This window comes from Lactuca serriola, chromosome 7, assembly GCF_051521515.1.
Source record: "Lactuca serriola cultivar US96UC23 chromosome 7, Lser_US96UC23_V15, whole genome shotgun sequence".
Classification (NCBI taxonomy): domain Eukaryota; kingdom Viridiplantae; phylum Streptophyta; class Magnoliopsida; order Asterales; family Asteraceae; genus Lactuca; species Lactuca serriola.
In genome coordinates, this window is record NC_136414.1 from 202,706,604 (window position 1) to 202,827,180 (window position 120,577).

Here is a 120,577-nt window from a genome sequence, read left to right on the forward strand (position 1 = left end):
TGCATTCCAGATAGAAGCCCTGGCCGATTTCTAGCATCTCTCCTCTCATCCTTTGCATTGAGTGTTTGTGACTTCATTAGAGGTGCAACACTTCGGGTACTAGGCTTTCAAAGTCAAGATCGAGCAAGGATTATACTTGTTATTACTATATAACAAGCAAGGTAACTTCATAACCCTAATTTCATATGTGAATTTCGAAAATTGTATGTTACTTCATAGGATTATTGCTTTGGGGTTTGTATTTGCATGTTCAATAGAGAAAAACTTAGATCCAAAGCAATTAGGGTTGCATGATCACATATGTTTGCAGTTATGCTCAAAACTCATTAGTGGTATCAAAGCCTAAGATTTTTTCAATTGAATTAGTGCAAGAGTAGACTGCCAAAAGAACAAGAAATTGATTTTTATGTTGCCTGGCACATGAACTCTACGAGTTCCATAGAGGACTCGACGAGTTGCTTAAACTTGACGAGTTCACTTGCCAACTTGGCGAGTTGACTCGGCTGGTGCCGGATTTTTTGATTTTTGGCTAGATTTTGATTAGGATAATTACCATAACTCGTTTTTAATGCCTAAATTCGATTTTTCTGATTGGTATGAGATATACTTATCAAATTTGAAGATTTGGTTAAATATAGATAATATAAGATTATTTTGATTCAAATATTTAACCTAGAATTTTGAATAGTTTCAAATTGCACTCTAATTTTTAGAATATAAAATTTAATTAAAAGTTTAATTTTGAAATATAAAATTCTAAAACCCTAGTATTTTGAAAAGTTTTAAAATACACCCTTTTGGTGTAACACCGTAAATTTTCAAACAAATTTTTTATTTTTTAAAAATCACCTAATTCTGATAAACATAGTTCACAAATCTCCCAAATGAAAATTTATCAAAAACACATGTTCATAAATTGTTTAAACACAATCCAGGATCCTCAAAGTATAACTTTGCCTCGTGTGTGCAATCAAGCTGACGCCTTCCCATGATCCTGAGAAGTACCTGAAACACATAACACATAACACGGTAAGCACGAAGCTTAGTGAGTTCCCAAAAATACCACACATAACTCATTAGCTTCTCATGGCTATATCTCAAATAAGATCCTCTGGTCGATGTGTCTCAGTGGAACCCTTCGATCCTACAACTCGGGTGGACCCTTCGGTCCTAACTCAGTAAAGCTCAGCATAATACACATCATAAATCACAAAGACATAATGAAGATATCACAATACTCAATATAAGCACACAAGACCCTCCGGTTACATGAAATTACCACTCAAGGTAAGTATAGCGAGAAGACTTACCTCGTAAGCAAGCAAATAAACCTCATACACGAATCACTGATCTAGCCTCCGCCTAACACATATGATAATTATCTCTAATTAACACTCTATTCACAACTCTAAATAACCAAAGGCTATTCTCTCTTTCTCTTTCTCTCTCTATCTCTCTCTAACTCATGGAATGGGTAAAAGACCATTCTACCCCACTATGGTATCCGTATACCCTGTCTTGACCAAACCCTAAACTCAACTGAAGTCAACACTCGAGTCAACAGTCCATGTTGACCTGATTCGTTGAGTGCATCTATGTGACTTATCGAGTCCCCTCGTTCCTTCAGAAAAGTCCCGAAAACCCAACTTAACTCGTCGAGTTGTCTCATCAACTCGCCGAGTTACTCATGTCCAGACTCATCGGGGAAAACCCTAGTCGAATCGTCGAGTTGGCTCATCAACTCGGCGAGTCCCTTAAGTCTCTTTTCTCATTCAGAAATTTTAAGGCAGATTTACAACCCCAAACTATAGATCTAGCCTCCCAAGGCTGATATGTGACATCCCCAAAATCTCGGCCAGAAAAGACCGGTTTCATTTATGATTTTTAAAATAATTTCAGAGTAAATCCTTTCGATTTAAAAGAGTTGCGGAATTTGTTCCCAAAACAAAATATGATAAAATAATATTTATCAAAGCATTTCATCGAGAGATGCATTTTCATTATATAATCAAGACTCGGGATGTCATGTTCCGATACAGACCATAAAGCATAAACGATAACATTACAAGTCATTCAACAAATATATACATATACAGACTTGTAAACAAAACAACTCGATGATTCATCCATCTTATGCCCTTGCGCCACTTCCTGTAATACAAATAAAACTGAGTGGGTCAGGCTTGGGAGCCTGGTGAACATATAGGGTTTTCAACCCACAATAAATAAATTATATTTAATTTTCACCAACCAACGATAACCCAATTACCCATTTCCGTTATCCTCACTTTACGTCCCTAAAACAACATCTATCTCAAGGGACCTAATCTAGGATTTTCATCGGGACAGACATTACTGCTAAGGGGTTTCCTCAACAATAGATGTCCTAAAGGCAACCATGAGGGGGATAGAGTACATCGGTGAACACATCGTTCACAACACCTACAGGTTATGAACCTGCTAGCGTTCCACTGGACTGTCTAAAAAGAGTCTGTGGTCGTTATCCATACTTCGCTGAATAACTAGATCAACAACAACAACGAGGCCTCTCATATGTTTATTACACACCAACTATCTACCCATGTTCTACCCAACATATTAGTAGATAAGAATATATATTTTTATGCATAGTTTAAAACCTGTATAGCATTTTCATTCGATACATATTCCACATAACAGATGAGGCACACCCACATAACATGTATTTCATAGAAAATAAATCAGATCTATGAGATAGAAGAGAGTGAATATACATTCACACACATAACAACAAAATTTATACACATAACACGTATTTCGTATAAAATACTTCATAATTATGCGTTAGAAGAAAGTAACTACACACTCACTTGATCAGAATATGATCAGACAGCACTACGACTTGCAGAAGTAGTATTCTTCAGTAGATCTAGAAGATCTTCACAAAAATCGAACTTCTCGCGGGCAGAGCTTCGGCTCGGGAATCGCACTTCTCGGGATCCTCGGGGCTTCGAAACTTGCTTCGGGGCTCGGGATTGATACTGGAGCTTCGGGATACTTCTGGCATGCAAAACGATGCAAAACGGGAGAAAGAGAAGAGAATTTGGCAAATGGAGTCGGCTGCCCTCGCATCCCTTTTATAGGAGGCTGAGGCCTCGCCGTACGCTGGGCGTACTCCTCCGAATCGTCATGGCATGCGTCATACGAAGAACTCGAGTGCGAGGGTCATCAAGCTTCGATGTATGCTGGGCGTACTTCGGATGAGTCCGGTGACTCCCCTTCGGATAATATCGGAAGTTGGAATTAAAATTAAATATTAAATATTTAATAAACTTCAAAAATTCATATCTCCCTCATACGAACTCCGTTTTCGACGTTCTTTATATCCACGCGTAGGTGAGACTACGCTCTACAACTTTCGTTTAGACTCCGTCGGCTAATTTTGAATTTATTTTTATTATTTATTTTTAGTAGGCCGGGACAAGAAAATTTCGTTATAAATTCATAACTTCTTTATCCGACGTCCGTTCTCGCCTATCTTTTTAGCGCTTTACTGCAATTAACGAGATCTTCAATTCTCGTTTAGATTGTTTCAACCAACGATCACTCGATCTCGAATCGAGTATTCGGGCTGCATACTGCTAAGTCGAAACTTCAGAAAATCATAACTTCCTCATACGAAGTCAGATTTGGGCGTTCTATTTATGCACGCTCTCGGTTTAACGAACTCTACGACTTTCGTCTAGATCACTAAGGCTAAATATTGCTCTAATGTAAATTTCACTTTTTACGTCATTCAGCGTTGCCGGTTCTGTCGCGAAACTTCGATAGGTCATAACTTCTTCGTTATAAGTCGGATTTTGGCATTCTTTATATATTGGGAAACCTCATTTCGACCACTACAACTTTATGTAAAGATATTGAGTTTATTTTACACTTAAATTTTGACGCTTATTTTTATTCTTAATTAATCAAATCACATAATTAAACAATTAAGCACAAAACACATAATACTCAAATAATACACTTCTATTATTTCAAAACGGGTTACAAAGGTTAACCTAGACTATTATATCAACATTAATGACAAGCCCAGAAACACAAGCGTTACAATTCTCTCCACCTTAGAATGATTATGTCCCCGGAATCACACATCAACAAACAACTGCGGGTAGCGACTCATCATGTCACTCTCCGTTTCCCAGGTGAGATTCGGCCCATTCGTGTGTTTCCATCGGACAAGCACTAACTCGACCATCTTGCGTCGCAACTTCTTAGTCTTTCGGTCAACGATTGCCTCTGGTTCTTCAATCAACCTTTTGTTCTCATCGATTCTCAACTCCGAAAGTGGAATCATGTCGGGAAATTCTCCCGTGAACTTCCTTAAATAACACACATGAAAAGTGTTATGAATTCCATTCAGTTCTTCTGGTAGTTCGAGCTTGTAAGCTTGGTTCCCAATCCTCTGAACAACTTTAAACGGTCCAATAAACCTTGGACTTAATTTTCCCCTTTTACCAAATCTTATAATTCCCTTCCACGACGAGACTTTAAGCAAAACCGAATCTCCAACTTCAAAAGTCATCGGTCTTCGCTTGTTGTCAGCATAGCTCTTTTGACGATCCTGAGCTGCTAACATTCTTTCCCTAATTATTTTCAACTTTTCAGCAGTTTGATGGACTATCTCCGGTCCCATAAACTACTTTTCCCCAGCCTCAAGCCAGCAAGATGGCGTACGACACTTCTGTCCATACAAAGCTTGATAAGGTGCCATCTTAATGCTCGAGTGGAAACTATTATTGTAGGAAAATTCTACCAAAGGTAAATGTTCATCCCAATTACCTTGGAATTCCAGGGTACATGCTCTCAACATATCTTCAAGTGTTTGTATCGTTCGTTCGCTATGACCATCAGTTTGTGGATGGTAAGCTGTACTTAAACACAACTTGGTATCCAATTCCTCTTGTAGACTTTTCCAAAATCTTGAGGTGAAACGACTATCATGATCCGACACAATCGTTAGCGGAACACCGTGAAGCCTCACAATTTCCTTCACGTAAGAATTCGCAAGCTATTCCATAGACCATTCTCCTTGGCTGCTATGAAATGCGCGCTCTTAGTGAATCGATCAACGACCATCCAAATCATGTCGTGACCACTTTTCGTTCTGGGCAGTTTAGTGACAAAATCCATAGCAATGTCTTCCCACTTACCCATAGGCACATGCAATGGTTCTAAACTCCCATATGGTTTCTGATGTTGTGTCTTGACTCTCACACAAGTCACACACTCGGCCACATACTTTGCAACATCAAGCTTCATCGTCGGCCACCAGTAGTAGGGTTTTAGGTCCCTATACATTTTAGTGTTACAGGGATGAATCGAGTACATGGTCTTGTGAGCTTCTTCCATCAGAAGATCTCTGATTCCTCCTGTCTTAGGTATCCAAATCCGATCTTGGAACACCTTCAGTCTATGACTGTTTATACCGAACACCAACGTTTTGCCCAAAAGTTCCTCCTTTCGGTCATTCTTATCAGAAGCTTCCTCTTAAGCTTTCCTTATACTTTCCACAATTGTCGAGACAACTTCTATTCTCAACGCTCTTGGCCTTTTCCTTTCAAGATTGACTTTCTGACTGAGGGCATCAGCAACAACATTAGCTTTACCAGGGTGGTAAAGTATCTCACAGTCATAGTCCTTAAGTAATTCTAGCCAGCGTCGTTGCCTCATATTCAATTCCTTCTGATTAAAGAGATATTGGAGACTCTTATGATCAGTAAAAAGTTTGCACTTTGTGCCATAGAGGCAATGCCTCCATATTTTCAGAGCGAAAACTATCGCTGCCAACTCCAAATCATGAGTCGGGTAGTTCTTTTCATGCTCTTTCAATTGTCGAGACGCATATGCGATCACCTTATCCCTTTGGGTCAAAACATAACCCAATCCAACCCCAGACGCATCGCTAAAAACAACGAAGTTTTCAACTCCACCGAGTAGAGAAAGTATCGGTGCCTCACATAGTTTCTTCTTTAGCTTCTCGAATGCTTCTTTATGCTTATCACTCCAAGCATAAGTAGCTCCCTTGTGGGTCAAAGCTGTCAATGGACTAGAGATCAAAGAAAAGCCTTGGATAAACCTTCGGTAATATCCGACTAATCCCAAAAAGCTTCGGATCTCCGTGGGACTCTTCGGTTGCTCCCACTTTGTTACAGCTTCAATCTTTGCTGGATCAACCATTATCCCTTCTTGGTTGACCACGTGACCCAAGAATTGGACTTCTCGAATCCAAAAATCAAATTTGGAGAACTTCGTATACAACTTCTCCTTCTTCAAGACTTCCAACACTTCTCGCAAGTGTCTGCCATGCTCCTCTTGGCTCTTTGAATAAATCAGAATGTCGTCAATGAACACTATCACGGATTCATCAAGGAACGGATTACAAACCCTATTCATCAAATCCATGAATGTTGTTGGAGCATTGGTTAGTCCAAACGACATTACCAAAAAATCGTAGTGTCCATATCGTGTTTTGAATGCAGTCTTCTCTATATCCTGCTCTCTTACTTTCAGCTGATGATATCCTGACCTCAGGTCGATCTTCGAAAAATAACTTGAACCTTGTAGTTGATCGAACAGGTCATCAATCCTCAGCAATGGATATCTATTCTTTATTGTTGCCTTGTTCAGCTCTCTGTAATCGATGCACATCCTCATACTTCCATCTTTCTTCTTAACGAATAACACCGGAGCTCCCCAGGGAGATGAACTAGGTCTAATGAAACCTTTGTCCAATAACTCTTGAAGTTGCATCATCAGCTCCTTAATCTCCGTCGGTGCTAATCGATAAGGTGCTTTTGCTATTGGCGTCGTCCCTGGCAACAAGTCTACTCTAAACTCCACTTGTCTATCAGGCGGTAATCCGGGAAGATCTTCGGGAAATACTTCCGGATAATCACATACGACAGGAATGCTCTGCATCGCCTTTTTCTCCTTCTTAGCATCGATCACGAATGCTAGATACGACGTACATCCTTTAGCCAAACACTTTCTGGCTTTCATCAATGAAATGATTCCAGAATTTACTCTGCGTTTATCTCCATACACCATAAACGACTCTTTCCTTGGCGGGTTTACTTTGACTATTTTCTTCTTGCATAAAATTTCGGCGTCATTGGCGCTAAGCCAATCCATTCCCAACACGATGTCGAAACCATTAAGTTCTATAGGCAATAATTCTTCGTGGAACTTATTCCCATTCAAGTCAATTAAGATGTTTTTCATACGATGACTAACAGGTACAAACTTGCCATTAGCAACTTCAACTAATAAAGCATTATCTAGTCTATCAACAGGCAAAGCTAGTTTTCAACCAAATTCATGCGATATAAAGGAGTAGTTGGCTCCAGAATCAAATAAAATTTGGGCAAACAATTTGTTAAGGAGAAAGGTACCTGAAGCGTGATCAGCTTCATCTTTAGCAGCTTCCAGTGTCATCTGGAATGCTCTCGCCTTCGGCTTTGGCGGAATGTTGGGTCTAGCTGCCTCCTTCTTCTTCGGGCAGTCCCTCGACATGTGTCCCTCCTCACCACAACCATAACAAACTTTCTTGGCGAGGGTGCATTCATTGGCATAGTGCCCTAGCTTTCCACACTTGTAGCATGTGGCCACTACCTCACATTTTCCATGATGCTTCTTCTTACATTTGTCGCACCATATCGCTTCCCCTCCTCCTCCTCTTGAACTAGACTTTGAGAACTTGTTTTTCTTGTTGGACCCTGAAGTTCCATTGAACTTCCTCTTTTCACCAACATCTATCCTTTCCAGACCCTTTTCCTTCTGCTGGGCCTCCACATTCTTAGCTGCATGAACAGTTGTTTTCAGAGTAGTTGCCATCTTGACTGTCAGACCAAAGTCGGCAGGCAGTCCATTAGCAAACCTCTCAATCTTGGAGAGTTCCGTTGGCACTAGGTACGGAAATAACTTCATTTTCTCAGTGAATGCAGTAGCATAGTCATCTATGCTCATCTTCCCCTTCTTCAAGTTTTGGAACTCATTTTTCAGATCAATCAGATCTATCTCTGAACAATACTGTACCCTTAACCGTTCCAAGAACTCCTCCCATGACATTTTCAGGGCTTCTCCTCGTGGCATAGTATCTGCCAACAACTTCCATCAACTTAAGACTCCAGTCTTCAGTTGTCTAACGGCAAAGACAGTCTTCTATTTGTTGCTACAGTCACAACTTTCAAATACCATCTCCATTTCATAGATCCAATCCATTATCTCAACAGGCTTTGGACTTCCAGAAAGACTTGGCGGCTTGGCGCCCAAGAAGTTCTTGTACATACACCCATCCTTGTTGTTTCTCCTTTCTGGATCGTTCCTTTGTTCTCCTTGAGTCCCAACTTGATTCACCATGCGACTATTGTTCCCTTCCTCCGATTGCTCGGGAATCAATTCAGGTTCCTCAATAGGTATGATAGGTTCGTCCCTATTATCATGCAACATCTGTCACATTTCATCCCTTTGTTCGGCTAACATAGCCCGAATCATGGCTTGCACCCCAGCCATCGTTATTGGTTCTGGTGCTGCTGCTACGACAGGTATTTGCTCAATCACTGGCGGTTGATTCCTGTTTTCATCTGCGTTTCCAATGCCACTCCTTGTTCTTACCATTTTTGATCTACATACCAAATAAGGTGAAATTAGATCCTCATTCACGATAGATAATCAAATCATCCTTATCACTCCGAAACGATTACATGTTAGTTCTAATACCGTAGACATACGCTTAGAATCCTACACACATAAGGTTTCCAAATCCGGTCGGCAACAGACCATAGATCCGAACAAATAATATCATATATGGAAACATATAACATTTAGCACATAAAAGCATTTTAGGCAACTTTCCTAAAATAAACTAGTGCTCGTGTCTATAATATATCAGACACACTTCTCACAATCTCCACTTAGCATTCTAAGTTTAAGTCTAGAAATACTACAAATTCCTAGTTCGCTTAAACTAATGCTTTGATACCAACTGTGACATTCCCAAAATCTCGGCAGAGAAGACCGGTTTCATTTATGCTTTTTAAAATAATTTCAGAGTAAATCCTTTTGATTTAAAAGAGTTGTGGAATTTGTTCCCAAAACAAAATATGATAAAATAATATTTATCAAAGCATTTCATCGAGAGATGCATTTTCATTATATAATCAAGACTCGGGATGTCATGTTCCGATACAGACCATAAAGCATAAACGATAACATTACAAGTCATTCAACAAATATATACATATACAGACTTGTAAACAAAACAACTTGATGATTCATCCATCTTATGCCCTTGCGCCACTTCCTGTAATACAAATAAAACTGAGTGGGTCAGGCTTGGGAGCCTGGTGAACATATAGGGTTTTCAACCCACAATAAATAAATTATATTTAATTTTCACCAACCAACGATAACCCGATTACCCATTTCCGTTATCCTCACTTTACGTCCCTAAAACAACATCTATCTCAAGGGACCTAATCTAGGATTTTCATCGGGACGGACATTACTGCTAAGGGGTTTCCTCAACAATAGATGTCCTAAAGGCAACCATGAGGGGGATAGAGTACATCGGTGAACACATCGTTCACAACACCTACAGGTTATGAACCTGCTAGCGTTCCACTGGACTGTCTAAAAAGAGTCTGTGGTCGTTATCCATACTCCGCTGAATAACTAGATCAACAACAACATCGAGGCCTCTCATCTGTTTATTACACACCAAATATCTACCCATGTTCTACCCAACATATTAGTAGATAAGAATATATATATTTTTATGCATAGTTTAAAACCTGTATAGCATTTTCATTCGATACATATTCCACATAACAGATGAGGCACACCCACATAACATGTATTTCATAGAAAATAAATCAGATCTATGAGATAGAAGAGAGTGAATATACATTCACACACATAACAACAAAATTTATACACATAACACGTATTTCGTATAAAATATTTCATAATTATGCGTTAGAAGAAAGTAACTACACACTCACTTGATCAGAAGATGATCAGACAGCACTACGACTTGCAGAAGTAGTATTCTTCAGTAGATCTAGAAGATCTTCACAAAAATCGAACTTCTCGCGGGCAGAGCTTTGGCTCGGGAATCGCATTTCTCGGGATCCTCGGGGCTTCGAAACTTGCTTCAGGGCTCGGGATTGATACCGGGGCTTCGGGATACTTCTGGCACACAAAACGATGCACAACGGGAGAAAGAGAAGAGAATTTGGCAAATGGAGTCGGCTGCCCTCGCATCCCTTTTATAGGAGGCTGAGGCCTCGCCGTACGCTGGGCGTACTCCTCCGAATCGTCATGGCATGCGTCATTCGAAGAACTCTAGTGCGAGGGTCATCACGCTTCGGTGTACGCTGGGCATACGCTAGTACGCTGGCGTACTTCGGATGAGTCCAGTGACTCCCCTTCGGATAATATCGGAAGTTGGAATTAAAATTAAATATTAAATATTTAATAAACTTCAAAAATTCATATCTCCCTCATATGAACTCCGTTTTCGATGTTCTTTATATCCACGCGTAGGTGAGACTACGCTCTACAACTTTCGTTTAGACTCCGTCGGCTAATTTTGAATTTATTTGTATTATTTATTTTTAGTAGGCCGGGACAGGAAAACTTCTTTATAAATTCATAACTTCTTTATCCGACGTCCGTTCTCGCCTATCTTTTTAGCGCTTTACTGCAATTAACGAGATCTTCAATTCTCGTTTAGATTGTTTCAAACAACGATCACTCGATCTCGAATCGAGTATTCGGGCTGCATACTGCTAAGTCGAAACTTCAGAAAATCATAACTTCCTCATACGAAGTCAGATTTGGGCGTTATATTTATGCACGCTCTCGGTTTAACGAACTCTACGACTTTCGTTTAGATCACTAAGGCTAAACATCGCTCTAACATAAATTTCCCTTTTTACGTCATTCAACGTTGCCGGTTCTGTCGCGAAACTTCGACAGGTCATAACTTCTTCGTTATAACTTGGATTTTGGCATTCTTTATATATTGGGAAACCTCATTTCGACCACTACAACTTTATGTAAAGATATCGAGTTTATTTTACACTTAAATTTTGACGCTTATTTTTATTCTTAATTAATCAAATCACATAATTAAGCACAAAACACATAATACTCAAATAATACACTTCTATTATTTCAAAATGGGTTACAAAGGTTAACCTAGACTATTATATCAACATTAATGGCAAGCCTAGAAACACAGGCATTACATGATATACCACGTAAAGCTGCAAGCTTTACGTCCATTTCTGGCACTTAGGGCTTGAATGCCAAAACAACTCCCATTTAGGGTCTTAATCATGAAAGCTCTTCTATTAGCTGGATAAAGTTGGGACCTTTGGGCTTTAGGGACCTCACAAGGTCCAGTTCTAAAGTCTCAATCACTTGATAAGCTCAACACACTCAAGGAAAGATGGAATAAGCCCTAAAACTCCATAAAATGAGATCTAACCAAACTAATGAGCAAGGTGGAGACTTTTTACCTTCAACAGAAGCTCTAGACGAATTAAAACCAGATCCAACAGTCTCTTCTCGATCCTTGCTTTAATACTCCACTCTTCTCTTCAAAACGTGCACTAAAATGCCCAAAGATTAGCTCTCTATCTCTCTCTTGCTCTCTCTCTCTCTCTCTCTCTCTTAGCTCAATATAGGCGATTAGGGTTTCACATAGGGGAGTAAGGTGGGTAGTGAGGCGGAAATGAGAGCTTAAGGTCCTTTAAATAGGACCCAACCCCGGAGAATTAGGGTTTCCTCTCACAGTGCCAACTCGCCGAGTTGGTCTCTCCTACTCGTCGATTTGGTCATAAAACCCACGTGGTCAATCCGACTCTACTCGATGAGTTCGGGCATCCAGCTCGTCGAGTTGCTCAAACAACTCAAAAATAAATGTATAAATATTATACCTAGGATTCGGGATGTTACATTTGGTTTTATGATTTAAATTAAAAATTACAATCTTTAATTTAGGAAATTTAAATGGAAAATCTATTGAGATATCATTATGGTTTTATTAATAATTTAATTAAAAGATTAATTAAAAGGAGAATTAATAAATCCATAATATGGTTTAAAGTTAATTAAATTAAAAGTTTAATTTATTTAGAAGATTAAACCACCTAGTATTTTAAAAAGTATAAAATACACCCCTATATTATATAAGATTAAAAGTTTATATATATATATACATATATATATATATATATATATATATATATATATATATATATATATATGTATAAGTAATGGTCAGTCTTACCGTTAGTAGGCCTCATTCACGAAGCTGGTCTATAAGCGGCCTGTAAAATGACCGACATTGGGTATCCACTCTTACCCACCGCACCCTTGATTAGTGGAGGGGCGTTAGCCGAATGGGTAAAATAGGACATTAAGCTCTCATTAAAAGTATAATGAAAATACAAAGTAACTAAACCTTTTATAAATTCCCAAATCTTAGTTGCTTTAGAAAAATGTGAATTTGGTGCTAATCCATGAAATTTCACATTGCACCTTATTGGTCATTAGTGGAGTGTGTGTGGTTGTTGGGTCAAAATATGGTTTATACTTTGCTTTTTTGGGCAATTATATTTTTGTGTAATATTTTATGAGATTACAGTCTAGTTTACGGTCAGGTCATGTTTACGGTTGAGTTTACGGCCGTAAACACCTTACGGCCGTAAACCCATTTACGGCCCATGTCCACCAAGCCCATATTCTCCAAGTATAAATATAGGTGTTAGGGTGAGGAGTAGAGATTGATGAACCCTAAGGAGTTTACGTCCAGAGAGAAAGGAACGTTTGTGTGGGTGAATCTTGTGTAAGGAACTTAATTCATATCAATACACACAAAGATTCATATTATTCTTCTTCTCATTCACTTCTATTTGATCTGACATCATCCGTTTGATTGGGATTCCGCACCATCAAACGGATCTAATTGATACACATGCAGATTAGGGACTTACAATTGGTATTAGAGTCTGGTTGTATCAGTCAATTTTGTCATATTTGGAGCATTATTTGATCTTATTTTCGAAATATTCTTGCATTTTTGGATAGATCTCTGAAAAATATGGGGGGTTTGTTCTTCGTGTTTTTCATAAAAAAAGGTTTTTGATCGAGTTTTGGAGCAAAAAAGGGCAAAAATCACTGTTTTTGGTCGTAACCTGCGAGGGGGTGGCGGCCAGCAGCTAGGGTTTCCGAGGAGTTCACGGCCCGAGGTTTGCGGCTCGGAGTTTGCGGCCTCGGCTCGGAGTATACGGCTCAGCAGTTTGCGGCTCGGTCTCACACGTTCCCGGCTTCTGTGTTCTCGGCCTCGCACCTTGGCCTCGCAAGCAGCAGCCTCGCTTCGCAAAGATAAAAAAATTAGAATTCCGGAGGCGCCGGGGATCGAACCCGGGTCTCTTGCCAACTAAACCTCGCAGCTTACCAACTCGGCTAGAAAACCCTTTGTTACTCTCCTTCCGAATTAAATTCATAAAGCTTCTTTCTCGGTTCTAATTTTGCATTTTTGACACTTTTAACCCATAATTCCCTTTTTTTTGTTTTAAATTCTTTTTCATCCAAAATTAAAAATAATAATAATAACAATAATAAAAATTAAAAATAATAATAATAAATAAATAAATAAATAAATTAAATTAAAATTAATAAATAAAATTATATTTTAGTTTTTGACTTTTATTTTTTAACTTTTGACCTTAAATTTTGCTTTGACTTCCAAGTTTGACCTTTGACTTTAAACTTTGACTTTTTCGTTTGATTTTTAAATTTTCAAATTTAGTTTTTTGGTTTGACTTTTGATTTTAACTTTTTAAATTTGACTTTTAAGGTTGACTTTTGAGGTTTATAATCAAAGGGTTTGACTTTTAAGTTTGATTTTGGTTTTTAGTTGTGCTTTTTAATTGATTTTAAGGTCTACGAGGGAGTTGAAAACATGAAAGAGAGTCACCAGGATATGTTAAGACAAAATTTCAACATTTTCGATTATATCCCTGGAGAAACCCTCGAAACTCAATTGCAGAGATTTATTACACTTACTACTGAGATGAATATAGCTGGGATCTTCTTGTCTAAATTTGAGATAAACAAAAAGCTACTGAATTCACTTCCGAAATCGTGGAATATAAACGTGGCTATCATCAAGAAGACAAAAGATCTTAATCATCTTAGTCTTGATGATGTAATTCAAGAACTTGATGTTTTGAAGTGTAGAGAAACAATGAGTTCTGCAAACATCTTGGTCAATGAAGTTTCAGGTTCTCAATCATATGAAGTTTCATGTACACTATCTAGTGAAGATACGATTAAATTTCTTCGGGAACAAATTGATTTATTTAAAAGAGAAGTTGAGGACCTGAGATATGAAGGATATCAACTCAGGAAAGGACAGAAACCCCTGAAGGCTGAATTAGAAGCAAAAACCAAGGACTTTAGGAAACTTCAGGAAGAATATAGCAACAAGTGTGAAAATTATAACTATATTAAGAGACAACTTGCTACTGTAACTGAAGAACTTGACGCTTTAAAAATTAAGTGTGGAAAACAGGCGTTAGTTTCAAAAATTATACTACGTCAAGTCAGACAGTCGAGTCCTTATATGAAACCCAATTATAATTCAAAGAAAATAAAAGCAAGGGTCTAGGGTATGATAGTGTTCCTCCTCCTTTCAATCATAACTACACATCCATCCCCATGACACAGAAAGAAATTGACAAGGAGGCACATCTTCAATATGGAAAACGAGTTGGATTTGTGTCAAGAGGAGTTATTAATATTGAAGATACTAATGTTGCTACTTCTTGCGCAGGCAAAGTAACAGAGGATGAGAACAAGGAGAGTTCTTCTTCACAAACCAACATCACCTTGAACTCTGAATCTGTTGCTTCGAACTCAACTGCTTCTGATCAACCTGCCGTTGAGAAATATAGGCCACCAATTCTAGTGAAACAGAATGCCTGTTGCAAGTGTGCATGTGGGAACAACAAGAGACAAGGCCAGGATACGCCACCAGGGGCTGGAAGAAATAACTTCACAGTAAAGAAAAAGAGTTGTTTTCACATTGGAACACCTGGACACATTGCCAGAAATTGTCCTAATTGCGCATACGTTCCCTACTATGCACAAGGCTAGCAAAACACACCAATAGGGAGCTTTTTCAAAAGAAACTCATCAAGGTCATGTTCGGACAATGCCGACCGAAATGCCATGAAGGCCAAGAATTCAACTCCCAAGGCCAAACATCAAACTCCCAAGAACAAGAAGGGAATGCTGGCCCAGAAGTCTAGTCCACGAGATGCTCCTATGAAGCCAATACCGGTTAGGTCAAAGTCATCTCGACAGCCGGCTTCAAGTTCCAAATCAAGTACTGAGCCACGCATCCGATCAAAAAGGAAATGGTTTAAACCTGACTACAGATGGGTTCCGAATGTTCACTCTCCCAAATCTCCAAATGCTTCTAACGTTTCTACATCTTCTGTTTGTGATAAGCAGGATATGTCATGGGAGAGGGTATCGTGTGTTGATAACAAAGGTCAACCCAGTTTCAAAATGGACTGGGTTCCAAAGACCAACTGATCCCGCTCTGTGCCGGAGTACCTATGGAGGCATATCATCAGACTTCGGTTTGTTGGTAGTGGCTGATCCTGGCATATGATTGGGGACATCTCTCAACTATACAACATTCAGACCTTTGTTGAGAGTATGTGTCCTTTTACGGGAAAGGAAGAGATCACAAATGGGGTTAGTGCTTAACGATGTGAAGAATTTTCGGATCTGTTCTGAGATTATGCTTGCTCTTCTCAGACCTTCTGAATGCAGATTCAATCGGTGAATTACGGTTTGCGTTTTCTTCTCTATACTCCTGAGTTTTTCTTAAGCTGATTCGCTTTAATAACTAGTTTTTGTTTTAGGATAGTTTAAATTTGCGCATTTACTTTCGTTTGTCTCCTATGCACAAATTTAGGGGGAGAAATAAAAACAAAACAAAAATTAGAAAATTTTTAAAAATCCAAAAACATTCGAAAATCAGAAAATCCAAAAAAAAAAGTTGGTTATGAAATATGCTTGAGGGAGATGTTTTGGGAAATGAAATTAGCAAGTGATAACAGGCAATCTGAATCTGCGTAACGTACCTAAGTTGAATTGTCTACGCTTTGTGCTCGATGCGCTGGTAGGCACGAAAGATTTTAAATGGACTTGACTAGGGAAAGTTGAACCTAATGAATTTAGGGACTTGACAAAGTTTGACCTAGTTAGATCTGTTTAACCTGATTTCACGACGCTCGGATAGGTTGAGCAGGGAGATATACATGGGAATCTACCGGTCACATTAAATAACCCGTATCTAGAACTATGGATTCACTTTTCCTCGATGTGCGGATTTTGTCCTTAATTCCGGTTGGATGGGGCGACTGGTGAATTCCGATAAATTAGGTCTGTAGAATATCATTTTCTTTCTTTCCGTCTGTTAGCCATATGTTGTCTCCTTTGCGTGACTTCTAATCCGACCTAGTACACAACATATGCAACTCTATTTCTCTCCAGGCTATATATATGAAATTCCTCTCATATGTTAGCCATATGTTGTCTCCTTTGCGTGACCTCTAATCTGACCTGGTACACAGCATATGCAACCTTCTACTTCTCAACCCCTCTGAAACAATAAGTAATAGAATTTTGAATCTATCCTCTCTCTGAATGGTTGTCTGCTCACCCGGTGTAAGGAGTACTCTGGAAGTTCTTGATGGCTGGGGCATATCACGAAGCGGGAAACACGTTCTAGTACACTTAAAATTGAACACATACAGATTGTCTGTAGATCTCACTGCTCGATTTAGGTGGACAATAATATCCCTGGTTGTAGTCAGTTAAATGGTCTTAAGAAAAGTTTATTTAAGAATTAGGGTCAATCATGATAATAAAGTTACAATTAGATATATGCATGTATCATGTCATTGGTAAATTGTCCAAAATATCGTCACAAATTTTTCGTGTTTAAGTGGACCCCAATACTGGCGATCGATCAGACGAAGATGTGAAGATAAGGGTACTGACAAGTGGAATAAGGCTGTCCAACAACTTTAATCCCAAATCACTCTTAAAGTTAGCTATTACTTTGGTTTTTGTTAAGTTTGTTCATAGTGTTCTTCTAATTTAAATATTAGGGAGAAATAAATTTTTAAAAAAATTCAGAAAATTAAAAATTAAACATAGTGTTATTTTTGTTTTATTTCTTTTTCATAAAATATGAAAAATCCAAAAATATATTTTTTTGTTTTAATTTGTGTGCTAAGTTTTCTATTAGTTTTGTTTTGTCTTGAAAAGTGATTTTGGGTATAGATAAGACTCATGGAGTTTGTGTCGAAGATTTCTGAGCCAAAGGCTTCGTCCGTGAGCATCGAAGAATTCTCATTCAAAGGAGCAAGAAATGAAGATTATTCTTTCAACATTCAATCTTTCAACCCCATAAGCAAGGTGAATCAGAAATTGAAGATTATGTGACAGATTGCATTGAAGCCTCCTCAACTGGTCTGCTGCTATCTATGAACCTGCTGAAGTGATCCAGAAGATTTGTTCTCTCTGATGTTCTCTCTGAAGATTCTCAAGCTGAAATCGCCATCTTTCAAGAATCAGTACAAGAAGCCTCCTCACCCAACGTGCGTTCAATGTCAAATTCTGAAAAAAAATTCCCAACTACTCAAGATGAAGTCATTTGTTGAAGATTCATCAAGTTCATCTTGAAGCCGTGAAGTCATTGAAGATTAAAGCTGAAGCCAAAGCTCCCATTGAAGATTAACAAGAAAAGTCAGCTACTTTTTAGGGGGAGCTTGTTGGGTCATTTAAGAAAAGAAAGTTATAAACTAACGGGGAGATTGTTGGGTCAAAATATGGTTTATACTTTTCTTTTCTGGGCAATTATATTTTTGTGTAATATTTTATGAGCTTACAGTCTAGTTTACGGTCAGGTCATGTTTACGGTTGAGTTTACGGTCGTAAACCCATTTACGGCCCAAGTATAAATATAGGTGTTAGGGTGAGGAGTAGAGATTGATGAACCCTAAGGAGTTTACGGCTAGAGAGAAAGGAACGTTTGTGTGGGTGAATCTTGTGTAAGGAACTTAATTCAAATCAATACATACAAAGATTCATATTATTCTTCTTCTCCTTCTCTTCTATTTGATCTGACATCATCCGTTTGATTGGGATTCCACACCATCAAACGGATTTGATTGATACACAGGCAAATTAGGGACTTACAGTGGTTAACCGACACACTAATATGAGACTAATGAAGGATGGAAATGGGTAGCTCATAAATTATCGTTGATTGATGGTGTGTGTGTGTGTGTGTGGTTAACCGGCACATTTATTAGATGATAAATGACATCGAAAGTACCAAGCTAATTTATATGGTTATTCACACCTTCTTTGTGATCCTCGGTATCCCAGTCATAAACTTGAAGGGCATAATCGACATTAAACGTGCGATTAAAAAGTTCAATGAATCTTAAAAGATCTAGGAATTTCATCTAAAACCTAATTCGTTTAAAATTTTGTTTTCATGGTGGAATTGGTAAATCGTCATTTACCTACTTTCAGATAATTTGCAATTAGATTACGGTATCCCTGCTCCGAATTCTGAATTATTGTGTTGGGTCCTAGCCTTAATATTTCATTTAGGTGTTATATTAAGGACTTAAATCAACTAACTTGAATTTTCTCGATTTTGTAGATGTCTAGTTCTGACAACTATAGTCTTCCTCATCTTTTTGGAAAAGGCTTTCCTTCTGAAGATGATGTTCCAAGTGTCGATCAAGGTGAAAGATCATTCCCTTCTTCAAACATTGGTGGAACTGGAAATCATACTTCTCTACCTCCACCTCCTCCAGTGATTCTCCCTGACCCACGATTTCATAAAGATGACTTGGTTCCATAATTACTCAAGCCCTATTGGCTTGCAAACATAAAGATGGAAACTCTATGTGTGCACATGGTCTAAACATGAGGTCGCACCTTGAAAAATTGGGAATGTTGGGTGTCGTTTTCCAAAAAGAGTTGGCAGTTGACTTGGTTCTTTAGTCACTTCTCGAGCCATATGTTCAGTTTGTTAATGAATACTATATGACAAATCACGACGTGACCCTTATTGATCTGACTTATATTCTAATTGTTACTGAAGCATGAAAGCTTTGGTGCACCTGTCAAGCATACTTGTCTGGAAGATCTACCTCCCAAATTTCCATAAACATTGGTGATGGCAAAGGTGATAGTCTGGAAATGGTTTCTCCTCCTAAAGGAGAGAAATCGGCCATGGTCGAAAAGTTTGATCATAAGAGAAAGGAAAGTTTTGAGATAGTCCCATGTGTCATTCCGAAAGAGTCCATATGTTTCTATTGCCAAGAGAAGAGGCATTGGATGCGAAGCTTCCGTATCTACCTGAAAGATCGCAAGGATTGTAAAATCAAATTATGTGACTCTACTTCAGGTAAGTCCACTATCTAACTCTATTAAGTTCCTATTTATAGATTCTTAATACATGATGTGATAAGATTGCATTTTGATGTTTTGTAGGATCGAAGAAAAGGAAGGAAGCCTAAAAGAAGATTAAGCTGAGTTTGATCGTGAAGAGATGGATTTCGGTCGCATCAGATTTTTGAGCTGCTACTTACGAGTTATGATACATTGCTTAGGAATATTTAGTAACATACTTTTCATTTGTACTTGCATCGTAAGGGTAAATTTTCCGCACATTATTAATAAATTTTTTTTATTTACCTTATGTTTCCTTGCAATGGCAATTATGGAAAATTGGTGTTTATATATTTATACTGTTAACAACGTTGAAAAAAAAGGATTTGATTCTTAGTTATATCGCTTGTGGTCGTGTCATAATTTACCAAGTTAGGAAGGATTCTCATCACCTAAGTTTCAATTGGACAGAAACTTGGAATCATGCAATATTGAATTATGTGATGTATGAGAATCTTGATCTTTGGGAAATTGAGACTAATTCCTTGTTCACATGTATATGTGAGTCAAGTGAAAGACTATAGGAATATAGAATCTAGTACACATTAATGTACACTGGTCAGATCCACCACAAAGGATGATAAAGGCTATTCGTCATGATTTACTAATGGTTCGGTAAATATGGTTATTCTTACAAGATTAAGTGTAAATCTAAATACCTTGAAAAAGGTTTCAATGTATAGCAGAACGAATAAGAAGAATCAATTAGGCAGAAAGATAAAAGTTTCTCCAATATGAAAGGAAAGGAGAGTACTTTAGTATTGTGTTTTATGATCATCCTAATGATTATGGAACCATGTCGCAACTGGTCCTCTAAGAACATCTTAGTGCATTTATATGACTAAGAAGAGGAATTGGGTATTGTTGAAATGGTTAAATCAAAAGGATGAATCATACTTTGTTCCGATATCAAGTTTTAGAGTTATAATCTAGTTACTCCAAGTTGTACCTTGAGTAACATATTCTAAGTAGGTTTACAACACCTCATGAAATGTGGAGTGGAAATGTTTCTTACTCTTGCATATTTGAAATTGGTAGTTGTGATGTTCTGCTTTAAACAAAGACCAACTAGGACCAATTGTATGAAGTGATATATTGATAAGAATCCACACCAACTCTTGAATATTTGTTTGTCAAGGAATGTTGCTTGATAGAGAATCTTATATGTCAAGAGGTCGGTAGGAGTCTTAATGGTCTTGAATAGTTTCAAGAGCTAATCAAGAATAAACCTTTTAGTAATCACTAGCACACAAATTGAGGTTGATAACCTATCATGTTGACAAAATATTGTTTCTATGCCCATTCCAGTTAAGTAGACCATGCATGTGAGTTATATGAGTTCTCATTTGATTGCATAAGGCAAAGCACCTTGATCAATGAAAGTATATTGATCAGTGTGGGTGAGCTGGTTAACAACTTGGAAGCACTGGTAGGCCCTTGTGCTGTCAGATGGCAAAAATTAAGATTAAGCATGTTCAATCCATATGAGTTTGAATTTGTCATAAACCTTGTCTAGTGATAGTGGTTCAAAATGACAAATTCATATGGATAGGAACACATACACCATAAAATCTAAGTGGTAAGAGGTTTCTCTCTACTTCATGAAAATGATTGTGAGGAAACGCTTTCACTTGTAGATTTTAAAGGATTAGAGTTAGCTGGTGGTGATGACTGTGTTCTCAAATTCGTGTAGGATTACAACATCCCTTTTCATAGTTCAAATTGTGAGAAATGACAAATAGTTTGAACATTCGAGACTTACTGTTATGATTTCTGAAAGGGTTTAGACACACACATAAGCTACCTAATGAATGGTGTGTGAGCTTGATAAGTCTAGATAAAGACTTATTGAAGCACGACATATCAAAAATATAAACTTTAGTAAGAAAGTCAATAAGTATTGATTTCTAGAAGTCTAACTGATTTCTGGGTACATGTCAAAGCTACTGGGAGCATAATTGTTATGCTGGTAAAAACATAATTGTTGTGCTAGTCAGAGCATGATTATTATGTGAGGTGTTGAAAGTTAGAAATACTATTTATAGGAAACAAAGTTCTAAATTTGCAAAGTTGCAGAATTTGGAAATTGTTTAGCTATAGTAAGGTCTAAGGGAGAGGGCATTAATACTTCATTTCGAATCTTGAAAATTTTAGATTGAAATTTTAATAGAACTTAGTCATGAACGTATATGAATGCCATGTTGAAATGGTTCAACATAAGAATTCTATATATGGAAATATTATAGCAAGAGATTGGTCTAGTATCATGTCTTTATGTAACCCATTATGAATCGTATCCCATATGCTTCGGGTATAGGATCGATTGCATGTGCTATAATATTCATTGTTCTGATTTTCCAAATGCCTAGTGCATTAAGAGGGAAAATGGACTAGAACCGGATATGACTAAGTGTAACATCCATAAAATTCACACCAAATTTAAACTTTTTCCATCATAAATAAAAACCACGTAGTGAGCTACCCCCAAAATACCAACACCACACTGACAATACCACGACAGTAATAATCAATCAATCAACATGCATACTGGGCCATCGGCCTGACTGGACCGCCCTACCGGACCTACAGTCTGTCTAGATCTATCCCGATCCTTCGGCATGACTCGTCTGCCATGTGGGCTTACAGTCTCCCCGGACCGCTCATAGGGTATGTTGGCCTTCGGCATAAAGCAGGACCGCCTCAACCCAACCCAACAAGCAAGTAACCATGTGCGCATAGCTAGGGGTGTCGAACGGGTAAAATTTTCGGGTTTCGGGTAGAATGGGTTGGGTAGAACGGGTATTTCCTTAAGAAAATAATACCCGATACCCGACCTATATTGTAATTCGGGTTTTCGGGTTTCGGGTATTCAGGTTTGAGGTCGGGTCGGGTAATTATCGGGTATACCCGAAAATTTCTTAAATGACATTTATTGATATTTTTTTTACAATTTGGTTGGTTTAATAAAGAATTGGGTAGGAAAATACTCAATACAATTAACAAGTACATCTATAATAACAATACAAATTATTATAATATGTTATGTACTTTTTTAATTTCATTACGTGCGATAGAGAGAAACTGAGAATTGTGATGACGGTTTAGGACTTCAGCTTCAGCGTCGTATTCCCTTTGCAAGTTTGCGTCGATTGTCGAGTCGCCGTTCATAAAAAGGAAGAAGAGTTTTGTTTTATTTGAAGTGTGCAAACGTGATTGCATTGTATATTTGGTATTATTTAAAAAATGAATTCGGGTATTGGGGTATACCCGAAAATAAATATTCATACCTAAAACCCGACCTATATTATTATCGGGTTAACCTATTACCCGAATGTTCATACTCGTTACCCATTCTACCCCACCCATTCTACCCGAATTCGGAACGGGTCGGGTGGGTAGAACAGGTTTCGGGTTTTTTCGACAGGCCTACACATAGCTATCATATACTGGCATATACAAACATCAAACATATTTATCTCACTGATAACAATCATAGAATTCTCCTATAAATAGAGTACCGACCTAGCAGGTCTGTAACGCCTTGTTCTAAAATATTCATTTATGGAATTTCAGAGGCTAAGGCCAGGGGCATTTTAGTCCTTTATTAAATTTGGGGTTGTTATTCGAGAAGTTTTCGGGCCAGGGTGGGTTGTTAGAAACGTAGGGTTTCTCGTCACCTTTCCGTGGATATAAAGTTCGCCGGAAACGAATAAAGAATAAAGAAGTTACAACACTTTGAAGATGTGGACAATGATGGCCCCTTAATGGAAAAGTTAACAAGGCAGCCCCCTTTGCATGCATGTAGTGCACACGTGTTTACCTGGGTATGCCCAGCGTAAGGCTGGTGTACGCCCAGCATAGAAGAGCAAGTGATCACGGGTCCGGGTAGGCGTACGCTCAGAGTCTCAAAACCCTAATTTTTAGGGTAAGTCGCTATATAAAGAACATGATACCCTGGTTTTCAGCCTCCCTCTCATTCTCACTTAGCCACCACGAAACCCTAAACTCTCTAGAGTGTTCATGGAGATTGTAAGGCCATTTTGTTTGCATTTTGGTGATTTTGGAATGGAGTGACCATCTTGAGGTCTCATTGATCAAGGAAGAGCCTTTGGATCCAAGTTCTTTAGCTCAGTTGCAAGCTCCTGAAGGTATAAAGTTTCTAACTTTCCTCTTAGAAGCTTAGATCTAGATCTAGGGAGCTTTTGGGATCTTTTTAGGTCCAAAGGTTGGACCTTTAAGATGAAACTTCGCCTTCAAGCTTGGGATTGCCATCCTTAGAGCTAAAAGTTCCCCATAAGCAGTAAAGTCTCGATTTTTATGGTTCCAATGAGCTCATGCATGAGATCTAGCCTTGGTTTTAGAAATATATGGTTACCTTTTTTGAGTTTGAGTATATTTAGTGGATTGCAAGTCACCAAGTTAGTGACTTTATGGAATAAGACATCAGTAAGGACCTGGATCTGAGTTAGTAGCCTCTGGAGTGGGGTATTAAGCACTTAATGGAAAAGTGTCTTAACAGGATGGTTACGCCGAGCGTAAGTGAAGGTACGCCCCGCATACTCACTAGCAGGCCGGTACGCTTAGCGTAGAATAGAGTACGCCCAGCGTACTCAGTAGAGTTGGGCTTTGTGCATATTGGGCCTCGGTGTAAGCTGTGTGTGGATTTTGGGCCTGTGAGCCATAGTGGGCCATTAGAAGTCAGTTAGATTATGGGCTAAGGATATTTTTGGGCTTAAGTAGGGCCCCTATGAGGAGTTAGGCCCAATTTAGAAAATCGGGCCATTAGTGGGCCTTTAGTGGGCCATTGATGGCTTAGAAGAATTAAAGGGTTTGGGCCTTGGTTATGACCCACACCATAGCAGGGGGTAAAATAGTCATTTTACCCGTGGAAGGATCCTTATTCTGATTTAGTGTTTTAATTGGTCATGATAGCCAGGGAGCAGTCGGAACAGCAGTCAGGGATTTCTTACTCAGGCTTTCAGCAGTCAGTTCTTCGAGGTGAGTTTCCTTCCAGTAGGAACGGGTCTACGGCCACAATGCCGACCCGTCTAGTTAGAACTAGTTTCCGTACCTCGGTCCGATGCAGTAGTTCAGTGTGCTTGATGTCTTTGTGATTCAAGCATGTTTTTGTGTTATGTGTTCTGAACTTCGATTCGATACAGTACGCAGTATATGTGATCATGCTAGTTGATATATTTATGCTATGTTATGTCCAGTTAGTCCGGGCTTCGGCCCGATGCAGTTAGCCGGACTTCGGTCCGATGCAGGGGGCAAGGCCCCAGTTAGTCCGGGCTCCGGCCCAATGCAGTTAGCCGGACTTCGGTCCGATGCAGGGGGCAAGGTTCCAGTTAGTCTGGGCTTCGGCCCGATGCAGTTATCCAGACTTCGGTCCGATGCAGGGGGCAAGGCCCAGTTAGTCCGGGCTTTGGCCCGATGCAGTTAGCCGGACTTCGGTCTGATGCAGTGGGCAAGGCCTAGTATGTGCTTATTATGTTATTGTATGGTATGTGGTAGTTTGGGGGAGCTCACTAAGGTTTGTGCTTACAGTTTCAGTTTTTGGTTTCAGGTACTTCCGCAAGTAAAGGGAAGAGCTCGGGATGATGGCATCGCACACACCACAGCTTCAGTTTTTGTCTTGGGAGTTGATTTAGCTTTTCATAGATATGATTTGATACAGTCTTGATACAGTTTTCTCGTGATACTTTGTTATGGTTTTGAGATATTGACGTATGGGTTTTTACTTTATGGTATTGATATAATGATTTTAGTAATGATTATACAAAATTTTTGGGTCGTATTTTGGGTCGTTACAAGTTGGTATCAGAGCCTTGGTTTGAGGGGTTCAGATACAATTTCAAGTGTATTTGAACTCAAACTAAGGACACGGTAAAATATTTTCAAAAGAAAAGTGGAGTCCTTGGAGCTCCACAGTTGAGTTGGAACTCGGTGTTGCATATAACCGAAGAATGGTTGGAAACCAGGAAGGTCTCGAGATACTTTGGGAGACAGCTCAATGCTTTAGGCAGTTCAGTGTTTCGGATAGTTTCAATGTTATAGTCAGTATTAGTTTTGTGATGGGTATGCACGTGGAGGCGACGATGTCGTTCAAGTTGTCAGGTGATGCTAAGTGGCTCACCGCGGAATCAGGTAATCCCAGAGCAGTTGCATTATCTATGTTGCATAGTTCTTGTAGAGTCTTGACCTTAGCAGAGTGAGATATGCTTCTCTTCGGAACCTCTGACTTCTCGCGCAGAATGGAGGTTTCAGTACTGGAGCATCGTATGTGGAATTATTTTGAGTAGTGGTGTGATGGCCGGTACTGGGAGTGGCCGGAATTGCAGCTCAGCAGACGATTGAAGGATATTGGAAAGGTTCGTTGCTTGGGGAAAGTTGCCTTGGAAAGGCCAGTGGTGGGTGTAGGGTAAAGGGGTAAACCCCTAGTGTAGCAGCTGTAAGTGCACTAGGAGTACCGGTAGGATATAGTGTCTAAGTCCATAACTATATTTGGTATTTACTTGACCCGACCCGGCATGGTCCATTTGGGTTGCACGTCACCCGAACAATTTATGGATAATCTTTGGAGAATAGTATAAGTTATGATTTATTAACATATTATAAGTTCTAATATATTAATATAAGATCATATTATTTAATTAGTATTGATCTATAATTAATCTAGGATTAATTTAGAGATCAAAAGTATTACTAATTAAATATGGGCTCTTATATTTATATAGTGTAGGCTAATGCTTATTTGGAATGGGCTAGGCTTGCATGGAAAGTCCATGGATACTCCATGGATCTTTAACCCATGGATCTCATGGAAATGAAGAGACATGGGTATTAGGGTTTACATGGATGTAACCCTAATCCACCACACTATATAAAGGAGGCTTTGGTTCTTGAAATCACACTAGTTGAGGTGAGTAAAGCAAGAGGGCCGATTTCAAGATAGTTGTGACTATTCTCTCAAAGTTCCAAGTTTGTGGTGATTTGTGATTTCCATTTGAGGCATCCACACTATTGGTGCTAGGCTCTAAAACTCCAAGCAATCAACTACAACTACAAGGTAAGTATTTCTACTAGCTTTATTTGATTCAAGTTCCCCATTCCATGCTAGATAGGATATGAACCTTGGAAAAATAATTATTTGCATGTATCTTAGACAAACATAGATCCAAGGTTTATTAGGGTTGCATGTACACTTAGGAAGTGTTAGAATGCTCAAAACCCATCAGTGGTATCAGAGCCTAGGCTTGTTTGTTTGATACTTGATGCAAAATATTAGAAAAAAGTCGAAATCTTGCTGTCTGCCTGATGAACTCACCGCGTCCATGGGGGGACTCGCCGAGTTCATGTGTATCTTCATCCTACTCGCCGAGTAGGTTCATGCACTTGACGAGTAGGAGCCTCAGAATGCAGATTTTCAACTTTTGGTGCTGGAAATGGACTAGAAACATTACCCTAAATTGTTTTAATGTTATAAAACTTGTTTTAGATGGTGTAATGTTTATGCTAATCCATTTACAATGGCTATAATAAAAAAATTACAAGTTTTATGAGTAATTTATGACTCTTGAAATGTTCATATTCATGTTCTTGAACTTATGAAGACTAGATGATCATAGGAATTGTTTGTAACCTACTTTGTAGTTTAATTCTTGATCATAATGTGTTTTAATGGAGTCCATAACTTGTCCTCAAGTTATGGAAAACCAAGAGTCACACTTGAATTAAAACCATTAAAAGAACGCAAGACTTAGAAAAATGAAAAGTCTTCATTTTAATACTCAATTAACTTCATAAGTTATAAGAAATGAAAAGTTTTGAAAGTTTACAAAACTTGCCCTCAATTTTTGGAACAAGTAAAGTCATATTAAAACTTTAGTTCCAACCCTTAGAATTTTAAAAGTTAAAATTCAACCCTTATACTTATAATATTATAAGTTAATAATATATATATATATATATATATATATATATATATATATATGTATAAGATCAAAGTCGTCTTACCGCTAGTACGCCTCATTCACGAAGCCAGTCTATAAGGTGGGTATAACGTTGTTGCCTATAAAATGGCAACTTAATGGGTGTCCACTCTCACCCACCGCTTGCTTGACTGGTGGAGGGTCGTTAGCCGAACGGGTAGGACAAGGACTTACAAAATTCTCATTAAAAGTATAATGATAATACTAAAGTAACTAAACTTTATTGAATTCCCAATCTTAGTTATTTTAGGAAAATGTGAATAAGGTGTTAATCCATGAAATTACACTTTACACTTTGTTTAAGTCGTTAGTGGAGCGTGTGTGGTTAACCGGCACACTAACTTGAACTTAACAAGGTAGGTAAAGGGTGACTTAATGTTTATCATAGTATCGATGGAGCGTGTGTGGTTAACCGGCACATCGATTGAGGGGTAATGCATTAAGGGTACCAAGTAATTTGCATGGTTACTTCACACCTTGTTTTGTGATCCTCGGCATCCCAGTCACAAAACTTGAAGGGCACACTCGAGATTGAAACATGTCATTGAAGAAAGTTCAATGAATCTCAAAGAATCTAGGAGTTTCTAAACCAATTAAAACCTAATTAAAATTTCGTTTTTTCATGGTGGAAATTGGTGAATCGTCATTCACCTAAATTCAAATATCTTATAGCTTAGATTACGGCATCCCTCTTCTAAGTTATAAAATATTGTGTTGGGTCCTAGCCTTAATACTACATTTTGATGTTTTATTAAGGACAATCTCTAAATCTAATCTAATCTATTCCCTCTTCCTTTCAGATGTCTTCCAATAACAATGTGTAACATCCGGAATTTCAGGTATTATATTTATTCATTTTATTTCGAGTTTTGTGGAAGGACTCGGCGAGTTGGTGCGTAGACTCGCCGAGTAGAGACGCGATTTCTCTCCCGGATTAATGACCGGACTCGACGAGTCGCATTGGTGGACTCGGCGAGTCCACGCTGTTTAATGAAACCCTAATTTCTTGGGTTTGGGACCTATTTAAAGGGACTTATGGCCGTCATTTGTGCTCACCAGCCCCCAGAGCGAAACCCTAGTGAGCTTGAGCGTTTGGAGTGAGAGAAGGAGCCATTGTCGACCTTGGTGGTGTTGTCTAGCAAGGGAAAGGAAGCTATAACCAAGAAGGGTTAACTTCCTGAAGATCTAAGGTCCAGAACATCATGTTTGAGGTACTGTTTTCGAACCATTTTCTGTTGAGGTGATGTTCATGTTGATTTAGGGCTTATTGATCCCTTTTGTGACTAGATCTAGTGCTCACATGGTCCCTTAAGCGAGTTAGGTTCTGGATTTGGACCCATGGAGATCCAGATTGTCTCTTTGTCCAAGCTTTATATGAGTCTATGGAGGTTTTGGTTTGGGATCTTTGTGTTTGAGGATAAAACACCATTTATGAGTCAATAAGTGTGATATGAGCACCAAGACATAAACTTTACGTAATAAATAAGCTTGGAAAGACTGGATCTATGAGTTAGTGGAACAGATCTGACCTCAGAAGGTCGTTTGGGGTTGTGCATGGAATGCACTCGTCGAGTCCATTGGCAGACTCGACGAGTTGGAGCGAGTTGTTCCGTGTTTTCGAACCAGGGATTGAGTAATCGAGTTGGGTGAGTGACTCGGTGAGTCGAAAGGGGATTCAGAGGAATCGGGTCCCCATAGGGACTCGGCGAGTCCACGCCAGACTCGGCGAGTTGGGTTGACCGTTGACTGTTGACCAGAGTTGACCGATGTTGACTAGATAGAGTTAGTCGACCCTAGTTGGGAAAGTGTTAATTAGAGATGTATTTGTGTTATAGGAGGACTATAGCTCGGGAGATCGAGCACTAGTGATTTCAGGGATTTACGAGTTACCGAGATACGCGAGGTGAGTCTTCTCACTATACTTTACCTTGAGTAGGTAGTTAGAGTTATGTGATACAGTGTTGTATGCTATATATGTGTTATGTGTTGCACTGCATTATTCTATGTGATTTATGCTGTGCATGCTACAGAGTTAGAACCGGAAGGTTCACAGAGATAGAGCCTGAGGGTTCATAGAGTTGGGTGCACGGACCCAAAGAGTTATGGCCTCGAGTGGCTAATATGTGTTATATATATGGTATTTTGGCGAACTCACTAAGCTTTGTGCTTATAGTGTTTGGTGTTATTTGTTTCAGGTACTAGTGAGGATCGCGGGAAGGCGTCGTCCTGATCGGTACACACACGGAATTTTTATGTTATGAGATCTTGGGAATTGTTATATGCTATGAATTTGAGTTTTAAACAATGTTGTTTTTATGAATAATAAATGAATTATGTTTTTATAAAATGCGAAAAATTGTTTTGAAATTTACGGTGTTACAAGTTGGTATCAGAGTCTTGGTTTGAGGGATTCGAGTACACCTTCGGGTGTATTTGAACTCAAACTGAGGATTTGAGAAATATTTTCAAAAAGAGTAAAAGATTTTTGGAAAATGCAGAGCAGAGTCGTGTGTACGATCAGTCAGCGCCCGAACGGTGATTTCCCAAGATACATTTATGTTATATGCTTATGATATTGATATGATGTATTCTCGTGTTAGAGTGGGCTAGGTACTCCTATTAGGACTAGAGTGGCCTGATTTGTGATGCCTTAGCCTAGGGAGAGGTGAGCTACTATGAGATGCTTGAGAGTGAGTAGGTAGCAGCGAGGAGCTTATGAGAGATCTGTTAGAGAAAGAATTTTGCATAATAGAGTACTTGGGACTTGGGATCCTAGGAGGAGGACTTGGGTTGTATACTGACGCGGTGTGGAAGGTAGTATTGGGCCCATACTACTAAAAACACTGGGACGGTGTACAGTTCAAGTAAGAATCTTCGGGATGCCGGGAAACAAGGAGGGATGAGTTATCGAGTGCGAGTATGCTCGAGTGAGTTTCTAATATATCGTATGTTGTTTTTCAGAGGTAGATCATGGTGAGGACACGTCATGCGCCAGAGAGCAGTGAGACCAGTGATGAGGAGATCCGCCGGATCATCCATGAGGAGGTGGCTGCGGCCATCAGGGCAGAGATACCAGAGATGTTCGAGTCTATCAAGACCGCGCTGATTGAGACTTTTGACGAGCGTTATGCCGCTCTTTCTGAGGCTGCTATTGTAGCGGCCACCGCAACCATTGCTGCTGCTAGGCCGCAAGGGGGTGACTCGTTGTTGTTCAGGGAGTTCAGCGACACGAAGCCACCAGAGTTTGATGGGACGCAGGACCCGATTGCAGCGATGAGATGGGTGTCTGACATTGAGGGGTGTTTCTACACATGCTCGTGCCCGGAGCACTTGAGGGTTCGGTTTGCGCTGAACCAGCTTCGCCTGGGGGCGAAGGATTGGTGGAAGTTCACGACAGCACACTATTCTCCAGCAGAGCTTGCTGCGGTGACCTGGGAGAGGTTCACCACCATGTTTCGTGATGAGTACGTTCCCCCGGTGGAACGGGATCGGTTGGCACAGGAGTTTTTGACCCTCAAGCAGGGTACAGAGTCCGTTACGGTTATTACCAGGATGTTTCATGAGAGGGCGATGTTCTGCCCTGAGCACGTGTCTACTGAGCAGGCACATATGAGCCGTTATTTAAGTATTTTGAGGAGAGATATTCGGGAGTTCGTGGCGAACTCCTCGTACCGGACATTTGAAGAACTTCAGGCAAATTCCCGGAAGAAGGAGATTGAGTTAGAGACTCAGGCTAGGGAGGACTCAGAGTCTCAAGGGAGGGATCGGCGACCGGCACAGTCCCAGCCGGCAGCCAAGCAGGCCAAGCCCGCTGATCCCAAAGCAGGAAGCCAGAAGGGCCGCACTTGTGGAAAGTGCGGCAAGGGTCATGATGGAGTTTGTAGAGCTGGATCTTGCTACAAGTGTGGCAAGGAGGGGCATATGGCCAAGGACTGCCCAAAGGGGTTTGCAGTGTGTTTCCACTGCAACCAGACCGGACACCGAAAGGCCGAGTGTCCGTTGCTGCGAGGGTCAGCACAGGGAGCTTCTCAGGGAACTGCCCCTGCTGCGATTAGAGCTTCGGATAGTCGGCTGGTGAAGACCGAGACGCCGAAGGCTCGGGGGAGAGCCTTCCAGTTAACTGCGGAGGAGGTCCGCGCAGCGCCCGATGTCGTGGTTGGTATGTATTCTTTCATGTATTTATTTTAATGTTTGAGATTTTGTGCTTATTTTATGTTATGCGTAGGTACTTTTCTTGTGAGTTATGTACCTGCTTTGGTGTTATTTGACTCGGGTGCGAGTCGATCTTTTGTATCGTTGGCTTTTAGTCAGCACATCAGTATTAGTCGGGAGGCGTTGAGTCGACCTCTGAGAGTCTCCATCGCCGATGAGAGAGCAGTGTATGCCACGGAGGTGATTCGAGGGTGTGTACTCGAGATCTTCGGTGTAGAGTTTCCTATCGATTTGGTCCCGATTGTGATGGGGGACGTCTGTGTCATCGTAGGCATGGATTGGTTGAGCAGATTTGGAGCCGTTATCGATTGCGAGCGGCAGCTGGTGACTATACGAGACCCAAGTGGGGGAGTTCTTACGGTGTATGGCGAGGGTACCCATCCCGATTCAGCGTTTTGTTCGGCTGCTAGAGCGAGACAGAGCCTACAGCAGGGTTGTAGTGGATTTGTAGCATATGTGGTGGATACGAGAGTTGGTGAAGAGAGACCGAGTACGGTTGAGGAAGTTCCGATAATGCGGGAATTCCCGGATGTCTTCCCCGAGGAGTTACCGGGTGTGCCTCCCGAGAGGCAGGTTGAGTTTCGCATTGATTTGATTCCGGGGGCAGCTCCTATTGCCAAGGTGCCCTATCGCCTTGCACCTCCAGAGATGCAGGAGTTATCCTCGCAGCTTCAGGAGCTGCTGGGGAAGGGGTTTATTCGGCCGAGTAGCTCGCCGTAGAGAGCACCAATCCTTTTTGTGAAGAAAAAGGATGGTTCGCACCGAATGTGCATAGATTATCGAGAGCTGAACAAGTTAACGATCAAGAACCGGTATCCTTTGCCGAGGATCGATGATTTGTTCAATCAGCTGCAGGAAGCATCTTGGTTTTCCAAGATTGATCTGAGATCTGGATATCATCAGATGAGGGTGCGCGAGGAGGATATCCAGAAGACTGCGTTCAGGACTCGTTATGGGCATTACGAGTTTGTGGTGATGCCATTCGGGCTCACCAATGCGCCTGCAGCGTTCATGGATCTCATGAACAGGGTATGCAGACCAATGTTGGATCGATCAGTGATTGTTTTCATTGACGACATATTGGTATATTCGAGATCCAGGGAGCAGCATGAGGAGCATTTGCGAGAAATCCTCAGTGTGCTGAGATCGGAGAGGCTTTATGCCAAATTATCCAAGTGCGATTTTTGGTTACGAGAGGTACAATTCCTTGGTCACCTCGTTAACCAAAAGGGGATTTTGGTCGATCTAGCCAAGATCGAGGCGGTGTTGAGTTGGGAGGTGCCGAAATCTCCTTCCGAGATCAGGAGTTTTGTAGGGTTGGCCGACTATTATCGGAGGTTCATCAGGGATTTCTCCAAGATTGATGTTCCTCTCACCAGGTTGACCCGGAAGGGTGTGGTGTTCAACTGGGGCCTAGAGCAACAGGCCTCATTTGAGACTCTTCACCAGAGATTGTGCGAAGCCCCAGTGTTGGCTCTTCCAGAGGGAATGGAGGACTTCATGGTGTATTGTGACGCATCGATATCTGGGTTGGGCGCGGTGCTGATGCAGAGGGGGAATGTGATCGCGTACGCATCGAGGCAGTTGAAGCCTCACGAGGCAAGGTATCCCACCCACGATCTAGAGTTGGGGGCTATGGTGTTCGCCCTTAAGATTTGGCGTCATTACCTGTATGGGGTTTGGTGTACGATATACACGGACCAAGAGAGTTTGAAGTATTTGATGGATCAGCCAAACCTGAACATGCGTCAGAGAAGATGGTTGGATGTAGTAAAGGATTATGATTGTGAGATCCTTTACCACTCGGGCAAGGCTAATGTGGTAGCCGACGCCCTAAGTCGTAGGGCAAAGAACGCCCTGATTCAGGATATTTGTATGAGATTGACGGTGATGACTCCGGTGTTGGACACCATCAGAGGGGCTCAGGCTGAGGCAGTAAGACCGGAGAACCGTAAGAGAGAATGAGTTATCGGTCAGGTATTAGAGTTCGTAACCGATAGCAAAGGGCTTATGACCTTCCAGGGTCGGATTTGGGTACCGTTTGTTGGAGGAACGCGTACCATCTTGATGGAGGAGGCGCATAGATAGAGATTCTCGATCCATCCCGGGGCCACTAAGATGTTTCTGGATCTTAAAAGGGAGTATTGGTGGCCCTGTATGAAGAGAGATGTAGCGTGGTTTGTTGAGAGGTGCCTAACCTGTCGTAAGGTTAAGGCCGAACATCAGAGACCGCATGGTAAGTTGCAGCCACTGGAAGTCCCATAATGGAAATGGGAGCAGATATCCATGGATTTTATCACCAAATTGCCGAGAATGGCGAGGGGTGTCGATGCGATTTGGGTGATAGTAGACCGTTTGACAAAGAGCGCTCACTTTCTCGCCATTAGTGAGAGTTCTTCTGCGGAAAAGTTAGCAGAGGTATATGTGAGAAAGGTGGTATCGCGGCACGGGGTGCCGATCTCGATTGTGTCGGATCGAGATGTGCATTTCACTTCCAGATTTTGGAAGAAATTCCATGAGGAGTTGGGTACGATGCTGCATTTTAGTACCGCATACCACCCACAAACTGACGGTCAGAGCGAGCGAACGATTCAGACGCTCGAGGACATGCTCCGAGCATGCGTGTTGGATTTTGGCGGAAGTTGCAGCCACTGGAAGTCCCAGAATGGAAATGGGAGCAGATATCCATGGATTTTATCACCAAATTGCCGAGAACGGCGAGGGGTGTCGATGCGATTTGGGTGAGTAGACCGTTTGACAAAGAGCGCTCACTTTCTCGCCATTAGTGAGAGTTCTTCTGCGGAAAAGTTAGCAGAGGTATATGTGAGAAAGATGGTATCGCGGCACGGGGTGCCGATCTCGATTGTGTCGGATCGAGATGTGCGTTTCACTTCCATATTTTGGAAGAAATTCCATGAGGAGTTGGGTACGATGCTGCATTTTAGTACCGCATACCACCCACAAACTGACGGTCAGAGCGAGCGGACGATTCAGATGCTCGAGGACATGCTCCGAGCATGCATGTTGGATTTTGGCGGAAGTTGGGACACGTATTTTCCGTTAGCAGAGTTCTCCTACAATAACAGCCATCATTCGAGCATTGGTATGCCACCTTTTGAGCTGTTATATGGGAGGAGGTTTCGGACTCCCATTTGTTGGGGAGAGGTAGGGAAACGAGTGATGGGTAGCACAGAGATTGTGCTTCAGACGACAGAGCAGATACAGCGGGTCAGGCAGAGATTGTTGACTGCTCAGAGCCGCCAGAAGAGTTATGCGGATAGACGACGATCCGAGCTTGAGCTCCAGGTCGGTGATTATGTTCTCCTGAAGGTATCTCCTTGGAAAGGAGTGATTCGATTCAGGAAGAGGGGAAAGATAGGGCCCCGGTATATTGGTCCGTTCAGGGTGATCGCGAGGGTGGGCAGGGTAGCGTATCGCTTGGAGCTACCTGCGGAGTTGGAGCGGATTATAATACCTTCCACGTGTCTCAGTTGAGGAAGTGTATAGCCGACGAGTCGGCGGTAGTGCCGTTAGAGGACATTCAGGTGGATGCGAGCCTGAACTATGCGGAGAGACCAATTGCGATTGTGGATCGAAAGATCAAGGTTCTGAGGAACAAGGAGGTGCCTCTGGTACAGGTTCAGTGGCAACATCGGAAAGGATCCGAGTTGACCTGGGAGCCAGAGCGTGAGATGCGGGAGCAGCATCCGGAGCTATTTCATGGATGAGACTTCGAGGGCGAAGTCAGATTCAAGTGGGGGAGAATTGTAACATCCGGAATTTCAGGTATTATATTTATTCATTTTATTTCGAGTTTTGTGGAAGGACTCGGCGAGTTGGTGCGTAGACTCGCCGAGTAGAGACGCGATTTCTCACCCGGATTAATGACCGGACTCGACGAGTCACATTGGTGGACTCGGCGAGTCCACGCTGTTTAATGAAACCCTAATTTCTCGGGTTTGGGACCTACCTTATGGTCGTCATTTGTGCTCACCAGCCCCCAGAGTGAAACCCTAGTGAGCTTGAGCGTTTGGAGTGAGAGAAAGAGCCATTGTCGACCTTGGTGGTGTTGTCTAGCAAGTGAAAGGAAGCTATAGCCAAGAGGAAGCAAGAGGGTTAACTTCCTGAAGATCTGAGGTCCAGAACATCACGTTTGAGGTACTGTTTTCGAACCATTTTCTGTTGAGGTGATGTTCATGTTGATTTAGGGCTTATTGATCCCTTTTGTGACTAGATCTAGTGCTCCCATGGTCCCTTAAGCGAGTTAGGTTCTGGATTTGGACCCATGGAGATCCAGATTGTCTCTTTGTCCAAGCTTTATATGAGTCTATGGAGGTTTTGGTTTGGGATCTTTGTGTTTGAGGATAAAACACCATTTATGAGTCAATAAGTGTGATATGAGCACCAAGACATAAACTTTACGTAATAAATAAGCTTGGAAAGACTGGATCTATGAGTTAGTGGAACAGATCTGACCTCAGAAGGTCGTTTGGGGTTGTGCATGGAATGCACTCGTCGAGTCCATTGGCAGACTCGACGAGTTGGAGCGAGTTGTTCCGTGTTTTCGAACCAGGGGTTGAGTAACTGAGTTGGGTGAGTGACTCGGTGAGTCGGAAGGGGATTCAGAGGAATCGGGTCCCCATAGGGACTCGGCGAGTCCACGTCAGACTCGGCGAGTTGGGTTGACCGTTGACCGTTGACCAGAGTTGACCGATGTTGACTTGATAGAGTTAGTCAACCCTAGTTGGGAAAGTGTTAATTAGAGATGTATTTGTGTTATAGGAGGACTATAGCTCGGGAGATCGAGCACTAGTGATTTCAGGGATTTACGAGTTACCGAGATACGCGAGGTGAGTCTTCTCACTATACTTTACCTTGAGTAGGTAATTAGAGTTATGTGATACAGTGTTGTATGCTATATATGTGTTATGTGTTGCACTGCATTATTCTATGTGATTTATGTTGTGCATGCTACAGAGTTAGAACCGGAAGGTTCACAGAGATAGAGCCTGAGGGTTCATAGAGTTGGGTGCACGGACCCAAAGAGTTATGGCCTCGAGTGGCTAATATGTGTTATATATATGGTATTTTGGCGAACTCACTAAGCTTTGTGCTTATAGTGTTTGGTGTTATTTGTTTCAGGTACTAGTGAGGATCGCGGGAAGGCGCCGGCCTGATCAGTACACACACGGAATTTTTATGTTATGAGATCTTGGGAATTGTTATATGCTATGAATTTGAGTTTTAAACAATGTTGTTTTTATGAATAATAAATGAATTATGTTTTTATAAAATGCGAAAAATTGTTTTGAATTTTACGGTGTTACACAATGCTTCTGGCTCTAACCCTACTAGCTCTTTCTCTCGCATGAATCTTTGTGGGAGAGTCATCTTTGATGGATCCAACTTTACTAATTGGATCAGAAACATCAGGATGGTCACTCGGTATGAGAACAAAGAATATGTTCTCGACAAGGAGCTAAAGGTACCCGAGCCAACTGCTACTCCCGAAGAGCTTGCTGATTATGAGGTACATGAAAGGGATGCTACAAAAGTAGCATGCATCATGATGGCCACCATGATAGCCGAGCTCCAAAAATCCTATGAGGACTATTATCCTTTTGAGATGCACCAGGATTTGATGGACCGTTACCATCAAAGTGCTCGTCAAGAGCGATATGAAATAATCTCCTCCATGGTAACATCCCTAATGAAGGATGGTGAACCCATCACGGGCCACATGCAGAAAATGCAAAGGTATGTGGACCGTTTACTGAAGCTGAATGTGAACTTCCCCGAGGAGTTAGCAATAGACATCATTTTGCACTCCTTACCATCGTGTTATGATCAATTCCGCATGACATATCACATGAACAAGGAAGAAGTCACCCTCAGTAAACTTCAGGGACTCTTGAAGACCGCGGAAAGTGGTCTAAAGGGTAAGTTGGTTGTTACTACTCCTACTCCTACTCCAACTGCGGCCAATGTCTTGGCAATCGGGCATGGCAAAGGGAAGAAGAGAAAGAACCCTTCTAAGGGTACCAAGGGTGAGACCCTTGAAGGCTCTTCTTCAAGCAAAACCAAGAAAGGTTTTGTCACTCCTTCTGCTAACCCTAATGAGGCTGAATGATTCTATTGTCATGAAAAGTCGCACTGGAAGCGAAACTGCCCAAAGTACCAGCAAGATGTGAAGGATGGGAAAGTAAAACCCAACCATGCAAGTATATACACTATATTGTCTAATAACTCACCTCATTCTAAGTCTTGGGTCCTTGACACAGGTTGTGGTATTCACATATGTTGTGATTTGCAGGGACTAAGAAGAAGTGAGAATGTGGAGCAGGGAAAGATAAACTTGATCATGGGAAACAGGAAACCTTCACCTATCACCAAGATAGGAGTTTATTCCTTAGTGCTAAATAGTGGGTTTACATTAGATTTGAATAAGTGTTATTATTCGCCAAAAATGGCAAGAAATGTTATTTCCTTTCATGCATTGTATAAACAAGGTTTTACCTTTTATTTTGATAATAATAATGGTAGTATTGATGCTTTCTTTAATAATGTTCACTATTTTAAAGCATTACCTTGTGATGGCGTGTATGAGACTATATCTGTTGTAGATAATCTAGGAAATAATGTATTGTATATTGACTCTTCCACTAGCTTAGATAAAGCATCTTTATGGCATTTTCGTCTTGGACATGTAAGCAAGAAACGCATAGGCCAACTCCCAAAGGATGGAGTCTTGGAGTCATTTGACCTAAAGCCAGATGATAGTTGTGAATCTTGTTTGCTTGGTAAAATGACAAAGTCACCTTTTACTGGAACTTGTGCTAGAGGTGAAGGTTTGTTGGACCTCATACACACGAATGTGTGTGGACCCTTCGGAACTGCCACAAGAGATGCTAATCGATTTTATGTGACTTTTACTGATGATTTTAGTAGATATGGATATGTCTACTTAATCAAGCATAAGTCAGAAACCTTTGAGAGATTCAAAGAGTTTAAGCAAGAAGTGGAGAATTAGTTGGGCAGGAACATTAAGATGCTTCAACCCGATCGTGGTGGTGAGTATCTTAGTACTGAGTTCCTTGAATATCTTAAGGAATGTGGGATTATCTCACAATTGACACCTCCTAGGACACCACAGTTGAATGGTGTAGCTGAGAGGCGCAATCGAACCTTGTTGGACATGGTTCGTTCCATGATGAGTCAAGCTTCGCTACCAATCTCATTTTGGGGGTATGCCTTAGAGACTGCCTCCCATATCCTTAATCTAGTCCCTCCAAAGAAGGTTGCCAAAACACCTCACGAGATGTGGACTGCAAAAGTTCCCAACTTCCCAATCTAGACCACATCAAGATTTGGGATTGTGAGGCATCCGTGAGATGTGAGACTCACGATAAGCTCGAACCCCGAAGCGAAAGGTGTATTTTCATCGGCTATCCATAGAAATCCTTCGGCTACATCTTTTACAGACCCAGTGATAATGTGGTCTTTGTAGCAAGAAGAGGATTCTTTCGAGAGAGAGAATTCATGATTCAAGGAGACAGTGGGAGGCAAATTGACCTTGAGGAACTTCAAGAGTCAAGTGATGAAGGAACCTCAAACCCTAGCCTTCAACCTGAGGAGGAAACACCTGTTGAGCCAACTGAAGAATCTATACCTCTGAGGCGTTCCACCAGAGTTAGGAATGCACCTGAGCATTATTATGGTTTCCATATTACTGCAGAAGGTGAGACACTTATCAGTGATAACACACTGGTAAATCTGGATGAGCCTAACAGCTACACGAAAGCCATGGCAGGCCCTGAGGCTGCTAAATGGAAAGCGGCTATGGGTAGCGAGATACAGTCCATGTATGACAATCAAGTTTGGAACTTGGTTGACAATGTACCTGATTGTAAGATAGTTGGGTGCACATGGATCTTCAAGAAGAAGACCAACATGGATGGTAATGTACACACTTATAAGGCACGACTGGTTGCAAAGGGTTATTCTCAAACTCCGGAAGTTGATTATGATGAGACCTTTTCACCAGTGGCCAAGATTAAATCTATTAGGGTTCTGTTAGCCATTGCTGCATTTCATGACTATGAAATATGGCAAATGGATGTCAAAACCGCTTTCCTTAATGGAAAGTTGGCTGAAGATGTTTACATGGTTCAGCCAGAAGGTTTTGTCAGTACAGAGTACCCCAATAGAGTGTGTAAACACGAGAAATCCATTTATGGATTGAAACAGGCACCTCGCAGATGGAATATTTGCTTTGATGAGAAAGTCAAAGAATTTGGCTTTTCAAGGAGTGAAGATGAATCTTGTGTCTATATCAAGGCTAGTGGGAGCATAGTCAGCTTTTTGGTACTGTATGTTGATGACATACTACTCATAGGAAATGACATCCCAGCCCTGCAGGAAGTAAAGTCCTGGCTTGGGAAGTGTTTCGCTATGAAGGACATTGGTGAAGCTGCCTATATCCTAGGGATAAGGATTTTGAGAAACAGGAGTAAAAGACTAATTGGACTTAGTCAAAGCACCTATGTGGACAAAGTGTTAAAAAGATTCAACATGCATAACTCCAAGAAAGGTGAGTTACCCATTCAGAGTAACGCCAGATTGAGTAAGACACAAAGCGCTAGTACAGAGGCTAAGATAGCAGAAATGAGTCGACTACCTTATGCTTCAGCTGTAGGATCGATCATGTATGCTTTGACGTGTACTCGACCTGATGTAGCCTTTGCTTTGAGCATGGTTAGCAGGTATCAGGGGAACCCTGGCAAGGCACGCTGGACTGCGGTAAAGAATATCCTCAAGTACCTGCGAAGGACTAAGGACTGGGTCCTTACCCTTGGTGGGAGTGATGACTTGAAAGTTGTAGGGTACGGTGATGCTAGCTTTCAGACTGCCAGGGATAATTTCTGCTCTCAGTCGTGCTGGGTCTTTACCCTAAACAGAGGGGCAATTACTTGGAAAAGTTCCAAGCAGGAGACAGTGGCTGATTCCACTTGTGAATCGGAGTATATAGTAGCAAGCGAGGCTGCAAAGGAGGCTATATGGATAAAGAACTTCATCGAAGACCTTGGAGTTGTACCAGCTATAAAGGATCCAATGGAGATTTTCTGTGACAGTAATAGTACGGTTGCCTTAGCCAAGGAACCAAGAGATCATGGGAGATCCAGACACATTGACAGAAAATATCACTTCATTAGACATCGAATAGAAGAAGGAATCCCCGTGGCAAAGAGGGTATCATCGGATGAGAACCCAGCAGATCCCCTCACGAGGGGACTGACTCGGGCTAAGCATCTCCAGCATGCTCGGAGCATAGGGCTGAAGGATGATATTAGTTTTACTAGTTAGATAATCTCGAAATTTATAAAATGTAATTGACATGTGATGATAAATAAAAGCTGTTATTTATGAGTAAAGTGTTGCTATCACTTGTCAATCGTTTACTATATTTCTTTTGTATGTTTTGACTTCCAGAATAATTATGTTTGGTATATCATATTATTCGAATCTCCACAGTCGGTCATACGTCGGAAGTAGGTATGAGTCAAGACTGTCATGATTGGTTGCAGAGGTCTAAGGTTTTGGACATGGCTACAACAATCATGAGTGCTCATAAGTTCTGAGCATTGGACTCAACCCACGCTCACTGGAATCACTTCATGGAATTTATCTCGAGTGATCGTGAGACGGTAATATCATATAAGTCTTCAAACCTAGAGATATGATTTGTTACCTATGAGTTGGTTATGCATTGATTGTACGAAAACGCATTGGTAACTCGATGTTATAAAACATACCTTTGTGTGTAATTCAACAAGTAGTAGAGCAAACATATGAGTCGAAGTTTATCTGTTCCTTCTTGGATTAGAAGCGATATCTGGGCCCCTCGATGATTTTGTTTTGACCTATGTACCGGGCCCGGTCAGAACTAAATTGATGTGTTCAGTTAAGTTCTATGGCAAACAAATCGGAAATCATGAAACAAATGTTGGACAATAAGTAAGACCATGTTCCATATATTTGTCCGGCTGATATCTAGAACAGAGGATTATATGATCACTTATCTAAAATGGCGCGTTCTAGTTCAACAGAGTTTAAAGAGCTATGATTGTTGATCGGTTCCTGAAGTCATACTTGCAACTATAGTTATTAGACTTATCCAAGTGGGAGACTTTTGGATATAGTGTCTAAGTCCATAACTATATTTGGTATTTACTTGACCCGACCCGGCATGGTCCATTTGGGTTGCACTTCACCCGAACAATTTATGGATAATCTTTGGAGAATAGTATAAGTTATGATTTATTAATATATTATAAGTTCTAATATATTAATATAAGATCATATTATTTAATTAGTATTGATCTATAATTAATCTAGGATTAATTTAGAGATCAAAAGTATTACTAATTAAATATGGGCTCTTATATTTATATAGTGTGGGCTAATGCTTATTTGGAATGGGCTAGGCTTGCATGGAAAGTCCATGGATACTCCATGGAGCTTTAACCCATGGATCTCATGGAAATGAAGAGACATGGGTATTAGGGTTTACATGGATGTAACCCTAATCCACCACACTATATAAAGGAGGCTTTGGTTCTTGAAATCACACTAGTTGAGGTGAGTAAAGCAAGAGGGCCGATTTCAAGATAGTTGTGACTATTCTCTCAAAGTTCCAAGTTTGTGGTGATTTGTGATTTCCATTTGAGGCATCCACACTATTGGTGCTAGGCTCTAAAACTCCAAGCAATCAACTACAACTACAAGGTAAGTATTTCTACTAGCTTTATTTGATTCAAGTTCTCCATGCCATGCTAGATAGGATATGAACCTTGGAAAAATAATTATTTGCATGTATCTTCGAAAAACATAGATCCAAGGTTTATTAGGGTTGCATGTACACTTAAGAAGTGTTAGAATGCTCAAAACCCATCATTTTAAACCCATCATAGAAACAATATGCTTAAATACTTTAGTAAAAGGGTGCCCTAATTTATAATGCAGGTCAAGTGGAGAGTGTTTAAGGGTAAGATTGAGTTGGAGCTGGGAAGGTAGGCTTGCATGATAGACATCCTTAGTGTTCTTTCCTCGCATTAGACTTGCCCCCATGTGAAGATCCTTCACAAAAAAATGAGATTGAAAGAATTCCACTGAAAGATGGTTAGTATCACATAGTTTAGCAACAGAAACAAGATTCTGACATAACTTCGGAGCATATAAAACATCTTTGAGTGTACGTCGCTTACGACGTGTGTTTTAGTGTGTGTGTCCAGCATGTGTAATGGGTAAACGTGTACCGTCACCAAGAATAATTTCATTAGGGCCACCATACTCAGAAACACTATGAAGAGTGTTTTGATCAGATGTGACATGATTGGAGGCACCGATATCAAAGATCCATGAGGAAGGAGTAAGGCCATAATTTGTGACATTTGCTACATGTGCAATAGCGTTGGAGGGTTCAGCTGTCACGTTGATTTCTCTGAGAAACTGAGCATGCTTTCGACAGTCTCAAGTGAGAGGACCTAGAATGTTACAAAACCGACAAAAGGTGTTGTTTTTGTTGTTGCAGTAGTTACCAGATGCAATGTTACCAGACCACTGAGGTTGAGTATTTGTACCATACCATTGATACTTGTTGTTGCGATTGCTAAAGGACTTTGACAGGCCATAAGAACGAGTGGTAGAGTTATGTTTGACTGTGGTGATAGGGGATTCGGCAGTTGAATAATGTTCTTTGAGAGCTCGTTCATAATCTTGGAGTTTGTCGAATAGTTCAGAGAACGAGAGTGGGCTATCACGAACCTTGATTGCAGCGACTATAGTGTTGTATTCAACACCGAGTTGTGAGATTATATGGACCATGAGGTCTTCTTCAGTGATTGGGCTTTGTGCCAGCGCAATATCGTCAGCAATGGATCTCATATCTTGTAGGATTTCAGCTATCGAGCGACTACCCTTGGGGTTTTTGACAAGCTTGGAATTGAGGGATATGATGTGTGATCGAGAAGAGGAAGCAAAGATGACAGTTAGTCTTTCCCATGCATGTCGAGCAGTGACATCAGAGGAGATAAAGGGTTGAATAGTTTTTAAGCAACTTCCAAGAATTGCTGAATGAAGCATTTGGTCCTTGCGATATCGATCTGCTTGACATGTTGATTTGAATCTCCTATGATGAAATCTTCAAGTTCAAGTCTGACGAGTGTGTATTCAACTTGCTTCCTCCATACTGGAAAATTAGTGGCAGTGAGTCTGGTTGTTAGGTGTGTGGCGGCTGTGATCTAAATGGTGGGTTTAGAGTTGACATAGGTTAGGATTTTTTTAGGATCAAGACTCGTATGAACAATCAAATCTCTAATACCATATAGAGATAAGGAGTAATGAAGTGATTTCTATGTATTGTATTGTTTTTGATATGTGTATAGAGGGGCTTTTGATAGCTACTGATACAGCTATCTATAGGAATGATATATGCTAAACTTGGAAAAGATACAACACTAAATAAGATTGATAGTACAAAATATATGCATAATATTAGCTCGTAATATGAAATTGGGAAAGATAAGTGGATGAGAGGATGCTAAAGTGTGAAACTTTTCAAGTTTGATTTTTTGGGAAGAACCCCAACGGTTGGTGCATATATACATTTTCGTTAAGCGTGTCATACAAAAACATGTTTTTGATGTCTAACTTATGTGTTTGCATAAGGTAACGGGAGATGGAAGGTGGTGAGGTCAAGGAGAGAGGATTAGGAATGGTAACATGTTGTGGTATATGGGTTTACGAGGTTGGATGAGGATTCTTGATAGGTTGTAAAGATGGTTTGAGGTGATTAGGTTAGTGTATGGGTGATTAAAGGTTGGTGGGTGTAACATGGGGTGGTGAGATTATTCGAATGGGTCGATGAGGTTGGATTGGCAATAAGAGGAGGGTAAGAGTTGGTTGGATATGATGGTGATTGGAGTAGGGGGCTTGTTGTGACATCCCCCAAAATCTCGGCCAGAAAAGTCCGATTTTCATTTATGCTTTTAAATAATTTCAGAGTAAATCCTTTTGATTTGAAAGAGTTGCGGAATTTGTTCCCAAAACAAAACATGATAAAATAATATTTATCAAAGCATTTCATCAAGAGATGCATTTCATTATATAATCAAAACTCGGGATGTCATGTTCCGATACAGACCATAAAGCATAAAAGATAAACATTACAAGTCATTCAACAAATATATACATATACAGACTTGTAAACAAAACAACAAGATGATCCATCCATCTTACGCCCTTGTGCCACTTCCTGTAATACAAATAAAACTGAGTGGGTCAGGCTTGGGAGCCTGGTGAGCATATAGGGTTTTCAACCCACAATAAATAAATTATATTTAATTTCACCAACCAATCACTATCCCGATTACCCATTCCCGTTATCCTCACTTTACGTCCCTAAAACAACATCTATCTCAAGGGACCTAATCTAGGATTTTCATCGGGACGGACATCACTGCGAAGGGGTTTCCTCAACAATAGATATCCTAAAGGCAACCATGAGGGGGATAGAGTACACCGGTGAACACATCGTTCACAACACCTATAGGTTATGAACCTGCTAGCGTTCCACTGGACTGTCTAGAAAGAGTCCGTGGTCGTTATCCATACTCCGCTGAATAACTAGATCAACAACAACAACAACATCGAGGCCTCTCATCTGTTTATTACACACCAACTATCTACCCATGTTCTACCCAACATATTAGTAGATAAAAATATATATTTTCATACGCAGTTTAAAACCTGTATATCATTTTCATTCAATATATATTCCACATAACAGATGAGGCATACCACATAACACGTATTCCATAGAAAACAATTCAGATCTATGAGATAGAATAAAGTGAATATCCATTCACGCATACAATCACAAAATATACACATAACAAGTATATCATATAAAATACTTCATAGTTACTCGTTAGAAGAAAGTAGCTATACCCTCACACCTATAAACCACAATTTACTTAATACACTCAAACCGCACTTGTATTATTATCGTGTTTATGAAAGGTAGTATACACTCACTTGATCAGAAGACGATCGGACAGCACTACGACTTGCAGAAGTAGTAATCCACAGCAGATCTGGAAGATCTCCTCAAAAATCGAACTTCTCGCGGGCAGAGCTACGGCTCGGGAACCGCACTTCTCAGGATCTTCGGGATCCTGGGACTTGCCTCGGGGCTAGAGTATGATACCGGGGCTTCGGGGTGGCTTCGGGGTTAAAAAAAATGCAGAGCTTCGGCACAAAGATGAGAAGAAATGAGCAAATAAACCCTGAACCCTCGCATCCTATTTATAGTGAAAATATATGATGTACTCGCCGAGTAGGGGACACCTACTCGCCGAGTTGGTCGATACTCGCCGAGTAGGGGACACCTACTCGCCGAGTTGGTCCATGTGGCGGCTTTCTGGTGGTGCCACGTGTCAAATTCTGGGTGGTGCCACGTCACCCCTATCGCGTGTTAGCCTTCGAACTTAGAAAAATCATAACTTTCGCATACGAGCTCCGTTTTTGACGTTCTTTATATCCACGCGTAGGTAAAATCAAGATCTACAACTTTCGTTTAGACTCCGTCGGCTAAATCTTGACCTATCTCAAATTTAACAGTAGGAGGCGTTTAGACTGTTAAATGACCGCGAAGAATTCGTAACTCCTTCATACGAACTCCGTTTTCGTCCATATTTTTACCATTGAGTTCCTATTAATGAGACCTTCAACTCTCATTTAGGTCGCGTAAGCCAAAAATCGCTCGAAATAAAATTCGAGTTTCGGGCCGTGCACTGCAAAGCCGAAATCTTAGAAAAATCATAACTTCCTCATACGAAGTCAGATTTGGGCGTTCTTTTTATTGACGCTCTTATCTTAACATATTCTACAACTTTTGTTTAGATTGATAAGGCTAAATCTCGCTCTATCGTAAATTCACTATTTACGCTTCCCGGTGCCGACAGGTCATAACTTCTTCGTTATGACTCAGATTTCGGCATTCTTTATATCTTCGGAATCCTTGTTTCAACCACTACAACTTTATCCAATGATATCAAGTTTATTTTAAACTTAAATTTCGACGCTTATTTTTATTCTTAATTAATCAAACCACATAATTAAGCAATTAAGCACAAAACACATAATACTCAAATAATATATTATTATTATTTCAAAACGGGTTACAAAGGTTAACCTAGAATATTACATTGCTAAAAATGGCAAGCCCGGAAACACAGGCGTTACAATTCTCTCCATCTTAGAATGATTCCGTCCCCGGAATCACACATCAACAAACAAATGCGGATAGCGACCCATCATGTCACTCTCCGTCTCCCAGGTGAGATTCGGCCCATTTGTGTGTTTCCATCGGACAAGCACTAACCCAACCATCTTGCGTCGCAATTTCTTAGTCTTTCGGTCAACAATTGCCTCTGGTTCTTCAATCAACCTTTTGTTCTCATCAATCCTCAATTCAGAAATTGGAATTATATCGGGAACTTCTCCCGTGAACTTCCTCAAATAACACACATGAAAAGTGTTGTGAATTCCATTCAGTTCTTCCGGTAATTCGAGCTTGTAAGCTTGATTCCCAATCCTCTGAAGGACTTTAAACGGTCCAATAAACCTTGGACTCAACTTTCCCCTTTTACCAAATCTTATAAGTCCCTTCCACGGCGAGACTTTAAGAAAAACCGAATCCCCAACCTCAAAAGTTATCGGTCTTCGCTTCTTGTCAGCATAGCTCTTTTGACGATCCTGAGCCGCTAACATTCTTTCCCTAATTATTTTCAACTTTTCAGCAGTTTGATGAACCAACTCCGGTCCCATAAACTGCTTTTCCCCAGCCTCAATCCAACAAGACGGCGTACGACACTTCTGTCCATACAAAGCTTGGTAAGGTGCCATCTTAATGCTCGAGTGAAAACTATTATTATAGGAAAATTCTACCAAAGGTAAATGTTCATCCCAATTACCTAGGAATTCCAAGGTACATGCTCTCAGCATATCTTCAAGCGTTTGTATCGTTCGTTCGCTCTGACCATCAGTCTGCGGATGGTAAGTTGTACATAAACACAACTTGGTACCCAATTCCTCTTGTAGACTTTTCCAAAATCTCGATGTGAAACGGCTATCACGATCCGACATAATCATTAACGGAACACCGTGAAGCCTCACAATTTCCTTCACGTAAGAATTCGCAAGCTTCTCCATAGACCATTTCTCCTTGGCCGCTATGAAATGCGCACTCTTAGTGAATCGATCAACGACCACCCAAATCATGTCGTGACCATTCTTTGTTCTGGGCAGTTTAGTGACAAAATCCATAGCAATGTCTTCCCACTTACCCATAGGCACAGGCAAAGGTTCTAAACTCCCGTACAGTTTCTGATGCTGTGTCTTGACTCTCGCGCAAGTCACACACTCAGCCACATACTTTGCAACATCAAGCTTCATCGTCGGCCACCAGTAGTAGGGTTTCAGGTCCCTGTACATTTTAGTGCTACCGGGATGAATCGAGTACATGGTTTTGTGAGTTTCTTCCATCAGAAGATCTCTGACTCCTCCTGTCTTAGGTATCCAAATCCGATCTTCGAACACCTTCAGTCCTTGACTTTTTACACCGAACACCAACTTTTTGCCCAAACGTTCCTCCTTTCTGTCATTCTTCTCAGAAGCTTCGCTCTGAGCTTTCTTTATACTTTCCAAAATAGTCGAGACAACTTCAATTCTCAACGCTCTTGGCCTTTTCCTTTCAAGATTGACTTTCCGACTGAGAGCATCAGCAACAACATTAGCTTTACCGGGGTGGTAAAGTATCTCACATTCATAGTCTTTAAGTAATTCTAGCCAGCGTCGTTGCCTCATATTCAATTCTTTCTGATTAAAGAGATATTGGAGACTCTTATGATCAGTGAAAAGTTTGCACTTCGTGCCATAGAGGTAATGCCTCCATATTTTTAGAGCGAAAACTACCGCTGCCAACTCCAAATCATGAGTCGGGTAGTTCTTTTCATGCTCTTTCAGCTGTCGAGACGCATATGCTATCACCTTTTCTCTTTGGGTCAAAACACAACCCAATCCAACACCAGACGCATCGCTATAGACAGCGAAGTCTTCAACTCCATCGGGTAGAGAAAGTATCGGCGCCTCGCATAGCTTCTTCTTTAGCTTCTCGAATGCTTCTTTATGCTTCTCATCCAAAGCATTAGTAGCTCCTTTGTGGGTCAAAGTTGTCAACGGAGTAGCAATCGAAGAAAAGCCTTGGATAAACCTTCGGTAATATCCGGCTAATCCTAAAAAGCTTCGGATCTCCGTGGGACTTTTCGGTTGTTCCCACTTTGTTACAGCTTCGATCTTCGCTGGATCAACCATTATCCCTTCTTGGTTGACCACGTGACCCAAGAATTGGACTTCACGAATCCAAAAATCACATTTGGAGAACTTTGCATACAACTTCTCCTTCTTCAAGACTTCTAACACTTCTCGCAAGTGTCTGCCATGCTCCTCCTGGCTTTTCGAGTAAATCAGAATGTCGTCTATGAACACTATCACGGATTTATCAAGGAACGGGTTACAAACCCTATTCATCAAATCCATGAACGTTGCTGGAGCATTGGTTAGTCCAAACGACATAACCAAGAACTCGTAGTGTCCATATCTAGTTCTGAATGCAGTCTTCTCGATATCTTGCTCCCTTACTTTTAGCTGATGATATCCTGACCTTAGATCGATCTTCGAGAAATAGCTCGAACCTTGCAATTGATCAAACAGGTCATCAATCCTTGGCAACGGATATCTATTCTTTATTGTTGCCTTGTTCAGCTCTCTGTAATCAATGCACATTCTCATGCTTCCATCTTTCTTCTTTACAAATAACACCAGAGCTCCCCAGGGTGATGAACTAGGTCTAATGAAACCTTTGTCCAATAACTCCTGAAGTTGCATCATTAGCTCCTTCATCTCCGTCGGTGCTAATCGATAAGGTGCTTTTGCAATTGGCGTCGTTCCTGGCAACAAGTCAATACGGAATTCCACTTGTCGATCAGGCGGTAATCCAGGAAGATCTTCGGGAAATACTTCCGGATAATCACACACCACTGGAATATTCTGCATCACCTTCTTTTCCTTCTTAGCATCAATCACGAATGCTAAATATGATGTACACCCCTTGGTCAAACATTTTCTGGCTTTCATCAATGAAATGATTCCAGAATTCACTCTGCGTTTACCTCCATACACCATAAACGAATCTTTCCCAGGCGGGTTTACTTTGACTATTTTCTTCTTGCATAAAATTTCGGCGTCGTTGGCGCTAAGCCAATCCATTCCCAATACGATGTCGAAACCATTAAGTTCGATAGGCAATAATTCCTCGTGGAACTTATTCCCATTCAGATCAATTAAGATGTTTTTCATGCGATAGCTAACAGGTACAAACTTGCCACTAGCAACTTCGACTAATAAGGCATTATCTAGTCTAACAACAGGCAAAGCTAGCTTTCTACCAAATTCATGCGATATAAAGGAGTAGTTGGCTCCAGAATCAAATAAAATTTGGGCAGGCAATTCGTTAACGAGAAAGGTACCTGAAGCGACATCAGCTTCATCTTTAGCAGCTTCCAGTGTCATCTGGAATGCTCTCGCCTTTGGCTTTAGCGGAAGGTTGGGTCTAGCTGCCTCCTTCTTCTTCGGGCAGTCTCTCGACATATGACCCTCCTCACCACAACCATAGCAAACTTTCTTTGTGAGGTTACACTCATTGGCATAGTGCCCTGGCTTTCCACACTTGTAGCATGTGTTCGCCACCTCACATCTTCCATGATGCTTCTTCTTACATTTGTCGCACCATTTCGCTTCACCTCCACCTCCCCTCGAACCAGACTTCGAGAACTTGTTTTTCTTGTTGGACCCTGAAGTTCCATCGAACTTCCTCTTTTCACCAACATCTATTCTTTCCAGACCCTTTTCCTTCTGTTGGGCCTCCACATTCTTAGCTGCACGAACAGCCGTTTTCAGAGTGGTTGCCATTTTGACTGTCGGACCAAAGTCGGCAGGCAGTCCGTTAGCAAACCTCTCAATCTTGGAGAGTTCCGTTGGCACTAGGTACGGAAACAACTTCATCTTCTCAGTAAATGCAGTAGCATAGTCATCTATGCTCATCTTCCCCTTCTTTAAGTTTTGAAACTCATTGTTCAGATCTATCTCCGAACAATACTGCACCCTTAACTGTTCCAAGAACTCCTCCCATGACATTTTCAGGGCTTCTCCTCGTGGCATAGTATCTGCCAACAACTTCCACCAACTCAAGACTCCAGTCTTCAGTTGTCTAACCGCAAAGACGGTCTTCTGTTTGTTGCTACAGTCGCAACTTTCAAATACCATCTCCATTTCGGAGATCCAATCCATTATCTCAACAGGCTTTGGGCTCCCAGAAAGACTTGGCGGTTTGGCGCCCAAGAAGTTCTTGTACATACGCCCATCCTTGTTGTTTCTCCTTTCTGGATCGTTCCTTCGTTCCTCTTGAGTCCCAACTTGACTCATCATGTGACTATTGTTCCCTTCCTCCGATTGCTCGGGAATCAATTCAGGTTCCTCAATAGGTATGACAGATTCATCCCTATTATTATGCAACATTTGTCGCATCTCCTCCCTTTGTTCGGCTAGCATAGCCCGAATCATGGCTTGCACCGCAGCCATTGTTATTGGTTCTGGTGCTGCTGCTACAACAGGTATCTGCTCAATCACGGGCGGTTGATTCCTGTTTTCATCCGCGTTTCCAACGCCACTCCTTGTTCTCACCATTTTTGATCTACACACCGAGTAAGGCGAAATTAGATCCTTATTCACGATAGATATTCAAATCATCCTTATTAATCCAAAACGTTTACATGCTAGTTCTAATATCGTATACATACGCTTAGAATCCTACACACATAAGGTTTCCAGATCCGGTCGGCAACAGACCGTAGATCCGAACAATTAATATCATATATGGCAACATATAACATTTAGCACATAAAGCATTTTAGGCAACTTTCATAAAATAAACTAGTGCTCGTGTCTAAAATCCAACAGACACACATCTCATCATTCCATTTAGCATTCTAAGTTTTAGTCTAGAAATCCTACAAATTCCTAGTTCGCTTAAACTAATGTTCTGATACCAACTGTGACATCCCCCAAAATCTCGGCCAGAAAAGTCCGATTTTCATTTATGCTTTTAAATAATTTCAGAGTAAATCCTTTTGATTTGAAAGAGTTGCGGAATTTGTTCCCAAAACAAAACATGATAAAATAATATTTATCAAAGCATTTCATCAAGAGATGCATTTCATTATATAATCAAAACTCGGGATGTCATGTTCCGATACAGACCATAAAGCATAAACGATAAACATTACAAGTCATTCAACAAATATATACATATACAGACTTGTAAACAAAACAACAAGATGATCCATCCATCTTACGCCCTTGTGCCACTTCCTGTAATACAAATAAAACTGAGTGGGTCAGGCTTGGGAGCCTGGTGAGCATATAGGGTTTTCAACCCACAATAAATAAATTATATTTAATTTCACCAACCAATCACTATCCCGATTACCCATTCCCGTTATCCTCACTTTACGTCCCTAAAACAACATCTATCTCAAGGGACCTAATCTAGGATTTTCATCGGGACGGACATCACTGCGAAGGGGTTTCCTCAACAATAGATATCCTAAAGGCAACCATGAGGGGGATAGAGTACACCGGTGAACACATCGTTCACAACACCTACAGGTTATGAACCTGCTAGCGTTCCACTGGACTGTCTAGAAAGAGTCCGTGGTCGTTATCCATACTCCGCTGAATAACTAGATCAACAACAACAACAACATCGAGGCCTTTCATCTGTTTATTACACACCAACTATCTACCCATGTTCTACCCGAGTTGGTCCATACTCGCCGAGTAGGGGACACCTACTCGCCGAGTTGGTCCATGTGGCGGCTTTCTGGTGGTGCCACGTGTCAAATTCTGGGTGGTGCCACGTCACCCCTATCGCGTGTTAGCCTTCGAACTTAGAAAAATCATAATTTTCGCATACGAGCTCCGTTTTTGACGTTCTTTATATCCACGCGTAGGTAAAATCAAGATCTACAACTTTCGTTTAGACTCCGTCGGCTAAATCTTGACCGATCTCAAATTTAACAGTAGGAGGCGTTTAGACTGTTAAATGACCGCGAAGAATTCGTAACTCCTTCATACGAACTCCGTTTTCGTCCATATTTTTACCATTGAGTTCCTATTAATGAGACCTTCAACTCTCATTTAGGTCGCGTAAGCCAAAAATCGCTCGAACTAAAATTCGAGTTTCGGGTCGTGCACTACTAAGCCGAAATCTTAGAAAAATCATAACTTCCTCATACGAAGTCAGATTTGGGCGTTCTTTTTATTGACGCTCTTATCTTAACATATTCTACAACTTTTGTTTAGATTGATAAGGCTAAATCTCGCTCTATCGTAAATTCGCTATTTACGCTTCCCGGTGCCGTGCCGGTTTTGCCGTAAAACTTCGACCGGTCATAACTTCTTCGTTATGACTCGGATTTCGGCATTCTTTATATCTTCGGAATCCTTGTTTCGACCACTACAACTTTATCCAATGATATCAAGTTTATTTTAAACTTAAATTTCGACGCTTATTTTTATTCTTAATTAATCAAACCACATAATTAAGCAATTAAGCACAAAACACATAATACTCAAATAATACATTATTATTATTTCAAAACGGGTTACAAAGGTTAACCTAGACTATTACATTGCTAAAAATGACAAGCCCGGAAACACAGGCGTTACACTTGTGGGTATCGATGTTGGTGGGTGGGTAAAGTAAGGGTAGTATGTAAGGTATGCAAAAGGGTTCAGTTGATCTAGGGAGTTATAAGAGGGTATATTTGGTGGGATTAGAGAGAGGAAGACATCTTCAAAGAAAGTCACATAGCATGACATCTTTAGATTGTTTGTGGATATTGTATAGAGTACATAACCTTGGTGGTTGGTTAGATACCCGAGAAATATACATTACACAGGGTGGATCGGGGTAGAATTTTGTTTGATGTTATGGAAATTAGGATGGGGTAACAGAGGCATGTGTAGGTCTTAAGACGAGAGAATGTTGTGTATTTGTTAGAGTGGATTTTTGTAACATCCCGACTCCCAAGTATAATATTTATTTATTTACTTATGACTTGATTGAGCAACTCAACGAGTTGGATGCCCCAACTCATCGAGTAGAGACAGATTGGCCACGTGGGTTTTATTGACCAACTCGACGAGTTGGCGCTGTGAGAGGAAACCCTAAATCTCCAGGGTTTGGTCCTATTTAAAGGACCTTAAGCCCTCATTTTCGCCTCACCAGCCACCTTACACCCTTGTGTAAAACCCTAATCGTTCATATCGATCTAAGAGAGAAAGAGAGCTAATCTTTGGGCATTTTAGTACACTTTTGGAAGAGAAGAGAAGAGTATCAAAGCAAGGAACGAGAATGGACTGTTGGATCTGGTGTTATTTCATCTATAGCTTCTGTTGAAGGTAAAAAGTCTCTGCCTTGCTCATTAGTTTGATTAGATCTCATTTTATGGAGTTTTAGGGCTTATTCCATCTTTCCTTGAGGCTTTCAGTGTGTTGAGCTGACCAAGAGATTGAGACTTCAGATCTGGACCTTGTGAGGTCCCTAGAGTCCAAAGGTCCCAACTTTATCCAGCTAATAGAAGAGCTTTTATGTTTATGACCCTAAATGGAAGTCGTTTTGGCATTTCAAGCCCTAAGTGCAATGCATGGACGTAAAGCTTACAACTTTACGTGGTATCTCAACCTTGGGAGGCTAGATCTAAAGTTTGGGGTTGTAGCTCTTCCTTAAAACGTCTGAATGAGAAAAGGGTATGAAGGGACTCGACGAGTCGGCTAGGGTTTTCCCCGACGAGTCTGGACATAAGTAACTCAGCGAGTTGATGAGACAACTCGACGAGTTAATTTGGTTTTTCGTGACATTTCCGAAGGAACAAGGGGACTCGACGAGTCACATAGTTGCACTCGACGAGTCGGGTTAACATGGACTGTTGATTCGAGTGTTGACTTCTGTTGACTTTAGGGTTTGGTCAAGACAGGGATTATGGAGACCATGGAGGGGTAGAATAGTCTTTTACCCATTCCAAGAGACTAGAGAAAGAAAATAACTTGGTTTATTTGGAGTTGTGATTTAAGTGTTAATTAGAGATAATTATCATATGTGTTAGGCGGAGGCTAGATTGGTGATTCGTGTACGAGGTCTATTTGCTTACTTACTAGGTGAGTCTTCTCACTATACTTACCTTGAGTGGTAATTTTGTGTGACCGGAGGGTCTTGTGTGCTTATATTGAGTATTGTGATATTCTGCATTATGTCTTTGTGATTTATGTTGTGTATTATGTTGAGCTTTACTGAGATAGGACCGGATGGTCCACTCGAGTTGTGGGACCGGAGGGTTCCACTGAGGCAGATCGACCAGAAGGTCTTACTTGAGATATATCCATGAGAGGCTAATGACTTATGTGTGGTATTTTAGGGAACTCACTAAGCCTTGTGCTTACCGTGTCATGTGTTATGTGTTTCAAGTACTTCTCAGGATCACGGGAAGGCGCCGACTTGAATGTACACATGAGACGGAGTTATGTTTTGAGGATCCTGGATTGTGTTTAAACAATTTATGAAATTGTGTTTTTGATAAATTGGTATTTTGGAGAATTTTGAATTGTGTTTATGAGAATCATGAGATTTTTAAATTGAAAAATAATTGTTTGAAAATTTACGGTGTTACAATTTGGCTGGGAATGTGATTGGTTACAACGGGGAATAGGGGATTTTCATTATGTATGTGGTAAAAGTTAAGGCAAAATTCTAATATAATGGTTGAAAAAAGAGGCATGGAGGAGATTAGTGTGAGTTATGTTATTAATAGGACGAATGACACGTTCGATTTTGCCACTCTAGAGTGGTGTGTAGGAGCATGGAAAACGAAATTGCATGATTTTTTATTGCAATGTGTGTGCAAATAGGGTGTTGTCGAATTCGCGACCATTGTCGCATTGAAAAAGTTTTTATTTTATTTTCAAATTGGGTTTGTATGTAATGCTTGGAATTTGGATGAATATGGGAAAGAATTGAGATTTAGTTTGATAGGAAAGGTCCATATTAAATGCGAGTGATCATCAAGTAAAACTAAGTAATATTTGTAACTGAGTTTAGAGGTGACAGGGAGGTCCATAAATCAACATGGACAATTCTGAAAGGAGAAAAAAATAATAGAATGTGGCATATTAAATGCCAATGGACACTGTTTACCTAAAGAACACGAAGTACAAGAATAAACATGCACAATACCAACATTCCCTCATTCAATGAGGTTGTGGGTTCAAGCCATGTCCGAAACATATGTGAAAATTTAGGAGTAGTTTATGAGTATATTAGAGTATATGAGTCGTCGTTTAAAAAACGGAATATAAGTTCATTAGATGGAATGAATTGCTACGAAAATTTAAACCGATGATCTAGGGTGACCAAGACGGTTATGTCATGTGTTTGGGAAGATAGTGTTGAGGACGATTGGCTTAGACTTAGCCTATAGTGTTTGAGTGGGTGGGTATAAGTCATCAAAATTGTTGCATTTCGTGATGATGCTCTTTGTTAGAAGGTTCTTTACAGAAAAACCAAATGGGTCAAACTCGATAAAAAATATGATCATCACGTATCTTTAGAAGGTTCAAAAAAAAAAACTTGTGATATGATACCATATTTCCATTAGGAAGAAACATAGGCGGGTACCCGCCTCATTTGGCGAGAAACGGAACCGGAACCGCTCTAGGCAGTTTTTAAATTTTTGGAACCAGTCCCGGAACCGGTGGGTAACCAGTTACATTAATTTTGTTAACTTTTGTCGATAAAACCGCAACTTAGTTTGTGTAACAACCGAAAATTTCCAACCAATTTAACTTTTTCAAAAACAACCGATTTCATTAAATTATCACAAAAAGGTTTTCAATACATTTAAATTAAAGTATTCCCAGAATCACATCACAACATAAACATGAGGAGCGGTACGATCACGCCTTCGCCTTGCCACGGTCTCCTGAAGAACCTGAAAAACACTAAACCACAACTGTAAGCCCGAAAGCTTAGTGAGATATCACCAAAATACCAACCACATATACCATACATGCATAACATGCCATATCATATCCGATCACAGAACAGCCATGCATTTCGGGTCTACTGTGTGACTGGTCTGCCGCACCGGCCAACAGTCCACTTGGTCCACCCTCCGAGTCTAGCCATATACATCGAGTCTACAGTGTGATTGGTCCGCCCGCACCAGGCCTTCAATCCACCTGGTCCACTCTCTGAGTCTACAGTATGACTGGTCCGCCCGCACCGGGCCTTCAGTCGGCCTGGTCCACTCTCCGAGCCTCGGCACGTCTGGTCCGCCCTCTTGGGGCCTACAGCCTATCCGGACCGCTTGCTGGGCTTTCGGGACAACCGGTCCACCCTGGCTATCTTGGCCTACAGCACAAAGCAGGACCCGCCTCAACCCAACTCCAGTCCAATCAACCATGTGCACATAAACATACAATCATATAACAATTCACAGTCAATAAGCCGATCAAACAGATCACATAACATATCATCATCCTAACCAGGATACCGACCTAACCGGTCACTAGCATAGCATCACCCTACATATCAGGATACCGACCTCAACCAAGTCTCTAACATACACCATCCTAACTACCAGGATGCAAACATATCAAAGCAATAACATAACAACAATACCCGAATCTCAATCCGATAAAGGGCCGGCCTTGGTGCCTTAGACCCTGTTGATATAGTGAGGATAACTCACATCGCACTGCCGAAACTCTGAACTGAAGAAGCGGATTCTCGAATCACCGACTCACCGAAAATCCCGAACTAGCCAACATAGCACAAATAAACATTAGGCCAAGCACAATACTCTTCTAAGGGTAAATTGGTCATTTTACCCCTAACTCAATCCGGCCCAACACTAGGTAAGCTCCCAAGCCCACCAATGGCCTAAAGCCCAGAAGTCCAAAACAAAGCCCATTATTGGCCCAATTTACTAAATTGAGCCCACCTCACCAAATGGGCCTAAACTCATGATCCATAACAACCAATGGGCCCACAATACTCTAACCACAATGTCCAGTCACGGCCCAAAATCCAGCAGCCCAAACCCTAAGGCCCAAAATGAAAACCCAACAGAGGGAGTACGTTGGGCGTACCCTCCTTGGTACGCTGGGCGTACACGCCGATTCACAACAGGGGATCGGGGCACTGAATCGCTACGCGGGGCGTAACTTCGCTACTCATTAAGCCCCCATAACTTCTTAATGGCTTAAGCTCTTAAGCCCAAACTTCAGATCCCTAGGCCAAACATGCCTAAGATTCATAAAGTCTCAAACTTTATCACTTGGGACGTCCATAAAGCTCTTAATCCAAGGTCTTAATCCATTAAGACCCACTTATCTCACACAAGAAACAACCACATCCCTTGGGACCTTATTTTTCTCACTCAAGGCCTCTCCAAAGGTCTGAAAGGACAGATAATCTCGGCCAACTCAAAACATGCATCAAGATGAGGACTTTTGGGACAAGAATGGTGTCAAAGCTTCACAACACATAGATCTACACAATATGAATGTCAAGCAAGAAGCTTTATACCTCAAATAGGCTCCAAAGGATGATGTCTTCCCAGATCTATAAGCTCCATCCGTTTCTCTCCTTCTTTGACAACTTCTCCTTTCTTCCTTTATGCTCTCCTTTGCTAATCCAAGCTTTCCAAGACCAAACACACCCAATCAAGGAGGTGGGACGGCTATCTTAGGGTTTCTGAGGTTAAGGGAGAGCTTATGGAGGCTAGGGTATGCACCAACATGTTCCTTATATAGTGGCTGACCCTAATTTTAGGGTTTTAGAACTCTGAGAGTATGTTGGGCGTACCTTTCACTACTAGAAAAAAGGCCTTTTACGACGCGCAAATGCGCGTCAAGGAAGACCCTGTCATAACGAGAGACGACGCGCATTTACGACACGTATTTATGACACGCAATGCGTATCATTAAAGCCGCTGTCAAGAAAGGTCATGTCATAAATGAAGATGACACACATTTTTGCGTATCGTAATTTTTATTTTTATTTTAAAAAAAAAAATTATTTATAGATTTACTAATTTTCAAATTAAATTTGCATTTCATGTCTCATAATAGAAAATAAAATACCATATACCAAAAAATACAATCCATTGCACAAAAGTTAATGTCATACAAAATACAACATAAAATACAATAAATAAAAAAGATAATTCATTGCACTAAAATGTCAAATACAAATAATCATCACTAACTATATAACCTAATACTACATTACTATTAAGGGACATCATCATAACTCACTGAAGGTCTTGTTAAAGCCGGATCAAGAATATCAGGCAAGTTTGTCGCAACCATTCAAATTATGCCTTGTTATAAAAATTAAGTTCATAGCTCTGAAGAAGAAGAGGGGTGATAAGTATAACAAGAAAAAAAAAACAAAAAAGGACTTGACTTTTCTGTGGGTACCTCATTTTGTTCAAACCCGTCCATTTCCACAAGCAGTTGATGAAGTGTTTTCTTTGTATGACCTTCCCACTGCTTTCTAGTGGATCCAACAGCATCTATCTCATCAATAAAGATGATACATGGAGCCTAAAACAACCAGCAATACATTTAGTCTAAAACATAAATAAATCTGTTCTATGTCATCATGTAAACAATTTGAAAGCATAAAATTGATAAAGTTTTTCCCACAACACAAGCAATCGAGCATTATGTTTATAAAAGTGTGATAAAATTTACTTACATTTCTTCAAATTCGAAACCTACCCGGTAGAAAAATGGAACCCCAGCTTCTCCAGCAATCGCCTTAAAAATTTTCATAATCAAAACATAAAAAAAAGGAAGTATGGTGAGGTTGATGCCATGTCGTGGGTGGGTCAACCAAGGAATTCGGTTCCACTGCTTAGGAATAAAAATACGAGTATTCAACCCAAATATACAAACATGTCTATTATGTATACGCATTTATAATGTAATATGATATGAATATTATTGAAGATTAAAAAAAATTAACCTGGTGCATTGCTTCCAACACTTCACTCTCTGCACATAATCTGTTGGAGTTGTTGATCATGGAAAGAATCTAATCACACAGTTCCATTTGGATGTAGATTTTCTCATTTTCAGCACCACATTTATTTCTGTTACATTTCGTTCTGAATGGTAGTTTATGTTGTTACATTTACCACACTTCCAACTCCCATCAGGCATATCTCCTTCTGAAAACAAAAAAAAAATGCAAAATCATATATAATTTATCAAGCATATCTCCTTCTGAAAACATCAAGTTTTACTGAACTACCCACAATAGGTACTCCATTAGGCACTTGATAAGGATTAGATGGAACAGTATAGTCTCTGAAGCAACATTTTCTGCTTCCAAAACCACATCGGCCCTATTTATCTTTGCCTTCTCAAGCTTGGGCAACATTGCAGAAGTTCCATATGTTCATTTTCCTATGAATTTATGTTGTTTCAAGTGAAGTGTGTACATTACAAACAGAAGGGTATATTTTTCATTTATATAATTTAGAACATAAGCTACAATGGCATACCTTTAACAACTCAAAATCTCCATCATTCAAGTGAAGTATGGTGAAGTGACAGATAGATTTAACCAGAAGGTGGAGTATGGCATGATCTTAATCCTATGCCCCATTATAGACATCTTATGCAGACTCGGTTGTCGATTGAAAAGCACAAAATCTCCATCATTCAAGTGCCTCTCCACTTGTGTAGGATAACAAGGTTATCATTTATCAAGAATGACAACATAATCAAGGATATACAGAAGGTACAACATGCCTTGTATCCAAACTCCAGATGATGATCACTGCTTTCAAGTAACGAAGATCAAGCCTTTGACCATCGTCCCTGATAATATGCTTGGCTCCAGTTTTACCAGGAGGAGGATGAGGACCATACTCAACAAGCTCCTTAAGCCTAATGGAAAATGGAAGAAAAAACAAGTTTAGCTAAAACTCAAACAAGAAGAAGTAGAGAAAAATATAATAAAGCGAAGAAGAAGAAGAAGAAGAAGAAGAAGAAGAAGAAGAAGACCTTTCAATGTTATAAGGATTAAGGAGTAACAGTCTCAGGATAAGTAAGATTCAAAGCAATACTTCATAGTACTCCCAGTTGATCAATGTTAATGGTTGGACCTGGAGTGATGATTGTACGTACTGAAAGTCAACACGCTTCCCCATCAGATTGCCTCTGATCCTACCCTCCTTTGCCTTGAGCCTACTGCATATGGATTTAATAGGATGCCCTGAACATTGTGTAGCCTGTAGGTGGGATTAACAATATTCTATGTGAGGACAATGTAACTATATTCAACCACATTCATGTACAAAATTCAAGGATTTGAGTTAAGTTCATATTAACTAATGAACCACGTGAACTCAATACGAAGAATAGCAGTAGAAGAGAAGCAAAATATAAATTGGAGACTGAAAGTCACTGCTCGGTGGTAAATTGTTAACATTTAAAAACGAGAGTCATGTAATTGAAGAAGATGGAGTATAAGGGGAGAGGGGTTTGAAATAATATGCTAATCGTACCTAGTATCGAGGAATCAAAACAAGAGTCGAAGCGGTTTTTTGATGAATCAGTGATTTTTGGAATCGTCGACAGAATTCCTACCAATCGTCGAATCGGCGATCCAATCGCCAAATAAATCATCAATTCGCTGAACCCAATCATGAATCGGAGCAACCCAAGTCGATACAAACACATTCCCATCACAAACTGACTGATTGATTGGATCGTGACGACGCTGTAACAGAGAGCGTTTCGGCCGGCATCGAGATCAATTTTGTACTGCGTTTGGGTACGGAACGTTTAGAATGTGGTTCGTGGCCTATTAAGCGGCTCATGTGGTTATGGTTTTGGAACTGCAGTGAAGGGTAACACGACTGGAGTCACAATGACGTTTGAGGGGGCAGTATCGACAAAACACGCTTAGGGCTTAGGGCAAAGAGGGAAACAAAAGTGATAGAGAAAAGGAAGGCGGGCTTTTCTAATTTTTAGGATTTCATTTCCCACTCAAATTTAGTAAAAAGGAGGCGCGTTTTAGGTGAAAAAAATTATAAAACGACATCTAATCCTAAGGCACGCGAAAATGCGTACTCTAAATCCTTTAAATTTTAACAGAGATGACATTTTTTTTACGATACCCACTTTTATGGGTCATAAATCACTGTGTGTCATAGATTGCGCGTCATTAAAGCCCTGTTTTCTAGTAGTGTTTAGTACGCTGGGCGTACTCAACCTTGCACCCGCGTCCACTTACGCCTTACGTTGGGCGTACTCGGCGAGTCCCTAATTTCATACTTGTCCCTCAATTTCCACTTTTCCCACAAGATGACCAAAATATCATTTCTCTTAAATCTCGGGGACTCACAATTAGGTACTCTTAGGAACGGGGCGTTACAGTTTAATCCAAATCGGATCAATTCGGACCAAAGAGGAACAAAATCAGACCAATATATTCTAAACCGGTCTAAGTAACACACACACACACAGATATATATATATATATATATATATATATATATATATATATATATAAACCGGTTTCGACGGGTACCCAGCGTGTAGCGGTTCCGAAAAAATGAGAACCAGAACCAAAACCGCTTAAGGCGGTTCCATAACTTTAGGAACCGGAACTGGAACCGCTTAAGGCAATTTCAGTTCCAGAACCAGCAGTTCCGAGACGATTCCGATTCCAAAAGTAGATACCCGGTTCCGATGCTCATCTCTAATTTCCATGAGTGAATTGCTACCTTCTTCTCATTCATAATCAACTATATATCAAGGTTATAATTATATTAGTCATAAGAAGTAGGTTGCATGGTGTAAGATAAATTTAGACACCAAAAGACATTTGATCTAGCGGTAATGAGTGAACATCTCAAATGAGAGGTCATGGGTTCAAATCTTTTAGGAGACATAGGTGGTATTTAGGAGTAGATTTATAGATAGTTTGTCATTTAAAAAAAAAAGATAAATTTAAATGGTATTCTACTTTCAAAAGGTATAGTTTGTTGTTTCAAAAAAAAGATAAATTTAGATGGTATTCTACTTTCAAAAGTAATAATATTTAATATATTTGTCGACATTTAATATGATTAGGAATATATATTAAGAAAATATAAAAGGGTATTTAATTTCTCCTACACAATGCGATAGAAATTGATTCTTCTGAATAATATTTTTGTAGTCTATAAGTCAATGTAGCTTTAGACAACCAAAGGATATCATTTGCCTTTTCCAAAAAAAAAATAAAAATAAAAATAAAACTAGAAAACAAAGGAAGTTGTTAAAATGAACTTGAAACAAACTTGGCTGGACTTCATTATGGACTTGACAAGGTGTATTTTTCTCCAATATCTTATAGAAGTTAAAACCGAACATTACACATAATGGCAAAACAAGATTTTGATACTTAAGTTAGATTCTTGTATCCTTGTAAAAAACTATTCACTATAATAAATCAATAAATCAAATTATTCATCAAAAAAACCTCATCAAGCCTTGAGTTCAACATGAACGAACAACACAAGCCGTGTCACTCTTCTGGTTAACCATGGTGTCAAAATCCAGTCGAACGAACACATACTTGATGACCGGACCAAAACGCTTCATTCCCACTTAATCAAAGCAACGAAAAAGAAAAGAAAGAAAAAGTCTCGACAATTCATGGCGTTTGGTTACGCACAAACCATGAATTTACAAATCGGAAGAGATAAACCAGAAGCCAAAACAAGACAAATAGTGACAAGATACTGAGAACACCAAGTGATCGGCTTCCATTTGATCTCAACACTTGAACTCTTCATCCTCTTTCCATTTCCTGGTTCTTTTGACAAATCGAAGCTAACCCCTTTCATCCTCAACTCTTGAATGCATCTCGTTATTCCTCTGTTATCACTTTTCTCCTGATGAATCCTTCCGTTCACTTTCCAGTATCTGTAAAGCTTCATCTGAACCAAGAACACCATCACAACACAAAAAGATAAAGATGTGGTCATGGGTATCCACCATTTTTGACAAACGTCAACACCCACGTCGTTGTTTGATGATGTGAATAAAATGGTCAAGAAAAGACCATGGAATGTGAAGAAAAATAAACAAAGTTGGAAGATTTCTCGTCTGAGAGTGTCGAGTCTTGTTTCTTTTCTGGCGATGCGGCGGCCGGAGAGATCTTCTTCTCTCTGTAATAGTTTCAGAAGTAAGAGGTGGCCGGGGGATTCTGAGATTTCCATTAGTGGGTGGTCTTGGATGGCGGAGATGGCGTTAATGGCGGAGATTATCTGTTTCTGGTGTTCTCCATCGACCGGAATTTCCACGAGGTGGTGGTGGAGATCTTTCATTTCCGCCATCAATGAGTTCGAGAAGCTTAAAAAAAAGAGGAAATCAAACACAAACAAGAGCGAAGTAATCAGATTCACGAAAGAAATGTGAGATCAGGTGAAATCTGCTCTAGATTCTCAAATAACACTGCGGAATTTAGATGATTTCAGGGGTAATTTGCTGGATATTTAGAGGGTTATGAACACCGGAGATGGTAACGGTCGCATTTGTTTTTCTTGCTCACAACGGTCAGATTTTTATTTATTATGCTAAATTGACATCTTAGCCCTCATACTTTTATTGTTATGTTGTTTATGACCTTACACTATGATTTCTTCTAAAATAAACCCCGGCTTATTATTTAGTTCACAAATAACGGTCTCAAACAACTTGAAGGATTTCTTTAAAACGAGCATAGTTGACTGAAGTCGTATATTCAACTATCCAAGCAAGCAAAATGGTGTAAATCGTGGAGATTACTAATATTTCTTTGAGAAAAGATAAAAATAAACAACTATTTAGATTCTTACACAAAATAAACAAAAAGTCAACATATCACGAAAATAGTTAACTCCTAGGAGTTTTGTCATTTCCTACGAAATGGGTTAGGCCTTGCTGCATAATGGGTTTGGTGACCCGAATACTTTAAACAAAAACAAAATGAAAAACAATATATTTTATGTAACTTTTGCAAGTTTTTGAGCAACACCCGGTCTACCCAAGAAAACTTGCTAAAATATGATATTTTCGTAGGTATTTTTGCTAAAATGTGACATTCTCGTAAGGATCCATACCAAAATGTCATATTTTCATAGAAGTTGTGCTCTATCTCTTTTTCAATGTATTCATCCTAAAATATATGGATTTGAAATCACTATCTTTATCTTTAAGACTATTAGGTGTGGACAGCATGTTATTACATGTTATAACACCTAAATTGTCCATCTCATCATTCTAGTCATACTTTGGTGTTATAACACCAAATGAGAAAATGGGCAACACCAAATAACATGGGATAACACATACTATTTTCTATTTTTTTTAAAAAAAATTTTGGATGTTTTTAATTTATATTATTCTAATTTGTTCTATTTTTTTATGTCATATATCTATAAAAAAACATATAAATTAATAAAACATAATTTCATTAACTAGTAAATTAAAAATACCATACAAACTTTTAAAAAAAACATTAAAAAAAAAAAACATTGAACAAAAAACACATGATAGTCCTAATAATTTAAAAAACACACCGACAAACAATTCTTTGTCCAATTATTTGCTTTCAATCTTTGTCTTCATCCTCCGTATCATTTCAGTTCGTCTTGGTGGTACATTTTCTTCGTTTTTCGTAAGAATTGTCAAATTCTTCTATATGCGATCTTCTTGGGCTTCCTGACGAAGGAAATCCAAATGCTCCCATTGCAATTCATATCTTTTATTTGCAATTTCCGCGTAGGCGTCGAATTTTTTTTCATTTCCTCGTGCTCTCGAAGCCGACTTTCATTCTCCTACGCATGTCGTTGCGCGTGCTTCGCTTTGTCGTGCCCCATCGTTCGTCGTGGCGGAGAGATTTCCTCGATGTCATCAAACTCGTTCGGGATCTCATCGGTGTCCGCGTTGAGGTCGATATTCGTGTGTCCGTCGGAAACGTCAAACGAACCCGAACCACGAGACCTCTTTGATTGTTGTTCCGATGATGTTGGCATTTTTATCCATTTTGGATCTTTCCTCACTATCTCCCATACTTTTTCGTACTCAAATATGTGACCCATTTGCACGTGATATTCCTCCATCGCGGCTCTAAACACATCGAAATCATTGGCACCACTTTGACGTTGCGAAGAAAGTTTGTTATATATGGAATTGAATTTGGTGCACTTCCGGCTAATTTGAGTCCATTTGCCACTAAGCATATCATTATTGCGATATGTGTCACTCTTGTTCAAAATTGTGCGGAATTTGACAATTACGGCATCCCATAAAGCAACTATCTTCATATCGTTCCCCAAAGTTAGTTGTTTTGAAGTACCTCCGGTGTTCACCATGTTGGAGGTGCTTCCATTTCTTCAGCCCCGACCACGACCTCTTTCCCTTTCTTTTTTGATCTCCCTTTTTTTCCCGATGCTTTCCGACTACCCCCGGCTTGCATCTCAATAACCGTTTCTTGTGTGGGTGGGGGTTATGTGGTTGTTTGTCATATAAAAAGGCGAGGTAGAGAATTGTAGTGGGGATGAGGCTGGATTGAAAAAATTGGCGGTATATGGAATTTGTGGTGAGTTTTGCGAGTTGAGGAGGTTTATGTAGCCCTCGTATGCCGCAAAACCTATTGGAGTGGATGTGTTTGTGTTTGGAGGAGGAGTATTCGGGTTTTGATCCATAATTGGTTGATTTGTGTGTTTGTGTTTTGAGTGATTTAATAAATAGATATAGAAAAATATATGTGTAGTAAAAAGAATGAGGTATATATATATATATAATGAAAATTTAATTAGTAAATTTTTTTATTAAAGTTACCGTTTTTAAGCGCTTGAATTTTGAAATTGTACCGTTTTTAAACGGTTTAATTTTGCAACGTTCTGCATTAAGATACATTACCACAATGACGAGGGATAACATAACACCTAATAACGGCTAGTCGGGGCGGTGTTCCACCCGTTATGGCGCCGTTATTAGGCTACCACATCAGATAACGCCCTTATAGCGTTGCCCACACTCGTCCCTCTAAATATAAACTTTGAACCTAGATCTATGTAGATCTAAGTATTTGACCATGTCTTGAAAGAATTTTATGTTTGAATTTTTCTAAAAAATAAAGTAAAAACATGAAAGTTATGTTTTTATAATGTACAAAACTGGACTAAGTATTTTTGATGGTCCTAGCAAAAATAACAAAATGTGTCGTTTTTTAGTTTGGCAAAATTTATCGTATTTTTGCAAGGATCCTTGCCAAAATACTTGTTATTTATGTCGTATGGTTAATTTTTGTTCCTAGAATAAGGTGAACAAATTTGTCTATTTCTATGGTTTTTCTATATTTTTTTATTTTATTTTTAATCTGAAAATTGGATTTTAAAAAATTGTTATTGTAATCATTATATTTTTTTATTATTGGTTATTTATTATTATTATTATTTTTTGATATTTTTTACAGTTTAACCATTTAAAATGCTCAGTGAAACCCATCCAAACTAGTGTTATACTCGTCCGGTGGACAGGTTGAAAAATGTATAAACAATATATTGATTTATCTTATTTTTATAGCATATTTCATTCATTCGTTACTATATTAGCAATGTGCATGACAAATCTACCCAATTATATTACATATGAATGAATAAAGAATAACAATAGATTAAAAGACAATCTATGTGCATTGTATCTTCAAAAATTTGTTGTTTGTAGTATTTGGCAAAGTTTTTTAAAAGGCCAGTGCATATGTGTAAAGTTGTATAGGCTTGCTGAGACTGTTTTAGGTTGAGGATCAAGGATGGAGTGAGAGGTAAGTTTAAATGTCTACTACACAACATTGTACTTTGAAAGTTCGACTCATTTGGACAGATTTTTCAAAGTAAATTGCCTAAAATTAAAGTTGTGTGTTGAAGACAGTTCACGATAACATCATCAAATTCTTTTCCATACGATATTTAGATGTTCTCTTTATTAACGTTTAATAATAGCATATACATAATTATGCCTTTTTAACATTGGTTCTATTTATTAAAATGACATTCATACAATTCATCAACAATTGAAATATTTTATACTAAAAAAACATATCAAATGAAGAGTTGACTTTTATAAATTATATTACAACAAATAATCATAATCAGGACGGTTCCCTTTTATTGTCTTTTGATATTGGGTGCTCACAAAGGTTATATTAGATCTTTTGTGGGGCTACAGTTCGACTTCTTAATGTTAACCCTTTGATGGTGCATTGTTTATTTTGATTGATGATTTTACCCCCGATAATATTTGGAGGTTTTCTTAAGCTAAATTTTGGCATTTGATTCTAATCATTTGGATTTGGTGCTAGTTGTTGAGTAATCGCCACATAGAATATTCCAACGGGGAAAAGTGCTTTGTGATGTTGTTTCTTTGCATGGTCCGGAATTTAGACGTTTTGTTTACCAACAAACCAACAAAATATACAAACATACTAATTAAAATTGAAAATGCACTACAAAATTTCAATAGTTAAACGATCTAAGTTATCCAATTTCAGAAAAATCATATACTTTTTGTGGCATATAGTACTTACCAACATATCAAAAAACATTAAAAAAAAAAAAAAAAAAAAAAAAAAAAAAAGACAAAGTAATAGTTAATATGAAGTTGAAACCTTGTATCACATTTTCATGTGTTCTAACTTCAGAAAACCCGACTACTTGAAGCAAAATGAAGAAACTTAAACAGAGAATGTTTTGATGTTCTAAAATGGACATATTTCGTTTTATTCATTTAAATAGTAAGAATTTAGGTGCAAATAAAATCCGATCAAACAAGTTATAGAAGAAACCATTGTACTTTGATTTGTGAATGTATTTTTTTTTTTTGTCTAATTATATATTTAACATTCATTTCTAAATCTTCATTTTTTTTAATTTTTTTTTTGTTTTATTTTCTTATTTAACCATTGTACTTTGAAAGTACAATGGTTTAATGACAAAAACAACATATTTTTTTAAAATATTAATTAAAAATGAAAGTATGATGCTATAGGTAGAAGTACACTGCTTAAATAAGAAAATAACATAAATTTTATTGAAAATAAGTACACTACTATTATTTTCAAAGACGAATTACCATTTTGCCCCCATCCCCATTTATACATTTTTTAAAAATATGACAATTGTCAAATGACCGTTATGCCCCCCCCCCCATTGTGATTTGTGAATGTACTTTTTTTGTTTGTCGAATTATATATTTAACATTCATTTGTAAATCTTCATTTTTATAATTTTTTGTTTTATTTTCTTATTTAACCATTGTACTTTGAAAGTACAATGGTTTAATAAGAAACAACATGAATTTTTTTTTGAAAATATGAATTAAAAATGAAAGTATGATGCTATATTTAAAAGTACAATATCAACTTGAATCTAAACCAATTAACATACCCTTTCCACTTTACGAAGGTATCGTGATTGATAATATTCTTTTCCTTTCAATTTTCAGGATGAGTTTAACCCATGAGCTTCCATCCTACCGACAAATAAACCGATTTCAACAAAGTATGGTACGTAAGTTGCATAAATTGTTCATTAATCAGGAAAATGACACAAAAAGTGTTTACCTGATATCCACCAATTAAGTGAAGGAAAACACGTGCATTAGCCAAAGGTTCAATTCAACAACTGGATGTTGATAATATGTTGTTGTTAAGGCTTCAAAAGTCTGGCACTTATGAGATGCTTTTTCAAGATGTGTTCATAGTTGGATGTTGATAATCCGCTACCAAACCACTATAAGTTGATAAATGATCAATTTATCCAAATATGCTTATTTAAGTAAATAAGAGAAGTTATATCATGCTCTTTCAAAAAAAAAAAAAAGAGAGAAGTTATATCATCCATGCTTGGCAAACCATAAATGTATGGAATCAATTATTTTTACCAATTTAAACAAACAAATGCAATGAAATACAAAGAACAGAAATCAATTAAACAATTGAATTTTTACCTTAGGTGAAGGTATGTCAGACAAATTGGAATTATTAAGATCAACTGTCGATTTTGATACCTCTGACGGTGGATTGACTTTTCCAGCAACAACTTCAAAGCTCTACATAAAAAGTATACGTAACACAATTGTTAATACATATGAAATCGAAATTTGAAGCATAAATGAACATTAACTTCAATTATATATCGAAGTTGACTATACAATGGACTAAAAATCAAAGGAATCGAGACAATAAGGTTACCTTATGTGAAGAAACAATATATGAATTGGCAAACCATAAAATCAAACGAATCAATTATTTTTACCAACTAAAACAAACAAAAGAATCGAACTCGAGTAAACAATTGAATTTTTACCTTAAGTGAAGGTATGTCAGACGAATTGGAAGCCATTGGATCAACAGAAGCAACTATTTTTACCAACAACTATGATTGAAGCATTTACAGTGAAATTCAACTCTTATATATACAAGACAGTTAACCAAAAAGAAAATTGTTAGTCAAAGAAAACTAAATATATGTAATGTAATGAAGGCTATTCACAACCGATCACAAACCAACCAGTTATTAATATATTAATTTCTGTTTAAATTATATATACAATCAGTAATATCATATCAAACAAATTTAATATTTTGGTTATTTATCAACAATCTATCTTACTCAAAAATATATTTTATTTGACATTCTCAGATATACATTAAAAATTTATCAATATTATACTTTTCATTGAGAATTACAACATAGTTTTTTATATTTTTAAATAATTTTATAATAAACGTAATGTATAATATATTGATTTTTGATTTTGAAAAAAAAAAAGACAATGACATATTAACACAAGGGAACGTCATGGTCCTGAACTGCTGATACTTTTGTCAACTGACTTGGTTGAGAGTTATACTAGATTTTTATTTTCTTTTTTACCTTGCCTCGTCCCCCAATATATACACATTATATAAAACGAACGTATATGATCTCAAAATGTGTTTATATTTACGAAATTATTGTTCATTGCTTGCATTGTAATTTGTAAATTGTAAATTGTAAATTGTAATTGTAAATTGTAAATTTGTAATATAACAAAACACACATAAAGTGTTTGGTTTGGTGATTGACCAAGTTTATAGGAGGCTGTATTTCATAAATATCACATTTCTGTTTTCTCTTTCTGCAAATTATTCATTTCCAAATCGCAATCCTCTTGATCCTAACGGAAAGCATGAGCTGGTGGCGATCGGGAGTCGTTGGCGCAGCAAGGGTACATCATTCCTCTATCTCTCATCCATACGTAGGTAATGCAGTTTCATAATTCATATTCAATTGCTAACGATTTGTGTATTACAGAAAAAACTCGATGAAAGCAATCCATCTCGCAAGTACCAGAAGTTTGGTTTGATAATCGGAGCCACCGGCATCGTCGGCAATAGTCTCGCCGAAATCCTCCCTCTCCACGACACTCCCGGTGGTCCATGGAAGGTATACGGAGTCGCCCGCCGCCCTCGACCACAGTGGAACGCCGATTACCCGATGGAATACATCCAGTGCGACATCACAGATCCAGAAGAAACACAATCCAAACTCTCGAAACTACAAGACCTAACCCATATATTCTACGTCACATGGGCGAATTGCACCACAGAAGCAGAAAATTGCGAGATTAATGGGAAAATGTTCACGAATGTGCTCAATGCAGTGATCCCTAATGCCCCTAATTTACAACACATATGCTTACAGACAGGACGTAAGCATTACATGGGACCATTTGAAGAATGGGGGAAAGGGATCGTGTCTCATAATGCGCCATTTTATGAAGATCTTCCCAGGCTTAATCAGCCGAATTTCTATTACACACTCGAAGATATTTTGTTTAAAGAGGTCGCAAAGAAGGAAGGATTGACATGGTCTGTTCATAGACCAGGATTAGTATTAGGGTTCTCTCCCTACAGTATGATGAACATTTTAGCAAGTTTATGTGTTTATGCTGCAATATGTAAGCACGAGGGTGAACCCTTTAAATTCCCAGGGACGAAGGAGGCGTGGAATAGCTATAACGACGTCTCTGATGCCGACCTAATCGCCGAGCACCATATATGGGCGGCCGTTGACCCAATTGCAAAGAATGAAGCTTTTAACATTTGTAATGGCGACGTTTTTAAATGGAAGCACTTCTGGAAAATTTTGGCTGAGCAATTTGATGCTGAGAACGGAGGGCTTCAAGAAGATGAATCCCGGAAGAGCTTGGGGGAGATGATGAAGGATAAAGGGCCTGTTTGGGATGCGATTGTGCAGGAAAAGGAGTTGTTGACAACGAAATTAGAGGAAGTTGGAGGATGGTGGTTTGTGGATTTTGTACTTAGCATTGAGGGTACGTTGGATATCATGAACAAGAGCAAGGAACATGGGTTTTTAGGGTTTCGAAACTCCAAATCATCATTGGTTTCTTGGATTGATAAGTTAAAATGTTCCAAGATTGTTCCCTAAATTTTATTTTATTTTTCTTACTGTGTATATATGTAATGAATGTTTCAAGTTCTTCGCAAGGGAATGACAATAAGTCTAGCATCATGGTAGTGTAAAGTACGAGGGAGCAAAAATCGCACCGCAAGTAAAATTAACCGCATAAATCGCAACCGCAATAAAAATCGATGCTGAGGTTTTCTGTTTTTCAAAAACCGCAAATTTGTTGTGTGATGCGGTTATTAGTTTTCAAAAACCGCTCCACACCGTATATATTATATACAATTTTTTTTATTAATTATTAACATATTAAATATTAAAAACAAGACAAGTTTTATGGATGAAAGATGAATAAAATACTTGAAGACATAAGTGTTGTTTTTTTTTTATGTTTAACTTCGAAAAATAATGAAATTATACAATTTTATGATATTTATTGTTAATTACTATTGATTTGACGTTTTTAAGATATTAGTTGTTTGTATTTTAAGTTAATTATCTTATACATTATGGTTTTTTTATTATTACATGTAATATGTTTAAACTCCTAAAACTATTTGAGCTCTAAACGGTAGTTAAAATCACACAAAATAACCGCATTAAATCCATGCAATTAATAACCGTAACACAAAAAAAAATGCATCGCAAAAATAATCGCCTAACCGCACCAAGCAGTTTTGAAAATGGATTAACCGCATTTACGGTTAGTGGTAAAGTTTTAGCTAATAATCATACTGAACCGCACCGCATTCATCCCTAGTGTAAAGTGTTATAGCTATAGTATGAAGAAAAAAAAACGAGGATCTGATAATCACTGTTCTTAAGGATTTATCGCTCGAATTATTACGATGATAGTTACTTTATTATGTCCTCCAAGGATTCGCTTAATTCAAAGCTTTATATATGTAAATTAAGCCCAGCGGTATCAGATAGTGTCATCCATTTTTGAGGTCGAGAGTTCAAATCTCATCGTGGACATAGGTGGAATTAGGTGTAGATTATATATTTATATTTGTCGGTTCAATATATATATATATATATATATATATATATATATATATATATTAATTGAGCATATGTGAGTACTGATGTCCTTGTCTGAGTTTCCAAATTATTATTCCTTCAATAGTTCAATATCATTATTAGTTAGAGATGTCAAAAATTCCATGGGACCCCGTTCCTGTGGGGGTCTCGTCCTGTTTGGAGTAATTTATTTCCTTTCCCGAAACCCCTATGGGGACCCCGTTAATAAATTACACATATTATAACACCCATAAAAATTCAAGTCAATTTAAACTTTTAAAACATTTCAAATCCATTAAACATTACAACTCGTTTTCAAAATGTATCATATCAGAGTATCCCAGAAACAAATTCATAAAAAGTGAGGAGTTGTACGATCACGCCTTGGCCTTGCCCCAATCCCCTGAAGTACCTGAAACAATAAACTGAAATTGTAAGCCCGAAAGCTTAGTAAGTTCCCCCAAAATACCGATACGCATACAATCCACATAACCATGTCAGCAACATCATAACATAACAAACTGAACAGAATGCAACGGGTCCATAGCCTTATAGACTGGATTACCCCCTGGACCCACAGTGTGAGTCTAGATGGCCTTTGTGGGCCCACAACTCACATTTGGCTTGCCATCGAGCCCACAGTACAAGTCTCCCTTAGCCCATAACTGGAATGCCCTCGGGTCTGTTGGTTACCGCACGAAGCACTCCCACCTCAACCCATCCCACATAACATATCAACATATAGCATAACCACTGAGCATGCAGATAATCATATAACACAGGTAGTCCTACAGATCTACCTAACTGACATAACCACTGAGCATGCAGACAATCATATAACAACACAGGTAGTCCTACAGATCTACCTAACCGGCATAACCACTAAGCATGTAACATTAACTTCATACTCAACATACTAACACTGCTAGGATAACATACTCAATGGGTCGGCCTTGGTGCCTTAGACCCCTTAGTATAGTGAGGATAACTCACCTCGCAAATGTCGACTCGGTAAATAACTCCAACTCTCGGATCACTGCCAAAAACTCCACCACCTATTATCATAGTATAACCATACTTGTAAGTTCCCAACTCTTCAAGGTACCCCATATGTCAACTAGTCAACCCCTAGTCCAAGTCAAAAATCAACAGTCAATGTCAACAGTCCATGTTGACCCTCACTCGTCGAGTACCCTCGGTTGCTCTCCGAGTTCTTCGAGATACTCATTCTCTAGCCGAGTCTCCGGAGTGACTCGTCGAGTTCCTAAGGTTCGCGATCGAACCCTAAGTTCACTCGTCGAGTTTCCTTCTTGCAACTCGATAGGTTCACACGCATTGATCAATTTGGGGAAACATTAACCGACTCGCCGAGTTGTTCATCCAACTCGTCGGGTCTACGGTAATCTTCATCGGACTCGCCGAGTTCTTCCAACTCGTCGAGTTCAATGCATATCTTCATATGACTCGCCAAGTCCCTTCAGCCCTTTAACCATGCAGACACTTTTTAAGCCATGCCAAGGCCCCAAATTGCAGATCCAACTTCCTTAGGCATGCTTATCACGTAAAGTTACAAACTTTACGTGCATGCAAGGCTTTAATACCCTAAAATGGAACAACTAAGCTTGCAATGAAGTCACATCCTTGGGGGAAGGCTCATACTAGACAAGGTTGATGGCTTTATGAATCTAGAAGCCAAAGGGAGTCCAGATCTGAAGTTACAACTTTAGATCTTAGCTTAAACACAAGAACCCTTTCCTAAACTCATGCACAAAAGGGTTTAGGAGAAAATGAGCCAAGGTAAAACGATCTAATACCTTCAAGAGAGCCCTTTCTGATGCAGAACTTGAAACCCTCAAACTTTTGCTTCAACTAGCTTGCTTCCCCAAGTGATTCCTTCACCAAAACTTCCCTCCAAGCTTAAAACTCCAAAGAATACACACACACACGAGTTAGGGCCTTTCTGGACTTTCAATGGACTGTAAAGAGGCCAAAGGAGGCTTGTGCTTCTTAAAATAGGGTGCAAAACCCCGGGATTTAGGGTTTCATCTGCCAGCTCCTACTCGTCGAGTCCCTTCTTGGACTCGGCGAGTAGGTCACTAAAACACGTGGACCAACCCGCTGCTACTCGACGAGTAGGGCAACCAACTCGTCGAGTAGACCCAAAGACCAAAAAGATTCAACATAACTCAATATCTGAAAATTGGGGCGTTACACATATATTAATTTTATAAATATAATAAACAATAACATGATTTTGAGCTTCCAAAATTCTTTAAAAAACATGTTTTTAAGTTGTTAGTATAATGTTTTTAAGATGTCATAACTTTTTTATTTTTAACATGTAAAATTCTTTTATAAATAATTATTTGTTATCTAAAAAATAGTTTCTTTTAGCCTAAATAAAAACTTCTTTAGCCCAAAAAAGGCAGCCCAAAATCAATCAGGGGCGGGGAATGGGGGTGGGGGTAATAAAGGGGATTCGGGGCGGGGCGGAGATAAGAAGGATGAACATTTTGGGGGCGGGGACGGGGTATGCACTCCCCGTCCCGTTTGCCCTCGTTGACATCCTTATTATTAATGAACGGTTAATAATCCTCCCTTGATTTTATATATGTATAAAGGAGAGTGATGTTGTTAGGCTCAATTTCAAGCATCGTATCAACATGTTTTTTCCTTAGCTTGTCACATATTGTACATATATTGCATGCATATCAATGTCTATTTTGTGTTTTGATGTGTTCTACCGGAAAGGATTATCCAAGTGCATTTACACCTTTACGGGACCTATGATTGGTGGACAATGATGGCATTAAGTGTTGTGAAACGGAGACCAACGATTTTAAACTTTAACTGAGTACTTACAACTAAAGAAAAATGGGTCGATATTCACAAAAAAAATGGATTGATGAGATAGTATGCCACGTCGGCATAGAGAAAATAAAATTAAGACAGATGTTAGGAGAGTGGCTCGAACTTGGGAGCTCTCGGATTAAAAACTTTAAGCATCTTCTAGTACACCAAATATAAATTGTATAGCAATAAATTTAAACTAAAAGATGATTTGTATAGCAATAAATTTAAACTAAAAGATTTAAAATGTTAGGAGAACGATTTAAAGTTAAAACCTTAAGATTGTGGGGCAACATAGTTACTACTAAATCAAATCTTTTTTTTGTCAAATAGGAACATTGTTGATGTTCATTTTGGGTTTCATATCATGTCAGACTTAAGTGGAGTAGATATAGTTGAGGAAGAGATGAATAAAAGAATCAGGACAAAGGTTACAGAAAATACACATAAGATGTTGATAAGACTCCCAATTACAGATTTTATCATGTGTTTGGACGCGGTCTTTCAGGGCCATCCATAAGATAAACACATAATGGAGAATATTTAATTTGAGAGAACCACACAAGTTGATGTTAGTTGACAACGGGTTCCTCCAGACGGATACTAAGCAAAACATCCCTAATTGAGAATGGGGTGAAACACCAACCTTATTTATCAAATAGAATGTATCATGGGAAGTGGGAGAGAGAGTGGAGGAGTGGCCACTAAGTGAAATATGAATGTCATGCCATAGGTAAGAGCGGACACAACTACCATTACATACAATGCCTTTTACAGTGGCATCAATGGAGAAACCAACTTTATAGATACTATGTGGGGTTTAATACTAGAAACCAATATAGAGGTGAGGAATGACATTGAGTCTAGTTTTGACCTTATCAACATGACATTTGCAATCTCGACGAAATAAGCAGGCGGAGATGAATGAGCAGACACCAAGTTAAATGATGGAAGGGACCCTTTAGGGAATCCGATGGTTTGGTCGATGGCAGTTCTATCATTCACACCCACTTTATAGTAAAAGTCCTCGCTCTTGGAAACATTAGGGTGGATGTAAAGATCTTAGAGAACTCAAGGAGAGTCATAGATGACACAGACATACGGATTATCACCGTGAAAGAAAATGATAAGGTTGGCAGCAAAACAAAGATATGTGATATTTTGCTTCTCACAATTCCTATGGAACTTGAAGGCATCAGAGTCGATAATCTTTTGGTTTTAAATACAATTTAAATCGTATATATACATATAAATACATATAAATATGTTTTTTAAGTAAAATATGTATTATTTTTGTATTTACACATATAAGTACAATAAAAAAAACTATTTTACGTATAAATATTTGTTTTTACAAATAGATGTTATATTATTTATAAACAGAGTAAAAGTATATAGTTTTACATAATAATATGTAGAAATACATATATTATATTTATAAACCCTAATTTTATAAATAAGCAAAGTATAAATGTGTATTTTGACATATTTTATCATATAAATTAGTATTTTTACAAATAAACAAAGTATAGATACATATTTTATAATATAATTATGTATTTTTACAAATAAAAAATATAAATATGTATTTTTACTAATAAAAAAAGTATAAGTGTCTAGTTCATCATATAATCACATATTTCTATGTATAACTATGCAATGTTTAAAAACCGGTTTTTAGTTGAACCGGTATGATGACTGGTTCCAGTTTAACTGATTCGACCGCCGGGTCAACCAGCTTCTATAATTTTCATCTTTTTTCTTATTTTCCTATTCATGCATGCATATATAAATCATGAATTTGACGTTTACAAGTTCAAACATTAAAAATACATATAAAAATAAGTTGTAGATCAATCCAAATACATTAAAATAGCACATAACCATAAATATTAGTGTTTTACATCAATTCATATACGTCAAAAAGAAAATAAATTATAATACCAAAACAAATATAGTTTTAGATAAATACAAACACATCAAAAAACTTTATAGATGAATACAAATACATCAAAAAACTTTATGACATTTATCATATGTTTTTATTTGAAGAAAACTAGATAGATTGGGAAAAAAAATCACCAAACTTTATTATGCAAATGGTTCTTTTCTATGTGTTTTTATTCGGTTTAACCGGTTTAACCAATTTATTTTGACCCGCTCAACCGGGTTTTTCTAAAAAGCGGTTGGTTCAATCCGGTTCAGAAATCAACGTAAAACCAGTGATATTTTAACCGCTCCTTCTTTTGGTTCCCGGTCCAATCGGTTTGACCAGTCAGTTCAAACCGATTTTTAAAACGTTGTAACTATGTGTTTTACAAATAAAAAAATATATAAATACTTACTTTTACAAATTAACACAATATAAAAACATTTTTTTATAAGATAAAGTTGTGTATTTATATGTAAAATTTACATTTTTAAGCTGGATTTTTGTATTTATACATATACATACCTAAATAATAGTATGTATTTAAATTTTAACATAATTAAATAAGAAAAGTATGTTTGCATATGTATTTGTATAAATTCGTTTACAACGTATTTTAAAAAAGTATTGTCTTCTATATAGCTTTAAGTTCTTGGGTTTACATCCTTGTCCTAACACTTCAAACTTTTAAATTTGACTTATTTCCATACTGATTATATTTAATGAGAAAGATATTGCTTACAAAATTGAAACTTGGTGTAGTGGTACTGTGGTAGAGAGGTCGGTATCTCAAGTTTGAATCAATGTGGATCCACCATGTTTGCAACTGCCAACCAGTACATTTCATTTCACTAACAAATACTATGGTTTCTATTATTATTTGGTGGCTTCAACTATAGGAATGTCTTTATATTACATAATGCATATAGTCTAAATGGGTGTTACGCCATACTCGCAATCTGTTGGTGGTAACAATTTGAGTGTTGAATTGCTCTCACTAATAGAAAACATTCAAATCGACTACTTGACACAAAAACCTAATCTCATGTGACATTACAATTTACAAAAGACTGTATAAACAAGTAAACACATTTTGACTGTTGGCTGTGCCTGAAAAATGGAGTAGTCAGGTTTTACATTTTCATATAATTTGAAAACATCAAATTGTTAAAAAAACCAACGCCTATGATTCCTTTGTACAAATGGATGTTCCTTGTTCCAATCGATCAACTAAAGCGCTGCTAAATTTACAAACAGCACCAACCGTCTGTCCTCTTGTAATCAATAAAACTAATTTTGCACAAAATATGGCAACTGTATTTAAAGTGTGTCCTAAAGAGCGAAATTTTTAGGCTAAAAGAAATTTGACTAGTGACTTGACAGGGGCCGCGCGAACGCAGGCCCCCACTGGCACAAATTATGACGTAGGTTCGACCACTTGGGCCGACCTTAAGCTAACGCCCCTCCTGAGTGCAATGGAGGTCGCCAACTTAGGCCATGGACCTTCTTGATCAACCATTGACCCCGTCCAGGTAAGTGAGTAATTCATAGGCCTCCCTCTTCTTTTATACTATTCGTCCCTACTCCCACATTTGCTAACCGGTCGATGTGGGACAAAAAGAACCCTCTCAATCTCATATCTCTGGCACATGCCTCTCTTTATCGATAACAATAGGAACTGATTTTTAGTCTTATTATCATCAAACAATTTTTATACTGTTATTGTATCCAACTTCATGGTAATCATCTAGTTGTTATAATGGTTTCGAAACATAAACAATCAAACGCCCCTCGATGCTTTTTCATTAAAACTTCCATTCAAAATTACCACTATTGTTCTTTAACAACTTATAAAGGATCTTTATGTCAACTTTTAATCAACACTTCGTTGCATAGGAGGAACTACAAATGTGCAAGAAGCCAATAATATCAATATAATGGCACGAAAGTTAAGTGATATAAAAAAGTTGTAACATAAGTACATAACTACTCTATTGTCATGTTCAAAGACTCCATTACTTAAAAAATACCATCTTTTTTATCGTGATTTCTGTATGGATTTGCATATTTAATACTTTGTTCTTTAACAACTTGCAAAATGATATTTATGTTGATTTTTAGCCAAGATTTATTGCATAAGAAGGACTAGGAGTGTACAAGAAACCAAGAATTCTAATAAAATAGCAAAGAAAAAGGGTCAGATTTTTCCACCCAAATAACCCAACGTTTGCAAAGAGGGCGTCTTTTCCCTACATAATCGTCATCTTCTGCATATAAAGGAAGACTTGAACATTGCAGAAGGAAGATCACAGAAAACTACTTCTCCCTGCATATTTGTCTCTCAATAACACAATAACACCACAAGGTATTTTGTGCTTGAGCTTCTAATTAAGCAAGTAATCAGAATCGTTTTCTTAGATTATCCCTTGATCTGAATTCATGTGACTCTAGGTGAAGGGTTGAATTAGATATTTCAGAAAGTGTTTATACACGATCCAGGCTTATTTCGAAAAATGTTTATCCAAGTTTATTGTTATTCAAAATCCCTAAATCTAACACTAGATTTCCTTCGTAAGAGTAAGAGTAGTAAAAAGAAAAAGAATGTAACCATGACACAATATATCATTGTGTGCCTGATTCACTCTATTATTATGTCAATTTCAAAACTATTATTCAATAGTAAAACTAATAAGGAACAATTCTAGCAACCCCCCATTTATTTATATGTATAAAGCATAATAAGGTCTATATGATAAGTTGTAAATAGTAGTTAAGAGTACATAATGTATAGCCTAGTTTGGTGTTTTAGCCAAATCTTTTGGCAATCAGTCCTTGAATAGAACCAATCAAAGCAAATATTGATACAAACAAACAAACAATGGTGAAGATACGAAGAAGAACCCACTTGAATGTCCAAGATACAATCTTTTTGTGCACAAAATACATCTCAATAGGGAAGTAAACAACCAATGGCCAGAAGGTGACTGATCCTGCAAACGCCACCACTTCATTGAAATAAGGGAATACCATTGCTATGCTTGTCGTTAATACCACATACGATGTTCTAAAACATAACCGAACAGGATTCAACCTAATCTCCAAAATCTCAAAATCACTCATGAATTCACTTCCAGCGTACTTTTCAGCATACCATCTTTCCACTATCGCGTATAACGTCTGACAAAATATCTGGAAGAAAAAAAAAAAAAAAAAAAGTACTAGATCAACACTAGTTTCCGCTTTTGGGTCCCGTTTCAATATATAATATTCAAAGCTAATCACAAAAATGACCAAAAAGTGTGTTTACCTGATATCCTCCAATTAAGTGAAGGAAAACACATGCGTTAGCCAAATCAATGAGCCAATACGGTTCGTAAAATCCAAACCCGGTTAAGATGTTCCCAGGAGTCGAGTTCCCGAATGCTGCATATCCAAATCCACCACAACAGAGGTAAAAAATGGTAGTCGTAAAAACTGCAATACTTGAGGCCTTCTTCATGGTGACTTCTTTATGTGGAGGTGATTTCAATGTACTCTTCATATTTAACAAAATTACAATCAACACAGTTTATAACTATACCTGTTGTTTTTTTCAATTAATTAATCATCACCTGTATTTCAAGAAAAACTAAAGGAAAAGGATAGGAGAATGCGATGTCTCCAATAGCTTGAGCAACCAACCATACTTTCTGAATCGGTTTATCAGTTGGAACTCCACCTATGCTACCTTCAATCTTTCCGTTTCCTGTATTTTTTTTTTTTAAAAAAAGAAACAAAATTTTCACCTGTCTTATGAAGAAATGCGATTCTATTTGTTCCTTTGAAGATGGGAATCAGTAATTCCATACCTATTGTATGGGCTAACCCAAGTCCGGATCCAATGAGGGAATACGTGAAGGACATAATTGCAGCAGTAACCGAGAGCCATTTTGTAGTATGGAAATTGGGTATTTGAGAAGCTATGATTTGAATAATTCCAAATAAAAGCATGTAAGAAGTCAGGGCATATTCACAATCAGCTTCATGCCCTTGTTCATGGTAACAATTTGACTGCTCAATTGCTCTGTCAGTAAAAAATTCACTTCAATAATTAGACTAAAAAGAAAAACTAGCATTATAAACAGTTGCCAAAAAGAAGCATGCCTAATGCTGATTGCAGATGTAATTGTGTAAACAACTCCTAACTTGAATAAGTTGAAGTAAGCCAAGAATGCACAAATCCTCGCACTCAAACCCCCTGTGACATTAGGAAAACTGTTGAAGCAAGTAAACGCATTCAGGTATCTTATCTAACAATGGAGGTTAGGATTGTCTTTTACCTAATAGGTTTTGTACAGCTTGCAAGTAGGAATGATTGGTAATGGTTTGTCCATTGATAGGGTCTGAATAATGATGGAAATTGGTGAGAAGGGATGCATTTAGGAAGGTGACAAGTGCAAATAGAAGGAGAGTCAATGGACCAGCAACCCATCCAAGCTGTGCTACACTCCAAGACAGAGATAGAACTCCTGACCCTATTACTGCGGTTATTATATGTGCAACAGCTGTCCATACATTCCCTTCATCAATAACCAAATGGACATCTAAGAAACCATCGATATAATGTTCCAAAATCAATTATGGGGTTCGTTTCATTAGTGTTGGCTGTGACTAGAAATATGAGTGGTTAGATTTTCATTTTCACAAACACTTGGTGTGCAAAATCTACTGAAGCGAAAACAGATGAGCGTCTTAAATAAATAGAACCACAAAAACCTACATCTATGAAGACAGCTTTCAACAAGTTTATCTAAATCGGTGGTCATTTTACAAGGTTCTTATCAATGATCACGAAAAACAGTTGACTTCTTGTTAAATACCAAGAAAAAAAGGAAAGTTAAAGACTAGAAATACAGGAAACAAGCAAACCAGTCATCTTATGGGAAGTTCTCAGCAACAACGGTTTATCGATCTCGACATGTTCCTGATATTCCGCCATTACTAGTTTGAGGACTCAAAGCGAAAATGAAATAATCTGAATTACGATTGAAGGACGAAATTAAAAGAAAAAATCGACTAGAGAATTGACGGGGGCCGCGCGAACGCAGGCCCCCACTAGCACAAATTATGACGTAGGCTCGACCACTTGGGCCGACCTTAAGCTAACGCCCCTCCTGAGTGCAATGGAGGTCGTCAACTTAGGCCATGGACCTTCTTGATCAACCATTGACCCCGTCCAGGTAAGTGAGTAAGCCATTGGCCTCCCTCTCCTTTTATACTACTCACCCCTACTCCCACATTTGCGAACCGGTCGATGTGGGACAAAAAGAACTCATATATTTCTAGCACATACTCTCTTTCTCGGAAGCAATTTTGATTAATTTGTCCAACAAATTTCATTGGTTTTCTAATTTTTTATTCTAACTTTTGAGTTTTATTTATTATCAAATATAAATTTTAAAACGTATATAAAAATATGTTATTGCATAACTACTTAAACATAACAACTAATTTTGATTTTAATTCTCATAATTGTTTCAAAATATAAACACTCAGAGACCCTACAATGCTTTTCATCAGAATTTCCATTCAAAAATCAAAATTACCCTTTTGGTTCTTCAACAACTTACAAAAGAAGCTTTGTCTATTTTCACCAACATTTATCACAAATGTGCAAGAAGCCATTCAGAGACTTCAAAATACCACCTTTTTTGTTATGATTTCTATTTAAAATTTACAGAATTTGTTCTTTAGCAACTAACTAGTAAAGGGATATTAATGTTGATTTCTAGCCAAACTTTATTGCATAAAAAGGACTGTGAATGTACATGAAACCAAGAATTCTAATAAAATAACCGAAGAAGTATACATGTGTTCATCTCAATCTGGCGGATATGAGTCCTTGAAGTGATCCAATGAAGGCCAAAACTGATACAAGAAAGCAAACCAAGCTGAAGGTCCGAAGAGCAACCCATTTTGTTGTCCAACATACAATCTTTCTTTGCACAAAGTACATCTCCACAGGGAAATATATAGTCAGTGACCAAAAGTTTAAGGCCCCTAACACTCCCAGCACTTGATTAAAATATGGAAACAACATTGCGATTCCAGTTGTGGTCACAACATATAAAGTTCTGAAACATAGCCTCAACAGATTAACATGAAATGTTGCTTCTGATAATGGCAGCTTCAATCTGTAAAACCCATTCACGAATTCACTGTCTGGGTAACTCTTAGAAAACCATGTTTCCACAAGTGCAAATATCGGCTGGCTGAATATCTGTAATTTGAATGCTTAGTAAAAGCTTTGCTTTTGTTTTGACTTTTGACTCAGACTCAGATTGAAACTGAAAATGACACTGACACTGACAATGAGACTGAGACTGATTTCAATAGGACAAAAATAGCAATTTCTTGTCTGGCTGAGATTGAGACTACTTATGGGGGGGACAAATCTTTCAATTTCAGTCGATTATTGTCTCGTGTAACAAATGTGTCTCACCTGATATCCGCCAACAAGATGAAGAACAACGCATGCATTGGCCAAATCAACAAGCCAATAGGGCTCATAAAATCCAAATCCACTCAAGATATTGCCAGGTGTGTTATTTCCAAAGGCAGCATACCCAAAGCTCCCACAACACATATAGAAGAAGGTAGTGATAATGATTGCAGACATTGATGCTTTCTTCATGGTTTTTGTTTCGGATGGAGGTGATTTCAATGTATCCTTTTTTTAAAAAGGCAATCAAGATTAGGTAATGGTTAAAAAAAAAAAAGGTAAATTGCAATGAATAGCAACATACTTTACTCTTTTTACCAATATAGTCAATGTACTTTTGTGTTTACCGATAATAGCAACTTACTTGCATTTCTTTATAGATAAAAGCAACATATTTTTTTTTATCCATATTAGTAACATACTTATAATTTTTTTTTACTATAATAGCAACATACTTTCATTTCTTTACTAATATTGACAATGCACTTGATTTGTTACATATCGCTAATACATGTAAAGAAATGGAAGTATGTTGCTATTATGAGTAAGGAATTGTAAATAAGTTGCTATTAGGTGTAAAAAAATGTTGATACATTGATATTATGGGTAAAAACATTGCAGGGAAAAATAAAGTTTATTGTGTATATTGTTAAAAGAATAAAATGTGTGGTTATTTCCTGCAATTTACCCTATAAAGAATGAAACTTATGAGGGAACAAAACACCTGAATTTCAAGGAGAATTATGGAGTATGGATAAGCAAAAGCTATGTCTCCAAGACCCTGAAAAACCAGCCATACTTTATCAATTGCAGAAGTTGCAGGAACTCCTCCAATGCTTCCCATAATCTCTCCATTTTCTGGAACTCCAAAAGAGATTTTTTTTAGAAATAATCATGAAAATATATATTATATAATTTGTTAAGAAGTAAATAATTATAATTCAACAATAATGTTTATTTATGATTATATACCGATAACTTTTGCAAAACCAAGCCCGACGCCAATGGTAGAGTAAGCAAATGACATGATGGCAGCAACAACAGATAACCATGCCATGTCATGGAAATTTGGTATCTGAGACATGACAATCTGCACAAGTCCAAACAGCAGCATATAAATGTTGTCTTCATATCTACAATCTGCATCATGCCCTTGTTTGTGGTAACAATTTGATTTTAATATTGCCCTGCATTAATATCAAAAAAAGCGGATAAAGAATCTTCGTGTTTGTTATAAATATCTTAATAAGAAACCAGTAAATTAGATTCACCTGATGCTGGTAGCAGTTGCAATGGTGTATGCAATATCATTCCCGAATAAACTCTCGTTGAGAAGCACTGCACATATCCTCTGCTTCTTCTCCCCTGCTTTTCAAAGTTAGCCCCAATTTGGAATTTACGCCATTAATGCGATTGCGATGCTCGCTTGTATGACTAATTATACAGGAACAACCGAAGTAGCTAAGAGAGAGTTTATGCAACCGATTTCTTGATTAATTGCTTGATTAACCGAATAATTAATCTCTTCTGATATTTAATTTCGTATTGGAATATGCTAGGAGTGGTGTGGTACTGACCCAAAAAGAAACGGACAGCTTGAAGAAATGAAACATGCCTATGAGCGCCATACTCAGGGTGTGGAGATCGGTAGCAATCGGAGAGAATGGAGTTTGAAACTCCGGTGACTGCAGCAAAGATAATGATTGCAGGAGGACCAAACAACCATCCGAGTTGAGCTAAGCTCCACGCCAGTGATAACACCCCTGCCCCCATAACTCCGGTTATTATATGAGCAATCGCCGTCCATATGGTCCCTGTACTCCATATTTAAATACCGATCGTCGAATCACTACACGATCAAACTCCAATAAAATAGGAAACCCCAAATTAGTCATCAGAAGTAAATAAGATAACATACCTGTCCTGTGTGTGAGTTCCTGTGATTCTTCATCAGATGAATGCGAGCATTGGACTAATGGAGACTGATGGTCTTCTGTGTAGTCGCCCATGGAAGCTCTGTATTTTTCACACGTAAGAATTGAGGTGGGAGTCGTGTGATGATGGGGTTTGGGAAAAATGACCAATGACGTTGATTTATAGTGAAAGCAGACAAGCAGTTGTAGTCTTGTAGAATCGTTGGAGAAACTGCATACGTGTCACCTTTTTCTTCTCATTTTTTTCTTTTTTTTTTTTCTTTTTTTCCTTTTTTTTTAGTTCTATACACATTTTTAGTCTTTTCAATTCATATAACTCATCTTTTCATGAGATTTAAATTTATTACAAAGAGTTTTTATGTGTTGTAGCTATAAAAGTTTACAAACTTAATCAAACAAAAACCGAACATATTAAAGAAGAAATAGAGGCCTAGTGTCTCACTATCTATGGCCAAACGCCAAAGTGTCATACGAAAGTCGAAAGTAATTTTGTTAACAAGTTATTTCTTTTAATAATACAAACAAAACCACCTATAATTCATAAATATATTCGATATATTACAATTTGAATTAGAAAACAAAAGGTTTCGTAACAAATACATCGTCTTCCATTTTTAATGCTGATAACATGATAATGCTTGTAGATAAAAAAAAATATTAATTATAGTACGTATCCAAGTCATGTAGCTTATGTAGGTTGTGTGAAATTTTAAAAAGAAAAAAAAAACGATTTGAAATTTTGAATAAAGTTTTGGGTGAAGATGACGAGTCATAAAATGATATAATGCCATGAAAATGATATCACATGACAGATGGAGTCATGGAACTAACCACAAGTCTACAACATTCCATAATATTATTATTATTTTATTTTTATTATTTAATTAATATTTTAAGAAACGTTGTTGTGGCGACGCGTATGAAGAGCACCTATAAAGATTAAATAACCAAATACTTTCTTTTTTCCAGCTCATTTATTATTCTCAAATGTTTTCTATTTTCTTTCACACTTATTTTACTTTTGTCCTTTTATAAAAGGCTAATGGCACAAAAACCCTCAATTTTGCACAAAATTGACGGATTTGTCCAAAGTTCAAATTTAGGTCCATTTTTGCCTTGAACTTGCATTTATTGTGCCGTTTTTGCCAAGCAGCCGGTTTCCCTCTAATCAACCGGTTACCCACTTGCTTAGGTGGAAGATACTTGGCATTTATCATTTAATAACTCTTTCATAGACATCCTCGTGTGCAATTGATCCCTTCGACCCCCACAGGCCACGATTAGTCACAGACTACAACGGAAAAATGACAACTTCGTCTTCAAGATCAAGCTTTAATGGTGGTACAAGAATGAGGAACAAGAAGGTAATAAGATGCGACTGTGGTGATGTTTGTGGTGTATCAGTCTCACGAACACCTGATAATCCAGGACGAAAATTTTGGGGCTGCCCTAATTATCAGGTAAAAATCTATTTATTTTTGTACTAATTTCTCCCTAGAATTTTAGGGCTGCTCTAACTACCCAAAGAGGAACGTATGTTATAGAACCCTATTTTTTTGTTGTAGGTGGAAGGAGGCAACTGTGTTTTTTTCAAATGGGCGGATGAAGAACTAGGTCAAAATATGGAGATGTGTCATACAGAGGAGATCAAGCCATTGTTAGAAGTGATCATAGGGTTGTTAGTGGTTATATCGTTGATGCTAGGAATAGTAGTTATTAAGATGTAGTTTTGTTGGTTTTCCTGTATTAGTAATATATTAAGGATAATCAAGAATTGTTACATCTTTGTAATGTTTTTTTTTTTGAACGGGTGAATGTTACATGTTTGTAATGTATTAAGGGTATTAATGGTAATGTTATTAATGGTAGTTAATTGTTATCTCATGTATATGTTGCATGAATAGAAATACAATGAAAGTACATTGCATAAAAGGAATTGTACTAAAATACCCTTGGTTACATTCACAATGAAAGTAAACTTTGCATGAATGGAATTGCACTAATGTATTAAGGGTATTAATGGTAATGTTATTAATGATGTTAATTGCTATCTTACTTTGCATATGGCTGAATGTTGCACTAATGGTATTAATGGAATTGCATGAGTGGAATTGCATGAAAGGTATTAATGGAATTGCACTAACTTGCATACGGTTGAATGTTGCATGTTTGTAATGTATTAAGGGTATTAATGGTAATGTTATTAATGGTAGTTAATTGTTATCACATGTATATGTTGCATGAATGGAAGTATAATCAAAGTACATTGCATAAAGGGAATTGTACTAAAATACCCTTGGTTACATTCACAATGAAAGTAAACTTTGCATGAGTGGAATTGCAATAACTTGCATAAAAGGAATTGCACTAATGAAAGTACATTGCTAATGCTTAACATGTACTAGAAAATAAAATAAAAACATCATGGTTACCATAATAGGGGGCATCCATTATAAACCTTAATATAAAGCATCCATTACATAAGTTTTACTATCATGTAGCAGCCATCCATTTTGTATACCAAAACATGTACCCAAAAGCCTAAACAATATCCAAAAAAGGCAAGCAATAATGTAATACTAAACAAATGGATGTATGCTGCAAGTAGTGGGTGTATATCAAAAACTAACCAAAAAGGGCTACCTATACAATTGCCCAATGATACCATCCCCACTTTTGCCCCCATATACCTAGGTAACTACTCCAAATCTACTGGATAGCTAGATGTGGAACCCCTTCCATCTTTGTCAAAACAAGGTTTCTTCAGCTTTTGCAGGATGATCCTTTCTGAGGGCTTTCTTGTCCTTCTAGGTGGTACATGACCTTCATCATCAGCATCATTTCCCTCCATATCTGCTGCATCATCCTCACCAGCACCAGCACCATTACCCTCTCCATCACCCTCACCAGCACCATCACCATCAACCTCACCATCACCCTCACCTGCTACTTCATCAGCATCATTACCTTCACCATGACCCTCATTTCCCTCCACACCATCATTTATAAGACCATCATCTTCATTTCCTTCCATCACACCATCAACATATGGAATATCCTCAACTTCATTCACATCTTGTTAATAAAAATTTGAAGAATACTTATTAATAAAAGATATAAACATGTTTGATACTAATGTTAGCAATTATAAAATGATGGAGTGAAACTAACCATCTCAACTGTTGGCATATCATCTAATTCAACTTTAACCCCTCTCAAGCTCTCTATTTCAGCCATGGTATATCCTGCTCCAAGTAGGTCTGCTACACTTTCTAGATCTAGCATCACCATCTCTGGGAGAACATCACTTGCATTTCCTTCAGTGAATTCAGGTTAAGGATTACCCTCATTCTCAGACTGACTTTTTTCATCTGTACCTTTAAGAATAGCATCCATTGCATCTTCAACCTCATCAAGTTGTTTTGTCAGGTCAGGTTCAACTTCCTCAACACCTTTGTCATCATTAGCATGAATAATACTTTGAATAATAGCATCCATTGCATCTTGGAATCCATCACTTTTCTGATAATTATCCTTTGGTTGGCTAAGAGAAGCTTCAAAAGTGCACATCATATCAACCAGACTGTCATCATCAATATCTTCATTGTCAAACAAATCCTTCACTTGTTCCTCACATCCCCTACCTTCAACATGACCATCTAAACCATCATTTTTTGCTTTTAACAGATTTAGAACCTGATGCTTGATTTGGGTCAGAATGGACCTTTTTCCTTGGCCTTCCTTTCTTCTTTGGTGGCATAGGAACTGCTTCCTGCCTCTCTTTCCTAGGCCTTCCTTTCTTTTTTGGTGGCATAGGGACAGGTTCCTGCCTCTCGGACCTATCACATGATGCTTGATTGGGTTCATCTTGTTCCTTCCTTGGCCTTCCTTTCTTCTTTGGTGGCATAGGGATATGTTCCCTGGTTGCATTCTTGCATCCCTTCTGGTTATGGCCATACTCAAAGCACTTACCACACCTTACAGTTCTTGGGGTGTGTACTCTTCCATCATTTTCACTTACATGTCTCCTTCTATTGACCTTTGGCCTACCAGGCATTCTCCTTGACACTGGTGGCAAGGGCTTTATGTATTCAGTTTGAGGCCACAGATTTGAACCGTTCACTGGACTAATGTTAGCAGAGTAACACTTAAGGAATTGTTCCTTGGAAAACATGACATCAATATACTCATCAGGTGTTTGATGGATGTAGTTGATGGTTGCAATTGCATGAACACATGGGATCCCAGCCAGATCCCATAACCTGCAGGTACAATGCCTTCCATCTAAATCCACCATGTAGCTATCACATCCTCTCCTTGCTTCAAACACATGTTGTTGACTATGAATTATTAACCAAAACCTACATCCACAAGTTACATGTTCAAGTGTTACCTAATGAAATTAAAACAAAAGTTACATGTTAAAGTGTTACCTCATGTTCTTCCCAAAAAGCTTCATCTTCTTTAACACTGCTGGACATATACGGGTATTCCATCTAGTGCTTTCCTCAATCATGTGAGCAAACTTATCCATGATGTATATCCTTATTTCTTCAAGCATTGTGATCAATGGTTTTTTCCTAGCATCCACAATGATGGAGTTGAAGCACTCTGATATACCATTCTCCATTGCCTCACATGCATACCTTGTACTCATGTAAGCTCTACACCATGTTTCGGGTTCTTTGGACATCAGATGCTCATATGCACCAGTATTGAGCTTTTTAATTTTGTCCATATGTCTCTTGAAATCACCTTCCACACAGCTCATAGCTGCAGCCCAAAACAGCTTCTTGAACTCCAACCCAGTGTAAGCTTTTCTAAAATTTGCATATATGTGTCGGGCACATTGCCTGTGCTCCACATGTGGCAATACATCTTTAACAAATTGCAGCAAACCCTATACAAAAACCAGCATACATGTAAGTATTTATAAGTAATTTGAAAAAGGATTAATATGTTATAAAGAAACTTACTTTATGTTGATCTGATATAACTACCAACCCCCTTCCATCAATAAGGTCTAGATCACCACTGAGTAGCTCAAGGAACCAAGTCCAGTTGGACTTATTTTCCACATCAACAACAGCCCAAGCAATTGGATAAACCTGGTTGTTGGCATCTCTACCAATAGCTGTTAGCAGTTCACCCTTCACCTGCCCCTTTAGAAAGCACCCATCTAGCCCAATTACTCTCCTACATCCTCTTTTCCAGCTAACACTTAGTGCTTTGAAACAAATATAAAACCTGTGAAAATAATTCTTTCCATCTGGATTGGTTGTTACACCAACTTGACATGTGGACCCCGGGATTGACCTTAACAATTCATGGGCATAATCCCATATCATTGCATAATGCTCAGTGAGTTTACCTTCTATTAAATTTTTGGCCCATTTCCTTGCCCTTCTAACTTGTCCTATAGATACCACACACCTATACCTTTGTCTGATGTCGTCAATCATTTCCTGAAGTTTCATCTTTGGCTTATTTGCAATTTCAGTCACATAATGTCTTCCAATCCATTCAGGGGACACAATGGATCCAAACTTAAACTGCATAGAACATTTATGGTCACCATTCATAGCTTTGATCTGAAAAGATCTTTCTTTGTACATCCATGCAACATAAATTCTGAAAGGGCATTTATTCTCTTCCTTCCTATTTCCACATCTAGCTACAATTCTTTGACTATCACATTTTTCAAAGTATATTCTATAGCCATGTGAGACTGCATAATTGGTGACACAAAACTTCAGTTGGGCAGGGGATTCAAAGATGTCACCAAGCTTTGGTACCATCTTGTCCCACTTGATGGTTGGGTCATGAATTCTATAGTTGTTTTTCAATACCTCCTGTTCATCTTCGTCACTCTGCCAATCAGTAGCATGGTATACTTGTGCTCTGATTTCATCTGCCATACTAGAATTTCGTAGGTTTTCATCACTTAATAGAACATTTAGGAAGATATCCTTACATTTATCAAGTGAGGACACAAATTCTTCCTCTGGTTCGTGGTCCATGCAAATGCCGTGGAGTTCATAATCCATTTCAGTCAAGCCAGCAAATGGCTCATGTATGCCAGCAAAGGGGTCAGCGTACCCTTCGTCTGATGAAGCCATTACACCCTCCTGCATCAACACACTAACTTTAGGAACACATTTCAACAAATGTTGAATGTAAATGTAATTTCAGTCAACCTGTAAAAACCTTACCTTTCGAAGAAATGTTGAAGAACACTTTTAACCTAATCATCTCCAAGAAAACCCTTTTTTTCTCTGTGTATAGAGTCGATGAAATGGGATAAGGTGAAGAGTGATCGGGATATAGAGGGAGATGAGATGCGACAGTTTAACAACGTATCTAACGGAATTGGAGATTTTTACAAACGACGTTAATTAGCCTTCCACCTAAGCAAGTGGGTAACTGGTTGATTAGAGGGAAACCGGCTACTTGGCAAAAACGGCACAATAAATGCAAGTTCAAGGCAAAAATGGACCTAAATTTGAACTTTGGGCAAATCCGTCAATTTTGTGCAAAATTGAGGGTTTTTGTGCCATTAGCCCTTTTATAAATATCATCGTTTTATTATATACTAGTTATAAACTTGTATTACGGTACAAAATTAATTTAATAAAAACTTAAAATTATTAATTAATTATTTTTTAAATAAGTTATTTTAAATAAATTATTAATTAAGAAATATTTTTTGGTTATATAAAATTATAATCATTGATTCAAATAAATAAGTGAAATTATATAACCTTATAATCTATATTAATATTATTTTATTTTTTTCTAATATTATTAATTTAATGTAATTAGAGTGAGAAATTTAAATTTTGAAATTTAAAATGAAAAATCAATAGGTTGACAAATGACATGACATTAATTAAGAGACATAATAAGGTGACACATGACAAAATATCTACTCTTTTATTAGTATAGAGATAATGGAGAGATACCATGTAACAAACTTTTATATACAATCTAGATGTACGTTTATCATGTTTCTTCGACATTTGTCAATTAACTAAATGACTAAATTCACACGATTGGTTAATAACTTACGATAGTTGTCATATTTTCTGGCAAAGTTTGTGCTTTCTGTTACAAGGGGCTAGCATGATCGTAACTCTCGGCGCTACCTTAAAGTAATCGGATAGCCCAACCAAATGCCGCAAACCCCGTTATTGTTGTCAAAACATTCATATTGAATCCCACCAACGTTGCCATGAATACAAAAGTTGACACCCACAAGCAAGGCTGAAAAGTATGTGTAATGGAGCGTTGACTAAAAATAGCAAAATCGTTGCAAATAGAGTGAGCGTCATCGTCGCGAGGAATGGTCCTCCGATGGCGATGGCAACTTTTATGAATTTTGATTTTAGTTCGTGAGTTCTGACTTTTCATGTTTCTTTCGTTTTCTTTTTACATTCTGATTTACTTTATTTGATTTACAACGATGTGGAAATAATTACCACGTTGTGGTAATCAATCAGTAGGTTTTTCTTATTCAGTTTTAGTTTGTTTTTACGTTTTTCTTTCGCTTTGTTTCAGTAGTATATGACGCGCGGATCAAGGACACCATTAACATCACCATTTGAAGATCTTAAGTCGGCATTTCATAAAAAGAAGAACAAACACATTGGAGAATCAAGCAACGACATGGTAAACGAAATTAAGTTTGAAAGCTTTGAGAAGACTCCTAACAAAAAGGAATATGGTTACGAGCCTGAAACCGAATAAAAAAAGAAGAAGAAAGCGAGCCAAAAAACAACATGGCGGACATTGTGGACATGTACATGGAGGCATACAATAAGAGAATTCGTGAGGACACCGGTCTAAGCCTTGTGCAACCCGAAATTCCCGCTATCGTGACCTTCAAGCTCAAAGGACACATTATTTCCGCGCTAAAGGATATACCATTCTATGGAAAAAGAACATAAAGATGTATACAAACACCTCGATGAAGTCAATGACATCGCCAATTATTTTAATTTTCTGAATGTACCACGTGAAACGGTGTTGTTGAGAATGCTTCCATCCACCTTCAAAGGAGTAGCAAAGGAATTGTTGAAGGCACTTCCACCCGGTGCAATCACAACATGGGCACAGATGCGTGAAGAATTCATCCAATAATTTTTCCACCATCGAATGTATCTAAACTTAAGAGATTCATAGCCAATTTTGAGCAACAAGCGGGGGAATCATTGTATGAAGTATGGGAGAGCTACAAGGGATTACTTCGACGACGATCGCGATAAGTGATGGTTCGGGCCTTTTATGAATTTTGGATTTAAGTTTGAAAAAGTTTTAAGGCTAATATAATATGATAGGTTTGTAGAACTTCTCATTACCTTTCCTTGGATATGATAGGGCGTACTCCAATCAGGTGCAAACCCTAATTTAGGATCCTAGACCCTGTTTAAAGGCCTTAACATATGTGCAAACCCTATTATCTTCAACCTCCATCAGCCTTAACCCTACAAATCGAACCCTAGCCTTCATTTGAGCATTCTTAAGGCTTTTGAGTGATTCAGAGTATTTTTGGTACACATCGAAGAGTAAGGAGCTCATTGGAGAAGTGTTGGTTAGCTTGAAACTTGTGGATCCATAATATATGCATATTGATCTATCTTTTGGAGGTATAAAGTCTTAACCTTGCTGGCTTCTCTTATAGATCTAGTTTTGGTAGTAATTTATCATGTTTTGGTCCCATGATTGTGGTTCTTGTGAGCATAAGTTACTCTATAACCTTTGTGCCTCATATTTGGTCCTTGTCGAGGTCATTAAGTCATAAAGTTTGGATCTTGAGGAGTATTATCCTCTTTGATCCCCTTTTTATGAAGTTAGGAAGCTTGGATTGTGGTTTGGACCCCATTAAGCCATGCAAAGTCATAAAGTCGGGAACCTTATGACTCAAGACACCCTTTAAGGGTCATATTTGTGTTTGGACGTTTTTGTCCTAACCATTAAGAGCTTATTATGGGTCTTGGCCCTCTGATGAGTACGTTAGGCGTACGTAGGCGTACACTCAGCGTAATGCATGGACTCCACGTATTCGGCTTCGAGGACTTGTATTATGCATCTGTGGGCAGTACGCGGGGCATACGCTTTTGGTACGTGGGGCGTACTCCCGAAAAGTCCATTTTGGGCCTTGGGCCTTTTGGAGGTTGGGTCAGGGATCATTGGACTATATATGGGAAGGGTAAAATGGTCCTTTACCCATTGGAAAAAATATAATATAGATTGGACCTTGGATTTTGGGAATTGTTTTAATTATTATCTTGACTGCTTTCCTCAAAAACACTAGAAGGATCTGACATAGACACACCAGACGGAGGCACAGATGCCTCGCTGGTCTGACTGTCACCAGGTGTAGAATCAAACAAGGCATCAGTCAAATTCTCAGCTGCATTAGAATCATCCAACTGGTGGTTAATACTCAGATCATCCAAATTGACAACATCATTTATATATTCAGGGTTATCAAAACCATCATAAGAAAAAGGGTCTACAAGAGGATCATTAAAAACAGAGTTTTTATCAACAGAAACTGACTTCATCTTAAAAGGAAAGACAGATTCGTAAAACTTCACATCCTTGGAAACAAAAACAGAATTTGTATCAAGGCTCAACAATTTATATCCCTTTTTTTTCAGATGAGTAACCTAATAAAACACACTTTTTAGCTCTTTCATAAAACTTGTCTTGGTTGTTTAATTTTGTAGCAAAGCATAAACTACCAAATACCCTTAAGTGTTCAAAATTAGGAGGTTTTTTGAAAACAAGCTCATATGGAGTTAAACCTTTTAAAACAGAGGTAGGCATTCTATTAATAAAAAAAACTAAGGTAAGAACAGTTTCTCCCCAGTAAACAACTGGAAGAGCAGACTGAAACAAAAGAGATCTAGCAACATTTAAAATATGTCTGTGTTTTCTTTCAACTACCCCATTTTGCTGTGGGGTATAAACACAACATGTTTGATGCAGAATTCCATTAAGTTTTAGAAAATAACTCATTCTAGCATTTAAAAACTCAGTCCCATTATCTGATCTAACAACCTTAAGTTTTGAATCAAACTGATTTATCAAAATACTATGAAAGGAAGTAAAACAATTATCAACTTCATCTTTGCCCTTTAAAAGATAGACCCAGGTAGCCCTTGTGAAATCATCCACAACAGTCAGAAAATACCTAAAACCTTCCCTAGTAGACACTCTATAAGGACCCCAAACACCAAGATGAACCAATTCTCCTAAAAAAGATGAACTATAAACACTAAGAGGAAAATGTTCACGAGTTTGTTTAGCTTTGTGACATACATCACATGGTGGTAGATTAGTATTAGTAAAATTAAGTTTATATTTCAAACAGTTCAATGCTTGTTCAGTCGGATGTCCTAACCTACTATGCCAAGTCAACTTAGACACAAAACACTTAGCAAAATTAGATTTAGCAGAACAAGTACCTGAGGGAAAAGAATTAAGATAATACAATCCCCTAGTTTCTTTACCATTCTCCACCATCTTCATTGACTGTAAATCCTGAATTTTACACTCATGTTCATTAAAAACAACCTCACAGTTTGTATCCCTACACAACTTATGTACTGAAATTAAATTTACATTAAAGTCAGGAACAACAAAGACATCAAACAAAGTTAAGCTTTTTGAAAATTGTAAAGTTCCAATTTTATTAATTTTGGCACGAGAACCATTAGGATGACTAACTAGAAGGTTTAATTTTGAAACATCAATAGTGTCATGAAGAAGTGACTCAGCTGAGGTCATATGCTGATTGGCACCTGAGTCAACTATCCACTTTTGATGTTCAAGAAAAGAATTACATGACTGAAAACAAGGAATGCCAATACCTGCCATATTAGCACTCACAGAAGTATCCTCTGAGATAGAAGACTTTTCATTTATAAGACTCAATAGCTTGTTGTATTGCTCACTTGTGAAATAGTGAGCATTACTACCTCCAGTTTCTGAAACAACACTAGAAGAAAAAGAACTACTAGAAGGAACTGATGATGAGTTACTAGTAAAAGACTTATTTTGACTCTTCATATTATTACTATTAGCTTCACTTCTAAATTTAAAATCCTTGGGGTATCCGATTAGTTTATAACATCTTTCAACAGAATGACCCTTAAGCCCACAGTTTTTACATTGTAAATTCTGATTTCTACCTTTATTTGAATTATTATTCTGAGTCTTTCTATCATTGAACCTACTATTGAATGCAAAAGACTGAACTTTGGAGACACTAGAAGAAGGAAAAACTTCATTCTTCTGATTGGACTCCTCTCTAGAAACAATGGAAAAGGCAGTCTTAACATTAGGAAGGGGATCCATCAGAAGTATATGACTCTTTACTTGACTAAAAGACTCATCTAGACCACTAAGAAACTACATTAATTTCATCAACTTGGAGTGATCATTAAACGTGGCAGCAACCTCGCAAGTACACTCAGTAAGACTGGTAAGACCATCAAATTCTTTCCAGAGAGCATCAAGTTTATTAAAGTATTCAGAAAGAGAAGTTCCATTTTGACTAAGAGAGTTAATTCTTTGATGAATATTAAAGATAACAGACCCATCAACTTTGTGATAGGTTTCAAACAATTCATCCCAAATATCTTTAGCATAATCAGAACAAGCATGGCTAGAATAAATGGACTCAGACAATGAACCAAGAATCCAAGAGCAAACAACAACGTTAGCACGTCCCCATTTTAGGGATTGATGTTCATCCTTAGAATCCTTAGTCACTTTACCTTCTACAAACCCTAATTCATTTCTAGCCTTAAGACTCCTAGTCATAGAACTACGCCATACACGAAAATTTTCTGTCCCAGTTAGCTTAAAGTTTATAACAGTAGTAACAGTATTATCAGAAGGATGAATGAATAATGGATCATCGTAGTTCACAGACTTAGAGGTCTTGCAACCACTACCAGATTCAGAACCAGTCATGATGCACAAAGAATCAAAAAACAAAAAAAATCAAAGACACTTAATAAGAAACAAAATAACAAAACAACTGTGATTCCTTAAGTCCAGATGGTCACCACGGTATGTCGGGGCCCAAGACAAGAACCACAGAAGAAGCAATCAAACAGAATAGAAAAAAAGATTAACTGGTGTACTCAAGACAACCATGATCTCCTAGAATCTACAACTAGAAACAGAGACAAGAAGGGAACAAGAAGGCTCACAAAACCCGTTGAAAATGGAAGACAGATCGACTCTTGTTACTCCGTTCTCTTCAAGAGTTAACGACGATGAAATTCGTTCTCATGAGAGTTATTTCAGAGTCAAGATTAATCGATCTGACGAGTTCGCATTCTGTTACCAAGGATCTCTACTCATAGACCACAAGTCAGACGAGGATCTCCACTCGACAACAGACCTGCAATCAACCAAAGAAGCTCGCAGTACCAAATATCTAAAAAGAAAACTCTACGAGGAGAGTAACAAAGATCCAGATGATCTAAACAACGAAGAAAGAGAAAAATACCTCAATCGTGAAGACGAAGGCTATCGGAACCAAGATCGAGGCCTTGCGCTCTGATACCATCTTAAAAAACACATAAACTCATCTTCCCAATATCATCATTCATTATATCGATTGAGGACAAATGAACATATGGTTTTTAAGTACTTACAAAGAAACCTCACTACAAAAAATCTTACTCTACTCTCACAAGATCACACAAAACCTAATCTACAGAGATTTAGAACTGAAACAAAGAACATATGTAAACCCTAACTGCGAAAAGAAGAAAACCCTTCAACAAGTTTGAGAGAGTTTTGAACAAAAGAAGATATTTTCCAGTGCGTCGAATAAGCTGCAACCCTTACATCACCCCTTAAGTATCCGGGTAAACAGATTCTTACAACCCGCACATAAACCTGGAGAACAACGGATCAAACACACCACAAGCCCACAAGATTTAATAATTAACACAAACTACCCAAACAACTTAAACACTTACCACTTTAACCCTGCAAGACAATATATATATATATATATATATATATATATATATATATATATATATATATATATATATATATATAACTGTGATATTTTTGTGAATAACTCAATAATTTTATCATTGTATTATAGTAATACAATGTATTTTGAGACAATCACATCAACACTTTGTATGGATAAATTTTTTATATAAATTAATAAACAATTAAACAGGCAGCATGCGCCTTAACTTTGTCAAACTGTTATTCTCTTTTTTAAACTGTTCTTTATTTTTTATTTCAGCGAGAGTGTTGTTCAATGTGCATTACTTCGAGAGTCCATCAATGGCCGAAACGAGCCCATAGTGAACCTGGAAAGGAAGGTATATAATTAAGCCCATTAGAAACGACACCGTGTTACATGCTTTTCCAACGGCGAAAATTATAAGACTACGTTTTAGATCTCCCGCTCCCCCCGAAAATTGGATAATTTTTGGAACCCTAGCTTCTCCTCCTGCGATTCGCGACAATGAAGCTCGTCAGGTCTGATTTTCCTGTTAATTCTGTCTTATTTTTTGCTTGATTTCTGATTTCTTGATTAATTTCCATGGTTCGCAAAGTTATTGGGATGACGTTTTCACTTCTCTTTCTTTTTTTTATGTGTAAAACTCTAGGTTTTTGATGAAGTTGAACAACGAAACTGTCTCGATCGAGCTCAAGAATGGAACAGTTGTACATGGAACCATAACAGGTAACTAATTCTTCATCTTATTTCTCTTCTTATGTCGTTTTGGTAGTCCCAAATGTGCGAGTAACCAGGGTTTTTCTAAACCCTGCTACACTATAACACTACAGTTCCTTGTTAAGGGACATGTTTGTTCGTTATCATCAGGCACTTTGCACCCATGCTAGTTTTTTTTTTTTTTTTTTTTTTTTAATATATATATATATATATATATATATATATATATATATATATATATATATATATATATATATATATATATATATATATATATATATATAAATTCTGAAGCACATTAGAGCATTATATCAGTAAAACAAAATGAAACCCTCTGTATCCAGAGTCTCAAATACTAATCTTATATTTGGTATGCCTCCAAGACCTTTGAGACCAATGGACACATTTTCATATGTTGCATATTTTGCAGCCTAAATAAGTTGAAATTGTACTTAACTTGCCTGTGAATATCTTATTGTAGACATGTTTTTGTCTATGTAGATGAACTGTTGAATTTTTGTTGCCAACAAAACAAACAACCCTTTTAATAAATTGACAAAAAAAAAAGGGAACATTACGCATTGCATGTAAATTTGGATGGGTGTAATGTAGGTGTTGATATTAGCATGAACACACACTTGAAGACGGTGAAGTTGACACTGAAAGGGAAAAATCCAGTAAGCCTTGACCATTTGAGTGTTAGAGGCAATAACATTCGTTACTATATACTTCCTGACAGCTTGAATCTGGAGACATTGCTAGTGGAAGAGACACCTAGAGTCAAGCCCAAGAAGCCCACTGCAGGTTTGTAGTTCTTCATGGGAGCACAAAAAGTGAAAAGCCCTATTTTTTTGTCCTATTGACATCAGTGTCAGTTTCAGTCCAATGCACATCAAACACAGTAATGTCTTTTGCTCTAACGGTTTGATATTTTTGACATGTAATGCAGGGCGGCCTGTGGGACGTGGAAGAGGGCGGGGCCGCGGGCGTGGACGTGGTCGTGGGCGTTAATCATGTTTTTCTATCTATGTTATATCTTAGTCTTGAGCTATGTGGAAGATTTTGTATTTTCATCAACACCTCGAATCTTACATGATATCTATATTATCTAGTAGTACCCTTGCAAGATCTTTACTTTTATTGATGATGTATATTTATTTAACTATCACACCATGAAATGCACTTGGTAGTACAATGTGATTCACATACGTTGACAGGAACTTGATTGATGTCACTCCCAATCAATTTCAGTTGGTACATTGTATAACCTTGTTCGTGGTAACTGGTAAGTCTGCTGTAGCATCTTCATTTATGTAAGTTTCATTTTCCTCTCATATGTCTTATTTATTGGTGATCGTTTGGTTCGTATATCATAGCTGACCTAACAGCCATATTGTAGAATTGTTCATGTTGTAAGACGACCTATTTTAGCCTATGCTTCAACAATCCTGACCATTTGTGGATCATAGTCCCAAAGTAATTGAAAACTCCTTTGAAATATACATTTTACTCTTATTGTAGCATTCTACTCTCTAATTCTTATTATACTTCTGGCTCTATTGCACCAAAAATACCCGGTCTTATATGTATTGCATTTTAACTCCCTTTTCTTCATGGCTATTCCCCAAATATCCAGCACAACATTTGGTTTTATTCTCTCAGCTACCATCACCGGGAAAATAACGTATACCGGTTCCACTCTTATCTTAGCTATTGGCATGATATAATCAACAACAAAAAAGAAAAAACATATACCAGAGCATCTCGCCCCGAATATTATGGTATATTTCATCCATAATCAAAAGTGATTGCATGTAAGAAGTGCAAATCTTTAATGAAGTCATATTCTTCTATAGTCTAGTACGGAAGTTCGAACAAAGATTGATGACCTCCAACACATCGTGAGCTGTAACATAACTCTCTCAGACCCCTTAATAGTGGTGTCAATTGATGACACCAAACTAGCAAGAAGCTGGCCGGAAAACAAAAAAGATTACAAAATCATGAAAAAGAAATTAAGCAATAATAATTCTAGGATCTTGTAACCACCCAACCCAATTCAAGGAAACCTTTCTTCTACTTCTATAATTAGCCCAAAAGAACGGTTGAGTAACAATCCTATCAAAAATATTCATCAATCTCCACTTCTTTCTCCCAAATAAAAAGTTGTTCCAATAGCTCCAAATCGTCCACAACATAGTCAAAAAACCACCTCTAAATAAACTTTTTTAGACTCGTATAACCGAAAAGAGGAAAACCAAGCGAGCCAGTCTTCAAACAAGGCCATCACTGGAATATAAATATTCGAACATCTACCAATACGAAACATAATAGAAGAAGTTATATCACAAAGGAAAAACAAGTGGTTTACCGTTTCCACATCTCCATCATAGATCAAACACAAAATAGACAGACATTAATGTCGATTCCTCTCTTCTTCAAATTAGACTTGAAAGTTTATCTGGTCTCAACCGCCAACCAAAAACATTAACCTTCATACGCACCATCTTAATTCATAGGAGAGGACACTGATAACAAAAACCTATCTATATGAGTATGAGTAGAAGCAACACTAAAAACACAAGAACCATCAAACAACCAACGACCATACTCATCTATCATTGATATCAGAAAGTATAATGGAGAACAAAAGTTGATTAAAATCGCGTCACCGAGCAATCTAAACTCCCCAATCTCTAGGCAATCTACGAAAAGAACTCACCCACCCATCTTGGTTCATCTTGTCTTTCACGATAATCTGTTTATCCAATTCCAAAGCATAAATCCTAGGAAATTTATGTTTAAGAGAAGAATTTCCAATCCAAACATCTTCCTAAAAAACAGACCCATAACCATCACCAACTCTCTTTTCGCACAGAGACAGAAGATCAATCCCTTTAACCTTAAGATTTTTCGTAGATTTCACCGCTTCAATCCAAAGAGAACCAAAAGAAGTAGAAGAATGCTTTCTCCAAAGAGAACCAAAAGAAGTAGAAGAATGCTTTCTTAGGCTACCCTTATCACCGTGTATGCTTTCACAACCTTAACTCACAAAGCCTTTGTGTTACTAGAAAAACGTCAAACCCATTTAAAAAGAAGAGCTCTATTCAAAGCAAAAAAGACTACTAACATCGAGACCTCCAAATTGTTTTTACGCCATGACTTTATTCCAACTAACCCAAGTCATTTTATTTTCATCCAAATCAACCCTAATAAAGAAATTATTCCTTATGGATTCCAACTTGGAGAGCACACCCATCGGCGCCTTATAAAGCGAAAAATAATAGGTAGACAAAGCACCCAAAACCGACTTTAACAAAGTCAAACTTCTTCCAACGGATAAAGTTCTAACTTTCTAGTTAGAAAGTTTGGCACCGACTCTTTTCACCACTTCGGACCAAGCACCCAATCTATTCATACTCCTACCAACAACCAACACAAGATAAAGAAAACAGAATCTTTACAAAAGTACAACCTATAAAAGTAGTCATTTCTTCAATCACAAATCGGGACACTCCAACACCCACTAATTTACTTTTATTTAAATTTATTTTAAGCTTAAAAGCAAACTGAAAACAATGAAGAATAGAAATTATATTAAATGTTCGAGTTCTTCCACTCACAATGATTATTTTGTGTTACTTTGTCGTGCTTGTCATGTTTAGTTGTATGGTTATCGTGTTAGACTGACAGTTCATTTTTGTGTGATATAGAACATTGTAACGTCATGTAAGACAAAAACACGACACAATGATTGTTCGATTTGATACCCTACCTTTCAATCTTCTAGAAATCTTAAAATCCTCTCTTGATGCACACTTCCATAAGTATCCTCAAGGTCGATGAACAACATACACAAATCATAATTATCTCTCTATATGAATATCCTCAGTCATTGAACGCCGAAACATGAAGCCAGAATGATTTTCTGATAAGAACATTCCATGGCTAAGTCGACTCCCAACCGAAGTTAGGACTTAAAAAGCCCAATACCTCGAAAATCGCTGCCACCTTGGGCATATCCTTTGTTCTTGTATGTATGTATTGGATCAAAATACTAGCTCTAAAAACACTTTTAAGCATTAAAATGAAGACATGAAACTTTTAGAATTAACAACCAACTTTAGTTTGCATTTATCAAGGAATTTGTATAATGTTGAATTTCCCACAAAGGACTAAATTCATTCTAGAATTCCAATTCGTCAAATAGCCACTGGCAACAGGAAATACATAATAAACCTGTTATACCTATTGTTTACATTAGCATACTTAATGAAGACACTTCTGGGTAAATAAATAAGCTTATGCATTGCATTCTATAACACCTTACAAAAAAAAAAAAAAAAGGTGAAACCCCCAACCTTAGCTCGTCTTAACAACAGCAGGCAGTGATTTCAAAAGCATAGGTGATGGTCGCCGAACAGTGTGATTCAAAAGAAGCATAAAAGTCAACAGAGTCAACGCCCCAGCTTGGTGGGCTGTGCCAAGTGAAACCGGCACATAAGACAAAAGAGTTGATATGCCCAAAGTTACCTGCAAATTATATTATAAAACAAAAATCACTTATTAAATTTATAAGTGCAAGTATATCAACAGTATGTACTTACCTGGAGAGCAGCCATTCCCATGGTACTTCCGATTAATGAACGAATAGCAGGATGTAAGTCAACCTTCCTCGTTGACCACCATAACCCACCAATTGCTGCTAGGGTTGTAGTTGCAAGTATACGATGATCAAGCTGTACATAGAAAACAAGAATATTAAATAAAGTATTTTGGCTTGCAGGATGTTTTAACAAGAAATGGAAACTGAAGGAATCATAATGTCATGAGTTTGGTTGTCAGCAAATCAAATCAAATCCATCAAACACATAATTTGAAAGATAGGAAATATAATTTCCATACATTTGGATTTGGCAACCAAACACACAATTGAAATGGAATCTCAAATTCCAATTCCATCAGAATCCAATTACAAAGCTGCCTATCTCTACCTGCACAGTTGCTGTATTCTCAAAGAAGTTGCGGATGACCGGCTTCATACTCAAAACATCTTCCGGAATCCACGAATCCCCCATCTTTGGAAACGTATTAAACGCATGTCCCTTGACAAATTTTAACATAAAACAAAATCAGAAAAAGGGCATTTCCGTAATACTTTCAAGAAATTTAGTCACATACCGCATCGTTTCCTGCAACAAAAGCTCCTGAAATCGCAGTTACACCAACAAGAATCCCAAGCGGAAGAGCCAATCTTTTGACTTTTGCAGCCCCGTTGACCCAAGCCATTGACTCGGTAGGAGGTTCAGGCATGACAACAGAAAGAGCAGTCCAGAAAAGTCCACAGTAAATAGCAAAAGCTGAAGTCAGATGAGCAGCAAGACGATATGGACTTACTCTTGGTTGTGAGTACTCTGAAGGTGGCTCCTGATGAAAAAAAAAGTCAAAGAAATGAGTTTTGACTAGCTTTGTATTTATGAACTTTATAAAGAAAGATGATACTAACTTCTAAACCACTTTTAACCATCCACCAACCAATCATCCCTTGCCCACCACCAAGAGCAAATAAACCAGCAAGCCTAACTCCAAGCCGTAGATTTATATAACCTTTTCGTATAAAATACGAAAATGGGAGAGCAAACATGATCCCCAATGCTCTTCCCCACATACGATGCGTGTATTCCATCCAATAAATGAACTTAAAATCATCAATATTCATTCCTCTGTTCACACTGCAAGTAGTTAAAATCATGTGGGGTCGGGTCAGTATATATTTGATTCAGTAGCTCCTCTTCTCTTATCTAATAAATGTAGCAAAATCTTGAGTACTCCTTAATCACACTCTCAATTGGAGCAACATCAAGTTTGCAAACTTTCCTTTAGCATTTATATAGTGATCTTTCTGGAATGACGATTCAGAAAGATGTATCAACAATGCAATTGCAATTTACAATAGAAGAATGTTGGAGACAGATGAATGTGAAGAAAGGTAGACGTACTGATGATTAAACTAACCGCTTGAACTCAGGGGATTGTTTATATTTCTCAAACTCAATCAACCAATCTTCATCTGATAAAGGAGGAAGGCTGCCAGTGAATTTCCAGTCTGTCATTGAAAGACCAGATCGAGTGAGTCGTGTGACACCACCAAGGATAACCATACTGAAGACCCATGCAGCAGATGCAAAAAGCCATATTCCTATTGCTTTTTGAGCATGAGGTCCAGCAGTAACAAGGAGCTTCACTGTCTCCTTATTTTCCTTGCAAACACTTGCAGCTACAGTAGATATATGCCTGAAAGATGGCTTGTAGGTACCCTGATATATACAAAAAACAAACATATGAGCTGATGATGATATAGGAAAGGAATTTTTACAAAAAAAGATAATCAATTGTATAGCTCTCATTGAATGGTATAGCGTTATGTACAAGATGACATATCTATACTGCCAAGATAACAGAGTGAAGAACTTTAGCATCCATACATCTTTTGTATGGTAATTAACTCCTGTCCTGGCTCATAATTAAACAAGTATACTTCCGATAGGTATGTTTAATTGATCCATACAACAAGAAGCTCAATCAAAACAAAAAGGTTTTGTTTCCAAACTTGACGAATGCATCTTATAATTGAAAAATCACAGCATCAAAGTTCAATATTACGATATCAGGAAAGAATCATTAGAAGTCTGATGATATTTAAGGACCGTAATAGTATTTTTCGTCGATTTGATAAACAACAATATTCAGTTTATTGCAGTCGACAATACCTTGTTAAGATTGTGCAAGGATCGAAAGCCATTGATGAGACAGTTCCTGGTGGTGGGATTAGCAACATGCTTATAGGTTGAATAACGATCTAACGCGAATCGACTATGAAGATTCGTCGATCCGCCGTGAGAAGAAAACGACGATCTTATTTGATTGATAGATTTGCTTCTCCTGATAATCGTAATCAGTCTACTCTCCAACATTTCTTCGATTTGTGTGTGTTATCTGCTGCTAGGGTTTAGAATCTGAAGCGGCGAGGTTTAAGAGGGAAGAATGAACCGGCCGGTTCAGTCGTTACAGAAACGTGGATAGCAGATGGCCATGAAAGTAATGAAACTCGTATGTTAGAAAACGTATACAAGTGTTGAGAAATACCTTTGCATCCAAAAAGAACCCGATTAGGAGTGTCAAAAACCCATGGGACCCGTTTTCGCATTTTCCTTTTCAGGTTCAAGGTAAGAGGATACGGTATGGCCAATCTCATGCTTGTTATTGTCGACGTGTACACGCCATAACGACGTTGTAACGGGGGAACACCGTCCCCCTTCTCGTTTCTTCTCGTTGTGGCATATCTCGTGCTCGTTACAACTTGGCAAAACACGTAAAATTGAGACGTTTGAATAAATGGACCGTTGCTATGTTTGATATTAAAAAAAATACCTTTTAAACCTTTGTATAAATACAACTTTCACTTCTTTATACATCTTTCTTTCTCTCTTTCTCTTATATTTTATAAAAAAATTCATACTTTCTTCTCAATCAAAAAAATGGAGCAAAACTCAAATACCTTCTCCATCATCAATCCCAAACACACAACCAAACACAACATCGCCTCTCGGATTCGCGGATTATGAAAATTATTTCAACATTTTATCGTTTCAAGGATCACCACGACGCCGCTTTCAATCTCGCTTCACCATCACTGGAATTTCCTAACTCGCCTTACCTTCAATAAAATCTATTTGGTCAAAACTCAAATTTACAACAAAATCTTTTCTCCACTTTTGCTTCGATGAAACAAACAACCACCCAACCACCACCTAGAACACAACCATTGACTGAAGTGGAAGCGGGAGGTAGTGGAAGAGTGGAAGGGAAAACGAAAGGGAAATCGATAGCAGTTGAAACGGAAAATGCAGACATTCCACAATGGTGGACACCGGAGGAGGAATATGCTTTAATGGCGACATGGTGTACTACTTCAAAAGACGAACTCCGTGGAAATGGAATGAAGAAAGGTACTTATTGAGGGGCGGTGTGCGAAAACTTTCACGCTATTTTGAAGAAAAAATTGTATCGCAATAATGACATGTTAAGCAGCAAATGAAGTCAAATAACTAAGTGGTGCAACAAATTCAACGGTATTTACAACCGAATTGAGGCGCAACAACAAAGTGGAGCCTCCGGAACTACATTCCCCCCTCTTTCCTTACCAAGGAATCCACTTTTACCGCCTTGTCACCACGACAAGTGTCACGGTGCTCACCCAACTCTACACCACCCCTTCATAGCATAACCGCTATCCATGCAACACACATGCTCTGAATCTGCTTGCAAAGACTCTCGAGTCCATGCACCCACTTCAAGATCAATACCCGAGGCCAGACCTTCTAATGCTAACCATCGCAACATACTCAAACCAATTCCTTGGATCGATCTATCAATACCTGCAGAGTCTTCAGCATGACTGGACCGCCTTACCAGGCCTTCAGCTAATCTGGACCACTCTCAGAACCTTCAGCCAATCTGGACCGCTCTCCAGGGCCTTCAGTCTGGCTGGACCGCTCGACTAGCATCCATCATTCCGAGTTATCTCTCCGGGAAATCCTCCCATGCATACTGTTCTAGCCCTCCAGGGGTTCCGAACTCTATCTCCGCCATACATACACGATCCCGGCCTGAACCCAGGCCCTTCGCAATCAATGTCATAGGTCTGTATCTTGCCCCGCACTCCTGCTACTCACCCATACCAGCCTGCTCTCGGCTGACAGAAATACCGTTGAATCCCCAGCAGCTAAACAATCTCTCAAGCCTATCGACCATCCGGAGAATTTCCAATTCTCCCCCACTTAGGGCACTGACTATCAACCACCGGTCGCTATCCCCGACCTCCCAAACAACCTTGCACGAACCCAACACTTACACACGGACTGATTCCCACTAGCACCAGCAACCTTCGCAAAAACACATTTCCACAGTGATCATCCCGAGCTCGAAAGAACTCAATCTGCAACTAACCACTCATCAAAAAACAATATTATCCAATCCTCAAATCGGTCGCCAAATTACCACTAATAACCCCCCATGGGGATAACCACGAAATTCCCGTCGCGAACCCATAATCATACCCAAAAACCTCGAAGAACAACGGGTATCATACCGAAAACCACACAACGAGACTAACAGATAAACAATACTCCACAATACTCATAATAACAAGACATCAAGAAAGAAACATAACCGCAGCTGCATCCGGCACTTCTCTGACCTCTTCTGCTGTAAGCTGAAAAGCACGACCCTGAGCCCTTGGGGCTCCGCTCCACCCTGACCTCCACTCGTGATCCTCAAAGTGGCCGGTGCTGGAGCCTGCACCGGTCCTGCGGCAATCTGGGGACAGTTGACCCTCAAGTGTCCCACCTGATGACAATGATAGCAAATCCTCAGATCCCGAACCTGCACTAACTGCCGACAATCCCTCGCATAGTGTCCCTCCTTTCCGCACTTGCGGCATGCGCCACCAGACTTACAAACTCCGGTGTGACTCTTCCCACACTTCCCACAAGTGTGAATACTCTATTCTCCCACCCTGGAATCAACGATCTTGGACCGTTTCGGCGCCGGCTGCGACTGCACCGGAGCCTGCCTCAACTCACGCAACAGTAACCCAATTTCTAGCTCACGCCGCCTGGCGGCCTCCTGCCACTCCAACAAAGTCTCGCACCTCTGCGTAGACACAAACTGCCTGACATCTCTCTTGAGCATACTCAGATATCGGGACATCTGAGCCTGCTCCGAAGCGAACTCAGGGCAAAACATCGCCCTCTCAGTGAACATCCTGGTGATCTCCGTCACCGACTCCGAACCCTGCTTTAGCTCAAGAAACTCCCGGGCCAATCTTTCTCTCTCAACCCACGGAACATAACGAGTGTTGAACATCTCTCTGAACTGATCCCATGAAACCGCAGCCCTCTGCGCATCCGAATATGACGTCGTGGTCAACCTACACCAATCCTTCGCCCCGGGCCTTAACAGGTTCAGAGCACACCTCACCCTCTGATCAGCAGGGCATGAACACGTGAAGAAACACCCTTCTACGTCCGATAACCATCTCATAGCAACAATCGGGTCCTGAACTCCAACAAAGGTGGGAGGCTTCGTATTATCGAAGTCCCGATACTGAAAACACCGAGCAGCTCCCCCCCCCCCCGCCGCGGCAGCCGTCTATGTGAGAGCTGCATAACGCTCATCAAAATACTCAACCATGGCGGTCTTGATCGACCCCAAACAGTTCCGGCAACTCGGCCCGGAACAACGCAGCAACCTCAATACGTAGGATCTCATGAATCCTCGCATCCAACTCGCATGTGCTCGACTGACCAATAACCTCGAGCGGCACCGACCCGTCCGGTACTCCCTCTCCTGCTCCCGATCCTGACCCGGATCCACTCCCAACATGCATCGGAATCTCCATACCGAAAAGAACACCACAAATCTCAGATACTTCCCACTATCCCGGGAACCAACTCTCCACCCAACCCTAGGGGTCATGGTTTCCCTGATACGCGTACGGGTCCTGTGCTTTCAGTAGTACGGGCCCATACTACCTTCCACACCTACCCATATTTGTATGAAGTACTACCACAACGCCCTAGAGAAAACATGCAAACAAGTGCTCAACCCTCACCATTAGAGGAACACAGGAAATCTCCCACAAGGAAACCCTAGGCTACAGGCATCACAAATCAGACAGCATTATCATGAAATCCTGAAGATCCCTAGCCTAGCACTAGCATGTTGTTCTATCAATGCTCAAAAACAATTATCATGTATGATATTTTGGGGTTACTTACTGGCTCCGGCTGATCGTACCTCCGCGTCCTCTCTTTACTTATTTTGAAAACCATTTAATTCTTTAAAAAAAACTCTCATTGATTTGAGACTGGATTCACACGAATGTTCCTCCAATTCACTCAAACCAAGGCTCTGATACCAACTTGTAACATCCGAAAAATTTCAGCCAGTTTTAACTTTTCAAAAACAATCCATTTTAATAACGTTATCACAAAAAGGTTTTCAATACATTTATTATCAGAGTATTTCCAGAATCATGCCATAAACATAAACACGAGGAGCGGTACGATCACGCCTTCGCCTTGCCACGGTCTCCTGAACAACCTGAAAAACATTTAAACCACAACTGTAAGCCCGAAAGCTTAGTGAGATACCCCCAAAATACAAACCACAAATACGCCCTTCCAGGCTACGACCTTCCGATCCAAAACATATTGCCTTCCGGCCCGTAGCGAATTGCCTTCCGGCCCATAACATAAATAACATACGTAACAATACATAATATAGAACTGCCATGCACATCGGGTCAAACTCCAGTCCAAACAACCATGTGTACATAACATACAATCATGTAACAGTTCACAGTCAACAAATCAATCAAACAGATCACATAACATATCATCACCTTAACCAGGATACCGACCTAACTGATCACTAGCATAGCATCACCCTACGTCTCAGCCAAAATACTACTTACGCACATACGCCTTTCCAGGCCATGACCTTCCGGTCCACATAACATAGAATGCCTTCCGGCCCATAACATAATGCCTTCCGGCCCATAACATATATGCCTTCCGGCCCATAACATAATGTCTTCCGGCCCATATCAAGCAATACCATAACAGACAACTATCCGGATTTCCATCCGATAAAGGGCCGGCCTTGGTGCCGTAGACCCTGTCGATATAGTGAGGATAACTCACCTCGCACTGCCGAAACTCTGAACTGAAGAAGCAGATTCTCGAATCACCGACTCACCGCAAATCCCGAACTAGCCATCATAGCACAAATAAACATTAGGCCAAGCACCATACTCTTCCAAGGGTAAATTGACCATTTTACCCTTAACCCAATCCGGCCCAACATTAGGTAAGCTCCCAAGCCCACCAATGGCCCAAGTCCAAAAGTCCAAAGCAAAGCCCACTATTGGCCCAATCTACTAAATTGGGCCCACATCACCAAATGGGCCTAAACTCATGATCCATAACAACCAATGGGCCCACAATACTCTAACCATAATGTCCAGTCACGGCCCAAAATCCAGCAGTCCAATAACAGCCCAAACTATAAGGCCCAAAATGAAAATGTCACAGATGGGGTACGCTGGGCGTACCCTTCCTGGTACGCTGGGCGTACAACAAAGCTCGCATCATGGAAATCGGGACACTGGCCCGCTACGCAGGGCGTACTCACAAGTTACGCGGGGCGTAACTTCACTATTCATCAAGTCATCGTAACTTCTTAACGACTTAAGCTCTTAAGCCCACACTTCAGATCCCTAGGCCAAATATGCCTAAGATTCATAAAGTCACAAACTTTATCACTGGGGACGTCCATAAGCTCTTAATCCAAGGTCTTAATCCATTAAGACCTATGTTTTTCACACATGGAATAACTACAGCTCTTAGGACCTCATTTTTCTCACTCAAGACCTCTCCAAAGGTCTAAAAGGACAGATAATCTCGGCCAACACAAAGCATGAGTCAAGGTGAGAACTTTGGGACAAGAGAGATGCTAAAAACTCCACAACACTTAGATCTATGCATAATAGATGGCAAGCAAGAAGCTTTATACCTCAAACAAGCTCCAAAGGATGGCATCTCTTCAGATCTACAAGCTCCAATCGATCCTCTTCTTCTTTGACAACTTATCCTTTCTCCTTCTAGCCTTTCTTTTGCCAAAATGGGATTTCCAAGGTCAAACACACCCAACAATGGAGGATTACGGGTTTTCTAGGGTTTCTGAGGTTAAAGATGAGCTTATGGAGGCTAGGGTATGAACCAACATGTCCCTTATATAGTGGCTGACCCTAATTTAGGGTTTGGAGTTTCTGAGAGTATGTTAGGCGTACTCACCCCGCCATCCTTCCCTCTATTACGCTGGGCGTACGTCCAGCTTACGCTGGGCGTACCCAGCCAAACTTCAAAATACATGCATGCATGGGACCTTTTCCCACTTACTCCGCAAAGAACTATAAACAATAATCAACTTCAAAACACCGCAACTCCTCTAATCTAAACCCGCTCCCAAATAACTTTACATTCATACGAGGGCGACGAGAAGCCCAATGTTTCTAACAACATACACCAGCCTGAAACCTCCTCGGATGACACCCATTTCCCGAAAAAGGACCAGAATTACCCTTCCTCTTAAATCTCAGGGACTCCCAATTAAACATTCTAAGAACGGGGTGTTACACAAAGTGGAATAAAACTCTTACATCGTCGGAGGTTCAATCCAAAAGGTCTCGTAATTCGAGCTTGTGATATCCCAAAAATACGGTCCAAAATTTTCGTTTTTAATTATTTATAAAACCATAGTTATCAAAACATCACATAAAAATCGTAAGTCATTGTTTCTCAAAACATCATGATCATCTGTCAAACATATCAGAGTAAAAACATCTCAGGCTAAAATCATGGTGTGTGCACTGCAGTCATCTCGAGCTCTTCCTTTTGCTACTGGAAGTACCTAAAACCAAAACTGAAAGTTGTAAGCACGAAACTTAGTGAGTCTCCCCAAACTACAACATACCATACACATAATCACATATATTAGGCCCCCTCCCGGCATCGGACAGTGTTCGACATCAGGCCCCGCTTGGCATCGAGCCCCGCTCGGTATACAAATCTGCTTTTCCGAGGCCCCGCCCGCTATACACATACAAACAATATCATATAATCATGCTAGCACATAAAGAATCATACACAATACTACATGTTCAAGTCATAAGGCCTTGCCTATCATGGGCCCCGCCCCTATTATGCTAATTATGAGATATGGAACCCCATCTACACTTAGCTAGTGATGAGATACGAGACCCCGCCCACACTCACCTCTATACCAGGCACATACAAGTATCACATAGACAATAAGTATAACTAAACATACATACCTTCATTGGGTAACACCCGACATCGAACCGTAGTCCGGAAACATACATATAAACATTTCTTGGGCCCCGCCCCGCATCGGACCGTAATCCAGAAAGCATACAGACATTCCTCGGGCATCGCCCGACATCGTACCGTAATCCGGAAACATACAAATACATACACATGTAAGAATCACGAAGACATCAAGCATGCCAACATTCATTGGGCACCGCCCGACATCAAATCATTAATCCCGAAACATATAAACATAAATACGGGCCAACATTGGTGCCTTTGACCCGTTCCTATAGGAGGAAACTCACCTCAGATGTTGAACCTCACTGCACAAAATCCTTAGCTGCAACCTTGTCGACTCCCCGAGATAACAATACCAACATATCACCCAATTAGCAATAGGTCCCAACCAAAATCCATAGTCCTTACTTGGGGTGAAATGACCATTTCACCCTTAGCCCAAACCTAAAACCAATTAAGGCCCAAACTATAAATCCATGACAGCCCATTAATGACCTAATTTTCCAAATTTGGCCCATACTCCTTATTTGGCCTTATCCTAAGGTCTAATCCTCCATTTAGTCCAGAACACAAGTACTTAGACAGTCCATTGGTGAAGGGTTTTGAGCATTCTAACACTCCTATGGTGTACATGCAACCCTAGAAACCTTGCATCTATGTTTTCTCTAAGATACACGCAAATAATAATTTTCCAAGGTTTACATCCTAACTAGCATGTTATGGGGAACTTGAATCATAAAACACTAGTAGAATTACATACCTTTTAATAGTGGTTGATTACTTGGAGTTTGAGAGCCTCGCACCAATAATGTGGATGCCTCAAATGGAAGTCACAAATCACCACAAACTTTGGAAACTTGAGAGAATAGTAACACTAGTGCCATTTCAAGTGCCAAGGACCCCTTTATATAGTGTGGTGGATTGGGGTTACATCCATGTAACCATGACCTTTCATTTCCATAAGACCCATGGGTTAAAGCTCCATGGACTTACCATGCAAACCTAGCTCATTCTAAATAAGCATTAGCCCACACTATAAAAATGCAAGAGCCCATATTTAATTAGTCATCATTTTGATCACCAAATTAATTCTAAATTAATTTTAGATCAATATTAATTAAATAATATGATTTCATATCAATATATTAGAACTTATAATATATTAATAAATCATAACTTATATTATTCTCAAAAGATTATCCATATAAATTGGTCGGGTGAAGTGCAACCCAAATGGACCATGACAGGTCGAGTCAAGTACATCTCAAATATAGTTATGGACTTAGACACCTTATCCAATAATCTCTCACTTGGATAAGTCTAATAACTATAGTTGCAAGCATGACTTCAGGAACCGACCGACAATCGTAGCTCTTAAAACTCTGTTGAACTATGAAGCGTCATTTTAGATAAGGGATCATATAATCCTCTGTTCTAGATATCAGCCGGACAAATACACGGAACAATGTCTTACTTATTGTCCAACAATTTGTTTCCCGATTTCCGATTTGTCTGACATAGACCTTAATTGAACACATCAATTTAGTTCTGAACGGGCCCGATACATAGGTCAAAACAAAATCATCGAGGGGACCAGATATCGCTTCTAATCCAAGAAGGAAAAGATAAACTTCGACTCATATGCTTTTCTACTATTTGTTGAATTATACACAAATGCACGTTTTATGACATCAAGTTACTGATGCGTTTTCGTACAATCAATGCATAACCAACTCATAGGCAACAACTCATATCTCTAGGTTTGAAGACTTATATAATATTACCGTCTCACGATCACTTGAGATAAATTCCATGAAGTGATACAAGTGAGCGTGGGTTGAATCCAATACTCAAAACTTATGAGCACTCATGAGTGTTGTAGCAACTCTTGCTATGTCCAAAACATTAGTCATCTACAAGCCAACTTCATGACAATCTTGATTCATATCTACTTCCAAGATATAACCGATTGTGGGAGAATTTGAATAATATGAAATACCATAACATAATTATTCTATAAGTCAAAACATGCAAAATGAAATGATAGTAAACGATTGACAAAATATAGCAACACTTTACTCATAAATAAACAACAACTTTTATTCATCATCAAATGTCAATTACACTTTACAAATTTCAAAACCATCTAATCTGTAAAACTAATATCGTCCTTTAGCCCGATGTGCCTCGCATGCTGCAAATGCCTAACCCTAGTCAGTCCCTGCGTGAGGGGATCTGTTGGGTTCTCCTCTGACTATATCCTCTTTGCTACGAGGAGTCGTTCTTCTATCTTGTGTCTTATGAAGTGATATTTTCTGTCAATGTGTCTGGATCTGCCATGATCTCTCGGTTCCTTGGCTAAGGCAACCGCACTATTGCTATCACAAAAAATCTCCATAGGACCCTTTATAGCCGGTACAACTCCAAGGTCTCCGATGAAGTTCCTCAGCCATATCGCCTCCTTCACCGCTTCACTCGCTGGTATATACTCTGATTCACAAGTCGAATCAACTACTGTATCCTGTTTGGGACTTTTTCAAGTAACTGCTCCTCCATTCATGGTAAAGACCCAGTCCGACTGAGAGCGGAAATTATCCCTATCAGTCTAAAAGCTAGCGTCATTATACCCCACAACTCTCAAGTCATCACTCCCACCAAGGGTAAGATTCCATTCCTTAGTCCTTCCCAGGTACTTGAGAATGTTCTTTACCACAGTCCAGTGAGCCTTGCCAAGATTCCCCTGATATCAGCTGACCATGCTCAAAGCAAAGGCCACATCAGGGCGAGTACAAGTCATAGCATACATGATCGAGCCAACAGCGGAAGCATGTGGTAATCGACTCATCTCAGCTATCTTATCCTCTGTACTCAGGCTCTAAGCCTTGCTTAGTTTTGCATTATGCTGGATCGGTAAGTCACCTTTCTTGGAATTCTGCATGTTGAACCTTTTCAACACTTTGTCCACGTAGGTGATTTGACTAACACCAATTAGCCTTTTACTCCTTTCTCTCAATATCCTTATCCCAAGGATATAAGCAGCTTCTCCAAGGTCCTTCATAGCGAAACACTTCCCAAGCCAGGACTTAACCTCTTGTCAAGTTGGGATGTCATTTTCCATGAGTAGTTAGTCATCCACATACAGTACCAAAAAGCTAACTATACTCCCACTAGCTTTGACATACACACATGATTCATCTTCGCTTCTCGAAAAACCAAACTCTTTGACCTTCTCATCAAAACAAAGGTTCCAGCTGTGAGATGCTTGTTTCAATCCATAAATAGATTTCTCAAGCTTGCACACTATATCAGGGTACTTTGCATTGACAAAACCCTCTGGCTGACTCATGTAAACATCCTCAGCCAACTTTCCTTTAAGGAAAGAGGTTTTGACATCCATTTGCCATATTTCATAATCATGAAATGCAACAATGGCTAGCATAACACTAATAGACTTAATCTTTGCCACTGGTGAGAAGGTTTCATCATAAACAACTCCCTGAGTTTGAGTGAAGCCCTTTGCAACCAGTCGTGCCTTATAAGTATGCACTTTTCCATCCATGTCGGTCTTCTTCTTGAAGATCCATTTGCACCCGACCATCTTACGACCCGGTACATTGTTAACCAAGTTCCAAACTTGATTGTCATACATGGACAAAATCTCGCTGTCCATAGCCTCTTTCCATTTAGCAGACTCAGGGCCTACCATGGCTTCCTTATAGCTGTTAGGTTCATCCAAATTTACCAGTGTGCTATCACTGATAAATGTATCACCTTTCACAGTAATATGGAAACCATAGTAATACTCGGGTGCATTCCTAACTCTCGTGGAATGCCTCAGAGGTACAGACTCGTCGGTCGGATGAACAGGAGTTTCCTCCTCAGGTTGGTTGCTAGGATTTGAGGTTCCTTCACCACTTGACTCTTGAATTTCTTCAAGGTTAATTTGCCTCCCACTATTTCCTTGGCTTATGAACTCTCTCTCGCGAAAGATTCCTCTCCTTGCAACAAATACCACATTATCACTGGGTCTGTAGAAGAGGTAACCAAAGGATTTATGTGGGTAGCCAATGAAAAGACACCTCTCACTTCGAGGTTCAAGCTTATTGTGAGCTTCGCGCCTCACGAAAGCCTCGCAACCCCAAATCTTGATGTGGTCTAAATTGGGAACTTTCCCGGTCCACATCTCGTGAGGTGTTTTGGAAACCTTTTTGGTAGGGACTAGATTAAGGATATGGGCGGTAGTCTCTAAGGCATACCCCCAGAATAAGATTGGTAGCGAAGCTCGACTCATCATGGAACGAACCATATCCAACAAGGTTTGATTACGCATCCCAGCCACACCATTAAGTTGTGGTGTCCTGGGAGGTGTCAATTGTGAGACAATCCCACATTCCTTAAGATAGTCGAGTAACTTTCTACTAAGATACTCACCACCTCGATCGGAGCGAAGCATCTTAATGTTCCTTCCCAACTGATTCTCCACTTTCTGTTTAAACTCCTTGAACTTTTCAAAGGTTTTTGGCTTATGATTGATTACGTAGACATACCCATATCTACTATAATCATTAGTAAAAGTCACATAGAAGCGGTTAGCATCCCTTGTGGCGGTTCTGAAGGGTCCACACACATCAGTATGTATGAGATCCAACAAACCCTCACCCCTAGCACAAGTACCAGTGAAGGGTGACTTTGTCATTTTCCCAAGCAAACAAGATTCACAACTATCATTCGACTTTAGGTCAAATGACTCCAAGACTCCATCCGTTTGGAGTTGGACTATGCGTTTCTTACTTACATGTCCAAGCCGACAATGCCATAATGATGCTTTATCCAAGTTAGTGGAAGAATCAATACACAATCCATTATTTCCTAGGTTATCTACAACCGAAAAAGTTTCATATACACTATCACAAGGTAATGTTTTAAAATAAAGAACATTATTAAAGAAAGCATTGATACCACCATATTCATTATCAAAAGAAAAGGTAAACCCTTGTTTGTACAAACCATGAAAGGAAATAATATTTCTCACCATTTCAGACGAGTAACAACATTTATTCAAATCTAATCTTAACCCACTACTTAGCAACAAAGAATAAACTCCAATATTGGTGATAGGTGAAGCTTTCCTATTCCCCATGATTAAGTTTATCTTCCCATGCTCCACATTCTCACTTCTTCTTAGTCCCCGCAAATCAGAACATATATGAATACCACAACCTGTATCAAGGACCCAAGAATTAGAATGATGTGAGTTATTAGACAATATAGTGTAAATACCTGCATGGTTGGGTTTCACTTTCCCATCCTTAACATCTTGTAGGTACTTTGGGCAGTTTCGCTTCCAGTGCGACTTTTCATGGCAATAGAAGCATTCAGCCTCTATAGGGTTGGCAGAAGGAGTGACATAACATCTGTTGGTTCCACTTGAAGAAGAGCCATCAAAGGACTTTCCCTTGCTACCCTTCGAAGGGCTCTTCCTCTTCTTTCACCTGCCTTGCCTGATTGCCAAGATAGGGCGGGGTTAGGACTTAGGAGTAGGAGTAGTAACAACCGATTTACCCTTAAGACCACTTTCGGTGGTCTTCAAGAGTCTTTGAAGTTTGCTGAGTGTAACTTCCTCCTTGTTCATGTGGTATGTCATTCGGAATTGATCAAAACAAGAAGGTAAGGAGTGCAAAATGATGTCAATTGCCAACTCCTCGGGGAAGTTCACATTCAATTTCAGCAAACAGTCAACATACCTTTGCATTTCTGTAAGTGGCCTGTGATGGGTTCACCATCCTTCATCCGGGTTGTTATCATGGAGGAGATGATGTCATACCTCTCTTGACGAGCACTTTGATGGTAGCGTTCCATCAAGTCCTGGTGTATCTCAAAAGGGTAATAGTCCTCATAGGACTTTTGGAGCTCGGCTGTCATCGTGGCCAACATGATACATGTCACTTTATTGGCATCTCTCTAATGAGTTCGGTCTTCGTCCTCAGCCATAACAGAAACGGTGACAGCGGCGGCAGAAACGAAAGGAGATAAGAGATATGGTGGCGACGGATGCTCACCGTGGTCACTAATTCTCGCCG

General features: G+C 38.9%; 9 protein-coding genes, 1 long non-coding RNA gene and 2 other non-coding genes across 13 annotated transcripts; 3 read left to right on the forward strand and 9 right to left on the reverse strand.

Annotated features, from left to right (window-relative positions):
- Positions 1 to 63,429: 63,429 nt before the first annotated feature.
- Positions 63,430 to 64,616, reverse strand: LOC145064907 (RNA polymerase II elongation factor). The gene has a single exon (XM_079012272.1). The coding sequence runs from the start codon at positions 64,454 to 64,456 to the stop codon at positions 63,785 to 63,787; it is 672 nt and encodes a 223-aa protein (XP_078868398.1). The 5' UTR covers positions 64,457 to 64,616; the 3' UTR covers positions 63,430 to 63,784.
- A 1,322-nt stretch (positions 64,617 to 65,938) lies between these two features.
- LOC145064725 (uncharacterized) lies at positions 65,939 to 66,475 on the reverse strand. The gene has a single exon (XM_079012106.1). The coding sequence runs from the start codon at positions 66,473 to 66,475 to the stop codon at positions 65,939 to 65,941; it is 537 nt and encodes a 178-aa protein (XP_078868232.1).
- Positions 66,476 to 69,626: 3,151 nt separating this feature from the next.
- LOC145062808 (uncharacterized) lies at positions 69,627 to 70,544 on the reverse strand. Its single transcript, XR_013687729.1, has 3 exons — positions 70,472 to 70,544; positions 70,113 to 70,214; positions 69,627 to 69,895 (listed from the first exon to the last, which is right to left on the reverse strand). It is a non-coding gene; the product is annotated as an uncharacterized LOC145062808 (long non-coding RNA).
- A 661-nt stretch (positions 70,545 to 71,205) lies between these two features.
- Positions 71,206 to 72,704, forward strand: LOC145062254 ((S)-8-oxocitronellyl enol synthase ISY1-like). Its single transcript, XM_079009883.1, has 2 exons — positions 71,206 to 71,375; positions 71,462 to 72,704. Exons 1-2 carry the CDS (start codon positions 71,337 to 71,339, stop codon positions 72,596 to 72,598), a joined length of 1,176 nt encoding a protein of 391 aa, XP_078866009.1. The 5' UTR covers positions 71,206 to 71,336; the 3' UTR covers positions 72,599 to 72,704.
- Positions 72,705 to 79,756: 7,052 nt separating this feature from the next.
- On the reverse strand, positions 79,757 to 79,917 carry LOC145065060 (U1 spliceosomal RNA). The gene has a single exon (XR_013688213.1). It is a non-coding gene; the product is annotated as a U1 spliceosomal RNA (small nuclear RNA).
- A 1,159-nt stretch (positions 79,918 to 81,076) lies between these two features.
- LOC145062951 (putative amino acid permease 7) lies at positions 81,077 to 83,612 on the reverse strand. Its single transcript, XM_079010543.1, has 7 exons — positions 83,286 to 83,612; positions 82,697 to 82,936; positions 82,521 to 82,614; positions 82,226 to 82,440; positions 81,989 to 82,122; positions 81,685 to 81,912; positions 81,077 to 81,566 (listed from the first exon to the last, which is right to left on the reverse strand). The coding sequence occupies exons 1-7, from the start codon at positions 83,353 to 83,355 to the stop codon at positions 81,183 to 81,185; spliced, it is 1,365 nt and encodes a 454-aa protein (XP_078866669.1). The 5' UTR covers positions 83,356 to 83,612; the 3' UTR covers positions 81,077 to 81,182.
- LOC145065059 (U1 spliceosomal RNA) lies at positions 83,444 to 83,604 on the reverse strand. The gene has a single exon (XR_013688212.1). It is a non-coding gene; the product is annotated as a U1 spliceosomal RNA (small nuclear RNA).
- A 519-nt stretch (positions 83,613 to 84,131) lies between the features above and the next one.
- On the reverse strand, positions 84,132 to 86,945 carry LOC145062950 (putative amino acid permease 7). 2 transcript variants are annotated; one of them, XM_079010540.1, is made up of 7 exons: positions 86,777 to 86,944; positions 86,436 to 86,672; positions 86,130 to 86,223; positions 85,831 to 86,045; positions 85,583 to 85,716; positions 84,859 to 85,086; positions 84,132 to 84,636 (listed from the first exon to the last, which is right to left on the reverse strand). In XM_079010540.1, exons 1-7 carry the CDS (start codon positions 86,865 to 86,867, stop codon positions 84,232 to 84,234), a joined length of 1,404 nt encoding a protein of 467 aa, XP_078866666.1. In that variant the 5' UTR covers positions 86,868 to 86,944; the 3' UTR covers positions 84,132 to 84,231. The 2 variants fall into 2 exon arrangements, with proteins under 2 accessions (XP_078866666.1, XP_078866667.1); XM_079010541.1 differs by having other exon boundaries at positions 84,373 to 84,550; positions 86,777 to 86,945.
- A 1,151-nt stretch (positions 86,946 to 88,096) lies between these two features.
- On the forward strand, positions 88,097 to 88,519 carry LOC145064726 (uncharacterized). The gene is made up of 2 exons (XM_079012107.1): positions 88,097 to 88,252; positions 88,358 to 88,519. Exons 1-2 carry the CDS (start codon positions 88,097 to 88,099, stop codon positions 88,517 to 88,519), a joined length of 318 nt encoding a protein of 105 aa, XP_078868233.1.
- Positions 88,520 to 98,210: 9,691 nt separating this feature from the next.
- LOC145064727 (uncharacterized) lies at positions 98,211 to 98,777 on the reverse strand. Its single transcript, XM_079012108.1, has one exon. It carries the CDS (start codon positions 98,775 to 98,777, stop codon positions 98,211 to 98,213), a length of 567 nt encoding a protein of 188 aa, XP_078868234.1.
- A 1,409-nt stretch (positions 98,778 to 100,186) lies between these two features.
- On the forward strand, positions 100,187 to 101,651 carry LOC145063489 (small nuclear ribonucleoprotein SmD1a-like). Its single transcript, XM_079011081.1, has 4 exons — positions 100,187 to 100,322; positions 100,454 to 100,530; positions 101,134 to 101,325; positions 101,471 to 101,651. The coding sequence occupies exons 1-4, from the start codon at positions 100,309 to 100,311 to the stop codon at positions 101,530 to 101,532; spliced, it is 345 nt and encodes a 114-aa protein (XP_078867207.1). The 5' UTR covers positions 100,187 to 100,308; the 3' UTR covers positions 101,533 to 101,651.
- Positions 101,652 to 104,631: 2,980 nt separating this feature from the next.
- Positions 104,632 to 107,632, reverse strand: COX15 (cytochrome c oxidase 15). The gene is made up of 7 exons (XM_079010329.1): positions 107,292 to 107,632; positions 106,537 to 106,838; positions 106,028 to 106,253; positions 105,703 to 105,948; positions 105,516 to 105,626; positions 105,129 to 105,260; positions 104,632 to 105,054 (listed from the first exon to the last, which is right to left on the reverse strand). The coding sequence occupies exons 1-7, from the start codon at positions 107,493 to 107,495 to the stop codon at positions 104,884 to 104,886; spliced, it is 1,392 nt and encodes a 463-aa protein (XP_078866455.1). The 5' UTR covers positions 107,496 to 107,632; the 3' UTR covers positions 104,632 to 104,883.
- Positions 107,633 to 120,577: the final 12,945 nt, after the last annotated feature.

What these genes read in the sequence shown, in the direction of transcription:
- LOC145064727 (XM_079012108.1), bottom strand. Translation starts at nt 98,777, where the DNA reads ATGACTGGTTCTGAATCTGGTAGTGGTTGCAAGACCTCTAAGTCTGTG.
- LOC145064725 (XM_079012106.1), bottom strand. Translation starts at nt 66,475, where the DNA reads ATGGTGAACACCGGAGGTACTTCAAAACAACTAACTTTGGGGAACGAT.
- LOC145064726 (XM_079012107.1), top strand. Translation starts at nt 88,097, where the DNA reads ATGACAACTTCGTCTTCAAGATCAAGCTTTAATGGTGGTACAAGAATG. An exon ending in GGGGCTGCCCTAATTATCAG is followed by an intron (nt 88,253 to 88,357) that starts GTAAAAATCTAT and finishes TTTTTGTTGTAG; the next exon opens with GTGGAAGGAGGCAACTGTGT.
- COX15 (XM_079010329.1), bottom strand. Translation starts at nt 107,495, where the DNA reads ATGTTGGAGAGTAGACTGATTACGATTATCAGGAGAAGCAAATCTATC. An exon ending in CAATCCCCTGAGTTCAAGCG is followed by an intron (nt 106,254 to 106,536) that starts GTTAGTTTAATC and finishes AACTACTTGCAG; the next exon opens with TGTGAACAGAGGAATGAATA. An exon ending in TGGGAATGGCTGCTCTCCAG is followed by an intron (nt 105,055 to 105,128) that starts GTAAGTACATAC and finishes TATAATTTGCAG; the next exon opens with GTAACTTTGGGCATATCAAC.
- LOC145063489 (XM_079011081.1), top strand. An exon ending in TGTACATGGAACCATAACAG is followed by an intron (nt 100,531 to 101,133) that starts GTAACTAATTCT and finishes GGTGTAATGTAG; the next exon opens with GTGTTGATATTAGCATGAAC. An exon ending in GCCCAAGAAGCCCACTGCAG is followed by an intron (nt 101,326 to 101,470) that starts GTTTGTAGTTCT and finishes CATGTAATGCAG; the next exon opens with GGCGGCCTGTGGGACGTGGA.
- LOC145064907 (XM_079012272.1), bottom strand. Translation starts at nt 64,456, where the DNA reads ATGGCGGAAATGAAAGATCTCCACCACCACCTCGTGGAAATTCCGGTC.
- LOC145062254 (XM_079009883.1), top strand. Translation starts at nt 71,337, where the DNA reads ATGAGCTGGTGGCGATCGGGAGTCGTTGGCGCAGCAAGG. An exon ending in GAGTCGTTGGCGCAGCAAGG is followed by an intron (nt 71,376 to 71,461) that starts GTACATCATTCC and finishes TGTGTATTACAG; the next exon opens with AAAAAACTCGATGAAAGCAA.
- LOC145062950 (XM_079010540.1), bottom strand. Translation starts at nt 86,867, where the DNA reads ATGGGCGACTACACAGAAGACCATCAGTCTCCATTAGTCCAATGCTCG. An exon ending in GGAACTCACACACAGGACAG is followed by an intron (nt 86,673 to 86,776) that starts GTATGTTATCTT and finishes TATGGAGTACAG; the next exon opens with GGACCATATGGACGGCGATT. An exon ending in TGGTTTTGCAAAAGTTATCG is followed by an intron (nt 85,717 to 85,830) that starts GTATATAATCAT and finishes TTGGAGTTCCAG; the next exon opens with AAAATGGAGAGATTATGGGA.
- LOC145062951 (XM_079010543.1), bottom strand. Translation starts at nt 83,355, where the DNA reads ATGGCGGAATATCAGGAACATGTCGAGATCGATAAACCGTTGTTGCTG. An exon ending in AGCTGTACAAAACCTATTAG is followed by an intron (nt 82,615 to 82,696) that starts GTAAAAGACAAT and finishes CTAATGTCACAG; the next exon opens with GGGGTTTGAGTGCGAGGATT. An exon ending in ACATCTGCAATCAGCATTAG is followed by an intron (nt 82,441 to 82,520) that starts GCATGCTTCTTT and finishes TTTTACTGACAG; the next exon opens with AGCAATTGAGCAGTCAAATT.